Consider the following 140,175-nt stretch of genomic DNA (forward strand, 5'->3'; position numbering starts at 1 on the left):
CATAGATACAGAGAACAGATTGGTGGTTACCAGAGGGGAAGAGGGGGAGGGGGAGGGCAAAAGGGGTAAAGGGGAGCATTTGTACAGTTATGGATGGCAACCAGATTTTTGGTGGTGAACACGATATAGTCTATACAGAAGTCGAAATAGAATGATGTACATCTGAAATTTATATAATGTTATAAATGAATGTTACCTCAATAAAAAAACTCCAACAATTATACTTGAGTCAATATGAATTTTTATTAACACACATTTGTCAAAGTCTGTACAAACCAAAACATTCTTGTGTTTTAAAATGTCCATTATTACAAACATACAAATAAACAAAAGGTGTTACCAAAAGTTAGCTACTCAATTTCATGGTAAAACAGTGTCATGATTTTTAAAAAGCAAAATTTTAAGACTGAGGTTTCTTCTTTCCCTTTTTGGAACTTGTGGAAAGTTATAAAATGTGTGGATTTGCTTTATATTAAATGCCAAGGCCTTAAAAAAAGATTTAGTATAAAACTAAATATGTGTTTTTATATTGTCACCTCATGTAACAGAATTTCTCAAGTCTTTAAAATTAAAAAAAAAACCATGACTGTAACTTTTTTCACAATCTATTCCCCATAGTCAATGTAAATGCATCTGAAAAATATGACAGTTTATCTTTACCTAAAAGGTTCTCATTCAAAGAGTTACAAAACTGTTGAGCACTGCCATTTCCCTTGCTTAAAAGGGAAAATTACATCCCCTACTAAAGCAACATGGTCCATTGTTTCTCTTATCAGAAGGAAGCCACTCATTTCCACTTCTGTGTCCAATTATATGCATGGATCCACCGTGAGAATGTTATCACAAATTATAAGCACTTGCTTCTAGGAAATGCCTACCAAGTTAAACTTACTGCTACAGTTTTGGTAGACTGAGGTACAAATGTCACTGCCCTCATGATTACCTCGAACTCTAGTACCCCACTGCATTAACAATTCCAAGGTTGTTGGTTTTATGCTGTTTCATGGCACACTACACATCTCTAATTCCCTTCACAAACATCACACAGAGGACCTGAGAGTATGGCTAGAAATGCAAATCTATCTCCTCTCCTGGAAAAGCAAATTGACGTGCCTATTGGGTCAAAGGAAAACAGGACACAAATAATTCTGGCTGAGGCCAAGCTGCTTCTGAGAAGCACCTATTTTCCCTACATTTCCATTAAAGGCAGGGAGTGTACAGGCTGGAGAAGGTACGCTGATATCATTTCTCCCAATCAGACTCAGAGTCCATACTTGAGCAGCTCATACTGACCCCAAAAATGCTCTGTAGTTCAAATATTCTCCCATTTTGAATCTGCTCATGTAAAAAAAGAATGTTCTCTGACAATGGCCCAGTATGACAACTGATACAAGTAAAGGATATTTTTTTAAAAAGAAGTGGCAGTGTGAGAATTTAAAATTAGTCACATAAAACAATCAAGAAAGGGGTGGGGGAGGGAAGCGTCCAGTATAACCTGGACAACCTTTCTTTCTGCCCTTACTTAAAAAGACAGACTGTTCAAATCTTTGCTACCTCCTTTCAGTAGCTTCTTAAACGCTCTTCCAAGAAATCCTTCAAAAGGCACTTAACTCCATACTTATGCATTGAATTGTTTCACTTTAGCAATCAGTTTTTAAGACTCGAAGGTAACAAGAAAAAAAAAACATCTGATTCTTTTACTAAAAGCTAGAGACTTTTTTTAAGAAGCATCACTTTTACAAGAAGAACAAGCTAGGTTACCATTATTCCTTTATCAAGAAAAAGGTTCTTTTTTAAAAAATAAATAAAACTCTGGCTATACATAGTACAAAGTTCATACATAATATACCTGGAAAAAAACCCAAGAGTATACCCTGAAGCAAAAGGTTTATTGGAGAGAGAAAGCCTCTTCCATTGTACCAAGTCTTAAGGTGGCAGTTTTCAAAGTTCAGAGGGTGGCAGTGATATGTAATTAATGCCAAACTATTTGCTCATGGGTATGGCAGGATGCAATGATGGACAAAAAAAAATCATTCTGCACATAACACTGAGCAGCGACCACCACACACAAATAGTAGTACCAAAAGAGAGAGAGAGAGAAAGAGTAGTAACTAGAGAATGGGAAGGGGGGAGCAGGAGAAGAGAGGAGTAAGAGGGTGAGAGAGAGGGAGAGAGCACGAAATCCCAAACATTCAGGCATGCAGTCATAACACAGCACAAACCAGGTGTTTCCATTCAGCCCACTGCAATCGCACAGAGAAGGATAACTATAATAAAATAGATTTCTTAAGAAAGCTTGCAATTCCCAGAAAACAGCCACGTCGCCAACCCTAACCCAGGAACCCATTTGCTGTTGCTGGGAGCCTCCTTGTCGTCTCTCAGGGAGAGGTTATAGTTCCTGACTTCTCGGACTTCTTGCTCTTGGACAAGGCAGCTGCCTGCTTCAGGAGCTCTCGGTTTTTGGCCTAAAAAACCAGTGCAAGAAGGATATTTTAACAGGATAGGGTATTTTTTTCATGCAGATGCTAAGGCAGACAACGTAGAGGGTCAGGAAGAGATGAACAAATTCTAGAGGTAGAAAATGACAGACAGCTCTAGGGCTTGGTTCGGGGGAAGAAAGTATTTGCTGGAGGTTAATCAGTGAACTTTAGTCTCCCGAGATCCACTGTTACAAAAGGATGCTCTATGCAACAAAAACAAACCATGGAGGGCCTTAATGTGCTGGATAAACGGAATTTATAATTCAGACATCTGGAATCACATCTGGTTTATCCAAAAATCAAATAACACACTTATCAATTCCACTTTTTTTTGAGGGAAGAAGATCAGAACGCACCCAAAAGTGAAATAACAAAAGGTATCTGTAGGGTGGATTAATGTCATCTGTCAATACTTTGAGAAAAATGGTATCTAAGAGACGATCACTTAAAACACAATCAGCTAAATATACCAGAGTTACCACATAAAATAAGCAGTCACCTGCAATTGTTCTGTGACTTCTTTGTGGGTTTTCTCCATCTGGTTCATTTTGGCTCTCATCTGAGATTCTTGGTATTGAAAATCAGCCTTCAACTCTGTGATCTGAGGGGAAAAAAGGCAGAGTAACCAGAAGAAATTTCTGAGCAATGAAGAATGTTTTGGTACCAGAGAGCTAACTGGTCCCTCAAATTAATGAAATCCAGGGTTCTCCTGAAGATCCATACCTAAATCAAAGCCAAAGAATTCCATATCCTATTTTTTCAAAAGATTTCCTGAAAATTACACAAAATCCTGAAGTCACGTTTCTGATACTTAACACTAGCAGGTTTTAGTGATTTTATGTATTTAATATATGCCAATAATCCTCTGATTACTCACCTCCAAATATATCAGTGATTACACCACAATACGATTGATGGTTTGAGAAGCCATGAGAATAACAGATGCTATAATTTACTGAATTTTTACCCTGTTCCAGGTGAACTCTTTGATTATATTACCTCATTCAATACTACAACCCTGTGTGGGGGGGTATATTATTCTTCCCATTTTACCCATGGGAAAACCTTTAGAAAGGATTAAGTAACGTGGCCAAGATCATACATGGTAGCAAGTGGCAGAGCTAGAATTCAAATCCCAGGCCTTCTTCTATTGACTATGCTATTCAAGGAGCACAGAGAAGAAATATGTAAATCAGAGAAGCGATATGTGAGCTGAGTTTTTTTTTTTTTTTTAAAGATTTTATTTTTTCCTTTTTCTCCCCAAAGTCCCCCAGTACACAGTTGTATATTCTTCGTTGTGGGTCCCTCTAGTTGTGGCATGTGGGACGCCGCCTCAGCGTGGTCTGATGAGCAGTGCCATGTCCGCGCCCAGGATTTGAACCAACGAAACACTGGGCCGCCTGCAGCAGAGCGCGCGAACTTAACCACTCAGCCACGGGGCCAGCCCCATGTGAGCTGAGTTTTGAGATAAAAGCAGCAACTGGCACATGAGGTAAGGAGAAGAGCATCCAAGCAAAGAGAGCAGTATGGGCACAGGCAGAGTGTGAGAGAACTGAGAGCTTGTTTGAATGACTAGTGAGCACGCAGAGTGGCAGGAGATGAGGCTAGAGATAGGCAGGCACGATGTGGAAAAGACTGTGTTCCATGCCAAGGAGTGTGACCTTGATCCTGAAAGTCATGGAAAACAATCTACTATTTGGTTTTGCTCCTTTTAAAATCCTAACTTTGCAAAGCACTAGAAATAAGTGTTCATTTTACGTCTACTTTGCAAAAATCCTTTTATGTGCTGCCATTCTGACCTAGTCCATGAAGAGAATATACCTGAGTCCATTTTCATCTGACAGTTATGCAGTAAAGTGGAAAGAATATGGGTCTCTTCCCATGAATCTCCACCCTACTGGCAGAAGAAAGCATAGCACAGTAGAAAGAACAGTAGAGTCAGAAAGACTTGGGTTCGTTTCTTTGTTTGTTCTGCCATTTACTAGCTGTGTGATTTGGACACGTCACTTCATCTCTTTGGGTCCATTTCTTCACCTGCAAAATGAGGTAGAAATTAGAGGGAAAGAATGCATGGGAAGATTCTAATGTTATAAATGTCTTTATTAGCCATTCAGAATGAATCATAGCATTCTGAATCTTGGCACAAGACAACATATAGCCTCAGGTTAAAAACAGAGGGAGGAGAACTGATTGGAACCCTCAGAAGGAAAACATTGAAGGCACTCTTCATCTATGAAATGATGATGATAATAATTCCTACCTCAAAGGGTTGTTATGAGGATAAATGAGTTAACACGTATAAAGCACTCAGAGTCAGACACACAGTAAGCATCCAATAAAAGTTAGCTATTGTTATTATTGTTAACATATTAAGGCAAAAATGAGATACTCTCTAAGAACCTAATAATAAGAAATTATAGACATAAATCAGAACAAAGATGTAAAAAGATCTCTTAAAGAGGGAGGATGATTCTTAGACCAGAGTAAGACTTCACTGAAGATATTAAGGTGTTTAAAGAGTGGGTCACTCAGGAAGGGAGCTGTCAGCAATAGAAGCAAAGTGACGCAAGAGTCATGGAGGAAGGCCTACCTGAACATTGTCCAGGGAGGAGGGAGACCTGGCCCACATACTTTGAGTATTACTGTCCCACGGACACGGCCATCCCAATAATAGAGATGGAGGCATCAGGTTCTCTTAGCCTGAGAGCATTAAAAATTCCAATTACATAACTATCTCCTCTTGTCCCAACTCCATGCTCATTTAGCACTTTTTGATTATGACCTTCCAAGGTAGCTCGTGCTGAGGGTAGTACAGTCATGCATCGCACAACAACGGGGATACATTCTGAGAAACGTGTCACTGAGTAATTTTATCATTGTGGGAACGTCATAGAGTGTACTTACGCCAACCTAGATGGTATAGCCTACTACACACCTAGGCTACATGGTACTAATTTTAGGGGACCACTGTCATATATGCAGTCCGCTGTCGAGCGAAACACTGTTACGCAGCACAGCACTGTACTCAGTTATATGCTCCGCTGTGAATTAAGAGGGGGCATCGTAGTTTTACACACCATCTCTGTAAGCTTGGTTACCACAAGTCCTCCCTGAGATGCGGAAGCTCCCTCCAAATGCTGAGAAGAATCAACTTTCTCAACCCACTTGACCGAGGCAAATTCACCATGGTAATACCACGCCATGAGTTATTTTGGCACACAGCAAGCCTCTCCCCAGGATATCCCAACCTTACAAATGGATCTCTCTCAAAGCATCAATGGTGAGTACCCAACAAATATCAGTTAGAGTTAGCATCGTGCCCTATCCCACATATCTTACCCTCACATCATTCTGGTCTCAGAGGCATTAACTAAACCGTACCTTCTTCTCTTTCTCTAAAATCATTTGATCCTTTTGATGCAGCATCTTCTTCAGAGTGGCCACTTCTTCCTTCAGTTGAGCAATGATGACAAAGTGGTCAGTGCCTGGTGAGTCCAGAGCCAGGTCTGGGGAAAAGCTGAGTGGAAAAATGGATGGGAAAAAAACCTTAACTTGGAGGAACAGACTTTTTTCTACCTGAGGACACATCACAGGCCACTTGACTGCAGACTCAAGGGCAGGAGCAACTACGTGAATTCCCAACATTAAGCACAATGCACTATACATGCCAGACTCAACAGCATTTGCTAAACTGCACAAGCAAGGTGGTCATCAGATAACTGCAGCAACCCAAACCACAACCTGCAGCATTCCTGCAGCAGCATCTCTCACACTCAGGACTGAAATAAAAGCCATTTCACAAGAGCCAAGGATATTCCATTTCAGGTTTATTGAAGGTCTCCAATTATTTATGGGTGAAACAGTCATAATTTCTTTGTGATTAGATAATTTCCCTAGAATCTGGATAAATTATGAATTGTAAGCCCATGCATTTTTCTTTAAGGCTCCCCACAAAGTTTGTCTTTTGGTTCTCCGTTTTCCACCCCAAAGCTCTGTGATGTGGTGCAGCTGCTGAGAAGCTGCTGCATTCTACCCCGGGAGAGTCAGTCCTTTTTTAAAATGATAATAAGATGACAAAATTAATAGGAAGGAAGCCAACTTCCCCTATACTGCAACTGGCCTGTTGATTATCACTTCCAATACCAAGAATTCTGTGACATTCAGTTAGGAAAGGAACAGAGAGGTGACAAACTCCAGAGTCACATCACAACCTGGGTTTTCACTGAAATTACCCCTGAAATTGTATGTACAATTCTGTGTATACATACAGTGGTTTCTAGGGTGAGGATTCGTAGCTTTCATTGTTGGTCAGAGGTGTCTTAGACCCAAAACAAGTTAAGGAATCACCACAGAGGGTCAAATCCTGCCCTTCCCTAGAGACTTCCCACAGGAAGCTCTTTACTTTTCCCAGGGCAATCTTTAGAGTAAAACACAAACCTGCTTTTCCTAAGCAGACACTGGACTACTGATTCCAAACTCTCTGTACCAATATAGCAACAATTCTAGTTCCGCCTTGCTGTTGGTTCTTTCCTATATCTTTAACCCCATCTAATACCCAGCATTTCTCCACACAGGTAGAAACTCCAAATAGCAAGCCAAATCACTGGATGTACCTCCTCATAGTTACCAAGTTAAACATTTCTATAGCTAGAATGGGCAGACATAGTCCATTGATAAGAATATTGTCCCTCAAGTCTACATCAAGCATATGAGAAAAATGTTCAAAGCATGGATCAATGCTTTCATAACTGGTGAATATGCAGAATTACTGGGTAATAAAAAGTAAGTGCAAAATAATAAAACAAGGCATACAGGAGAAAATGTTGGAAGGACCCATCAGAGTCTCCACCAGTTTCAATACCCACCAAGGGACTGTCTTCCCTCAACCCAACAGACTCTATTTAAACCCATAACTAGAGTGATGAAGGAAACGCAGTAATGGGCTAATATAATTAACTTCTTGTTGTCCCAAAAGCTCTTAATGCTCTGCTCTACCTGCTTCTTGAGAGAGGATTCTTCCCATACCAATAAATTGCTGACAAAACCAGTTGTGTCTATCCTGTGTTAGGGCCTGACCTTTCCAACTCTCTAACTTCTAATTAAGAACTGCTGGGAATCAAAATGAAAAAAGATGGCTAGATGAGAGCAAGGCAGAAAATTAGATCCAGTCTCTTTCCAAATACCTCACTACTTCTCCAGGAAGCTTCTTATCTTTCCCAAAAGCTTTTAATATAAGCACAATCTTCCTCAGCTTGAGCCAAAACCTGCCTTCCTGTCATTCCTGTCTATTGGTCCTGGGTCTGTCCTCAAAGGCCACACAGAATAACTCTAATCCTTCAAGTGTATTTCAGAAGGAGAATAAAATAAAACTACAAGGAAAGGAGGAGAATATCCTTTAGAAATAACAAACCACAAGGTGTGGTAGGGCATCACTTATTGTTGAGAGTGCCTTTTTATTGTCAATAAAATAATAAACAAACATGATCAAAAAGTAGCTGGTGCATTTTCTCAGGGAAGGAAAGCTAGAAATGAACTCAAGATTTTCCTCAAATTGAAGTTTTTGTTAGAATTTCAACATTAAAAAACATGAAATGAGTGGCTGTGAATTCTGCAGGATACTAAAAAAAAAAAAGACTAAGGTATTTTATAAGTATAAAACCATTAGAGAAATGGTTTTATTTAAAAAAACCCCTAAAGTAATATGTTCTCTTTGTACAATATGAAAGGCTAATGGGTAAAGAAAAAGAGGAGGAAAAATAATCAAACATGCCTCAATATTTAAAAAATAAATGAGAGAGGAGAATATGGTGGTATCAAAAGGTCAATGGGAATAAAAATGAAATAAGAGCATACATTTTAAAAGTATATGGATACTTTATAAGTGGGGCCAGGAAAGTGGATTGTGATTAATTAAAAACTGGGAGGCAGCTGCAACAATAGACAGTTCAGAAATGAGACTGGTAACATCTGGTACAGAAGTGAATTCGAGATAGATATTCAGTAAAAAAATTTTGGTCTGCATGACATTTTAAAAAAGGACTGTCAAAAAAACAAAAGCTTGTCAGAAGGAAAGGCAAGGAAAAAAACACAACAAGTAAAAAGAAAAGGAAAAATGTAATTTACCTTGTGCTATGAACTTTTAAATAAAAGAAATGCAAACAAGTGGAATAGACTAAGACTGCTAATGCAGAAACATTCAGTTGGAACTCGTATATGCATGAAAATAACTTTTGTGGCAGCAGAAAAATTTTATAAATTTTCAAGTTGTTAGTGTAAATTATTTTTAAAAACTAGCACATACATTTCAAGAAAAAATTATCTTTTACTCATTCTCTCCTGATCCAGCATCTGCATTGGGCTGTCTTTCTACATGCTAAGGAAGCATGGATTACCCCTCAGAGACTGAGCAACACTGCCTTACCTCCAACCTGTCTCTGCTGTGCCTCTTGAGACCGACTCCTGCTCTGCCTGGAGGAGGCTACAGGCACAGATCACAGTGAAAAGCATCCAGCCATTGACTTCTAGAATTAGTATGGGGAGTTATTTGTGGACTGCAGAATTCACCTGCTATTAAATCCAGTTATATGTTCTTGTCTGAATGACAAGATTAGACTTATAAATAAATATCAGTACTGCCTGTTAATAAGATAGCAAGTGGCTAGCGTAGTGACCTTACAAGGTTCTCTGACAACCATAGACTAGCGCCAAGGGACACCGTAAAATGTATTCCTGTTTCAGGAACTGTGTATGCATTTCAAATGGAAGTGTGTGCACACACTTCCATTGGCTCACCTGTCTCCATTGGTCGTGATTGACTCAAACTTGGATTTTTTCTTTGGGATTTCATTTTGAATTGAAGACGTAGAAAGTGTTTTCTGGCTTTTAATGGCAAAAAATAGAGACAATTAGAAATCAAAGATTAATTAAACATCAGAGTGAAAGTCCGTCAAATGGGACCACCATAACATCATAGCTCTTCTTTTTTTTTTTTTTTTAAAGATTTTAATTTTTTCCTTTTTCTCCCCAAAGCCCCCCAGTACATAGTTGTATATTCTTCGTTGTGGGTCCTTCTAGTTGTGGCACGTGGGACGCTGCCTCAGCGTGGTCTGATGAGCAGTGCCATGTCCGTGCCCAGGATTCGAACCAACGAAACACTGGGCCACCTGCAGCGGAGCGCGCAAACTTAACCACTCAGCCACGGGGCCAGCCCCATCATAGCTCTTCTATGCAAGAGATAATTATTCTTGATTATTAAAATCCGCCAACGTGTTTGATTTCATAGGTCCCGGATGCATGGGTAGTCCGTTTCCACGGGCCCCCCAAATTCTTGGCATTAATTAAATATTATCTGCTTTATTAACAACTATGAGAACAGAATTAATAAAACTTCAATAAGAAGTATAATCTATCCTATAGCTTAAAAAGTACTTTTATATTCATATGCATATGAAGATGCATATGCAATGTTTCACATGCATCTTATAATTCTGTGAGGTATATACAAGGTATTATTTCCACTTTGCAGAAACTGAGGCTCATCAAGGTTAACTGATCTATCCATGGATAGACAGCTGGTTAATAGTGAAGCTGGGACTAGGCAGCAGGTTGACATATTTCAACTCCTAGTCCAATTCTTCTTCACTATATCTCTGTGAATCTACAACACTAAAAATCAGTTGTAGCCCCAGTAAGTTCACCCTCTAAAACTGGTCTGCAACTCTTTCACTTTGATGGATGTCCAACTGCCAAGTCTAAAGGATGCTGCAGACCCTGTCTGACTCGACCTCTTTTCAGTATGTGATACCCTTGACCATGACATCCTTTCTGCCCCCAGCTTTACTGATAAAGAATTGGCAAATATAATTGTACATATAAAGTGTACAATGTGATGAGTTGATATATATGTACATTATGGAATGATTACCAGGATCAAGATAATTATAATTATCCATCCACCACCTCACACAGTTAACTCCTTTTTTTAATGGTGAGAATGCTTAAGATCTACTTTTGCAACTTACAAGTATAAGATACCATATTAACTACAGACACTCTGCTGCACATTAGATCCTCAGAAATCCTTCTAACTGAAAGTTTGTACCCTTTGACCTACATCTCCCCATTTCCTCCTCCCCCAGCCCCTGACAATCATCATTCTATTCTTTGTTTCCACGAAACTGGCTTTTAAAAAAAATTCCACAAAAAAGTACTACCACACAGTATTTGTCTTTATCTGACTCATTTCACTTAGCCCGACGTCCTCCAGGTTCATTCATGTCGTCGCAAACAGCAGGATTTCCTCCTTTTTTATGGCTGAATAATATTCCATTATATATATACACCACATTTTCTTTATCCATTCATCCATCGAAGGACATTTATGTTGTTTCCATATCCTGGCTCTGATGAATAAAGCTGCAGTGATCACAGGGGTGCAGATACCTCTTCGAGATAGTGACTTTACTTCCTTTGGATATATATCCAGGAGTTATTGCTGGATCATATGTTAGTTCTATTTTTAATTTTTTGAGGAACCACTATACTGTTTTCCACAATGGCTGTTATCAATTTACATTCCCACTAACACGGTACAAGAGTACCCTTTTCCCCACAATCTCGCCAACATTTACCATCTCTTGTCTTTCTGACAACAGCCATCCTAATAGGTGTGAGGAGACACCTCATTGTGGTTTTGACTTGCATTCCCCTGATGATTAGTAATGTTTAGCACCTTTTCATGTATCTATTGGCCATCTGTATGTCTTCTTTGGAAAAACATCTATTCAGGTCCTTTGCCCATTTTTTTAATGGATTATTTGCTTTTTTTGCTGTTGAGTTGTATGAGTTCTTCATATATTTTGGATATTAACCCCTTATCAGATATATGGTCTGTAAATATTCACTCCATCCTTCTTGAGTGCTTCTAGAGTTCTGTTCTCAGCCTCTACCTGAGTTATACCACTCAAAAGCTTGGTTTCAACAACTACCTACCCATTACAGGAACTGGAAATGGGTGTTTCCCAGATCAGTGGCATCAGAATTTTCTGGGATGTTTATAAAACAGTGCAGATTCCTGGACTCTATCCTAGATCCTACTGAATTAAACTCTGGCATGGGGCTGCAGGAATCTGCATTTTTAAACAATTTCTATTCCCACCGACTTTTTTTTTCTTAAAGATTGGCACCTGAGCTAACAACTGTTGCCAATCTTCTTTTTTTTTTCCTGCTTTCTCTCCCCAAATCCCCCCAGTAATAGTTGTATATTTAGTTGTGGGTCCTTCTACTTGTGGCATGTGGGATGCCGCCTCAACGTGGCCTGATGAGCAGTGCCATGTCCATGCCCAGGATCTGAACTAGCGAAACCCTGGGCCACTGAAGCAGATTGCGTGAACTTACCCACTAGGCCATGGGGCCGGCCCTCCCACTGACTTTCACGTGCTACCAATGGCCCGCCTTCAAACCTCTCTTCTGAGTTCTAGGCTAAGATCTCACTAAATAATTCTTCTTGATGCTTCAAACTCAACTTTTCAAAAGTGAACTTCTTTTCTCCCCTTTCTATATCCTCTCAGTTAAAGATCAACCTACTCATGCAAGTAAGAAGCCTGAGAATTATTGTTTACTCACCCAGCTCCTGCCCATCTGTCTGATCATGAAATTATCTAAGTTTCTTTGTAATTCTCCCTCTAAAGTATCTTCCTGAATCTGCCGCTTTGATCTTCAGTGCCACTGCCTCAGTTGAGGTTCTCGTAGTAACATCTCTTACCCAGACTCTTACAAAAAAGCATCTTAACCAGCCTCTCTTTTTTCTCCAATGCATTCTCCACAATAATCAAGGTTAATTTTTTACTGACCTCAGGATCAAGTTCATGCTCCTTAACAGGTCTGCAGGGTCTTGTTTCCTTCATTCCTGGGCTCCCAACCATAAAAGGACTTGCAATTCCCCAGGGTTCCATGTGGCTCGTGCTCTCCATGCTTTTGCAATGCTATTACCTCAGCCTAGGATGTCTCTGCCCCTTCCTTATCTGATGATTCCGACTCATCCTAAGATCCAGCTCCAACATCAGCTCTTTTCTGAGCCTTCTTTGCCTGACTTCCCAAAGCAGTTAATAACTATTGCCTCTCACATCAGTATCCTGACATTTCCACTATGGTGTCCATTGAATTATACTGCAATGATCTGATTACAGGTCTGTTTTCCCCACCAGACTGCACACTCCTGGTGAGCAGCGTGATTCTTTTATTCATCTCGATTCCTAGCAGAGTTCCTGGCCCATGAAAGTACTTAATAATGTTTGCTAAATGAACAAACAAAATCATAATGGTAATAACAACAAAGAGTAACTAAAATGTACTGAATGCTTCCTACATGCCAGTTATAAAACTAATCATTACGCATGTGCCATATAATTTACCTTCACAACAACTCCATGAGGTAATACTATTATTTCCCTCATTTTACAGATGAAAAAACTTGCCCAAGATCCCACACAGACAACCAGTAGAGACAGCATTCAATCCAGAGCCAGAATTCTTAACAACACTACAGATACTCTGAAAGGAAACTTAAGACAACAATGAAAGGACATCTTTTTGACTGGATCCCACAAGGACAAACCTAGAACATCTATCAACCACCTGGGCAAATATGCATTAAAAAGCTGAATTCCTCAGAAAGTGAAATGTCCAGTCTTCTAGGGAGATAACTCACTCTAAGTGTGGGAGAACATTACACGGGAAAGTGGAACAAGTTCCACAAACTTTTCAGACATAATACAAACCAAGTCAGGAAATCCTGACACCTTAAGGAAGTCTCTCTGCCCCTTGGGAGATACGTGAATTGCAAAATATGACAAAAGAGATTCCTCCTATAGACCAGTAACTAGAGAGAAAAGAATAGGAAAAAAATAGAAAAAAACCCCTACAAAATGGTATCTTTCATGGCTAACTGTGTGAGTATTACTTCTGCGTTACCAGCATCTCTAGTCCTATCTTCTGCATCTTGGGGCTACCTGTTATAATGGCTGCCACCACTCAGTCGACTGTACTGCTCCTTCTCCTGGTGGCTGGCACGCGAAGAGCTGCTCAGGTGCTTCCTCTGCTCTTTAGTCTTCTGAAGGACCCGTTTGTATGAAAGTGTGCACAGCCAGCACAGCAACTTCCCATCTACCTGAAAGATACGGAGACGAAGATAAAGAAGAGGGAAAGTAGTCTACAGGCACTCCAGAACTGGGGTACTGGCAGCTGGAACTTCTGGGTTAAGGCCCACCTCTGCCACTTCTGAGCTGTGTGACCTTAGGGAAGTCATTTAAGCTCTCTCTAGCTCAATTTCTTCGTGTGTAAAATGAGGGCTAATAGTACCTACTTTAGAGGGTTGTTGCAAGGATTTGGTGACATATATGTGCCAGGCACATAAAAATTGCTTAATAAATATGAGCTGCTAATTTGTTTATCTTTTTGTTTCGTTTTTCTTCAACTTAACAAATATAGACCAGAGCCAAGTTCCCACAGGATTTCTAAAGACACACATACCTCCACGGTGCTCATTAAGGAAAACTCAGCAGGGAGAAGACACAAGATGAAACATAAAATGTACACTTCAGTTTTAATACCTTATAAATGGTTCACAAAATAGTATGTTAGATATCTTTTCTCAGATGGAATATCCCCAGAAAAAGACTGTTGGGCAAGTGGCTTCCAGGGCCCCAGTCCCTGGTGGTAGCCTACCATGGCACTTTATTTAAATTAGAAAAAGTCGATCCCTTTGGGCAGAAGCAGCTCTGTACCAGGGCACAGGGTGCAGGGCTAGGAAAGTAGAAGGGGCTTCCACAATCCTCTGAAGCTGGAGTGCTTCTGTGCAGTACTCAGACTGCAAACCTGTCAGTGGGGAAGCCTGGAGTAGGTGGCAGGACAGGTGGGCTGGTTGGAATTACTTAGCTTGGGGAGGGAGTGTGCTGATATTTTACAGAATTTCAGTTTTCATGTCTTATTGCTGAAATTAGATTTTGTGCCCCATCTTGAACATGGGTAGGCTATACTGTCATTTATCTAAAGTATTTTTAATCTTGTTAGCAAAAGCCTCTTTGTACCCCACCTCCCGAACCCACTGGCAAGCTCATCAGTCTGAATCTATCCACTTCTTTCCAATTTCACTGCTTCCACCCAAGTACAGCCATTCTTCTCTCTCAACGATCTCCCTACTTCTTCTCTTGGGTTTTTACAAACCACTTCCACACAGCTCCAAAAGTGGGCTTCTTAAATGTAAATTTGATTATATCTCACCTCTCCTTAAAATCCAATGGTTTCTCATCATTTCTAGTATAAAATCCACTTTTTACCATGGCCTATGCTGACTTAAATGTAGCCCCTATCCGCCTCTATAACCTCCTTCCCTGGTCCATTCTGCCTTCTTTCTGTTCTTCCCATGTGCCAAGCTCATTCTTGCCTTAGGGTCTTTTCACAGCTGGTCCCTCTTCCTGGAATCTTTGCCTCCAGAGCTTCCCAGGGCTGCTACCTTCTCATTATAGTTTCAGCTCAGATGTTATCTCCTTGGAGGCCCTCCTGATTGCTCAGTCTAAACTGGCCTCCCCAGTCACTCTCTACCATATACTCTACTTCTTCAGAACACTTATACCTAAAATGCGGGTGCATTTATTTCCTTGTTTGTTCTCCCCCATCTCTCTCATACGCACAAATATAAGCTCTGTGAAAGTAAGGTCTTGTCTGTTTAGTTCATTCATCTATTTCCAATACCTATAACAGTGTCTGATATGTGATAAGCATTTAATTATTTGTTAATGAATGTAGGAATAGACTTTGAAATGAAACTTTGATCTGGTTCATTTCATGGTTATGGCATTTTAAAACACTTTGGAAGACTTTGCCCAGAAAAGAGCTTTCACTGAAGAAGAATTAGAAAACAAGGCAACTCCACTGAAAGAGAGCCAGCACTGAAGATAAAAATTACATACTGAACTACAGGACGCTTTATTTCAGATCTCACCTTTAAAAATATAAAATCACCCTCTGAGAATTAAACTATCATAAAGAAATAATCCTAGGTAACACTGATTACTTATCATGTACCAGATTTCTTTTGAATGGCTTTACACATAATAGCTCAACCTTCATAACAATGCACAAGGTTTGATCAGCCTCCTTTACAGATGAGGAAACTGAGGCACTGGCAGATTAATTTGCCCAAAGTCACACGGCAAATAAGTCAGACTTCAATGTGGGCATTCTAAGTCCAGATCACCCATCCTCAATCCCTAAACTTAACCCCACTAAAGTTTATGAACGTGTGATTGAAGATGCCTAAAAACATCCAAACTCCTAAGATAGGACTGTAACTAAGAACGCAGAAACTTAATGAATCTAATGTAATCAGATTAATAAAAATTAGCTATTCCTATTAATAACAAGATAGTTACCATTTATAAAAAGATTTAGCTATTCCTATTAATAAGATAGTTAACATTTATTGAGTTTTATTATGTGCCAGGCTCAAAATTAAGTGTTTTATATACCTATCTCAATTAAATCTATGTCCTTGTGAAGTAGTTACTGTTATTCCCATTGGAAAGATGATGAAATTGATGCATAACAAGAGTAAGTAACTTGCCCAGCTGGGATCATTCAGCTGGCTTAGGAGTGGGATAGGACCCAGGTCTGAGGGACTACAAAGCTGTGCTCCAACTATTATTATATGCTACCTCCTGATTACTCATTTATCTTCTCCAGTATCTTGATTCAGGGAGGAGGAGCCTGGTTGGCAGGCAAGAGTATTCTAACCACTGGAAAGTTATACCCTTCCATTGTAAATTAACGAATTTGGTTAGCAAGAGTCAGCTCTTGAGAGCCTAAGCACCTCTGGACACTGAAAAAGAGTTTCTGAACTGCATTCTTTGATTCAAAAAATATTTATTGAATACCTAGTATGTGCCAGGCTGCTGGAAATATAGCAGAGAACAAGATGAACACAGAGCTCACATTCTAGCAGGGGTGGACAAACATGTAAGCAAATAAATAAGATAATTTCTCATAACGTACATGTTATAAAGACTTAATAAAACAGGGTAATATGATAAAGAGTGACGGAGGGAGTTAGTAAAAGAAGCTCTCTGTGAGGACATGGCATCTGAGCTGAGACCTGACACAAGGAACCAGTTAAAACACTCCGGAGAGGGGGCCGGCCCCAGGGCCAAGTGGTTAAGTTTGAGCGCTCCGCTTAGGGGGCCCAGGGTTTCGCCAGTTCGGATCCAGGGTGCAGACATGGCACCGCTCGTTAGGCCATGTTGAGGTGGCATCCCACATGCCACAACTAGGACCCACAATTAAAAAATATACAACTAGGTTCTGGGGGGATTTGGGGAGAAAAAGCAGGAAAAACAAAACTACCCTCCGGAGAAGAGTATATCAGGCAAAAGGCCAGCCAGCACAAAGGTGGGAATGAGACTGGCATGGCTGAAGGACTGAAAGATGGCCAGTGTGGCTGGAGCAAGGAGAGAGGCGAGGAGTGTGATGGCAGATGAGACTGAGAGTCAGATATGTGCCTTGCAGGCCATGGAAGGAGTTTGGGTTTTATTCTAAGTGTAAGCGGAAGCCAGTGGAGGGTTTTAAACAGGAGAGTACCTTGACCAAATCGAAACCATTTTGATTCCACCAAGGTACCTTTATTCCACATAGAGCTTCCCTCTACATCATTTTCTTGTGATCTTTAACTTCAACAGACAGAAATATTTAAAGAGCCAGAGAGTAAAACTGTTAATGACTATATCTTGTTTAAGTCACAATCTCTCCTTTACAGAGTGCTATAGAATTTTGCCAATCACCACTTTACCTATATAGGATATTGTAATTCAGATTCTCATGAAATACTAACTCATGAAATGTTAGAATATGATGGCCCACATTTGATAAATGAAGAAAATACAGGCTGAGTATCTTCTTCAAGGTCAATAACAGAATTGGGAGAGAAACGGAGAAGTTTTTCTCGATTCTATGTCTTTTTAACACAATTAGCCCACCTTAATTTCTCTGAAACAGAAAAAAAAGTCAAGAAAAACACAGAGATTTACCTTCTTTCTATCATCTTTCCTGTCAAATGCACACTGCTGCTTGCACTGTTCACAAGAATATGGTGGTCCATATTTCTTCTCTGAATTTGTGCAGCGCTGGCATTTGTTGCCAATAAATGCTGCAATTATGTTGCAATACTGACAAGGTTTGGGCTTAAAGAGAAAAAAAGGGGTCAAATAAGAACATTATAAAATACCAGTGCACTTTTTAAAACAATGATTCCTATTACACAGTCCATTAATCATGGTAAAAATGTACGCTCAACTTCATAAATTTCCTTTTACACTGATCAAATACAGCCCAATTCCTAACACTACATAAAGTGTTTTTCTGCACAGGACTATTGATTTCAAAATAAATTAACGAACAAATAACAAAAACCCAATAGTGTATATGCTGGGACTTCTATGAGAAATTTAACAGAACCAGCTCTTTGGAGAAATCAGCAAGTGCTTCCAAATTTCTGAAAAGGCCTCTTTGCCATTATCAGTGTATAAACATGTTGGGAGAATGATTGCAAGGACACAGTATCCCAAATCCTAACACTGAGAGAAAAAAAAAAGCATTCATCAAAATGAATAGTCAACTGCTACCAAACAAAGAAGTCAAGTCATAGGATCCATCTTTCCCCTACTCTTTCCATACCAGTTACTGAAGCCTCTCAAGGAAAATTATAATCACAATCCTGCCATAGCGACTATAAACCCAGAACTCCTCAATACTAAGTATTAGCTAAGTTTCAGAGCTCAAACACTAGATAAATACGGTTACTACATTAACAGTCCACAGAACATGAGGTTCCCAGAGACCTGAGTACTCACTGTTAGGTACAGAGAAACTCTACTTACTGTTCCATACAGCTGCACATTCTGAGCACATTTCTTGCATATTGTATTGGTTTTACTGTAAAAGAAGAAAGAGACACAAGGCTTTTATAAGAAAAAAGTTGTTTTAGTTAGAATAACTGAAAACTGATTATTCCTTAAGCTCAGGAATTTGCTCATTGCTAAGTGCCAAGGTGAAATACGTTCTGGACACTTGGTTAACTGAAGGTTGAGTTATCTGGCCAATAACTCTTTTAATTATTTTGCGCGTTGCTTTCTTTTTTTAAACATTTTATTTCTCCTTATTCTGCTGAAAGCCCCCTGGTACATTACATAGTTGTATATTTTTAGTTGTGGGTCCTTCTAGTTGTGGCATGTGGGACGCCGCCTCAGCATGGCCTGATGAGCGGTGCCACGTCGGCGCCCTAGATCCGAACAAGCAAAACCCTGGGCCGCCGAAGCAGAGTGCGCAAACTTAACCACTCAGCCATGGAGCTGGCCCCTATTTTGTGGTTTTTAATTTTATTAGCTCAGACAAAATGAGACTTTGGCTAAAATGGAAAGTTATTTCTGATTATGACAACTCCAAGTATCACTAAGTAAAACTATCAGATATGGAAAGGACCCCCAAAAGAATATTATGTTAGACTGAAATGGACTTGCAGAAAAGAAAATAATTCTCCTCAATTCAGATGAGTAACAGAAATTTGAGGTGGGGCATAAAGTATATGTGTTTGGAATATAAATTTACAGATTTTATCCATGATGACCTTATTCCGTCTATGCTCCCCTCTGTAAGTAAAAGCATATGAAAACCCCAAATGTGGAGAAATAGATGCTATGACTAAATATTTTGTCAATATTTCCAATTTATCGAAGAGTAAAGCACTGACAAAAATAAAAAGGTCCTTTGCCTTCTGAAGATCCAGAGGTTATCTTACTGAAATGCCTGACCTGATAAACTGCCTTGAGAAAAAGCCATCTTCAAATAAAGTCTCACCCTTCACAAAGGGAGGTACAAGCAAATGCCTGATATGCAAGAACAGTTTAAGCAGTGCTCTGGGGCTAAAAATAAAAGCACACAGAAATCTAGTCTATCCACTATTTTTGACTATTTTCCCATACGATTCCTATGAGAATGACCATAAAGTTAAAACAGACAAAAGAAAAACCTCAAAGTAGAAAACATTTAAATTAAAATGAGACATTCAAACAAAATATTTCCCAGGGAAATTTTCTGCCATTTTAAAAAGGCAGTACAAGAAGTGAAGTACACTGAAAGTGACCTCTAGAAAGAGGATTGGCATCAGTGGTTCTGTGATGTTGCACATTTTGGTTTATACTTGTATTTATTACCGAAGGAGTGGGGTGTATTATATATATATATATATATATCAATATACACAAATGCTCTGACATCTTAGAAAACATGCAAAGAAAAACTATTTCTATGATCCATCTTGAATTAAGTTTTACGTATGGTGTAAATTAAGGGTCAAACTTCATCTCTCACCCCACACACACAAAAATTCAGGACAAATTATAGATCTAAACACAAAAGCTAAAACATAAAGCTTCTACAGTATATTCTGTGTTTCCATTTACATGAAGTTCTAGAACAGGTAAAATCAATCTACAGTGAAAAGGAAAATCAGAACAGTGGTTGCCAGGGGGAAGCGAGGAGGGTGTGGAATGACTGGGACGGGGCATGAGAGGACTCTCTGGGGTGATGTTAATGTTCTATATTTTGATAGGGTTTGAGGTTACACACACGTATACTGTTTGTTAAAGTCATCAAATGATGTACTTAAGATGTGAGCATTTCACTGTGTGCAAATTTTACCTCCAAAAAAATAAAGCACCGTAAACAAATATTGAACCCTAGTTAATGATATGCACACTGAAGTGTTTAGGGTCAAGCATAGTGAAGTCCACAACTTTAAAACGCATCACAAATAAAATGGATTAATGTACTGATGGATAGAGAGATGGATAGAGGTAAATACAGTAAATGTAAATTACAGAATCTAAGTAGTGGATATACTACTTAGTGGGTATTTATTGTCTAATTCTTTCAACTTTTTTGTTTGAAAGTATTCATAATAAAATGTTGGGGAAAATATCCCTAGAATTGAAATGAGGCTAATTAAAATTAGGCTTCTAGGGGCCGGCCCCATGGCCGAGTGGTTAAGTTCGCGCACACTGCTTTGGTGGCCCAGGGTTTCCCCTGTTCAAATCCTGGGCGCGGACATGGCACCACTCATTAAGCCATGCTGAGGTGGCATCCCACATGCCACAACTGGAAGGACCCACAACTAAAAATACACAACTATGTACCGGGGGGTTTTGGGAGAAAAAGGAAAAATAAAATCTTTAAAAAAATAATAATAATAAATAAATAAATAAATAAATAAATAAAATTAGGCTTCTAGGTCTATGTGTCAGCTAGCAAATGGACCTCACCCTGCTCAAGGCACTATCACCTACAGTTGCAGTTCCACAAAAGTTGAACTCACTATACCAATCAACCAGTTTGCTTATATTGAAAAGTCCCCCAAAGACGTGTGCTCACTCGCATCTAAGTGTTTTTCACACTTTTAAAAATGATTCACACAAGGCAAGTGAGTTTCAAATGTGACTAGGGCTAACAAACCCTTTATCAGGATTGTCACACTTCCAAAAGTATCTTCTTTTGTCTTATAAATTCTTCAAGCTCTGTACGTAAACATACTGGAACATGAAGCTCATGTTTTATTGTTGTGGGACTGGTCTCCTACTGTTAAGATCAAACCAAAACATAAAATTGTCAAGGATCTGAAAAGTAAATAACTAAAAACTTAAGCAATCGGGCCGGCCCCCTGGCTGAGTGGTTAAGTTGGCGCGCTTTGCTTGGTGGCCCAGAGTTTCACCTGTTCGGATCCTGGGCACAGACACGGCACCACTCATCAGGCCATGCTGAGGCGGCGTCCCACATGCTACAACTAGAAGGACCCACAACTAAAAAATATACAACTATTTACTGGGGGAATTTGGGGAGAAAAAGCAGGAAAAAGAAAAAAAGAAGATTGGTAACAGTTGTTAGCTCAGGTGCCAATCTTTAAAAAAAAAAAAAAAATTTAAGCAATCAATGAATAACCGGGAACAATATGTGTATTTTACACCCATCAATGTGTTAGAACAGGAAATTGCGGAATCTGTGTGCAATTGATTACAGATCTGTATATTACAATGCAACTGATTACAGATCTGTATATTGAAATGCAATTACAGATTTTAAGAGGTAAAAAGCCTGTTAACATCTTTCATGGTCAACAAAAACTGTACCTCTCCTGCTGGTACTCAGTCCTACAGTAGGTGCACTTCACAACAGGGTGTGCAATCCGACATTCCTGAAATGAAATGAGGATATAATTTTAAAAGGCAGTCAGAAATGGAAACAGCCTTCAGTGGGAGGCAGAAGACCTGGGTACTATTCCCAGCATAGCCACTGTGCTTGAGTGAGTCACTTAAACTTTCTGGGCGTAGTTTTCTTCCTCTGTAATATTAGCATCACTGTCCTGCACTGATGTGGGAGTTAAGAATTTATATGGTACTAGTCATAAATTGTAAAACAAAGGTATGTATGAATAAGTCTCAGACTGAGAATCAGAAGCCCTAATTCTAGTCCTGGTTCTGCCTCTGCCACTGTGTGATTTTTGAACAGGTTCACCTGTGAAATTAAAGCGCTGGATGAAAATCATTATTGCTTACATATATAAAACTTCCTTAAAATTAAAAAAATTATATATATATATAATCTATATAATGTTACATACATAACATTTTAGGCCAAAAAAGGCACTACAAACATTTGAGTTTTCTCATACCTGGTAAACAGAGCGACATACTCATGACCATTTGAGGCAATGGTGACATACAATTATGAGTTATCCATACGAGAGACACAAACTCTGAACTATCCGGGGATATCTCAACATCACTCTCCAGCTGGCTTGGTGACTTTCAACTGTCGCCTCACCGCACTTCTATTCACTTAAATAGGCAAAGCAGGATGAAGCAACTTAAAACGAAAAAGAGAACTTGGGAGCTTTAGGGGTAAAAACTGATCAGCAGCTGGTTAGGGTGAGGACCAAAGGGCACCAACTGGATGCTGAAAAATCCTCCTTTTGCTCCGTGATCTTGATAGTGGGGCTTTTCTATAAAGCCTCGCCACCTGCGACTCTGAGACTGACTGAAAAGTGCCAGTGAGGCGCCCGAGTGTGAGATCCTCCTCCAGGCAGCACCCAACTCTGGAGTTCAGTCCCAGGCGGGGCAGGGGGTCCCTCAGTCTGCAACCAGGCAGGAAAGCCAGCCCAAGAGGGATCTCCGGCGCGCTGCTCGGGGGCAAGCAGGGAGCCCGCCGTCCCCTCCCCCGACCTCACGGGGTCCAAGAACAATTCCTCACGGTTGCTAAGCACCCGGACACGCCGGCCACTGAGGCCTGGACCGGGCCTGGGACTCCCCTACTGGCCCCGCCGGCCCCCAGCCGGGCGGGGGCGGCTCCTCTGCTAGGCGGGCCCGCCACGCCCTGCCCGGGGGACCCCGCCAGGCGTCCCCGCAGAACCGGGAGCTCCGGGCCGCGCCTCCGGCGTCCCAGTTCCCGGCCGCCGCCCCAGCCCGCGCACCTTGCACAGCTGCTGCCCCTGAGACAGCGCCTCGAAGGGGAAGCGCTGGTGGCACTTGGTGCACGCGTAGAGCGCCGCCATGTCCGGCCGAGCCGTGCTCCCCGCCCCGCCGGCCCGGCCCGCCGCTTTATCTGACAGTCTGAGGCACAAGCTGGCAGCGGCGGCGGCGGCTGGCTGCGGGCTGCGGCAGGCGGGCGGGCCGGCGGGTGCCGGCGGACCAGGGCGGGCGCGGCGGCGCTGGACGCCCGTTCACTGGTTCATTTCGATGTCCATCAAGCACGAAGGGGCGAAACACGGAGCTTCCGATGACTCTGATTCGGTCGGGATTGGAATACGCCGCTTATGACGCGCGCGGCCTCGATTATGTAAAGCGCAGTCACGCGGGGGCGCCACTGGGAGGGACCGCCTCCCGCCCGGGACCTCGGAAGCGCCCAGACTCCTCCCACCTCGCTCTTGGTTCCCGCCCTCGCTCCTCCTCTCCCCGGCCGCGGACGCAGCCGCGCCTCTCGCGATATCGCCGCTGAGTTGTGATGTTTTGGTTTCCATGGAGCTGCCCTCACGGAACCGGAGGGGCGCGGATGGGCTGAGTCCTCCGTGTTGTTGAACTAGAACTCGGCCACCACCCCGAGCCTGAAGAAGGTCGGGGGCTTGTGAGACAACCCCTCCATCATCGGGGCAGGAGGACCCCGCACAACCCTCTCACTCGAGGGAGAAGAGGAAACTAGGAGAGGCAAATTAGAGGGGTGCCCTCTGACCGAGACTCCTAAAAAAAGGGGAACTCTAGGGTCGTTGACCTCCAGAGAGAAAGAGGGACGTCCCAGAGAGAGCACCCCTATGTTGTGGAAGAGGGGTGCTAGAGTGATGACAGCACCTCCAGGAGGGAGAAGACAGATACCGTGGGAGGCGAGGCCCCCCGCCCCTGAGAGTGCTCGTGCCCTGGAGGCCCCTCAGAGTGGGATGCAGTTGCCCTGAGGCCTGTTTCCTGCTGTGTATTAACCAGTTGCACCCCCACCTTCTCTCTGGACCGATCGACCAAGTGTCATTTCCTGGCTAGGCCTGGCCTGGGAAGGCAAGCCACACCCTCCTGGCTACTCTCTCGCTCTTCGGCTCCCAGCCTGGCGCATGTGGGGGCGGTCCGAGGAATTACCACCTCGTTTTGGGGGCTTTGGCAAAGTTTCCTGCAGTGCTGGCCTTTCCTCTGCCCTGTGGCGGCCCTTGGCCTTAGATTACTTTTGGCTCTGCCGGTCGCCTGTATGGTACTAATTGCAGTTCTACCTCAACACGCATTTTTAAGATTGAGGGCGCACTTATGGCTTCTAAATCCTTGCCCCAACAACATTTACTCTTTTTTTTTTTTTTTCTGAGGAAGATGAGCCCTGAGCTAACATCTATGCCAATCTTCCTCCACTTTATGTAGGGGATGCCGCCTCAGCATGGCTGAGGAGGGGTGGTATACGTCCGCACTTGGGATCCAAACCTGCCAACCAGCCGCCAAAGCGGAGCGCGTTGGGCCAGCCCGGCTTGCTTTGAAATCCAAATCCAGCCCCCTCCTTGTAGTTTTGCCCAAAGATGTGTATTGATCAAAGGTTTAGGCTCTGGAATCAGAAAACTAGGTTGCAAAATCACATGTCCACATCTACTAGCTATGTAACCTTGAACTTCTGAACTTCTCAGAGCCTCGCTTTCCTCAGTTGTACAATTTGGGTCATTGTGAGGATCAAAAACAGTACATGGAGGGTAATGGGGGGAACCTGCTTAAGGGATAAGGGGTTTCACTTATCCCCTTAGAGTGATAGAAATGTTTTGGAACTAGATAGAGGTGGTGGTTACACAACATTGTTTTGAATCTACTAACTGCCACTGAATTGTTCATTTAAAATGGTTTGTATTATGTGAATTTCACTTCAAATTATTATTATTGTATATATATATATATATATATATATATATATATATATATGTATTTTTAAGATTGGCCCTGAGCTAACATCTGTTGCCGATCGTTTTTTTTTTCTTCTTCTTCTTCTCCCCAAAGACCTCCCCCCCCCACCCCCGCCATACAGAGTTGTATATTCTAGTTATAGATCCTTCTAGTTCTATGTGGGACACAGCCACAGAATGGCTTGATGAGCCATGCTAGGTCCATGCCCAGGATCTGAGCCAGCGAAACCCTGGGCCGCCAAAGCAGAGCGTGCAAACTTAACCACTCAAATTAGTTGATTTGGGCCACCCAAATTATTTATTTTTTTTAAAGTATGCAGACTTGGCATCCAGACTGCCTCCCTTGAATCCCAGCTCTAGCACTTAGAAGCTGTATAACTTTGGTCGCATTAAAACCAAACAAAATAAACAAGAAATAGTACCTGGAACTTGGTACACTAGATAAATGTTAGAAGAAGAAACTGCATTTCTTTAGGGAGATACTGGTGCCGTGGATCATGTAAACACAGCCTCCCTTCTGGTCACACACATACTCCACACTGGGGTATGGGTCTCTCTATGTTCCCAGTGCCTCCAGTTCTGATCTTCACTCTATTAGCAGTTTTGCAATTGCCTATTTACTTGTTTTTCATCCAAAATATGGCATTATGGAAGGGAAGGACCATATCTGGGTCCTCTGTATCCTCTTCACCCAGTGCAGGGCTAGCTGATCCATTCACTCAACACATCTTTCTTATTTACTATGTGCCAGGCTCTGGCTTAGGCAATGGGGATACATTGGTGTAGAAAACAGATATGATCCCTACCCTTATGAAGCCAACAGTCCAGTGGCAAAGACAGCCAAAGAGCGAGGACTACGAATGAAAAGACACCCTGCAGGGGTAGAGAACAAAGCTGGGATAGGGGAGAGGTAGGGGGAGTCACTTGGGTAGAGAAGGTCAGAGAAAAATTTTCTGAGAAGGTTCCAAGACCTGAAGGTCAAGAAGGATTTAGCCACATGACTTAGCCAAGAATGTTCTGGGCAGAGGGAAAGGTGAAGACCTTGAGGTGGAATATTGCTTGGCATATTCAAGAAATGGAGGAGAGGCCAGTAGAGCTGGGGCTTAGTTGGACAGAGGGCAAGTAGAGAGGTTGGCAGGGGTCTCAGGGGCCAGATGGGTAAAGCCTGAAGACTCTGAGATGGCTATAGATTTTTTTTCAAAGTACAATGTATGAAGTATAGTGAGAAAGAAGCCATTGGCAATTTTTAAACAGACAAACTGACAGATTTATATTTTTCAGAGATTTTCTGACTACTACAAGGAGGATAGACTGTAAGGGGCCAGCATAAATGCATAGAGACCACTGAGGAGGCTACTGCAGTCACCCAGGTGTGAGGTGATGACTGAAATGTTGCAGTGGAGAGAAGTGGACAGATTCAAGATATATTTTGGAACAGAGCCCCCAGGACTTAGGGACGGACTGGATTTAGGAGGTGGAAAGGAAAAAATTCAGCAGATCTTTCAGCGCTGTCACCACCATGGCCCTAGTTCGTTTCCCAGTCAGGGAACCACACCACCCATCTGTTGGTTGTCATACTATGGCAGCTGCGTGTTGCTGTGATGCTGAAAGCTATGCCATCAGTATTTCAAATGCCAGCAGGGTCACGCATGGTGGACAGGTTTCAGCGGAGCTTCCAGACTGAGAGTGGGAAGAAGGATCTGGCCACCCACTTCCAAAAAAATTGGCCATGAAAACCCTATGAATAGCAGCGGAGCATTGTCTGATATAGCAGCAGAAGGTGAGAGGATGGCACAAAAAGACCAGGCAGGGTTCAGGTTTCAGACAAAACCAAGAGTTTTATTTTTGATATCTTAAGTTCTAAATGCCTATGGGACATCCAGGGGGAGACAGTACTTAGGCAGCAGTTCTAGTCTGTATATTTCCTGGAGGACAGGTCTGGGATGAAGATAGAGTTTTGGGGAAATTGTCAGTATATATGTGGTATTTAATGCCCTGAGGCTGGATGATATTACCTTGGAAGCCTAGAGGTAGAAGAGAGCAGTCCCCTTCCTGAGTCAAGAGAAAGTTCATCCAACAGTTAGAGGCGTGCTCAGGAGGAGATGCCTGCCATGAGCAAAGGAGCCATGAGCAAGAGAGGTCAGAGAGGAGAGAGTGGTTTCACAGAAGCCAAGGGAAGAGCAGGAGACATTAGTCAAGAGTGTCATCAGCTACAGGGAGACTAAAGTGAGGACGGTGGCCGATGTCTCCTGAACCGACCTGAACACACAGCTGTGTTTGCCGATGGTCTACCCTGTCAAAACCTGTCCCTTCTTTTCTGACTAAGTCTTCCTCCAGGTGTCTTTGGCAGCAGCAGTTGGGTGTGTCCCTGAGGGAACAGTGGGAAGAGAATATTCCTAGCAATATTGTTCATAGTAGCAAAAGAATATGGGGAAAAAGGGAAATAATTATTGACAGAACAATAAATGGATAAATCGTGCTGTGCTAGAGAGGGGACACTTAGCTTCAACAGGGTCAGCTCTCCCAGGGTCATTGCTTGCCTGCTAGTCACAATCTCCAGAAAATCTTCATGTTAAGGAGGATGGTGTGGGTCCAGGGTGGAGGAGGGGGAGTCGATAAAAATTAAAACTGGCTTCTATTATGGGTATGAATGCTTGGTCCGCAAACTCAGAAATAAAACTTTTTAAAAAACTGAATTTAGTTTCTTTTTTAAAAAGTTATTTCTCCAGCTTTACTGAGATAGAATTGACATATAATTAAATTTAATTGCTATGTTATCTCTTCAATTAACATACACTGAACATCCAGTAAGTATCAGACACAGTGCTAGGATCTTGGAAGGACAGCAACCAAGTCCCTGCTCTCGCAGGGCTTCATTCTAAGGGTGGGGGAGACAGGTGATATATGTGTAAACAAAATGTGTAGTATAATTTCAGGGGATGCTAAGTGCTCAGATAAAAAAGTAAAGCAGGAGAAAGGGACAGAGAATGATGGGAGAGGCTCTATTTCAGACAGAATGGTCGGGAAGACTTCCCTGAGAAGGTGGCACAAGAGCAGGCACCTAAATGAAGTGAAGGTATCAACTATGTAAAGATCTAGGGAGAAGTATTCCAGATGGAGGGAACAGTAAGTGTAAAGGGCCTGAGGCTAGGAGGGCTGGGCATGTATGAGTAACAATAAGAACACTGTGACCAGCCTGGAGGAGTGAAGGGAGAGTGCTAGGAGCTGGGTTTGGGAGGCAGCTGGCTACCAAATCCTCTCGGGCTCAATGGGCCATGGCAGGGAGTTTAGATTTTGTTCTGAGGGTTATGGGAAGTCATTGGAGAGGTTTTGCTGCTGTTGTTGTTTCTAAAGATTTTATTTTTCCTTTTTCTCCCCAAAGCCCGCCAGTACATAGTTGTATATATTTTTAGTTGTGGGTCCTTCTAGTTGTGGTATGTGGGATGCCGCCTCAGCGTGGCTTGATGAGCAGTGCCATGGCGGTGCCCAGGATCTGAACCGGCAAAACTCTGGGCCGCCAAAGTGGAGCGATCGAACTTAACCACTCGGCCACCGGCCGGGCCCCATTGGAGAGGTTTGAGCTGGAGAGTATTGGGATCTGATTCACATTAAAGGATCACTCTGGCTATGTTTGTACATAAAGCAATGAGATGAGAATGGAAGCTGGGAGACCAGTTAGATGGCTAGAGCACTAGGGCAAAAAGCTAGAGATGCTGAAAGGTGGTCAGGTTTGGGATGTTTCTTTTTTTCATTTCTTTCATTGTAAAATGTATATAATTCTCCACTATAACCAGTTTTAAGTATACAATTCAGTGGCATTAAATACACTCACAATGTTATGCAACCATCACCACCGTCTATGTCTGTCCATCTATATCTGTATCCAGCACATTTTCACCATCCCAAACAGAAACTGCACCCATTCAGCAATACCTCCCCAATTTCCCCTCCCTCCAGCCTCTGGTAACCTTGATTCTACTCTCTGTCTCTGTAAATTGGCCTATTTTAGACACCTCATGTAAATGAAATCATACAATATTTGTCCCTTTGTGTCTGGCTTATTTCACTTAGCATAATATTTTCAAGCTTCATCCAGTTTTAGCATGTCTCAGAACTTCATTCCTTCCTATGGCTGAATAACATTCCATTGTATGTACCACATTTTGTTTATCCATTCATCTGTTAACGGACATTTGGGTTTTTTCCATGTTTTGGCTATTGTGAATAATGCTGCTATGAACATCAGTGTTCAAGTATCTGTTTGAGTCCTTGCTTTCGGTTCTTTTGGGTATATACCTAGGAGTGGAATTGCTGGATCATATGATAATTCTGTGTTTAACTTTGAGGAACCTCCAAATTGTTTTCCACAGTGGCTGCACCATTTTACATTCCCACTAGCAATGATGAAGTGTTCCAATTTCTCCACATCCTTGCCAACACTTATTTCCTGTTATTTTTCTTTCTAATAGTCATCCTAGTGGATGTGAAGTGGTATCTCATTGTGGTTTTGATTTGCATTTCCCTAGTGATTAATAAAGGACATCTTTTCACATGCTTGTTGGTCATCTGTACATCTTCTTTGGAGAAATGTCTATGCAAATCCTTTACCCATTTTTAAATAAGATTGTTTGGTTTTTGTTGTTGAGTTGTAGAAGTGTTTTCTAATATTCTGGATATTAATCCTTTTTCAGATGTATGATTTGCAAACATTTTCTCCCATTCTGTGGGTTGTCTTTTCACTCTCTTGATAATGTCTTTTGGTGCACAAAAGTTTTTAATTTTGGTAAGGTCCAACTTACCTATTTTTTCCTTTTGTTGCCTGTGCTTTTGGTATCATACTTAAGAAACTATTGCCAAATCCGAGATCACGAAGACAGGATAAGTTTGAGACTAGAAATTAAATGGCCAGTGGAGAGATTGGACACTGGTGTGAGCAATAGAGGAGAAGGAAGGATGTGTGTCCCATGTTTTTGGCTTGAGCAACTGGATGAACAGTGATGACATTTACTGAACTGGGAAGAGTAACAGAGGTGCAGGTTTGGAAGGGAAAAGCAAGGCTTCCATTTTGGCCATGATAATTTTGAGATGATTGTGGGATAACTAGGCAGTTAGAGATACAAACCTGGGGGGTAGAGTAGCAGGGAGGGCTGGCAGTATAATTTGGAAGTCATGAACATGTAGATGGTTTTAAAAGCCATGAGAGCACCTGGGGAGAGAGCGAAGAGTTCCAAAGACAGGCCTGGAGCTCCAAACATTAGGAGGTTGGGAACCAAGGATGGGGTGGAAGAAGAAAGGAGTAGTAATCCAGCAAATGAGACTGAGACGGTATAGTCAGTGAGGTAGGAAGAAAGCCAGGAGAGTTTTGACTCTCAGAAGCCAAGCAAAGAAAATGCTTCAAGAAGTGATCAGCGGGGCCAGCCTGTGGCCAAGTGGTTGTGTTCGTACACTCTGCTTCGGCGGCCCAGGGTTTCACTGGTTCAGATCCTGGGTGTGGACATGGCACCGCTCATCAAGCCATGCTGAGGCGGTGTCCCACATAGCACAACCAGAGGCACTCACAACTACAATATACAACTACGTACTGGAGGGGCTTTGGGGAGAAGAAGGAGAAAAAAAGATTGGCAACAGGTGCCAATCTTTAAAAAAAAAGTGATCAGCTGTGTTAAAGGCTGCTAAGAGGTTTGGCAGGATGAATTTGTTTGGTGACCCTGACATGAGTGATTTCAGTGGGTTGGCAGGAGGAAAAGCTGGATTGGGGTGGGTTAAAGACAGAATACGGGGTGGGGAAAAGGATAAAGAGAGGGAATGGAGGTGAGGCAGTGAGTCAGTGAGTGTAGAGAAGCATTTAGAGGAGTTGGAAAACAAAAATAGTATAATAGTTGAAGGGAGATGGGAGGGGGTCATGGGAGGGGGTCAAAAGAAGTTTGCCTTTTTTTTTTCTCAAATGGGGACTGTTACAGTAAAGGGGGAAATTGATGATGCAGGAGGAAGAAGAGAAATTTGCAGGAACAAAGTCTTCGAGTACATGAGTGGTAACAGGATCCAGTGTACAAGTTGAAAGTTGGCCATGGACAGTAGCGGCAAGAATAATTTAGGGTTTCCCCCACACACTCCCCACGGGCTGCATCTAAGTTCTGGGAGGTTTTTGGACCACAAACACAGGTGGAATGGAGCAGACAACCACAAACACAGGTGCAATGGAGGATCTAGCCTTTGGGGGGGAGTGTTGAGTGTCCAGCCTTTGTCATCTCCATACTGACATCCTCCTTCCTTAAGTCATCTGTCCCTGTGGCTTGCTCCTCTGTCCTCCTCATCTAGACCACAAAGCCTCTTCTGTCTCTATTGTCTGCCAGCAGTATGTGCCACACATGCTCTGCTCAAGGCCATTGGAGGAAATGTTCCATGACTCCCTGTGCCACCCTCAAGCACGAGAAGTCACACTTTTCAACCATTCCTTCTCTACTGCTCCTGGACCAGGTTGGGTGTGGCGACCTCTATGAGGTTTGCTCCCTGGGGTAAGGCTAGGCTGCTGTAACAAAGAGAATGAACAGTCATTCAGTGGCCTGAACAAGATAGCAATTTATTTTTCTCTTATGTAATTGCAGAGGGCTGAATATTTGTGTCCTCCCAAAATTCATATGTTGAAACCTAATCCCAAATGTGATAATATTTGAAAGTGGAACCTTTGAGGGGTGATTACGTCACGAGGGCTGAGCCCTCATGGATAGGATTAGTGCCCTTATGAAAGAAACCCTAGAGAGCTCCCTTGCCCTCTCCACCAAGTTGAGGACACAGGGAGAAGACAAGAACCAGCAAGTGGGTCCTCATCAGACATCAAATCTGCCGGCACGTTGATCTTGGACTTCCCAGCCTGCAGACCTGTGAGACAAATGTCTGCTGTTTATAAGCCACCCAGTCTATGGTCTTCTGTTATAGCAGCCTGAACTGACTAAGACAATAGTGGCCTGAGGACCAACGTTCTAGGTCAGCTGGTGGCTGTACTTCATGTCATCCAGGCACTCAAGTTCCTTCCAATGAGTTGCTCCACTGTCCGCATGGTTGAGGCTAGGTTGTGTGGGATTCACCTGGAAGAAAAAGTGAAGTCCTTGTGCTTCTTCTCTTTGTCTGCTCATCCTACATGATCTCATCTAGTTCTTGTTTTTCTCCCATGATGACTTTGAAATTTGTCTCCAGTCTCGCCTCGCCCCTGAACTTGACGTCTCAATTTGGATGTCTAATAAGCATCTCAAACTTGGTATGTCCAAACCTGCCCAGCTTCTTCTGCAGTCCTCCCCCTTTCAGTTAATGGCCAGTTGTTCAGCCCAAAAATCTTGGGGTCATCCTTGACTCCTCTCTTTCTCTCATATCTCACATCTGGTCTGTCAGTAAATGCTGTTGGTTCGATTACCAAAATACCAAGTGAGGGCACTAGTTGAACTCCTTTTATCCAAACTCAGAAACCAAAAAGATACAAATGAAGTTTTTGAAATATCCTTTAGTATCTGAGCCCTGACTACCACTACCATCGTTAGACCTAGGCTTTGCATTGTAAAGGACCCTGCGTATCACAAACATGCATCAAATAAAGAACACAGCGCCTCTGTCACTCAGGATCTGGAGCTCAGCGCTGGCTCAGCACAACCCATAATCATGAACATTCGCTCTACGGCTAGCACCTTTCAGGTCCCAGAGAATACTTCGACGCTCTCTTGCCCTATATCCTCAAAACAAAAGTTGACTACGTTGATTGCTGTAAAGGTTTTCAGGTTGTGTCATTGCCAACATCAGAGGCAGACACTGCTTCAGAGTCTGAGGAAGACTGAGCCACGGAAGAACTTAGGTAAGGAAAGGACAAACCAATTGACTTGCCAAATCCTTCCACTCTGATAGCGTGAATGTAATAAATTCTTACATAACAAAGCATCATTTGTCAGTAGTGCCCAGTGTCCATTTTCTGGCCTCTCTCCCAGTTTCAATTCCAAACTAGAGGTACTCATAAATCACCTTGGCATTCACTACAGTGGCACATGGCAACAAAGGGATGGTTTCCAACAAGTCTTATTACTCATCAGAGTGTGTGTAGATCTAGATGTAATGTGTGTGAAGCATAGTACCAATTCTTTCTCTTGGCATTTAGATGGATATTGACACTAAAATGGCATAAAATTTAATTTTTAAAAATTAATGAGTTGAGGGGGCCGGCCCTGTGGGCGAGTGGTTAAGTTCGCAGGCTCTGCTTCGGCAGCCCAGGGTTTCACTGGTTCGGATCCTGGGCACAGACATGGCATTGCTCATCAAGCCATGCTGAGGCAGCATCCCACATGCCACAACTAGAAGGACCCACAACTAAAAATATATACAACTATGTGCCGGGGGGCTTTGGGGAGAAAAAGAAAAAGCAAAATCTTTTAAAAAAAATTCATGAGTTGATAAAATTTTCAAAAACAAAATATATCAGCTTTAGGGGCCAGCCCGTGGCCGAGTGGTTAAGTTTGCACACTCCACTGCAGCAGCCCAGGGTTTCCCAATTCGGATCCTGGTAGTGGACACGGCGCTGCTCATCAGGCCATGCTGAGGCAGTGTCCCACATGCCACAACTAGAAGGACCTGCAACTAAGAATATACAACTATGTACCAGGGGGCTTTGGGGAGAAAAAGGAAAAAATAAAATCTTTAAAAATATATATATCAGCTTTAAATTTTAATTTAAAAAGTTATATTAATATGTAGAGCTTGCTTTTTTATTTTTAGATAATTTATATATTTTGGAGTAATTTCTTTGAATTTTAAAATATATGATAAAATTGTAATTTTTATTTTCACATTTATTTTTATTTAATTTTTTGATGAAAATAAATTCAAGTTTTGTATGTTTTGAAAACAATTACTTTTTTTTTAAAGATTGGCACCTGAGCTAACAACTGTTGCCAATCTTCTTTTTTCTTTTTTTTTCTTTCTGCTTTTTCTCCCCAAATCCCCCGAGTACATAGTTGTATATTTTAGTTGTGGGTCCTTCCAGTTGTGGCATGTGGGACACCGCCTCAACGTGGCCTGATGAGCAGTGCCATGTCTGCACCCAGGATCCGAACCAGTGAAACCCTGGGCCGCAGCAGCGGAGCGTGGGAACTGAACTGCTCGGCCATCGGGCTGGCCCCTGAAAACAATTACATTTTAATTTTAATTCTTTAGATCAGAGGTTGGCAAACTTTTCTGTAAAGGGACAGATACTAAATATTTTAGGTTTTGCGGGCAATGTGATCTGTCAGAGCTACTCCGCCATTGTAGCATAAAAGCAGCCAGAGACAATATGTAAATGAATGAATGTGGCTGTATTCCAATAAAACTTTATTTACAAAAACAGACAGCAGACCTGATTTGGCCCAGAGGCCATAGTTGGCCAATGCTGTCAAGAGAGCATAAGTCATGTAAAAATTTTAATTATGAAAAACATTAGTGATTCTGCTGAAACAAAGTTAAGAAAAATACATTCAAGGTGTGTCCCTGCCCTCCAGCCAAAGACTGCCAGAACCCCACTTGTAATTAACAAGCTGGATTTATCACTCATTGTAGAATACACCCCATCAGGAAACAAGGGATGTCTCAGAGGGTGTTAGAAAGAACCTATTATAGGATCCGGGCTAGGGTGGAGTGACTCAGGGTAGGGTCTAAGAAAGTGAGGGGTTGCTCTAGATTGGATGTCAGAAAGCAAGAACAATTCTATGATTGGAATCTCAATATGTAAATCTTATCTATAGGGAGAGGAGACTAACACAAGAGTAAAACTAATTGGTAAAAGGTAGCAGTCACTGTTTTAGCTGAGGCGGGTTTGTTTGATATTTTGTGGGTGGCAAAGTGACCTTGTTGTTGTCTGTGCTTAGACAAAATATAAAGTGGCCTTGTTTTGTCTCATTTTCTCATGATCATAGAGTAAACTTGTCTGAGATTGAGATTGGTATTCTTTTTCTTTCTTTCTTTTTTGTTTTTTGCTGAGGAGGATTTGCCCTGAGCTAACATCTGTTGCCAATCTTCCTGTTTGTTTGGGGGTTTTTTTGCTTGAAGAAGATTAGCCCTGAGTTAACAACTGTGCCAGCCTTCCTCTATTTTGTATGTGGATCATCACCACAGCATGACTGATAAATGGTGTAGGTCCACGCCTGAGATCCAAACCCACAAACCCGGGCTGATGAAGCAGAGTGTCCAAACTTAGCCACTATGCCATGGGGCCAGGCCCCAAGAGATTGGTATTCTGTGAAGTCATTTTATGTTCAATAATGTAGCCCAGCTGTGAGTGCCAGGCCAGCCTTTTTTTCCTTTCTTTCTTATATTGAATACATATATAATAATTTATTAGTTATGTACATATTTTCTTTATTCTTCATTCAAATATTTCCAGTCCATCAACAGAACACCCAGATATGTACTACGATAATCAAATTCAGTCATTTTGATAGACTTTCAGTCATATGAATACACGTCTACATGTTTTTCATTTTGTCATTATGAAGGTATATTTGTTAAGGTATGAAGATAGAATATATTTTAAATAACAGGTTTTTGGCTTGACTGAGAATGTTTAAATACATAGAGAGTTTTTAAATACTTATTTATACCTTTGTCCCAGGCCCTGCAGATGTGAGTAGTGGGCCTGTTTGCCTCCCCATCGCCAAACCCAGTGTGACATGACTACCCGTGCGTCAGAACCCACCATCCAAGCTCAGAAACTGACAGGTTCAGATGGTGAGGAACAGTCAAGACACTTCCAGAATTCTCACACCCCTCTTGCCAATACTCTAGCCCAAGACTTTTTGTTTTTTTTTTTCAAAGATTGGCACCTGAGCTAACATCTGTTGCCAATCTTTTCCTTCTTCTTCTTCCCAAAGCCCTCCAGTACATAGTTGTATCTTCTAGTTGTGAGCGCCTCTGGTTCTGCTATGTGGGACGCTGCCTCTACATGGCTTGATGAGCGGTGCCATGTCTGGGCCCAGAATCCGAACTGGCGAAACCTTGGGCCACCAATGCAGAGCGAGCGAACTTAACCACTCGGCCACAGGCTGGCTCTGGTCCAAGCCATCTTAATTTCTCACCTGGTGTGGTGGGCTTTCATATTGTGTCAATTGAGCTAAGCAGAAACTATGTTTCCCAGGATTCCCTTTCTTGTGTAGTTTTGGGGAGATTTGGCCACAGAGAGAAATTTGGGCAGGATTTGGAAGGCAGGAAAGAAGCCATAGCTGTGCTTATGCTTAGAAGGCTAGTATGGGGTCAGATGCTGCTGTCGCTCCTGAATGTTTTCACTGGTATGCTGGCTCCCTTGTCAGTGTAAGGCAGCAGCTGGGCCCATAGCTCCTCCAGCCCCTGCTGGGTCTCTACCCTCTGCTTCTCCAACTCCAGGGCTAGGTATGTGTTGACGAAGGGCATCAGCTTCTCCTGCCAGTCATCATCAAAATTGGACACTTAGAAGCAGGGGAGACAAATGGGAGATCTAATTTTCCTCATGGATTCCAGTTCATCTTCACGGGTGCCAGTTTGACCTTGCCCTCCACCATTTCGTGTCCATCTTTCAGAACATCCATCCTTTAGAACTGCCCTGCTGACTTCTAGATTAGTATCAGATGCACAAGCAACAGCTGTACATAAACCATTTGGCCAGGACCCATAACTTCATAAGGTCAAATACCTATAATAAATCCCTTATTCTATATCACATTCATGGTTCTGCTTCTGATGGAACCCTGACTGATACACCTGGATTATTGCAATTGACTCCTACCTGGTCACCTTGCTTCTGTCCCTGTCCTCCTGGGCAGCCAAAGTGATCCTGTTAAAACTTGTCAGACATGTCACTCCTGTGTTCAAATCCCTCCGATAGCTTCCCATCTCATTCTAAGTAGATGCCAAGTCTTTACTCTAACCATACCAGACTCAGTTTAGATGTCCCCCAGCAGTCAATATCCTTGCCTCATCTCCAAACATTACTGGCTGCCTCAGCATCACCAGGAGGCAAGTGCTGGTCTTGGGCATGATCTCAGTTAAGCCTGCTATCACGGGAACCACAGAAGCTTTGGCACTCACATCTGATCCAACTGGACCTATGAAGGCTCCGGCTTCCCCAGCAACAGCCCAGTGGAACGAGGTAACACAAGTCCAAAGTGGAGACCGTTAAGACCCTGCTGGCGACCCTAAGATTAGACAAGGAAAAATCACTGACAGATAAATTCCTCACTCTTCTTCCTTCCTGTGGACTATTCCAAGACATAGTGGTTCCACGTGACCTCTTTTAAGAGACCCCATGTGACTGAGCCACTGCCTTTGATGTATGTGGGGCTCTGGCCAGCTAAGAAACATAGTAACTTGCATTTCTTTCCTTCCTTCTCTGTTTCACTCCTCTTTTCCACTCACTTTTACTACTTTGGGACTGCAACCCCCAAGAAAGCATTAGCATACGACCTTTGATTCAGGCTCCATTTTCTAGGGAACACAGGCTGACATTTACTACCGGAAGAGGTCCTAGAAAACAGACCTTCAGGGTAGGATTTTGTGGCTGGATTTCTCACCTATGGGAAGGCAATAGGGATCTCACTGCCAGTAGTAAGTAGAGTGATGATAACCTTGGCCTTAGATTGGCATCACAATGATTAAAGCTTTCACTTGTGGTGAAGGGAAGACTGGGAAAATCACATCCACAGTCAGGCAGGTTATAAGCTGCAGAGTTGCAAAGGACTCTGAACGCACAGCTTCAGCAGATCTCCTATGTCAGAGCCAAGGCTCTGATAAGAAAAGAGTAGGACCCTGACAGTAGGGTAGACAAACCTAAGAATCTTTATCTCATAAATTCTGCTGAGTTCTCCTGGGCAGCAGAAGCTGCCCCTGCTCTCTTGCCAAGGAAGAACAGTTTCCCCTGTCCTTGAGACTATGCAACAATTTTACATGAAGCAGATGCCTCCTAAGATGACATGTGTTCTCCTCAAGACCTGCTCCCATCACACTGTCAAATGACTGGGGACAGTTCCTAGCAAAGCCTGAGTGGGGAAATTTAAGTCCTGACTTGGAAAAAATAAGCTACACAACAAAGGAAAGATCTGGCTAATGAATGTGGGAGCAACCTTGGGGGTTTGAGACACGGCAGTGAGGGGGTAGGCAGAATATAAGACTGGCTGATGGGAATACATCGTCATGGACCACTGTCTAGTAACTCAGGCGTCAATATTCTTGCAAGGATGCCTGGAGCTGGGCCCTGGTAGATAGTTTCCAAAGATGGTCACCATCTGTTCCCTCCCTCCCTCTATGTACATGCCACTCCTCACATCAAGAGATGGAGTTTATTTCCCCCCTCTCCCTGAATCTGGACTGGCCTTTTGACTTGCCTCAACCAACAGAATATAGTAGAAGTGACACTGTTCCAGTTCCAGACCTAGCTTTTAAGAAGACTGGCAACTTCCATTTACTCCATCTTGGACGTCAGCCATCATGTAAGAAATCCAACCACTCTGAGGCCCTCACACAGCGAGGGAGGATATTCAGAATATTCAAAGATTGTTAAAGATATGGAGTCTGAGCTGACACAGAAACTAGGAGACAGAAAACACCATCACAGTTCTCTGGTTAGAGTAGGGACTGAAGGAGGGCAGGTGACAGACAGAGTTGAGCCTAAGTCCAATGAGTCCTCTAGAAGCTGGCAGAATCCTCTCCTTGATTCTATGACCTGTGGAGTAAAGGCTATCAGGATAGGGAGAACCAAGCAGAAGCTCCTGAAACTGCCTGTATTAGTCAGAGTTCTCCAGAGACACAGAACCAATAGGATGTAGAAAGTGGGTGACTGATTTTAAATAATGAGCTCATGCAGTTGTGGAGTCTGGCAAGACCAGAGTCTGCAGGGTAGGCTGGCAGTCTAGAGCCCTGAGGAAGAACTGATGTTACAGCTCCAGTCAAAAGGCAGACTATAGGCACAATTCCCTCTTCCAAGGGGGAGTCATTCTTTTTTCTCTTCAGGCTTTTAACTGATTGGATGAGGCCCACCCACATGATGGAGGGTAATCTGCTTGACTGAATGTCTACTGATTTAAATGTAAATCTCACATCAAAACAACCTTCACAGGGACATCCAGACTAGTGTTTGACCAAATATCTGTGTACCATGGCCCAGCCAAGTCAACACATAAAATTAACCATCACACTGCCCTACAGTTGATTTCTGTAGTATTATTTCTGATCTGATAATTTGGCTGAGGCTGTGTTCCCCATTATATCCCCATTCAATTCACCTGTCTGGCCTCCAGGAAACAGATGAATCATGGTACACTGATGGATAGACTACTATAATCTTAGCCTCGTGAAAATCCCAGAGCTGCTCTACTGGATATGGCATCTTTACTGGGCGTAACAGCACAACCTGGAGCACTTGTGTATGGTTGTTGATTTAGCAAATGCTTTCTTTTCAATACTCATGAGAAGGGATGAGTATTGAAAAGGCAGTTTGCTTTTACATCCCAATGTCACAGTGATAGCACATTCACTCTCGCCCCTCAGGGCTTTCTGACCTTTCCAGCTCTCTGTTATAGTGTAGTTTCAGGGACCTTGATCACCTTGACATTCCATAGACTCGTCCTGGTCTTCTCTACTGATGACATCATGGACATGAACAGGAAGTGGTAAGCACCACGTTTGCCAGAGAGTGGAAGCTAACTTACATGAAGATGTGTGGTCCTGCCACATTGGGAAGATTTTTGGTTCAGTGGTTTGGGACGTGCCAGGACAAGTTATCTTACCTCACACATCTCTCAGAAAGAGACAGTGTTTGGGGGGCCTCTGGATTTCAGAGGCGGAATATACACACTTAGAACTACTTCTCCAACCTTTTATTGGGTGACCTGAAAGGCTGCCAATTGTGAGCGGTGCCCGGAGCAAGAGAGGGTTGTACAGCAAGGTTCAGACCATAGAACAGGCTGGTGCTACCGCTTCGGCTTCTATGACCCCAGATACAATGTTGCTGGAGGAATCCATTCTGGATAAAGATTCTGTAGGGAGTCTCTGAAAGCTCAAATAGGACAGTTGCAGTGAGGACCTCTAGGATTCTGGAGTAAGGCCAAACTCACCATGGTCCATTTGAACGACAAGATCCTGATATACCACAGGGCCCCAGTAGTGACTGAGCATCTGACTGCTGGATGCCGGGTGGCTTTATGTCTTAAGTTAGATGTTATCAGACAGGGACAGCAGCAGTTCAATATGATGGAAGTGGTACAATCAGAGCTGGCTGGGCTCAGAGTCCAGAAGGCATGAGTGAATCAAATGAACAGGCAGCTCGGATGCCCTTGGCGCCTAACTCTGTTGATCTGACACCTCTCCCTTAACCCACACCTATGGCCTCATGGAGGGTTCCCCGCAACCAACTAAAAAAGGAGGAAAAGAGTTGAACCCATTTCACAGATAGGTCAGTGTGATACTTTGGCACCAGCTGGAAATGGTCTCCTCTATTACAGCCCCATTTGAGGGTAGCCCTGAAGGACAGCAATAAATCCTCCCAGGGGGCAGAACTCTGAGCAGTATACTTTGTCATGCCCTTTGTATGGAGGAAGAGATGGGCTGAGGTGCAGGCATACGGTAAGTCCTGAGAAGTGGCAAAAGGCTTGGCTAGTTGGTCAAGGGCACAGAAAGAGCAAAATTGGAATTTTGGAGATAAGCAGGTCTGGGTAGACAGCATATGCCTAGAGCTCTCGGAGTGGGCACAAAGCGTGCAGATGTTTGTGTCTCCCATTCATGCTCACCAGAGACCATCCACTGCACAGGAAGCTCTCCAGCCAGATGGTCAGATGTCCCATCCTGCAGATGTCAGCCAAATTCTAAACTGCGCCATCCTATTGCTCTGCAAAAGATCCATTAAAAAGTGGCCATGGGGCCGGCCCAGTGGCACAGTGGTTAAGTGCACACGTTCTGCTTCTCGGCGGGTGGCCCGGGGTTTGCCGGTTCGGATCCCGGGTGCGGACATGGCACCACTTGGCACGCCATGCTGTGGTAGGCGTCCCACATATAAAGTAGAGGAAGATGGGCATGGATGTTAGCTCAGGGCCAGTCTTCTTCAGCAATAAAAGAGGAGGATTGGCAGCAATTAGCTCAGGGCTAATCTTCCTAAAAAAAAAATAGTGGCCATGGTGGCAAAGATGCAGGCTATGAACGGACCCAAGAACTTGGGCTCTCATTAACCAAGGCTGATTTAGCAATTGCCAACAAACAGCCGACCAGCCAGCATCACGCAGCAGTAGAGCAATATTGGTCAGAGAGCAGCCAGGCACCTGGGGGCAGGTCACTTATATCAGCTCCCCTTCCCCATTGGAGAAAGCAATGCGTCATCCTTGCTGGAATTGTTATGGACTTCAAATATGGTTTGTATTTCTTACCCACAGTGTTTCTGCAAGCATCACCATCCAAAGGCTTAAAGAATGCTCACTGTATGACCTAGAGCCAGAGGATCCTTTTTACGGCACAGGATCTGTGACGATGACCTCATGAACACTGGCTTCACCCGTCTTACCATACGTCTATCACCCAGAAGCAGCCAGCCAGAGGGAACAATGGAAAGGAATGCCTTCATTTCCACAGGTTTTAATCTCCTCCTCTGCAAAAGGGAGATTATAAACAGTATATGGTACTTCATAAGACCGTTGCGAGATTGGAAAAAGAGCATGTACACAGAGCACTTTGCACAGGCGCTGGCATGCAGCAGCTGCTCAGTAAATGGTAGGCATTGTTATTAACGGAACTGAATTGTGAAACGCCTCTGTGCCCCCAGAGGAGCCGCCGGTCGGGCTTCACTAAGCCGAGCGGGGCAGTGGATCCCACTCTGATGTGACCTGCTTTGAACACTCTTAGCTGTTCAGAAAGTCCTGGACTTGAATGGCATTTTTCTGCCAGTAGCCTATGCAGAGCTGCTTCTGCTGAGCAGAGCTGGAGGAGGGGAGAAGTGAAACTGCAGTCAGTGCAGGAAATGGAAACTCTGTCAGGGATTGGCCGCCCCGGGAACGGAAGGGAGCAATCCTACTGTGATTATAAAAGCCAGCCTGAGAGCTGTGATTTCACTCCTGCTGCCATCTATCATCAGGCTGGGGGCAGGAAGATTCCTCCTCTTCTCTCCTCTAAGGTAAACCCAGAAGCTATGAGGTATGCATGTCGAGATGCCAACCTCTGCCAGGCCGCCTGCCTGTGAGCCTCATGCCCTGAGAGCAGGGATGCCCATTCCTCAGGGAGGCTCTACCCTGAGTCCCTTTCAGTGTCCTGGGATAGGACTGGTCTGAGGGGATGGGTTGGGGCTTTTTGGGGGGTGGGGTATTATCTCTAACACACGGCTGAAAAAAATGGTACCTACTTCATGGGTTTGTTATGGGTATAAGTGACCTTGTGCCATAAAGTGCTGAGTAAGTGCTCAACATGTGGGAGGTTGCTTGTTTGTTTGTTTGTAATTCAAGGAAAATGCTGACAAAGATCACATTAGAGTGGGTTTGGGGGCACATGTATTTTGCTATTTTGTGATGTAATGGAAAGAGCATAGGTTTTGGATTCCAACAGTCTTGAGTGTGCACAGTCTATGCTGCACAATTTGCTGTGTGACCTTAGACAAGCTTCTTTACCCTCTATCCTCTCTGAAAAATGAAGTTGATATGAGGTCAATGTTTGGTGCCTGTAAAGATCAATGCCTTGTAACAATAAGTTTATCAACAACAATTTTTTAGAAAATTCGTGTGACAGGGACTGTTCTAAATGCTAGGGATATAGTGGTGAACAGTTTCAAAACTCACAGCCACACTCTGAAATAGGCCTTATTAACAACCTCATCTTGGGGATAAGTACACTGAGACCCAGAGAAGGCCCTAGTATCCTGCCCAAGGTCACACAGCCAAAGCCAAGAACGGAAACCACAGTAATGATTCTAGCTGACATCGATAGAGAGCGCACCACGTGCCAGGCACCACACCGGAGCGGGATTGCCTCAGGAATTCTCACAATCACCCGGGAGGCAGGAACATCACCGCTGTTGTTGCCGCGAGGAAACGGGAAGCTCCTTAGAAGGGTCCTGGTCTTAGTTCAGAGCACCTCGCTGCTTTTTATGGACCCATCCTCGAATCGGAGGGGAAAACAACCCAGCTGGTATGGCTCGAAAGGGGCTCTGGGGACCATCTCCTCCCTCTCTCCCCTCGCCAGGACCAGTGACAAAGCTTGCGCGCGGCGCCACCATGCGGCAGAAGGCGGTATCGCTCTTTTTGTGCTACCTGATACTCTTCGCCTGCGGCGCGGTGGAGGCAGGTAAGGGTCCTGGGGCAGGGGAGGACTGTGGGATAAAGAAGCGGAGTTTTAGAATCCCTGCGGAGTTTCAGGATTCCTGGCTTAGAGACGCAGGCGTGCGTCTGAACGAGAGGAGCTGTTACAATGGACAGCGCAGGGTCGCTGTAGCCAGAGTCCCAGATTCGAATCCTTACTCTGTCGATCCCTCCCTTCTACCAAAATGTATTCAATGCCAGTTACGTGCCAGGCACGGCGCCTTAGGAAAAGTCTCTTCTTTTCAGTAAGGCTCTCCGAATGGGAGGATGGTGGCCCCACCTTTGGGGGTGGTCCTGAGCATCAGGCACAGAGTAAGGGACCTTGGTCCTCACTCTGCTTTGTCCGCCCTCCCGACAGGCAAAAGAAGACGCTCGGAGAGCTCAGAGAACAGCGGCTCCGGATGGTGGAGCACGCTGACCTATATGGCTGTCGGAGGAGGTGGGTCTGGAGGGCGGGCAGCTCGGGAAGGTGGGGCGGGCCCCTGCTGCGGGCGCTCCCTCACAGCCTCCTCCTCCTGCAGGGCTCATGGCCGTGGGGCTTCCCGCGCTGGGCTTCACGAGCGCCGGCATCGCCGCCAACTCGATGGCCGCCTCGCTGATGAGCTGGTCGGCCGTAGCGAACGGGGGCGGCGTGCCTGCTGGCGGGCTGGTGGCCACGCTGCAGAGCCTCGGTGAGTGAGGGGCCGGGCCCTCCGGTGGGGACACCAGGGCTAGTTGGCTCTCTTTACTGTTCTGGGCCCTTTTCACAGGCTAGCTCACCTCTATGAGGTGGGTATTCTTATCATCTCCATCATACAGAGGGGAAACTGAGGCACCGAGGCATTAAGCAATTTATTCAAGTTCTCCTGGCTAGTTAGCACCAGAGGCAGGATTCCAGCTCAGTCTGATTCCTCGCTTTTAGCCTCGAAGGCTCGAAGGTGCCTCGCTGATGCTTTGGCCAAGTCACAACAAGCCTCAGTTTTCTCATCTGTTAACAGGGCCAATCATCCTCAATTTAACATTTTAGGAATCTGCTCAGCCTCAGAGAAACAGGGTGGCAAAGAACCTTGGTGGAGCCACCCAATTCAATCTCATACTCTGCTCTTGCATTTCTTGAACACCACGAAGGGGATGAAAAAGGGCTCAGAATGACCATTCTAAAAAGTGTGCATTCACTTCTCTCTCTCTTTCTTCCACCTCTTTCTTTTTCTTTCTCTCCCTCCCTCTCTCTCTCTCTCTCTTTTTTTTTTTTTTTTTTTGAGGAAGATTAGCCCTGAGCTAACTGCTGCCAATCCTCCTCTTTTATTGCTGAGGAAGACTGGCCCTCAGCTAACATCCGTGCCTATCTTCCTCTACTTTATATGTGGGATGCCTACCACAGCATGGTGTGCCAAGCAGTGCCATGTCCAGACCTGGAATCCGAACCGATGAACCCTAGGCCGTCAAAGCTGAACATGGGCACTTAACTGCTGCGCCACCAGGCCGGCCCTCCCTCTCTCTCTTTCTGAGGCCTCCAAAATCCTACAGAAAAACTGCTCCTGACAAACTGCCCCCTCTGCCTTTCTGAGCCCTCCATCTTTTCTCAATTCTAGATGACAAAAGGCCAAAGAGCCAGACCAAAAGAACAGACCTCTTCTCCAAGGGGGCAGATGGAAAGACACAGACCAGGCCACACCCCAGCAGCGGGAGGTGAAGGTGTGGGCAAGGCTAGGAAGAGTCCTGTGCTAGAAGATGATTGTTCTCTCGCATGTCACAGGGCTGCAACAAGGATGAAATATCATCCTTCTTACTTTCAAACCCTGAGCACCCACAGGGAAGTCTCCACAAAGATAGCTGTCATTACCGTTATTAAGAACACAGTGTGTTCATCGCAAACATGAAGAGAATGAGCTGTTATTTTTGTCTTTTTCTTCTCTGATTTGAGAGGGCCAGTCGGGGGGAATAGGATTCAGTTTGTGGACGTCCCATTCCCCTCTCAGGGCCTCTGTTTCTCCATCTGGAAATGAAGAGGTTGGACTTGGTTTCCAATGGTTTTCAGACATTTGGGTTCCCAGGCCTGGTGCCTGGGCCCCAGGTGACCCAGCTGTATTTGCTTTACAGGGGCTAGCGGTGGCACTGGCCTCATGGCCAAGATTGGTGCCTTTCTGGGCTACACTGTCCACAAGCAGCTCAGCAACCAGGACGAGGATGAGGAGTAGCCAGCAGCTCCCAGGAATCCTCTCCTTCCTCCTTGCCCTCCTTCTTCCGGTTGAAGTCTAGAGCTTTCTGTTATACTTGTCAATAGCCCATGTCAAAAAACAGAATAAACTTCTCTCAGAAGACACCTTGTCCTCGGTGAGTTGCCCCGGCTGTGAGAAGCCCCATAAGATCTGGCTCTGGTCTGACTCATGCACACACACACACACCCATTTCCCCCTAAAGCCAACCACAGCTCCTGGAACTCAACCAGTTGATTTAGTCTCTGGTCTAAGCTCAGGCTATTCTCTCTGCCTAGAATGTCCTTCTGAAGCTCATAACTGGGCTCAGACGTGCCCTCCTCTGGGATGCCTTCCCAGCAGAGCCTCCTGCTACCCCTGTCACAGCATGAACGTCCAGGCTCGATTCCACAGGGGACTGGGGAGTCAGAGCTCACTTCGTCCTCGGTGAGAGAAGTTTCAGCTGCTTCTCTGGGTCGGCAGAGATGGGGGAGCCAGATCTCCATTCTCCGAGAAGCACTAGAGTGGGCTCCCTCAGACGGAGAACATAAGGCCAGCCCTTTGCCTTGGGAAAGAGTGTAGCACAGTTTTAGAGGGCTCAGCAGGGCCACCCGTCCCCCAGAGAACTCTAGTGATAGAGCAGACGGTTTGCATATGGAGCCCGTACGCCCTCTGAGTAGGAAGGGAAGGCCAACCCCAGCCCTCGGGGAGATTGGAAGTTTGGGAGGCTTGTCCAGGTGACCTAAGGTGCCCAGACCGAGGCAGGGGAAGGTCAAAGAGGTCCTGGAAATCAAACGTCAGTGAAGGTAGGACTGGGTCCAGCACTAGTGGAAACAGAAAGAGAATGCTCAGGTTCTGGTCGTGAGTGGACACACGAGCCTCAATGCTAGACCAGCCTCCCAGGGCGAGCTGCACCCCTGGGAAGTGGCCATGTGTGAACCTCAAAAGCTGATCACAAAAGGGCAAAGCCAGCTGTCCTCAGGCCTCCCCCACCCAGCCCCACTTATAATCCAGAAATTCTTCTTCGATTACAAATGTGGGTGGGTGGGTAAGAGGTCCCATCCCGCCTGCTCCTGCCCGCAGGTCCAATGCCACGTCTCCAGGTGTTGGCCTCTGCTGGCTTGCCCTGGGCCCCTAGAGAAGCACTGTCTGTGGAAGAGGTGCACAGGTGTGGAGGCACCATCTGCACCTCAAAAACTGTCTCTGTGGCTTGTGTACAAGAGCAGAAGTTGGACTGAGTCCCCTGACCTGATATTCACCACAGGGCCTCAGCAGAGTCCCATGATGGCTAGGGCCATCCATGGAGGGGCAGACCACATGGACTTCTGCTCACAGAGGGAGGTGGGGTCTCAAGTATCACCCTCTGCTGAGACCTGTAAATGGCACCCAGTTTGTCTAAAGGGTTGACATCCCAGAGACCTAAGTGTGTATTCCTCAGCCCTTACAGGGAGGGCATTATACCTAATTTATCTCTTCTCCCCACTGCCCGGTACAGGCCTGGCACAGAGTAGGTGCTCAATATATGTGGGTGAAGTTGAGCCTGAGGTCAGTGTCCGCCCATCTCCCTGTCCTTCACCTTCCCCGATCTTCAATGGGAAGGAGTGACTGTGACACAGGCTTGGTGAGCTGAGGAGTCAAAAGAAAGATTTCTTGGACTCTTAAGGTCTGGTAGTAGTGTTGCTTTATTCAGAGAATAGCATGGAGTAGGGTGAGGACAAGACCCATGGACAGTAAAAAGCTGCAGCACGGGGACAAGGCCCATGGGCAGTGAAGAGCTGCAATGAGTTGAGGGCAGGGCTAAGTTTATAAGGCTTAGGTATGTGAGTTATTTCTTTACAAGACAAAGGAAAGACTATGTAAAAAAGTCATTAAAATGGTATCAGTGCAGGTGGAGTCTGGTTATTGGGTGGTCCTAAAACTTTGGATACGAATCAGGTCGAATCAGGTCAGGACATCCTATGCTTCCAAGAGGATGATCGGTGTGTAGGGCAGGATGCCTTGGGCTTCTCTCCCTGGGGCAGCCTTGAGCCTCATCATAAAACACCCCCTGAACCCATTTGGCCCGGAAATCCTTTGGGGATATGGAAGATGGTCAATCTTCTGTAACTACTTCTGGCTGTACAAGGTCATAGAGCTGTCCCTAAATGGGGCCATAGGGGTTCAAGCAGGAAGTCCAATGGACTGGAAGGTTGCACCTGCAGAGTCCAAGGCAGACAAGGTATACAGATCATCTGAAGGTGAGAGAATCATTTGACGAGAAGTGGTCCAGAAGGCGAAACTTTGTTGACATGTGGAAGACAAACAATGAGATAGACAACAAATAATAATAAGAAATGCAAGCAATATGATTACCCCAATGAATAAGGCTTTGATAGTAGTCCAGAGTCCAAAATGACCAGGAGTCCAACCAATCACTTAGGGATGGGGTAAGACACAGATTTAATTTGGTGGCTCATATCAGATAGGAATACAGAGATATTTTGATGGTAGTCAGGAACATAGACACAGCATTGGGTTTTTATAATGGCACAAGTGCCCTCCTGTGCTGCTGTCAAGACATCAATGCCATTTGATTTTGGAGGACCGCCTTATGCATTTGGGATATTTCTAAATCGAGCAGCGAAAGGCTATGTTGTGTATCGTTTAATGTCTTCATGGTAAACTTGTTTAGGGCTTCCATGTGCCAGATGATACTTTCAATTCCTAATTGGGGAAGGAAAATAGAGGCAAGGTGATCATACCAGTGGAATACAGAACGGGTCCAGCATTGTCGTAGGTTGGGTAGGTTAACAGGAGAAGATATAGTAAATGTAGCTCTACCTTGCATCCAGATGAAGCCTAGGGTGCATCGTCCAATCCATCCAGGCAGCAGCCAAGGCCATAAGTTGGAGCCACATAACCATTGAGTGCCATTAGGGGCTAACCAACATATGCTGGGCCGTCTACCCTGGTCAGTCCCAAACCAATCAGTATTTTTTAAGGCTATGATATGAGAACACATATAACGGGGAATTTGTCCCATAGGTCAGGTGCTATTAGGCCACTAGTAGGAGTGAGCCAAATATATTTCTCCCAAATTTGGTATAGTCCCTTCTGTGTGTATCGATAGGTTGGGGACTTTACCTTTGGAACTTGCTGTTTATGATCCACCTGTGACAAGGCAAATCTAGTTAGTATTTGGGCAGTAGAATTGAAGGAAAAGGTTTGATTGTAGCCAGGGAGCTCCCAGGCATCAGAGATGGATGGCCACAAGGAGACATTATGATTAGTAATAGATGAATCTTGTAGAAGAGAAGAGCTAGAATTGAATATCCATGCATGTGTACTATAGCTTCTACTGAAACATAATTTTTCTCTCTAAAATCACCCTCATTTCTACAAAAAATAGTCAAACTAAGATTAACTGGTTTTCAAAATAAGTGTAGTTTCAATAAAACTTGGTCCAATTATTTACATAAGTGCAGCAAGAATAACAATTGATCATATAGACTCTTTTAAATCTGCTTTGCTGGAGTTTTCTATGAGGAATCTCAGATTGAACTGTAAAGGCCTCTTGAGGCCAGAAAAACCCAGCCAAGGACTTTCCATCAGATTTTGCCTGCAGTACCTACAGATTTGGGTGGATTCCTCTCTTTTCGAGGCCCCCCCAAATACTTCGAGGTTCCTTGCACCTGCCAGATAAGTGAGCTTCCTTACTTACCAGGTAAGATTGCTAGAATCTCTGTAAACAAGGTACCAGGCCAATGTTTCCCAGTGGCTTTATTCTAGAAAGTCCAATCTTTGTTCCTGAAAGGCTGTATTGTCATATCTGAATCTGTATGTTTCTCTCAAATATGACATTCCAGTCAAAGACTTGGTAAGATAACCAATGTTTCCAAATGTGTCCTATTATAAGGAGAACAGATTCTTATTGAACTTATGCAAATAACTATATTGCCATGAAATAACCATACTCACTCACTCACTGAGTTTCCAAATTCTGGAGAGATCAGGTAGGGAGAAAAAGATAAGTGTTTCAGTTCTGCTCACAAAGGTATAATTTCACCAAATTGCCATAAGTCATCATTAGCATAAGAGAAACGAGAAAAAGATTTCCTTAAATCTGAGAAAACAAAACATAAAAAAACAACATTTCAAACAAAAAACATAAAGAATTATAAACATCCTCATCAATTCATACAGTCCTGTATAATTGATTCTTGATCTTAATCTTCTGTTAGCAGATTTATGAGGTCATCAGTTTCTCTGTTAGAATTCTATAAGTTCTTACCCAGTTCAGTTTTACCACCTCAAAGTTTATCAGAAACCTGTATTGTAGAATCCTGTGTCAGAATCTTTTCCTTGAATTTCTCTGAAGATGAAACATATTTGCAAAAGCATAAAGTAAAACAGCAACTATCTGCAAATGACAAAAGACTCAAAAGGGCAATTGACAAAGAAACTTGGCTACTTCTATGACATACAACACTTTAAGATAATAACTAGAATTATGGCTGATAACCAGGACAGATTAGAATTTTAGGAATGTTATATAATTTCATAACACCTATATCAATAGCATTCACCCACATAATACCACCTAAGAAAGTTTATCATCACTTCTTTGACAATGCTCCCCATATAATTTAATAGACCAAATAAGCCTAATTAGTTTAGTATTTTCCTCCTTAAAGGAAGAGAGCAAATTTCATTGAGAAGTCTCAGGGGCCCTCTGAAAATCCTCAGAGAAATTTTCTTCCTTCTACCAGGTCAAAAGAAAGCCTTCATTCAGGACTTGAATTTTTTTTTGAGGGAGAAGCTTGTCAAAAACATCAAAAGTTTTTAAGACACTTGTTCAAATAGGAAACAACAGTCACTGCAAAACAATGCTCAGGTATCTATTCAAAGTGACAACAGAAACAGTCAAGAGCAGTTAAAATAGTCAAAAAATCTTAAGAGAGACCTCTTCCTTTCTGAACATAGGAGATTATTTTAGCAAAACACAGGTTTTCTGTCTTTTAGGTAGACTTACAGCAGGCCAAAAGTTCAAGAAAATTATTCTTTGAGAGAAAACCAAATTTTAATTTTTGCATGAGCTTATTTTTAACATTGAAACTCATTTACTTAATTGGATTTACTTTAATCTTAGCCAACTTGACCAGGCATAAAACTCCTTTCTGAATTTCTCTTTCACAAACCTTCTACAACTGTTTTTTTTTACATTCAGAATTTGTCCCATGCTTGCTTTCTTCCCTTTAGTACTTTAGGACAAATTTATCATTCTTAACCCAATGAACAGAAATACTTCTATTCTTTATACCCTCTTCACTGAAAACATACACTTTACTTTCCTTGAATACAGAGCTGTTTTCCTTATTAATTTCCAGTAGCTTTAATTATATATATTAATTAGAATTTTTAACCCTTACAGACCCTAGTAAAAACGGAAAAGCTAAGCAACTATGAACTGCCTTTTATATCAGTATTCTAAACATTTTTCATAATTTCTAGAAACATGTTACTTTACAGTAATAAAACACAGGCATGTTTACTAATTGACCCAAACATCCTTTAGCCTCTCTGCAATAAGAAGCTAAAAGTAGATAACTTAGACAATGTTCAGCAATAAGGTTTCAGTGTTCCATCCTATCCAAAAATGACCCACATACTCAAAAGATTTTTATTATTTAACTTAACTTGGCAAAACTCTAAAGTTTTAAGTTACCAGAAAGAATTTGGAAGCTGTTCTTTTTTCCCAAGTATACAGACCATAAAACAATTATTGTACCCAGAAACTCTTACCCATTTTTGTCTATTTAAATCATTTGTTTCCAACAATTATGTTCAGATTACCCACAAAAACTTCATGAGACGTTAGACAAAATTAGCTATCATTTAAAGCTATTATTTTGCTGATGAATTTGTAACAGACAATATGAACTTATTTGACTAGTAAACCCAGGGTATATGTCTGCATCATATCCAAATACTGACAATTCTAAGGATATGCCTATTTCAATCAAACCAACAAATTTAAACTTTCATTTATCAAAGATTAATTTATATCATGTTAACTTAAAAGACATTGGGTTAATTTCTACTACACTTAGAATTTACATAAGCGCTTACTTTAAGCCAATTAAACAGAGCTCTTGATTTTGGCCCTACCATCCAGAGGGAAAATACCACACACATATAACATACATATAGACACACATACACAGAATCTCCACAGCTATTGTTTTAAAAATTACTGCCCAAACTCACCAGCTATGAATCCAAATTTTGTTTTGAGCCTTTTTGCTAATATTTGTGGAGAAGACATTTAAGATGATAGATTTTTTTGGCAAAGGCATGCTTATGGCCGTTTTTTCCTTTTTCCCTTTTTTTTTTCCCTCAGTCTTGGGAATTAGTGATGAGCTCCATTGTCCCTAGAGGATTTGCAAGCTCTTTGAGATAAGGGAAATGGGTGGAACCTGAACCAACTCTAGAGCTGCTTTTTCCAGCCTTAGAAGGATTTCCAAGGACAGTTGCTCTTGGTTTCTCAGAAACTGGGTTGTGACTCAAATGACATTATAGGTTGAGCTACCTGTCCAACTACATCACAAAGGCACAGAGAAACCCCTCAAGTTTTCTCCAAGATGGAGTTTCTGGGGCATAACCCATCCAATTGAAAGTGTTTCCAATTAGTTAAAATGCACCCAAGGGTGAGTCTCCGGGGATGCTTGTGGAGTTCACCATGGTGGTAAAGCCAGTGTCTGACTGACAGCGGCTGGAGAAAGGGTACAGGGCCTGACTGTGGGCATCAATATGGTTATAAGATTTAGTCAAGTGCCACTCAGCTGGGGCACTTAGTCCCTGAGCCAGCACAATACAAGCCAGGGAAGCAGGAGGCAAAGGCCTGGAGTGGGTGGGGGGCTGGGGCTCCCAGCACTGGGATTGTGAGTTAAGTCCCTGGCAAAAAGGTTTTGAAGTTTTCAATCTTACAGAAGGTCCATGTTCTGCTTAGGTCCAGCCTGAACTTAACCTTGACTTGGTGACAACAGAGGAGGTGATGAATGAGACAGACAAAGAAAGGAAAAGAAGAGATCAGGCCTTGCCCTCATGGCCTCTTCCCTAGGGTTATCAAATTAAGGGTCACACGACAGTACCTGCCGGGACACACAACACTGGCAGGACAGTTCACAGAATAAATCACAGGTCTCCTATCCTCTTAATCAACTCAGTAGGTGCCTAAAATACTCAATGAGTCAACCGTCAAGAGAGGGCACCCCACTTGGGGTCGCCAGGGTGATCAGGCCTGAAAACCAGAGTCAGGGGGCTCCCAGGGGTGGAGCCTTTGACTCTTGAAAGATTTCTTTGTTTCTCGGTTGCAAAGCTCAAAAGGAGCCCAAAATGGCCATTGTAACTTTAACAGCGATGAAAGAAAAGGGTCCATTACCTTGAAAATGCCCCCTGAGGGGCCAACCCTGTGGCCCAGTGATTAAGTTCACGTGCTCTGCTTCAGTGGCCCAGGGTTTTGCCGGTTCGAATCCTGGGCATGGACATGGGACCACTCACCAAGCCATGCTGAGGCAGCATCCCACATGCCACAACTAGAAGGACCCACAACTTAAAATACACAACAATGTACTGGGGGGCTTTGGGAGAAAAAGGAAAAAAAAAATCTTTAAAAATAAAATGCCCCCTGAACCTGGGGCAGTGTCCTACCCATCCTACCCACTGTTCCTCCTGTGGGGTTCCTATAGCAAGGGGTGATGGGGGTGTCCCCCTGCATTGCATCCCTTGTATACCTTCCCTATTATGCCTGGCAGTAATAGGTGCCTGGTGAATAGTCCCAGAGATAAAAGAATAGAGAAGAACAGTGAAGAATTTTCCACCGGTTTGGGGGACATTCTACCCAATTGCGTCCTGGAGCTGTTCTCCCAAGAAGGGGTTTCCACACTCAACCAAAGGTTAGAGTTTGGTACTTTCCTTGAACCAGAGTCCTGACTGGGACTTTCCCACAGTTTGGAGTGTGGCCAGGAGCCATAGGGAGAGACCCCAATCCAGCCTTAGGAAAAGAAACCTGCCACAGGAGTCTTGGAGAACGGCGACTATCCTAATGGCTTAAGTGGTCGACCCACGCCCATGTAAAATGTATATATTAGAGATAGGATTAGGAAGGAATGGGTTAATTCATTCTTCATCACCCTCAGGCTTAAGGTACTGATTCTCTTTGAGCTTTGCCCCATAGAGTCACCATGGGCAGCAAATGTGGATTCATACAGCTGTCTGAGAAAGTTCCCGATGGAGAAGTGAATTTAGATCCATCCTTGAGAAAGAGGGAGGCACAAGGAAGAAAAGTACACTTACTGGAACTTAAGCTCACAAGCCTATAAAGCAAGATCCCCGTATGGGCCACCAGAAGAAATGATGTGGGCTCAGCGAGCCGAGGAGTTGAAAGAAAGATTTCTTGGACTCTCAAGGTCTGGCAGCAGTGCTCATTTATTCAGAGAATAGCATGGAGTAGCATGGGGACAGGACCCACGGGCAGTGAAGAGCTGCAGCATGGGGACAGGACCCATGGACAGTAAGAGCTGCAATAGGTTGAGGGCAGGGCTAAATTTATAAGGCATAGGTATGTGAGTTATTTCTTTGCTAGACAAAGGAAAGATTATGTAAAAACGTCATTAAAATGGTGTCAGTGCAGGTGGGGTCTGGTTATCAGGTGGTCCTATAACTTTGGATACGAATCGGGTCGGATCAGGTCAGGACACCTATGCTTCCAAGAGGATGATATAGGTCGGTATGTAGGGCAGGACACCTTGGGCTTCTCTCCCTGGGGCAGCCTTGATCCTCATCAACTGGACCTCTTGCTCTTTCCCTGGCGGACCCTTAGAATACCCGCTGTCACCACTGTGCAGGCCTGGGCGGGGGGAGCCTGAAGCTCCTTGGTCGTGTAATCCAAGTAAACACAGGCCCCTAGCCGTTTAGTCAATATTCCCTAGCACAGATGGGGCTGGGGTTTTCAAATAAAGCTGTGGAGCATAGTAGTTAAGAATGTTCCTCTGGAGTCCTACAGACCTGCCATCTCCTACCTGTGTGTGCCCTAGCACAAGTTCCTTCACTTTTCTGTGACTCAGTTTCCTCCCTCACAAACTGAAATGATAATAGCGTCTACCTCATGGGGTTTTTGTTGGGAGATGAGATGAGAGCCAGCTCTGAAGGCTTAGTGGTTAAAGTTCGGTGCTCTCACTGCTTCGGTGCCCTGGGTTTGTTTCCCGGTCGTGGAACCACACCACTGGTCTCTCAGTTGCCATGCTGTGGTGGTGGCTCACATAGGAGAACTAGAAGGACTTATAACTAGGATATAAAACCATGCACTGGGGCTTTGGGGAGAAAAAAAAAATAGAGGAAGATTGACAACAGATGTTAGCTCAGGGCAAATGCTTCCCTGCAAAAAAAGGGGAAAAAAGATACTGATCGCTCCAAAAAAAAGAGAGAGATGAGATGAAATAATGAATGGAAAGTGTGAACGTGCTCCCTGGCACATGGCGGGCCCTCAGTAGATAATTATGATTAAGGACTTGCATAAAGCAGAGAGGAAATTGCCAAATAACAACCAGGAATTAGATAATCGACCTTTGGAGTCAGGGTTTACTTTCTGGGGCTCACATACCCGGTTCTTCCTTTCTCCCAAGGGTGGGTACCCTGCCCCCAGGAGCATACACCCTCTACTTGTGCCATTCGCATCTTCTTGCCTTGAACAGCATCAAGGCCTGAGAGAGATGGACAACTCCTCCCCCAGCAGCTCTCAGGCTGAATGACACTGAAAATGACGCGTCTTTAAGGGGATACAGTGCCTCCCACAGGATCCCGTGGGGCCTGCGCAGGATAACACCTTGCCTTCATTCTGCAGGCACTGAGCAGGCACTCAGTCTGTGTCAGGCACTGAGCCAGGTGCTGAGGATACCCCAGTGGAATGGACCCAGTTCCCACCTACCGGGAGCTCACAGTGCACAAATTAGGAGCCCCCAAATCACTCATGACCCCTGCTTCTCCCTCTGTGTCACCACCTCCTCACTCCCATCTCCTGTCACCTGTCCTGGCCCTTGTCAGCCTTCACAGACCACGATCATCTTGTCTACAAAGTACGATGCAGAATGATGAACACAGACCAGAATTCACTAATACAACAAGCCAGGGGATGCTACTGCACTTTTAAACTCCTTCTTGGCAACGGCCTTCAGACACAAAGCTGATCCCTGGCCCAGCTCCAGGGTGGGGCTCCTCAGCCAGGTTACTTGCCCTCTGAGTCCCAGCTTCCTCGTTTTTAAAACTGGGGGGTTTAGATACCATTGTCTCCGGGGCGCCTCCTGCTCTACAACCACTGAGCCTGAAGCACATGCTTCTGAATCCCCTTGTTCCTGTCAGATCCCGGCCCTCCAAGAGTGGATTTTATTTTTGGAAGCTGCCAAAAGCCACCTTGCGGTGCCAACTTTGGTGACTAGGGTGGGTGACGGTGCTGAGAGATGCCATGTTTGGTCACAAATGAGGGTAACTAGAAACTAGCAGGGCAGTTCCTCACTCTGGGACCACACCCTAAGACAAGTCCAAAAATAGATCCCATCTGTGTGGCTGACTTGATGGAAAACAACGTTGAGGTCCTCTGTCCTCACCATCTTTCTGGACCTCAGTGTCCTAGTCTATAAAATGGAGGGGGAGAAAAGTTGGACTCTCATCTAGACCTAGAATGTCTTTCCCAAGTGCTCAAGTTAGAGGTGTCTTGCTCTTTAACAAAATCCCTTTATCTAGATATTTCTTTTATTCTTTAAGGGCCTCTTTGGCCCCCAGAACTTGAAAGTCCGCTCACTCCCTCTCCAGGCAGCCCTCATACAATTCCATGGTGCTATGTGCTAGTATGGCCACCAGGTGGCAGTACAGTCCCATCCAGGAATCTTCATCAGCCTGCATCATCCTTGAACAGCTCCACAATTTCCAAGAGGCCTCCCTGAGGCAGACCCCACTACAGATGGATGCTCAGACCTTGCCCACGCTCTGAAGCAGGAGCTCCTGAAGCTCACGGGAGTGGTCAATCCTGAGGATGCCTGCAGGGCCCGCACCCTCCTCTCCCTTCCAGGAGAGGTGAGAGCTGCAACGCTGAGCTCTCCACACTCCTGAGCACAGCATTCAGGACTCTCTGCAAATAGGTCTCACCTCCAGGCCCACAACCTTGTTCTCCCCGACCTGAGCCACAGGGATTTACAGGAAATGAGAGGAGCTCTTCACACAAGCACACACTTCTTGACTGGGAAGCAGAGGGGATGCCAGGATCAGGGCATCCCTGGACCCAGCCTTGAAGGGGACCTGGACCAGCAGAGGGCCTGGGTCAGCAGTAGCTGGAGTGAGCTGAGGCAGAGGAGGCCTGTGGCTTCCTGTGAAGAACTGAAGAGCCACTTCCTTTAAGCAGATGGCTGTGGGGGAGGGGCAGAAGATTAAGGAGCATGGACTTCCTGGTTTAGCGGGAAAGAAAGGGGACCCCAAGAAGTACCCATGAAGAGGCTCAGAGCAGCCTTCTATTTCTCTTCCCTCTGGGGTCTCCAGGGAGCAGACAATGCAGACAGGCAGGGTCACACCCTTCCCATGTGCTGTGAAGCCACAGAAAGGGGTTAGGGTAGGGGCAGGCTGATTTGTATAAGGCCAGTAAAGAAATGGAGCCATGGGGCCGGCCTCATGGCCAGGGGTTAAAGTTCTGCATGCTCTGCTTCAGCGGCCTGGGGTTTGCAGGCCCAGATCCCGGGTGCGGACCTACTCCACTCATCAGCCATGCTGTGGAGCCATCCCATGTACAAAAAATAGAGGAGGACTGGCACAGGTGTTAGCTCAGGGCTAATCTTCCTCACAAAAAAAGCCAACAACAAAAAAGAAATGGAGCCTTGGTTACTCCAAGAAGTGAGCCCAAGCACTTAGCTCCAAGTACCAAAGTCCAAGTATCCAGCCCCAGTAACCCGGCCCCAGGTACTTGGCCTCAAATATCTGCCCCAAATTCTCTGCTCCAAGCACCAGCTCCCAGTGGGGTGTCCAGTGCCAGACAGAAACTGGCAGGGGCCCAGTGGCTCTTCAGCTGTGTGGGGACATGGCCCCATAGGAGAGCTTGTCCTTGATCATTCTCCCAGGATGTATTTACTGGACTGACTCTTCCCCTGTAGCCAGCACTAAGGAAATGCCAGCCTAGCCATGGTGAATAATCACAAAACCCAAACTGGTGCAATTTTACTGCCTTTTTTCTATTCACACATATTTGCTTGTCCAGCACACCCACATTCAGTGGAGAACCAGATCTCCCCAACAGGGTCAGAGGCAGGAGGTCAGGACCAGGCAGGCCTCCTGAAACTGGCCCGAGGCAGAGAGGCAGGGGCTTGGTTTGGGGCCCACCACCCTTTAGCATCACTGCACGGCTGTCTGGGCCTCTGCCTCACCTCTGTCTGCCAGCACACAGCCCTTGTCTGCCTCTCTCAGGGGTGGGTGTGAGGAGGAGGGAAGGAAGTCTCCGCAGAGGGCAGGGGTATCTGCCAGGGGCTGCTCAGCTATAGGTCACAGCAAGATGGGTAGGTGGCAGTGGTGGTGACATCACTGGTTTTGTTCTTAGTGGATATGAGGATGTAGCCCCTGGTGTCCCACAGTGGCAACCATGAGTTCTTGATGAGCCAGAAGGGCTCACCTCCTCATACCCACAGCCCCCCAGGAGCACAGATCCGTCCAGCTGCTCCAGTGCTGACCTGGGGAAGGGGCCGAGCATCTTCACTCAGCCATGATTTCTCACCCAGTCTCTTGGAACCCACTGACTCAAGCCCGTTCCTCCCTCAGTCTTCCCCACCTCGGGCAAAGGCACCTCCAGGCAGGCATCTACCTAAGCCAGACATTCGCCCAAAGGCTTTCCCCCCTGAACTTTCTTCTTCACTCTTTGGTCTCCGCTCAAATGTCACCTACCCAGAGAAGCCCTCCACAACCACCTACTTTGCTCCTCTCTACTACAGTGGTTCCCAAACTTATCTGCTCCTGGAATTACCTGGGGGCTTCAAAACATACTGACACCTGTGTCTCACCCACAGAGATTGTGATTTAAGTGGTCTGGGGTGCAGCCTGGACTTCAGAATTTTCAAAAAAATTTCCAGGTGATTCTAACGTGCAGATAAGTGTGAGAAGCACTGTGCCAGCACATGACCCTGTTTTATTTTCTGTATAAGGCCAGTAAAGAAATAGAGTCTTGGTTACTCCAAGAAGCAGGCCCAAGCACCCAGCCCTAAGTACCCAAGTCCAAGTACTCAGCCTCAGAACTAAGTCCCAAACACCCAGGTCCTAGGGGTTATGTAAATTAACTCATTTAATCCTTACAACAATGTTCTTGAGCGTTGCTAGGATCCTCATTTTACAGATGAAGAAATCAAGGCATAGAGAGGTTAAATAACTCCCCTATGGTAAACAGCTAGCAAGCGACAGTGCAGGGTTTTGAACTCAGACAGTCTCTCTAGAACAGTGCCTGGAACCCAGAGGGGACTCTATAAATAATTGTCGAATAAAGGAACTTAATCTCCCTCTGCCTCACCCATCCCCCACATTCAATCCAGCAACCAGCCAGCCTGTAGATTCTATCTTCTAATAATTTCTTGAGTCTGTTCATGACTCTCCACCCACACGACCCCTCTTTCATCGTCTAGCTCGCTCCCCTCAGGCCTGGAGGACACCTGCAAGGTCCTTCTAATGGGTCTCCCTGTGTCCGCTCTTGCCCCTTGTGTCCACTTTTGTCTATTCTCCACACAGAGCCAGGAAGATCTTAAAACACATTAGATCAAGTGACACCCCCCGGCTTAAAGCCCCCAGTGGCTGCCCACCATACTCAACAAATAAGTTGAATAAAGTTCTACTTCTTTACTCTGGCCTTCAAGGTCTTCAATCATCTGCTCCCCCAAACCTCCATAGTTTTAGCTCAGTGCTTCCCCTCCCCCAACTCTCTTCTAGCCAGAACCTTCTTTCTCCTTCCCAGAACTCCCCAGGTGCCAGCCAACCTCAACGCCTTTCCACAAGCTCTTCTCTCTGCTTGGAACACTTCTGTTGTTTCAGGAGTCCGCTCGAATGTAACTTCTCCAGAGACCTGAGCCCCCAATGTAAATTAAACACTCTTTATTCCAGCAGCCTGTACCTTATGTTCCTAGAATTGATCACAATTGTAATAAAGGCATGATTGGTGTAAGCATTTGCTACTGTCAGACTTCCTCACTAGACTCCGAGCTCCCCGTGCACAAGCACAGGCCTCGTCGTTATTTATCGCGAGCACCCAGCTCAGCGCCTGGCACACAGGAGGCACCCAATAGCTTTGGTCCAGTGGATGGACAGATAGATGGACAGATGGATGGACAGACGGATGAGTGGATGAGGAATGATTGAGTGAATAAACACATTTTAAAATTGGGAACCTATTCACCTGCCTGTATTTCTCAGGGCAGTTATAATGTGTCCGATTCATGGGAGTTATTTCACCCTTCGAGAGCCCCTACCCACCTGCTCCCCGTGGCCTTTCCCAGACAAGGCCACGAGGCGGGGCTTCCGGGCCGGTTGCGTGACGTCACAGAGGGAGGCGTGCCCGGAGCCAGCCTCTGCTTCCCGATTGGCGGGCGCGGCCACACTCACCGCCACTGCTGTCGGAGCGGACGCCGTGGGAGTAGAAGGCGGAGTGGGGCGGGCGTCTCCGTAGACAGCGCGAGGCAGTGCGCAGTAGAGCGGCTTCAACGAGTCGCGGTCCCCCGAGGGCACGTTCCGGTAGCGCCGAGCGTTTGGGGAGGCTCACGCCTTTCCGCGGGACGATGGGACAGCGGAGGGGTGCGCGCTGCGGTTGGACCGCTCCCTGCAGCGGCAGGACAGAGTGTGACCAAGCTTCCGGGAGGTCACCCGAGCGTGGCTATTTCGGGCCTCTGACCTCAGCGAGGAAAGTCCCAAAAACACAGCCCCACCCTCCCCCTCACTCTCCAGAACACGCTCCGCCTCTTCCCTCCACCCCAAACTCAGACCTAAAAGAGCTGCCGGACGAGGAGTCTGCAGACCTGGTTTCTAGCCTTAGCTCTGTGTGACCCGGCGCAAGAGTCATGCTTTCTGGACTTCAGTCTGCTCATCTGCAGACTGAAGCGGTACCTGCATTCAATGATGTAATGTATAAAGTGCCCAGCGCTGGACTGGCACGTACTAGGCGCTCAGTAGATGCTGATTTCTTTCTCCCTGATCCTGACCCTGCCACTGATTGGCTCTGTGGTCTGGAGCAATTTCGCTTAACTTCTGGGGACTCACTTCCCCATCCTAGAATGAGAGAATTGTCCTTCTAGCCCTGAGGTTCTGGGAGCTAAGACTTCTTGAGTCACTCAGTGAGTGATGAGCTGAGACCAGACCCCACGTGCTGGTGTCACTTGACTTCTCGGAGGTCCCTCTAACAAAGGAGCTTCCTCATCCTCCCAGAGATGGCTCTAATGAGGTTGTGCTTAAGAGGGCTGGACCTCCCAGAGGTTCTGCCGGGTCTTAGGGTCTGCAGGGACCTTAAAGGGCATCCCAGACAACCTTCCTCAATGTTCCTTCCAAAGTTGGGTCACTCCCCTGCATAAAACCTTTCCATGGCTCCCTATGGCCCTCAGGCTACTCAGCAAGACCCTGGGCTTCTAGTCTCAGCCGAGCCCCCTCCCCTCTCTCCCAGCCAGGTTCTAGCCAGACTGAGCTGCTTTCAGCTCTCTTTCCTCTCTTCCAGGTGTTTGCACAGATGGTTCCCTCCCTGCCGCATCCTCTTTCACCTGGCTAACTCCTCATCCTTGACCATCATGGGACGCGGTGGATCCTGACCCCTAATATAGGTCCCCGTTCACTTGAGAACTGGTGAGTGACTCCTGACCTCACCCAGCTCAGCCACTGCCCTTCTTACTTCCTACCCTCTAGCCATGCTGAACGTTCAGCTCCTTGAAAATGCAGGGCTCTCTCTTGCCTCTTGGCTCTCGCACCTGCTGTTCCCTCAGACCTAAACACTCTTTTCTTCCCTACCTAACTCATACTTGTCCTTCAAATCTCAGTTTCTGGGGCCAGTCCCATGGCCGAGTGGTTGAGTTAGCTGCCCTGCTTCAGTGGCCCAGGGTTTCACCGGTTCGGATCCTGGGCGCGAGCGTGGCACTGCTCATCAGGCCATGCTGAGGCGGCATCCCACATGCCACAACTAGAAGGACCCACAACTAAAAATATGCAACTATGAACCGGGGGACTTTGTGGAGAAGGAAAAATAAAATGTTAAAAAAATCTCAGTTTCCTTCCTCCCAGGGGTGGGGATGAGGGGTTCATTGACCAGGCCCCACGATATCAAGTACACACTTTCTTGCCACTATTTAATATCTATCGAATGAGTGAGTGAGTGAATCCTTGCCCAGTGCTTGTCCAGTCTCTGCTTACATACGTCAGAGGCAGGGAGCTTGCGCCTTTTGAAGCAGCCTACTCCATCTGCCCATTAGAAGGCCTTCGATTCCTGCCCGCTCCCAACCAATGCTCAAGAGATTCCCTGAAACTGAGGCCCAGAGTAAGCAAGTACATTGAGGTACTGGGTGCAGAGGCAGGGTCCACGTGCCTGTCCTGAGGGCTCATGCAGGCTTACCCATAGGGCCCATAGGCGTCAGCAAAGACCAGATCCCCCACAGCCGGGATCCACTTGTAGGCCTGGGACTCGAGACACTGTCACAGCTCATGTTCTCTTTCACCTAGAAGCAGCCAATCAGCCTCTTCTGGGGACAGGGACATGAGCAACCCAGTCTGAGTTGGGGGAGGCCACGAAGGAAGCATTTTCAGATAGCACTGGACTCCAATTGCCTCATTCAACCCCATGCCAGCCCTGTGAGGCAGGAGATGCTGTTCCCATTTTACAGGTGCACAAACTGAAGTTTCTGGATGGATGCTATTTACCTAAGGTCACACAGTGAGATGGTGGCAAAGCCGGGCTGAACTTCAAAGCCCAACCTCTTTCCTCTGCCCCTCAGCTTGGTGCCTCTTGTCTGCCTACCCTGATCCCGGGCCCATTCTTCCCGAAGCATCATGAGGTCCTAAAGGGTCCCATGGCTCCTGTTCCCCACAGTGGGGTCTGACCCCACTGGGGCCTCCGCAGCTGTGCCTGGGCAACAGCTAAAAGCTGGCTGAATGCCAGGAGTCATCATCCCTTCCTTCCGCACTTTGTCACTCCCCAAAACTGTAGAGGGACTCAGACCAGAATTGGTCTTATAGACACCAAGCCCCTGAATCTGGGCTGGGCCACTTATTCACTGTGTGACCTTGGGTGAGTTCCTTTCCTTCTTGGAGCCTCACTTTATCATCTGTAAAGGGGGCAAATTATCCCTTCCCAGGGCGTCAGTGTCCCAGAGTTTAGGAAAGTTGCTCTCTCTCCTGGGCCACCTCACCCTTGAACCCTCTCATTTTGAGGAACAGAGCTTCCCTCCAGGGTCCCTGTGGGGGCAAAAATCCAGCATAAACCATGTAGCCTGGTCCTTGATGGGGGTCACAGATCCTGATTTGGGTGGGCAGCAGGTTGGGGACCCAGCTTCCCCAGCTTCAGCCCCTCTTGGCCTCTGTCCCTGCTAGGGAGCTGGCTCCCTCATCACACTGCTCCCTCTACTGTCTGTGGCCTTGCAGAGCCATTCGCCAGGGGATTCTGCCTCTCCTGCCTCCTCCAGTCTGTCCTCCCTCCCCTCTTCCTCACACAAATGTTTATCCGTGCCTACTTTGTACATATATCACTGAATAACCTCACTGCCTGTCCTTGCAAAGCTCACAGTTCGGTAAAGGAGATGGACAAGAAAACCAAGTTACAATTCATTCACCCATCCCAGATCCTGTGGCCCTCCCTGCCGCTGCCCTCACCCAGACAGTCTCCTGTCCCCACTGTGGCCTGAGCCATCCTGTTAAAAGGGAGGTCAGAACATGTCACTCTTCTGCTCAGCCCCCTCCCGTGGCTCCCCACCTCAAAGGTAAAGCCAGCGTCCTTGCTGTGACCTGCAAGGCCTGCCTGATCGACCTTCTTGCCTCCCACTGTCCCCTCTGAACACTCCACTTCAGCTGCACTGGCTGCCTTGCTGTTTGTCTACATGCCAGGCATGCTCCTGTCTCAGCCTTTGCATTTGTCCTTGGTCCTGCTGGGCATGTCTTCCCAGGTACCCATGCGGCCTCCCTCCCTTCACAAAGGTGTCTCCACCTCGTCCAGGGGCCTTCCTTGCCTGCCCATCTAAATGCTACCCCCTACTTGCCTTCTGCTTTATTTATTTTTCCTTGGCACTACCAAGTGACAGGTAATTATTTTTTTATTGTCTGTTTCCCTACAGGGGTATAAGTCCCATGAGATCTCCTTAGGTTCCCCAACTCTCAGAAAAAAAAAAAAAGAAGAAGAAGAAGAGAGAGAGAAAAGAATACCAGGAAACTATGAAAAAAAGAAAAAGGAACACTAATCTTGCTACTATAGATAGTAGTATTTCAAGCCTCAATAGTTAAAACAACTTGATTTGGGTGCAGGAAGAGACCAACAGACCAATGGACTGGAATAGAATGTCCAGAAATAGACCCAATTGTACAGAGATTTAGTATTTGATAAAGGTGGCATCTCAAAGTGGAGAACAGGCTAATAAACAGTGTTAGGACAACTGGGTAGCCAAGAGGGAAAAAAAAATTGGATCTGTGCTTCACCTCGAGTACCAGGCTAAGATCCAAAAGGATTTACATCTTTGATCTGGGCTGGGCCACTTATTCACTGTGTGACCTTGGGTGAGTTCCTTTCCTTCTTGGAGCCTCACTTTATCATCTGTAAAGGGGGCAAATTATCCCTTCCCAGGGCGTCAGTGTCCCAGAGTTTAGGAAAGTTGCTCTCTCTCCTGGGCCACCTCACCCTTGAACCCTCTCATTTTGAGGAACAGAGCTTCCCTCCAGGGTCCAGGGGGTAGCATTTAGATGGGCAGGCAAGGAAGGCCCCTGGACGAGGTGGAGACACCTTTGTGAAGGGAGGGAGGCCGCATGGGTACCTGGGAAGACATGCCCAGCAGGACCAAGGACAAATGCAAAGGCTGAGACAGGAGCATGCCTGGCATGTAGACAAACAGCAAGGCAGCCAGTGCAGCTGGAGTGGAGTGTTCAGAGGGGACAGTGGGAGGCAAGAAGGTCGGGCCCAGATCAAAGATGTAAATGTTTGAAAAATCAAAATTAAACCAGAAAAGCACTAGAGGAAAACATGAGGAGACTCTATCATCTCATCATGGGAAAAGTCTAACCATGACTCAAAAACCAAAAAGCCACAAAAAATGATTGATAAGGTCAACTATATAAAAATCAAAAACTTTGCATGGTAAAACACTATAAATAAAGTCATAAGACAAATGACAAATAGAGGGAAATATTTGCAACTCACATCACAGACAGAGGGTCATCTCTTTATAAAGAATTCCTGGAAATTCATTAAAAGGATCAACAGTCAACAGAAACAGGCATAGGATATGAACTGACAGTTTCCAGAAAAGAAAGTACAAATGGCTTCTAAACGTATGAAGCTCTCTCGAAAGAAATGAAAATCAGGAAAACCACACTGAGATACCATTTCTTATCAGTCTGGCAAAAAATCCAGAAGTTTACCATACTTTCTGTAAGGAAACAGTACTCTCACACATGTGAACATAAATTGGTACAGGTCCCCAAAAAGGCATTTTGGCAAAATCTATCATAATTATAAATGCATCCAGATATCCTACTTCTGAGAATTTATCCTTCAGACATGCTTTTACAAGTGAGAAATGATGTATGTATAAAGTTATTCTCTGCAGCACTGTTTGAAATAGCAAAAGACTGGAAACAACTGTCCATTAGTAGGGATTATGTTAGGTGGAGTATAGTCCATCCATTTAATGGAATATTATGCAACTACGAAAAAGAATGAGGGAGATCTGTGTGTCCTGTTGGGAAAGCTCTGTAAAGTGTATTAACTTTACAAAGCAAGGTGCAGAGCAGCATATATGATATTCTACCTTTTGTAGATTATATATTTATAATCTTACTGAGTAGCAACAGAATTAGTGATTAAGTGCACAGACTCAGCCAGATACCCTGAGTTCAAATACACTTTCTGGTACTATACTGGGCTGAATAGTGTCCCACCAAAATTCATGTCCACCTGGAACCTGTGCATGTGACCTTATTTGGAAATAGGGTCTTTGCAGATGGAAGTTAGAGGTCGTATCTGATTAGGGTGGACTCTAAATCCAATATGACTGTTTCCTTACAAGAAGAGGAAAATTTGGACACAGAGACAGACACACAGTAGAGAAGGCCATATGAAGGCAGAGGCAGAGGTCGGAGTGGTGCCTCTGCAAGCCAAGGAACGCCGAGGATTGCTGGCAACCGCCTGAAGCTAGCAGAGAGGCATGGAACAAACTCTCCCCAGAGCTTCTAAAAGGAACGAACGCGGCCAACACCTCAACTTTGGACTTCTGGCCTCCAGAACTGTGCGAGAATAAGTTTCTGTTGTTTGAAGCCACCCAGTTTGTGGTAATTTATGATGGCAGCCCTAGGATACTAAGATAGCTACTTAGAAACTGTGCAATCTTGGGCAAGAAACTTAGCCTCTCTGTGCCCTGATTTCCTCCCCTGCAAAATAAGGCTAATAGTACTTCCCTCACAGGGTTGGGTTATAAGGATTAAATGAGTTAATCCTTTAAGGAATTTAGGATAAGGTCTGACATGTAATAAGTGCTATACAAATGTTAACTGAATATAAGCTTGTGTTTGCATAAGGAAACCTTGGAAGGGCAACCAAGAAGCTAATACATGTGGTTGCTGGAAGGGAGGGAATAAGGAGATGGGGGACAGACGGGAGCAAGGCTTTGCACAGCCTTTGCATTTTTCAGCCTTTTTATGTATTTCTTTTTGAACATTTGAATGTATTATCTGTTTAAAATTATTTAAATAATCATATTATAAATCATATTACTCTCCTGCTCAGAAGCCCTTCACTGGTTTCCCATCACATGTGTAACAAAATCAAATGTCCTTACTGTGGCTGACAAATGCCCACCAGAATGTGAGCACCCCTTTCCACCCAGCTCTCCGTTCACTTCCACGCATTTACTCTCTGCTAGCTGCACAGGCGGCCTTGCTGTTCCCAGAGCCTGCCAGGTACGCTCCCACCTCAGGGCCTTTGCACTGGCTGTTCCTTCACTTCATTCAGGTTTCTGCTGAATGTCACCTCTGCAGAGAGGCCGTCTCTCACCTAAAAAAGAAAAAAGAAGGAAGCCCTGACTCCCGATTGCCACCATGCTCTATCCCTTCCTCACTTTAATTTTTATACAAATCATGGATCACCTCTGACATTACATATCTGTTGATTGTCTCCTCCCGCTTCTAAGTTCCAGGAGGGGAGAGATTGTCTGTCTTGTTCACAGCTGCATCCTTAGTCCCCAACACAGAGCCTGGCACATTCAATAAATATTTGTTGAATGAGTGGATGAAACGAGACATCATAGGTTAAGTGCTTAGCATGGTACCTGGCACACAGTAGAAAGTTCCCTATTATTCCCTTCCCTTGGACATCTTCACACTCTTCTTACCCTCCACCCCACCCCCGGGAATCCCTCCCACGTGACCCTATGGGCTCCTTCTCTCAGGCCCCTTTTCTCTTCCACCTCTATTCTCTCCTTTGCAAGTGGCCTTTACGTTCTGCTGTTGACCTGGGGCTGTGACGTGTCTCCTCCATTAGACAATGGTTCCCCTGTGCAGGAACTGTGGGAATTGTGGTTTGGCCTCGCTCTGACTCCCTCCTTTCCCGGGGCTCAGCCTTTGGAGCTACCCACAGAACCACTGTGTCATTTCCTGACTCTAGTAAGGAATTCCAGGCTTGTTCCACGTCTCTCTCAGTAAGTCCCTCTGCAGTCTGACTGAAGTCATTCTTGCTACAATAAAGAATGAGTTTCTTCTGAGTTGTCTAGGACCTCTGAGAAAGCAGCTGGACCGATTTTTTCCTGTAATCTTTGTTGGTTGTCTAGGGGGACTTGGAGGTTGCCCCTCACCATGGTGTCTCCAGTCCAGGCTCTCAGGCAGAGCCACACTGGCCAGATGCCTGGCAGGAGAGATTTTTCCTTTATTCAGCTCAGAGGATCTCAGCAGGCCCCGCAGAGCTGCCAACTCTCCAGGACTGTGATCCATCAGGCGGTTGGGAGCCAGGCACAAAGTGTGGTGGGCACCGTTGTGGCAGTTAATGAGCTTGGATGAGGGAGGAGATTGACACCTGTGACCTTGACCGCCTCTCCCCCACCTTCCCCTTCGTAACTCATCCATCCGTTCGGAGTAGAAGTCAGGAGCGCCTACCATGTGCCAGACACCCAGCTCTTATCTTCTCCAATCTCGCTTTCCCCAACGGTAAATTGAGAATAGAAATACTCAACTTACATGGTCATTGTAGAGATTAAATAAGCTGATGCATATAAAGCCCTGGGCAAAATAACATAGCTCATTGTAAATACTCAATAAACGTGTTGTTTTTGAATTCAATCAACCTTGAGAGATGACAGCTCTGGGTCAGGCTCTCAAGGGTCTAGTGGGAAAGGCAGATGTAGAAACAGATATTTATAAAATAAAGTTCAAGCAACAGGGTATTTGGGGCAAGGTAGGGTCGGGAACCCACCTGTCTGGTGCTCTGCTGGGTGACCTTGGGGAAGGCACACTCTCTCTGGTCTTGCCAGGGAGAAGACAGGAGTTAGGATGGGAGCTGATGCCTAAGATCAAGGCGGGGCAGGAGTAAGGACTTGGGGTTGAGCCAGCAGGCCCTGCCTTCCAGTCTCACCTGCCAAGTCTGCCTATGGTGACCTTGGGGGAGCCCTCTGAACCTCAGTTTCCCCCTCTGAACAGTGGGGATCATCACATTAGGTGGCAGAGTGGTCGTGAGGATGCAGGAAGAGGACAGATGGCACACTCGAGGTGCTGAGCCCTTGTGTGGGAGCAGTGCTGCCTCAGCCCATGAGTTTGTGGAATAATTTCCTCCACAGCAAGGAGGACCCAGAGCTGGAAGCTGGCAGGTCCTCCCTGCTGCTGTAGCTCCGCCCATGCTGGCAGCTATAGCACTCAAAGAAGCTGAAGACCCAGTCCTTGCCATGCCCCATGAACTCATGTGGTCCACCGGGAGGTGGACCTCAGGCTGAGGACTTGCGTGCAGGGTACATCTGGCAGCGGGGGCATGGGGGCACCCTGGCAAATCACATCTGCTCCCACCCTGGGCCAGTGGGGTCCGGACGGCCCTGCTCAGTAATTGAGTCACTATATTCTTGGATAAGTATCTGAGCCTCCCTGGGCCTGAGTTTCCCCATCTGTAAAACAGGGACAATGAGATTGACCTTACTGGAGAGTCTTCCAGAATTAACCTGTCCCATGCTGTAGCTTGTGGTCCATTCCTTAATGCCCCTCTCCCTCCTCCTGGCCCTGGCAAACATGAGTGGGGTGATTTCTGCCACTTTGCTTAGTCTCTCCCTTCAAACCGGGGACAGGGCTGTGTCTCTTCCATATGTTCCAAATGTTGGTATTATTTAATAGTTACTTTGCACAATAATACAATTCAACAGGCACTTCACACGCATCTTCTCAGTTCATCATATAACATAGATTTTATTAACATACCCATTTTACATATGAGAAGACTGAGGCTTAAGGAGTTTACACAACTTGTTCAAGGTCACCCAGACCGTAGAGGGAGGGGTCAGGATTTGTCCAGAGGCCCATATCAGCGTTATGGAGAGAAGGTAGTGTTCTTTCAGGTAGACTCGAGGCCACACCCCAGATTTTTCACTCATGCACAGCTGTGTGACCTTGAGTAAGTCTCTGGAGCTCTCTGGCCTCAGTTTCCCTATCCATAACAGGAAGAGTGACTCTACTTCACAGGGAAATAATGCATGGGGAATGTCTAGAGCAGGGCCTGACACACAGTAGGTGTTCAATAAAGGATGTTCCCTTTTCCCTTCCTTTCCTTCCTCTGGTAGGGACTCCAGGCCTGGGCATACGCCAGGCCAGGCTGACCTAGCTGTCTCAGAGACAATATTTGTGTTTCCTCCTCCCATACTTATAAGGGGGACTGCTGCCCCCCATCTCTCCATTCCCAGGGCCCTCAGTCTTCTGAGGGGTGAAAGGATTGTCTCCAGTCTGATTGAGACACAGCCCAACCAGAGAGCAGATGTACTGGCCCCATGCCTGACACTGGGTGAGAAACCACAGCATTGTGCCACCTCATTGCACAGGGTGTGTGGCTGGGGTGTGGACACAGGAGGTAGAAGGATTGGTGCTCTGGCAGGGAGGGTGTCTGGGGCTCTGTCTTGTGTTGAGTGAGCTGCTGGGGTCACTCACTCTGAGGAAGGTGGAACATGTTGTGTGGACAGTAGCTGGAGAAGTTGGCAGAGTCCAGCTGGTACTTGTCGAAGCAATAGCCCAGTCGGTAGCTAAAGCTGCACATGGTGGAGCAAACAGGAATTGTTCCCTGGGGGCCTGAGGCCACCCAGAGTTGGCACACATTCTTCCGCCCACCGCCTACTGACATCCTCTCTAACGCTGAGCACTCTAGCCCCCAAGGGCCTCCGATCTCACAGCTGCAGGAGATACCAGGGACCCCTGAGGCAAAGAAGGCTCCTCCACCCCAACAGGGCTCCCAGACACGGAAATAAGCAAACCCCCCACCAAAGCAAGAGGGACTGCAGGTAGACTGCAAAGAGACTCCTGGAAGCAGAGGGCCGTGTGCCCAGCAATGCTCCCTACTTCTAGCAGAAGTCCCACTCTTGGGAGAGGGCTGCCGAGGAAGGAGAGGGAGCCCCACTCAGAGGCAGAGGGATGGCCAAGTTGACCTGACTCTTCTCTGGAAGCCCCAGAGCTCAGGCAGGATGCTGCACCAGGATAGCTTCTCCTTGGTGCCATTGACTTGGAGGCAACAATAGACATTAGCCCCTAAGGCCGTGGTCACCAACATCCCTGGGAACCCACACTGAAGGACAGCCTATGGCTGAACTGGAGGGCTATGACTAGGGGCAGGACAGAGTGCAAAATGGGACTCCCAGGACCCCCCCAGAATCCCTGGGCTGCAGACTCGGGGCTGAAGGGGGCGCCCTGGGAGGCCTCCAAGGCCATTCACCAACCCCACCACCATTCTCACTCACCTCTGAAATAGTCCAGCCCACCCTGTAAAAGGGTCCAGCCCCCTCCAAAGTACTCCTGTTCCCTCTGAAACAATCCAGCCTTCCCCTGAAGACTTCAGCTTTCTCTATGATATTCCAGCCTCCCTCTGAAATGCGTTAGGTCCTCCTCATTCCATGTAATACTCTAGCACCTTTTTTTGGTTTTTTTGGAGGAAAATTAGCCCTGAGCTAACTGCTGCCAATCCTCCTCTTTTTGCTGAGGAAGACTGGCCCTGAGCTAACATCCATGCCCCTCTTCCTCTACTTTCTATGTGGGATGCCTACCACAGCATGGCTTGCAAAGCAGTGCCATGTCAGCGCCCGGGATCTAAACCGCTGAACCCCGGGCCGCCGAAGCGGAACGTGTGCACTTAACCACTGTGCCACTGGGCCAGCCCCTCTAGCACCTTCTGAAATAACCCAGACCTCTGGTGAAATTCTTTAGCCCTCACTGTACATATTCCAGTCATCTCTGAAGTACTCCAGCCCGTGTGGGAAACTCCGCTGCACTGTGAAGCTATGGCTCCACGTTAAAATGTGTGTCCCAGCTTCACTACTCCAGGCCCCCTGAAATATGCCAACACCCATAATACTCTGCACCCCACATTAATACTCTGGCCCTCGCTCCCAGCCCCGACGAAAATCCTCCATCCCCATCAGTGACACTCCAGCTCCACTTGGAGACTGGCACCTCTGTAAAGCTCTGTCTGGCCCCAAGGGAAAGGTGGACTGCAAGGCCTGCCCGGAGCAGTCCAACCAAGTGCTAGTACTCGATCCAGCTCCTGCTGGTTCTCAGGTCCTCCTGGGCCTCAAACGGCTCCTGGACTTCATCCTAAGGGAGCATCAACACCCTGGTGAGAGGAGGCCTTGAGATGACCCCTCTGGCTTCCTCCCAGTGCTCCTAGTCAAGCAGAGTCCCCTTCTAGAATCCTCCCCCCAACCCTAGGATGAGTCCCACTAGCCAGAAACATGGCATTGCTCCCCAAAGATTGGGGGCACCCAGGTCCTGGCGGATGGCACACCCCTGACCCACCAAACTGACTTGTTGGGAGCCTCCTGGCTGGGTCAGCCGCTCAGGGCAGTCCCGTAGGCTCCGTCAGCCCCAGCACCCCACCAGTTTCCCTGCTGTGCTGTTCTGAGACTCCTCTCTGTGGCTCCGGGCATCTGTGGATAAAAGGGCAGCCAGGCCAAAGCCCAGCTCCTTCCAAGCCAAGGAACACAGTGACCTAGCAGGGCCTCTGGGTCATCAGGGAGCAGAGCTGGGCCTCCAGGGAGGGTTTCGGGGCCCTACCTGCCCTGCTTTGTGCTTATTCAAGTGCCACCTGCTGGGTCACCCTTATGTGAGAGGTAGAGTGTAGCAAATCCCTGATCCCAAGGTGGCTGCATGAAAGGGGATCTTAATTATGGATTCTGCAAGCCCAAGGAACTAAGTTCCAAGCCCAGCTCTGCTGTTACTTTAGGCAAATCACTTTCTCTCTCTGAGCTGCAGGGGCTTCCCCTTTGAAACAGAGATAATGACCCTTATCTTGCTCCTTACCAGTTTGCTTCAAGGCTCAAGTGAGATAGTGGTTATAGAACGAATATTTCACTTAACAAATAGTTACTGAGTGACTACTATGTGTCAGGGCTGCTTTAGACATAGACACAAAGTATTTATTATTTCTCCCTGCATCAATCAGCTTGTGAGGATGAAGGGTATGGAAGGGTGATGGGAAAGATTCTAAAACTCTCCATCAGACCTCCCTCCCTGGCTCCTGACAGCCTTCTGTACACCTTCTATGTACGAGGTGCTTTCAGAGTGATCATTTCCTTTACCCCTCATCCTGGGTGATAAATATTACTGTTCTGGTTTTATTGATATGGAAACTAAAGCCCAGAGTTGTTAAGTCACTTGCCTAAGATTACACAGCTAGTGCCTTGTGGGGCCTAAATTTGAACCATACTGCTTTTGACAAGAAAAGGTCATAGCATCACCACAGCCCCCACCCACCAGCTCCTGTGCTGTGGGGAGATGAGCCAGGTCTATGCCAGGGGTCCTGGCATGGGGGGCCTCAGCAAGTACCAGCGCTGTCCTCCAGGAGTCCTTGGTCCTATAGAAGACAAGAGGACCAGACACCAAGCAAGACATCTGCACGTTGAACAGGCCTCATAGGGCATCTTGTCCCATCCTGTCCTTGTACAGATCAGGAAACAGAGGCCCAGAGATGGACAGACACTTGCTTAAGGTGACATGTTGCCTCTTGGTCTCACCAAGCCAGAGACATTGCCTCTTACCCGGATGAAGACTTGTCTGCTCATAAAAGGCAAAGCGTGCCAAAGGCCCCCTAGTGGTGCAGACAACAAGTGCTCAGGGTTCAGAGAAGGGAGAAAATATCGCCTGTCGAGAAGGCTGAGCCTGGGCAAAAAAAGAGGGAGAAGCCGCTAAATGCGGAGACCTCTGGGCACAGGCTTGGTGGTGGCACTTGTTGTGGTGAGCATCACCGTGGAGGCCCATGCCCTGTCATCCTTGATGCCGGTTCGTGTGGATCCCCTCTGCTTGCTCACCCTGCTGCCTCCTGAGGCCGACCATCCTGCTGCTGAGCTGTTCTGATGACCAGAGTTCTTCCTGCTCCTGAGCTAAAATTCTGCCTGCCAGGGCCTCCACCTGCGGGTCAGAGTTCTGCTGTCTGGGGCCCCCAGAATGAGTGTCATCCCTGGCCCCAGAGCCACTGAGGAGGAAGGGGGAGTGCTATCAGAACCCTGCTCACCTGTGGGCCACTCCTATTTATCCTTCAGAACCCACTCAGATACTCCCTCCTCTGGGAAGTCCTCCCTGTCTCCTGGGCAAAGTTCATTCCTTCTTTCATTCCTGTTTTCAACCAGTGTCCATCAAGCACCTACTAGGTGCCAGGCAATTGCAAGGTGCTCAATAGATTAAGTGACAAAACCCCTACCCTAGTGGAGCTGGAAGTCTAGGAGGGAGAGAGGAAAACACATCAACTAGAGCCAGCCCCGATGGCCTAGCAGTTAAAGATCGGTGAGCTCTGCTCCGGCGGCCTAGGTTTCATCAACGAATACATACAATAACGGCTGGGTTTTTTCCTGAAAAATATCTAACCAAGGTTTACACATTACGTTTGGTAGTGATGTCTCTTCGGTCTCTTTTAACATAGAACAGTCATCCCCATCCTAGCTTTTTTTTTCTTTAATGATGACAACTTTTTAAAGTGACCAAGCCAGTTGTCTTTGAGAATGTTCCACCTTGCAGATGAGTCCAATGATTCCCTTATAGTGTCATTTACCTTATTCCTCTAAACCCTGTATTTCTTACAACTGGAAGTTAGGTCAAGAGCAGGGGTTGGCAAACTTTTTCTGTAAAGGGCCAGAAAGTAAATGTTTTTGGCTTTGCAGATCCTATGGTCTCTGTGGCCACTACTCAGCTCTGTCACTGTAGCATGAAAGCAGCCATACGTAATACGTAAATGGAGCGTGGCTGTGTTTCAATGCAACTTCATTTATGGACATTGAAATTCGGATTTAACATAATTTTCATATGTCTCACAATATTGTTCTTCCTTTGATTTTGTGGCACCATTTAAAAATGTAAAAACCATTCTTAGCTCAAGGGCTGCACAAAAACAGGTAGAGGGCCATATGTGCCCCAGAGTTTGCTGCGCCCTTGACTGGATTTAGGTTAAGCATCTGTAGCAGGAATTCTTCACAGTGATGGCTCATACTTCATAGTCATGACATGAGGACACACATACTGCCAGTTTAGCCCCAGTTATGGGGTATCCACTAGCTCTCTCCACTGGAAAGGAGAGATCCTCTTTGCTCCTTCAGCACTGTGTGAACATTCTGTTCTTTAAAACCTTTCATCTAGTGGTTTTGGCATCTGCTTTGGACTGAATTGTGTCCTCCCAAAATTCATATGTTGAAGCTCTAACCCCAGTGTGGCTGTATTCGGAGACAGGGCCTTTAAGGAAGTAATTGAGGTTAAATGGGGTCATAAGGGTGGAGCTCTAATTCCATGGGACTGGTGTCCTTCTAAGAGGAGGCACCAGAGAGTTCATTCTCTCTCTGCCATGTGAGGATGCAAGGACAAGGCGGCCGTTCACAAGCCAGGAAGAGAGTCCTCACCAGAAACCAGCCCTGCCAGACTTTGATCTGGGACTTCTAACCTCCAGAACTGCAAGAAATAAATGTTTGTTATTTAAGCCACCCAGTCTATGATATTTTGTTATGGCTGCCTGAGCTGATTAATACAACATCATTGATAATTCTTGCCTAAATCGATTATCTAATTGGGGCTGCAAAGTGGAGTTTTTCTAGTTCTCACATTTCTTCTAGGGGATTAGCTGGCGTTTTTCTACAAAGAAAAGCTTTCCCTTGTCAGCTAGGAATGAACTGCTGTTCCTCCTAAAAAGGCAGAATAAATGCTTAATTCTCTAAGGGAAGGTTTTAGTTTTTTCTTTTTAAATGGGAAATTCTAGAACCTGTTTGTATGCTAAGAGGATAACTCTGTGGAGAGGGAGAGATGGACGATGCAGGAGAGAGGGTTACAGAAGATGTGAAGTCCTCAGAAGGTGAGAGGATTCAGAATGCAAGTGGGAAGGAGGAGACGGTGTGGGAAGTTGGAGGATGGAAGAAAGGATGTGAACTGGTTATCTGGGCAGACATACAGCGCCAGCTGACTAAGAAACACACTGGAGGATTGCTGGGCCTGGTTAGTGTCCTTTTGAGGCTGGGAGTTGTGACCCTGTCTGCACGGCAGGTGGTTTTCTCCTCCACACCCAGGGAAGGTGGGTGGTTGGATTGCTGTGGGCCTGGGGCTTTCCAGGCAAGTACACTGGAGGGAGAGGGACGCAAGGCAGTGCAGGGTCTTTGCAAAGGAGAACTACAAGGACAGTAGAATCTAAGCTGGTGGAAAACAGAAGTGAGAGCAGGAGGTGGGTGATGGCTAGATGGGAAGTGGATGAGAGGCCTCAGCGCGCTTGCAGGGCTTTGATTTTTGGTTTGGGTTTCAGTTTTCAGAACTGATTGAAAGGAGCATGGGAGCACAGAGGGTGGAAGGATAGTGGGGGATTTCAATGGGCCCCTCCGTGGCCTCTTTGCCCTGTGCCCAGCAGTCTCCTGTAGGAGCAAGTGCCACGTAGAGGGCAAGGACTAGACCTGATTCTTGTCTGAGCCCCCAGCACCCAGCCTGACGTGGAACAGTGACAGGGAAGGCTCAAGGTTTGATTGAATAAATGATAGCAAATTTACATGGCCCTTACTGTGTGCCAAGCACTAGTCTATTAGCTCATTGATTTCTCCCAAGACTCCTGTGGGGTGGGGTCTACTATTATCTCCATTTTACAGATGAGGAAACTGAGGCACAGAAAGGTAAAATAATTTGTCTAAGGTCATGGAGCTAGGAAGAAGCAGAGTTGGTCTACAAACCAGGCAGTCTGGACCCAGAGTCTGTTCCTAACCACCAGGTTGTTCTGAACGGATGAGTGAAAAGTCATAGAATCTCTGCCCTGAATGAAGCCAGGTATCTCTTGAGGTCAGAGGCCTGATCTCGTCAAGAGAGATCCAGAGACAATAGACAATAAACTGAGAAATACTCAGTTCTAGATTGTGACAACTGCCACGAAGGAGACAAACTGGGTGCAAAGACCAAGAATGAGGGGACCTCTTTCAATGGGGTGGTCAGGGAAGGCTTCTCTGAGGAGGCAGCACTTTAGGTAAAGGACAGAAAGGAGCCAGTACTGTGAACAGTAAGGAGAAGAGAGTCCTAGGAAGAGAGAAGAGCATGTGAGAAGGCCCTGAGACAAAAACACGTCTTCTAGGAACTGAAAAGGATTCTAGTGTGGGCGAAGAGGAAGATAGCCCAAGATAGGACTGGAGAGGGGCCAGCCTGGTGGTACAGCGGTTAAGTGTGCATGTTCCACTTTGGCAGCCAAGGGTTCGCTGGTTGGGATCCCAGGTACAGACATGGCACTGCTTGGCAAGCCATGCTGTGGCAGGTGTCCCACATAGAAAGTAGAGGAAGATGGGCACAGATGTTAGCTCAGGGCCAGTCTTCCTCAGCAAAAAGAGGAGGATTGGCAGCAGATGTTAGCTCAGGGCTGATCTTCCTCAAAAAAAAAAAAAAAAAAAACAGATAGGACTGGAGAGGTGGGCAGGGGCCAGGCGCACAAGGCCTGAGAGGCCACAACAAGGCATTTGGATTTTATTCTTCCTTATTATTACTACTTTTTTTTTTTTCCATCTTCCTCTAATTCATATGTGGGACGCCTACCACAGCATGGCCTGACAAGCCGTGACCCATCCACACCTGGGATCAGAACTGGCAGACCCAGGGCCACCGAAGCAGAACGTGCACACTTAACCGCTGTGCCACCGGGCTGGCCCCTGTTCTTCCTTATTATCATTGCATGTTATTTTTATTATTCCAAGTGAAATGGGAGGTTAGCTATTAGAGAGTTTTAAGTGAGGAATTTATGTGGTCCAATTTGTATCTTAAAAGCAGAAGCAGTTTTGTTCTTCCATTCATTTGCTTATTCAGCCATTGATTCTTGAACTCCTTTGTTCATTCACTGATTCTCACCTTCAATTATTTATTTTTTCCTTGGGCTTTCATGTGTCCACCTGTTAATTCTTTTGTTCCTTGGTGGATTCATGCATTCCTATGCCCAGAGAACCTGCTCCTCTGTGCCAGACCCTGCGTGGGCACTGGGGGCATTGACAAGAACCAGACTCGGTCCTTGCCCTTGAGGAAAACATATCATACACCCACATCCTGGGAACCAGTGGTCACCAGGCAGAAGGTGCTGAGTGCTGTGCTGGGGGTGGGGGTGGCAATTAGGGAAGGCCTCCTGAAGACCCAGACCTTGAAGGATGACAGAAAGAGCCTGATAGATTGAGAGATCCCCCAGAGGCAGAGACCAGTCTCTTTCATCTCCGTGTTCCCTAAACCTGGCATGTGACTGGCAATGATTGCTTGTTTGTTAATTGAACATATAGACCAATGGCCAGCAAGGGACTGCCTGATGGTGGAAGTGATGGTGCCCAGCCAGGGAGAGACCACCCTTCCCACATTCCTGCACCTCGACCTCCTCCCCTGTGTCTTCCTCCCCATCCCTCCTCCCATTTTTCTGGGAGAAAAGCATTCTTAGCTGCATCCCACCATTCTCTGCCATCCCACAATCACACTGGGCCACACCTGAGCACACACACAGGCATTTACACATATCCCTGATCATACACAGAAACACTCACGCCTGGGTAATGTGTCCCAGTTGTTGATTCCAAAATTGCTGTCACTGTGTTCCTTGCCTACAATCTCACACACACACACACACATCTGTGCTTACACACTCTCCCTGTTTCCCCACCGTATTCCAACACACATACTTCTCCACCAAACAGCCCTCCCACACACATCTCTTCCTCCCCAGACAGGAGGAATCTTCCTGGTCCTTGGTTTAAGGCTGAAGAAGTAACAGTGGTGGGAGGAGGGACTGAAAGCCAGGGTGAGGGGGGTCAGGGATCCCTGCTAGTTGGAAAGGCTGGAACCGTGACAGAGGAAGCTACTCAGTTTTTCTAAAACCTGGGTGTGGGTGGGAGGCTGACACCCCGCCCCCTCTAGTGTGGCCTGAGGGCTGATTCCTCTGAAAAGCAGTTTCCTAAGGGAAGGGTCTCCTGCTGCTCCCCATTGTCCAGCATCCCCATCCCCAGTGCCCAGCCCCTGAGGACGGCAAAGACATGGTGACCGGGTCTGCAGTGGCTCTCGTGACAACATTCTGAGGTAAACTGACTGAGAACTTGGGTAAGGCCTGTCCCCATCTGGTCCTCAGTTTTCCCAGCTGCAAAAGCGTGGGGGGGGGGGAGGGGGCCCTTCAGCGATAGAGAAAAGCTCGTCTTAACCTCAAATGCAATGATTCTAAAAGAGCAGGTGCTTCTGGGGGTGAAGAACCTGCCCCTTTGTTGGGGGCCTTCGGGCAGGCAGTGCTGGCGGTTTAGATCTGGGGGGTGGAGCTGGGGTGCAGGGAGAGGGCTGGGAGAGCCGACCCCCGGTAACCCGGGGCAGGCGGGAAGTGGGGGCGGGCGGGCCTGGGATCTGAGGGCCCCTCCCCGCTGCGGGCAGCTGGCTTGGGGCTGGGGCGTGACTGCGAGTTCTCCCCGCCGCCGCCGCCACTGCCGCCGCGGCTGCAATAAGAGAAGTCCGAGGCGGCTTCCTCCTCCCTGCCCAGAGGGGGCGGCGGTCAGAGGCGGGCAGCACCCCAGTTCCCCGAACCCCCACGTCGGCACTCGTGGCTGCTGGGAGCCCGGGCTGGCTGGCGCCGGGGTCCTTCAGAGGCGGCCTCCCCTGGGACCAGGTAGGCGGCCGTCAGGTGGGGCTGGAGGAGCCGCGCGGTGCCCCGCCCCCGGCCCGCCCGCGGCCCCGGGGGAGCGCTGGGGCGAGGGCGGGGGGGAGTCAGCCTGAGCTTGGTGGGGGGAGAGGGTAGCTGAGGGAGTCGAGGGCCAAAGGGGCCTCACTCCAAAAAGGACCTTAGGAGGAAAACTGAGGAGACCTGGATAGTGAGACTGATAAAATTTAGGGAGGGGGCTGAGGGAACATAGGAAAGCAGACTAAAGGGACCCCCAATAAAGGTCTGGTGGGGAAAACGAAGGGAAACCTGTAGACCAAGATTGATAGAATTTGGGAAGGGGGCTGAGTTGGGGGAGAAGGACTAAGGGGACTCCCAAAAGGGGTTGGAGAGGAAATTGAGGGGAACTTGAAAGTGAGGATTTGGGGAGAAACTGAGGGTCTGGAAGAGGGGGACTAAGTTGGGAGACTGGGAGGACCAGGTGAAGGAGCTTGCCCGAAAGGGGTCAAGGAGAACCACTTCTGGAGGATGCAGGATGTGGGGCGCAATTCCGGCGGTCCAGGAAGTCCCCTATCCCGAATCGCCAGAAGTCGGAGGTGAAGCCTGTACCCGGGATGCGGCCCCCAAGACCATCCCGCCCCCGCGCTGGTGGGCGGGTCCCGGGTGGCGAGGGGACTCCTCCAAGGCGCTAGAGGCGTGGGTCCCGGCTTCCTGGGGAAGTCCCCGCCCTCAGCAGGGCTGGCCTCTCTGGGTGCCCCCTCCCCGCCCGCGGTGGCGGTCTCGGTCCACGTTCCCCTCGGGATCCGGGAATTGCTGGCCGCCCCGACGGAAATCCTGCCTTTGACCGCGATTGCCGGGAGGGGCTGTCTCCATGGCAACAAGAGGGCGGAGAGGCAGAAACCCGCGCTTGGCTGCAGTTGGGCTTATTGCCCGCGCAGCCCCTTTTGGTCCCAACTCCGCCCCCATTTTGGGTCTTTAGTCGAGGGCAGGTTGCCCCGCAGAAGAGTAAGGCGATGATGCTCAGTGTTCAGGGATCCTGGGGTGGAGAATGTGCAGTCTCAGGGACTTAGCCAGACTGCACCCTTGATTGCTCTGTGGCTTTAGGCAAGTATGGGGCTTCTCTGGGCCTCATTTTCCTCATTTGAATTATGGGGAGATATTATCTCTGCCCCTACCCAGCCCCTCTCCCCACCCCATCCCCAGTCAGGAGAATCAGGGAGAAAGCAGCTTTTACCTAGTGCCCTGGAGGGGTAAAGAGTCTTCACCGACTGGGGAGCCTCTCCTTCACCTTCTCAAAAGCATGGAGGGGCACCTCAAAGCCTGACAGGGCCTCCTGGGACCAGCACATAGTTGACGTCTAATAAATAAGTAAATGTTTGTGGATATATTTAGGGCTCATCCTGGGAAAGTCAGCAGGTTTTAGATCTGTCCCCTACCCCCATGGTGCCACACCCAGTGATCCCTGAGTCTTTTGGCCTCCTTCCATCTGTGGTGGTGGCGGGAGAGCAGGGCTCTGTTTCTACCTCACAGGTGGGAAGATGGGGGTTTGGGAGTCACTGACTGACAGGGCCGGCAGTAGAGATTTGGAGTCCAGGGCATCTTGTCCCTGATGTGGTGAAGGAAGTAGCCAGAGGTGATGCCTGAGCTCCCTCCTCATCGCCACCAAATCCCACGCAGCTCTCTGGAGAGGGGAGTGGGTGAGAGAGAAGGCATGGGGTTCGCGTCATGGGCTTCAGCGCTGCCTTGTGCCCCACAGTGGGCATGGGGCTGTGAGTGAGGGGGTGAGAGCGTTCGTGAATATGGTTTGGGCTTTGAGTGAATGAGCACGAGCGTGTGAGCATATGTGTGGGTGTTCAGGTGTTCTCCACAGCCACCTGGGGCTCATGTGGCAAAGGAAGTGGCCAGACCTTGAGAGGCTGGGTAGGGGGACCCCAGAGCTGGGGAAGGAGTAGCCAGAGCCCTTTCTACACAGAGCAGACCAGGCTGGCCTAAGGCGGGACCCGGCGAGTGTCTGGTCACACTGCGGAATCTAGACTCCTATTCTCTCAGCTCTCCCTGGACCACTCATGGCTCCCGTCGCCCAAGAATCTTGAATTCCTAAAGACCTCTGTTTTAGAGGCTGGTGGGTGAGTTTTCAGCAACAGATGAGAAACCACTTTTACATGCAAGAAGTAGAGAAAATTCAGCTGACACCCTCAGGACTGTGTGGAAGGTAAAGCTAATGTGGTAAAGATAGGCCCCCTTTCCCCCTTCCCTTCCCCACCTCTGGCCACCACACACCTGGCCCCACCAGAGAGTGGATTGGACTGGGGTATGTCTTCTTAGCCCCTGGGTGTTCAGGGGTGGGGGGTTGAAAGGCCTCAAGAAAGGATGATGCGCAATGGTTGGAGGTTCAATGAGAAGTAGGGGCTTCAGGGAAGGAGATGCGGGCTCAGCAAGGGCAGTGGAGGTCAGTGAGGAGGGCAGGGTCTCTGAGGGTGAGGGATGGAAGCTTCGGTCAGGAGAGTCAGGTCTTGGACGAGTGGAATCGGCCTGAGACTTGTGCCCTGCCCCTGGCCAGCCCAGAGCCCTGAAGAGAAGCCGGAACTCTTGCAGGATGGTGGTTTCCTGCCACTGCCCAAAGTCCCAGTTCCCTTTTGGTAAAATCCCCCAGGCGGCTGCGCCAGCTCAGCCCTCCCACCTCACCCTGGGAACTTCTCTTTCTTCTCAGCCCCCCCACTCCTCCTCCCTTGGCCTTGGAGGGGCCTTCCTCAAGGGAAAGGAGCAGAAGTGAAAGTTCACTGAGCACTTACTGTGTGCCTGGTGCTTTCAGGGGCTTGACCGCATTTGATGCTCAGAAGCAACCCCGTATGGTGGAGATTTATATTCCTATATTCTAGGCAAAGAAGCTAGCTCAGAGTGGTGAACTGACTTGCGTGACATCTTGAGCTAGTTGTAAGGCCAGGTAGAATTTGGGCCTGAATATCCAGATCCCACAGATACTTGGCAGGGGTTGCAGGGAGCAGGACGTCCAGTGTCTACATCAAAGCCCTGACCTGGCTTTGGGAAGTATGGACCTCAAGAAAGGATAGGTGGGCCTGGGCTCCTGTGTGTAGGAGTAGGGTGTGCAGGAGGCAGGTTCCCTGCCGAGTGGCCAGCTGCCATATGGCAGGAGAGGTATGTTCACTTGGCCGGGGACTAGGTAGGGAATATGACGTTCACCAGTCAGGGACAGCATGACCTCCTGCTCAGGCTGTGCGGAACACAGCCGCAGTGCCGGGAACAGAGCTCTGGACCTGAATTAATAGTTCTGGCTTTGAATCCCCTGTCTGGCTGTTTAACCTCGAGCAAGCCACTTCCCCCCTATAGGCAAGAAGAGGACGGACTGATAAATGGTCCCTGGGGGCCAGTCTAGCTTTGCTGCTTGTGGTTTTCAGCCTCACTTGGCCACTGCACACTGGGCAAGAGCCACATCTCTTCCAGTCTTCCCAAGAACTGCACAGAAGGTACAGGTGCAAAAACTGAGGCTCAGAGGGTTTATGTCATTCATCCAAAGTTCCAGAGCTAATAATATAATATAAAGAACAGAGCTGGGAGGGCCATGCAGAGGGAGAGGTTGAAAGCAGGAGCGCCACGGTCCAGTGTTGCACCTCAGCTCTGACACCCACAAGCTGATTTTGACCCAGACGAGGCTCTGGAATCGGATTCCTGTCAAGCAGGTGTTTAAGAGGCATATTCATAAACAGGCCCGAGTCCCTACGGTGACGAGGATCCTTGTGGCTACTCTTTGAGCTGCTGCCTTTCTGGTGTTAGCAGGCAGCCAAGTTCAGCACGGAGCAAAAAGAAACGTGGATTCAGGTTTGAGGGCTATGAAAATCAGTGTTTGCCTAAGAGACCCCGAGCAGGTCACTTCCCCTCTCTGGGCTGCAATGAGGACATAGAGCATGTAGCACAGGGCTTGGCACACTGTCATGCTTGTTTTGCTTCTACTAAGAAGACAAAATAGAACAGTGCTTATGGTGGTCTTTGGAGCCATATTTGTTGGGGCTGCATTTTAGCTTCCTCTTACTCATTATGTAATCTTGGGGAAGTTACTTAACGTCTCTGTGACTCAGTTTCCCTATCTGGAAAATTGGCAATCATAAAACCTACCTCTTAGGGTCACTAAATGAGATCATGTATGGGAATTGCTTGGCTCAGTGCCAGGCACTGAGTAGCTGTTTAATAAATTAGCACTTTTAAACTAATAGTTATTGCCACCCAGTTTCCTAGGAAGTCAAATCACTCTCCGAAGAATTGGTGGCACTAGCTGGGATCAGAGCTAGGTGAGGAGGAAGAGTCCTGGCGGCTATATTCAGGCAGATGCCTGAGCAGAGAGGACGCAACCTGCTCCCTCTCTCTCCTTTGCTCTCTGTCTCTTTAGTTCTCAGATCTGTCCCTGGCTCTTTCTCTTCATCTCTGCTTTTCTCTTCTTCTGTCTCTGTCTCTCTTCTTCCCATTTCCATCTCTGTTTGTCTCTCTTTCTTTTGTTTCTTGCTGGCAGTGATGTGCTGGAGCCAGCTAGGACTGGCCCTGGGGAGCTGAGTCTGCAAATCTCTTCCCAGCCCTGCGTTCAGAAAGTCACTTCGGTAACTTGAAGTCAGCCATGGTGGGACTATTTACACCATGGAAATCAGCAAATGCTCCAAATCAGGGCCTTTTTTTTTTTCTTTTTTAAGAGTCAGTACACCAGCACACCACAGTGTTTCTCTTTGTCCCTGTCTCTTCCTTTTCTCTCTCTGTTTTTATGTCTCTCTATATCTCTCCATCTTTGTTGGTCTCTGCCTTTTCTTTTTCTGTCTCTCCCCATCTGGTTCACTCTTCTAACAAAACCACATGAACATGGTCACATTCAATGTGGCCCCCTCACTGCCTTGGGCTATGCAGATGCCAGACCCTCTGCCCCACATCCCCCACCCTATCAGCACACTGCTGCGCAGAGTGCCAGGCCCAGCCCAGGGGTCTGGTCCCCATCAAGGCCGGGAGTGCAAAGCCCTGAGAACTGTCTTCCGCTGCCTTCTGCCCACACTGTCAGCCCTGCCAGGGCCCTTCCTCAGGCCACAGAGCCCTCCAACTCCTTCTCAGAGGTTGACAGTTTCTGAACACCCACCCCGTTCCAGGCATGCAGAATTTGGGGCTCCCTTTAGGCTGATTTAAAAACAGTGTGGCAATATGTTCCTGGAAGCGGCAACATTGTATCTATGTGGAGACCCAAGAGGCTGTATAAGTTTGTGTCGCAGGGGAACTCTGTGTGGGTCTGTGACTTGGGGGAGGACTCTGTGTGTCTCTGTGTGTCCCTGTGGGCTTTCAGGAATGGCTGTAATTATCATGTCTGTGACAGATAATGGAGAGAAGTGTCTCTGATTCTGGAGCCCAATACCAGGATCTGTGTGACCTTGGACAAGTTTCTAAACCTCTCTGCCTCAGTTGCCTTGTCGACAATAATAATAATACTTACCTCATAGCATTGTTATGAGGATAAAATGAGGTAATATATGTAAAATGTTTAATCCAGTGGCTGGCACGTAGGAAGTGCTATAAATTCTGTGTATGCTATTCTTGTGGAGAGGCTGTGTGTGCGTGGGTGTGTGTGTGTGTGTGTCTGTGTGTAGATGGGGGAGGGCCGGAGGTGTGTGTATATGGGAGTGTGGGAATCCTTGAAGATGTATGTGTCTGTGAATCCGTACAGAGGAGCTCAGAGTCACTGTGAGGTGCTGTGTGGAGCTGAGGTAATGTGTGTGTCCAAGAATATGTCAGGAGGGCTGTGTGGATCTGAGTGTAGGCCTTGTGACCGTCTGAGATGTGCACATATGTCTTCCTGTGAGAAGACCTCCATTCTCACCCTGTAACCCTTGTTTTCATCTTACCCCATCTGTCCCCTCGGTGCCGGAAATCCCTTCCCTGTGCCCTGGATACCACTCCCCACGTACCTCTATTCTCTCCTTGGCCCTAACCAGCCCTGCAACATCCTGGAGCCTTTCAGACTCAGTGGTTTCACCCCAGGGGAGGCTCCTGAGGTGAAGATCTCTGCAATGGCTTGGTGAACAGGGGCTATTTTAGGGCTGTCACCACAGCCCGCCTCACAGTTCACCACACGGGTGTTGTCCCCCTCCCCCATACACATGGGAGAAGAGCTGCAGTGAAGGGTGAGAAGGGCTGGTGGGGCTAGAGGGCACTGATGTGACAGAGCCATCGGCTAGGCAACTAGAGTTGGTGGGTCCAGGAAGGCTTCCTGGAAGAGGTGAGTGGTGCTGGCTAGAAGGCACAGGACCCAAAGAGAAGAGGAGGAGGATATCCATAAGGGGAACTGGACTCAGGGGTCAAAAAAGGCAACGTGGGGGCCCTTGTCCCAAAGGCCCTCAAGCCCCTCTGGGGGAGATCAGGGTCCACTGGATCAGCCCCACCTCTCCGTTCCCCTCACATCTTAGGAAACCGAGCCCTGTCCCCAGCAGTTCCTCTCTGGGTGTTGCAATGGCAGAGTTTCTGGCGGGGTGTGGGGAGCCCTTGCTCAATGACCTGCCTGCCCTGTTGCTCAGAGGACACAGCTACCCGGAAAAGCTTGGCTCATTTAGAGGGCTCCCCAAGGGACCCTGGTGGCCTCGGCTTCTGACCTGGGCCTTTCCCTGATATGGGGATAGGAGCAAGCTCTGGAGGTAAGTGTTCACTTTGCTCTGCCACCAGATGTGGCCCTGGGGCTTCTGGGGTTTGCCCAGCGCAGGCTGGGAGCAGAGGCGGTGTCGGGAAGGAAGGGCTTGTTTTTAGGAGACAGTGACTAGGGGCCCATGAGTGAGCTGTGCATGGCTCGATAGAAATCCACTTGGAGAGATGGGTCTAACACAAATATATGAGTGCCTGAGTGTACAAGTCTCTTGACCTGTACCTGAGAGGCAGCCTACGCACATATGTATGTGTGTGTACTACTATACATCAGAACTCGGACTCATATGAGAGTTCGTTTGTGTTGGTGTGTGGTGGTGTTGGCAAACACACTCATGCAAGTGTATGCTGTGAGTGTTGTTGCGTGACTGTGTGCTGGTGTGTGTTAATGTGTTGGTGTGTCAGGTGGATATGTGAATGAGAGAGTTAGTGTGGGTGGTGTGTCCTCTGTGAGGGTGGATGTGTAAGTGGGCCAGGGGTGGTGGGAAGGAAAATCAAGGCAGAAGTCATGCTGGGGCAGAGCCCAGGCCTTCTGGCTTCCTGAAGAGGGCAGGCGCTGGCAGCTGGCTTGCAGGAACATTGGCAGAGGCTTCATCTTCCATGTCCTTCTGTCTCGCCCCCAGGTCTCTGGCCCCTCCCAAGGACCATGCGGCAGCCCCGCTGACCCAGGAGTAGGGGCCTGAAGGGTGAGTTGGGGGAGTGGGGACTGAGGGCTTTCAGGGTCAGAAAACGGGGCGGGGGGGCCCTCCTGGGCCCCACAACTCCTCACAGCCCCCTCCTCCTGCAAGGGCTCTGTTGCTAGGTAACAGATGGGGGAGCCAGAATGAAGCAGCTTGAGAGGCCAGAGGCTGGACCCGCGACAGGAAATGGCCTTGATCCCCCTCTGCAGGGATTCTCCAGGTGCAGGCACACAGCTCTCACACATTCACACATCAATACATAGAAATTCACATACACAGAGGGAGACACACATGTACACACAGAGACATCATGTATACTTACACAGACCTGCACGCACAGATACACACACACACACACACACATACACTCCCACACAGGGCTATGCACACAGTCATGACACACAGACACAGAGGCACCTGCTCACACAGACCTGCATGCAAGGAGATATAAACACAGAGGCACACACCTACACGCTCACACAGAAACATGTATATGCGTACACATTCACACAGACACGAATACACACAGAGCCATCACGTGCACAGAGACATGTACACACAATCATATACACACATCCACGCAGACACACACCCACAAGCAAACTCACAAATACTTAGAGACTCACAAAGGACACACACACACACACAAGCACTCTGAATGAGTCACAGAAACACAACATAGTGAATAGGAGGCAGAAATATATAAATAAACACAAGCAACATCCCAAAGCAGAAAAGCTTTCTTCTAACCCGTTGAAGATACACGTAGTTTCTCCAAACACACTAAGGCAGCCTGGAGGTAGAGTCGGTGGTGGCCCTGCCCCACCTTTATCCCTCACTAGGGAGGACCCCCAACTCCAGGCCTGAAAGGGGAAGCTGCATGCCTGTGTGAATGTGTGTGTGCGTGCACATGTGCCTGCATGTGTGCACAGGGTGGCATATCTGGCAGAGGCCCCTGAGTGAGGCATACCTCCATTCTGTAGCAGGGCACCTGGAATGGGCTGTGTGTTCTGCAAGAAGTTGGAGCCAGGGCCCAAGGAGGATGCTGGCCTGGAAGGGGACTTGAGGGGCTACGGGGCTGCGGATCACTATGGCCCTGACCCTACTCAGGGCCGGCCTTCGTCCTCCTTTGCCCATATCCCCAACTACAACAACTTCTCCCCTCAGCCCGCCAGCTCTGCCTTCCTTGATGCGGGCACCATCAGGGGCATCTCAGGTGAGTCCAGTGGGCTGGAGGCAGGCACTGCCTGGACCCTGGGAGAACCTGAGGGAATGGGAGACATGGACTTGTCCCTAGGAGCCTCCAGTATGACGGGGGAGTCACAGCCCTGCTTTCAGCACTCAGTCTGAGGGAGTATGTACAGCCCCACCCTCGGAAGCCCCAGTCTGAGGGGAAGATGTGGCTCTGTCCCCAGTCTGAGAGAGGGACCCTGATGACAGATGCAAGTGGGAAGTCTTCTTAGTGTGGAAGGGGAAGAGTGGGTGACCTGGGGACATCCCAGGGTAAGAGGGATGGGCTTGAAGTTGTGTGTCCTGAATCCATGGGGAGCCAAGCTGTGAAGCCCGAATCAGAAATCCATTGGACTCCAAAGGCCTTTGGGAACCAGGGCACTGCAGTAGTGGGGAGACACAGCACCTGGCGGGGGAATGGGACTCTAGGGGTCTTGGAGGTCTCAGCTCCCTTGGTACCTCCTGTCCCATGCCCTGCTCTGCTGAGTAGCCCTGACTCTGCAGGCACTGGGGTGACCCTGTTCATCGCCCTGTATGACTATGAGGCCCGGACAGAGGATGACCTTACCTTCACCAAGGGCGAGAAGTTCCACATCCTGAATAACACGTAAGTGACTAGGCCACCCAGCTCAGGGCATAGCCCAGAGAGGAATCCTACCTGGTCCCTATCCTCCAGCCTAGTTGGGGACACAGATACATGACAATAACAACCCTGGGTGATTGCCAGTATGTGTGTGTGTTGGGGGGGGGGGACATGAGGAATTGTGGGCCCAGAAAGAACACCAAACATTGTCCCCAGGATAGTGGTGATCAGGGCAGGCTTCCTGGAGAAGGTGATTTCTAAGCTGCGACCAGAAAAAATGAATAGACATTGAAGGAAGAGGTGAGAAAAGAGGAAGAGAGAGTGAGAGAGAATGAGAATAAATGACAACTTCTGGAAACCACCAAGCCGTACAGTCTAGGTGGATCATAAAGTATGAGGTGCAGAACGGAGAGAGCAGAAGCTGGAGACACGGGTGGGAACTGATTCTGCAGGGCTTTTTAAGCCATGCTGAGGAGTCGGGATTTTATCCAGAAGGAAATATGCAGCCACTGGGGGGTTTCAGTGAGGAAATGACGTAGTGAGCTGTCCACCCAACCCCCAGCCCAGCTGAGGAGCCAGAGGAGGAAGCCAGGAGGCCCAGATATCCCCAGACATTTTCCTTCAGTGGAGAGAAGTCCTTCTGGGGCAGCTGCAGTGTCTGGAAGCAGAGCAAAAGCCCTTGGGTGTGTGTGTCCAAGATGAGGGGTTGGCGAGGCCAGTCTCCATCTGATCCCCTGTGAGGCTGGGTTGCACTGACATCCCCTGTTCTGTGCCTGCAGTGAGGGTGACTGGTGGGAGGCTCGGTCCCTCAGCTCTGGACAAACTGGCTACATTCCCAGCAACTATGTGGCCCCTGTGGACTCCATCCAGGCTGAAGAGTAAGTAGGGGTGAGAGGGAGGCCGGCCCTACGGACAGGACCCTGGAGTCCAGACTCAAGGCCATCTCTTGGGCAAGTCACAGCTCCGCTCTGAGCCTGTCTCCTTATCTATAATTTTCCAAGGTCATTGTGAAGATAAAAATGATGATAATAAATCGTAGATAATACTTATCTAGCACGTTGTATGTTCTGGGCACTATTCAAAGTGCTCTCTGTGTATTAAAGGAGTTAGAAACTATTATTATCCTGTTTTATGAATGAGGAAACTGAGGCACAGAGAGATTAAATATCCTGCCCAAGTTGACATGGCTAGTAAGTTGGCGGAGCTGGTATTTGAACCCAGATGGTCTGGCTGCATTTGCTAAGCATTATAGATATTGCCTCTGAGTGGTAATAACAGTGTCTGAGCTTTAAAAAATTGTGAAGTGCTAAATAAATCCACTGGGGCATTACTTAGATTTAATTCTATTAAGGAGGCAGGGAATTATCATTCATGGAGTACCAGTATATAGTTGAGATACCGTGACAGGTACTTTATCCGTCTTGGTTCATTTAATTCTCACAAAAACACCACCAATATTACTATTCTCCTCATTTTATAGATGGGGAAACTGAGGCTCATAAAAGCTTTTTTCTCTATCGCCGCACATACATACATGTATGGGAAAAGGCAAGATTGGAGAGATTGCAGAGTGGGAGTCCCCAGGATCTGGTGACTGATCTGCCATTGGGCTGTGGGGAGTGGGAGAAATCAAGGGTGACCCAAAGTCTTCTTGAGGAACTGAGTGGGTGATGGTGCCATTTGCTAAAGTGGGGCACGCAGGAGCAGGTTGGGTCCTGCAGGGGACTTGTTGGGTTGTGGTTCATGGAGAGGAACCCCCAGGTGGAGATGTCAGCAGTTAGATTCGTTCATGTTTTGTATAAGTGCCTAGCCCACGCCAAGCCATGCCGCTGAATTAGCCCAGAGGAAGGGGCACCTTTTCCTAATTGGCACTAAGTCTCCTTAGCTTGTTTGCTGTGGCTCTTGCAGAGGGCACACCTGGGCAGGGATGGAAATTTGGGACTCTTCAGAGTAGAGATGATAATTAAAGCTGCATAGGAGGGTGAAGAAAGAGGGAGGAGAGAGAGAAAGAGATTGGCCCTAGGACACAACTTTGGGAAAAGCTGCCCTTGAAGGAGAAGAAGCCGTTGAAAAACCAGCCCAGGCCCAGTCTGAACAGGCAGGAGGGCAGAGGAGAAGTTTCAGGAAACAGGAGAGGGAGTGTCAGAGGCTGCCACTGGATTTGGCAATGAGGGTGACCTTGGTGAAAGCTCTCTCCGTGTAAAGTGGGGGTGGAGGCCAGACAGCAGAGCCTGGGAGGGCGTAGGAGGTGAGGAAGTGGAGACCCAAGTGTGAAATGCTTTTTCAAGTGAAAGAAAAGTGAGAGATATAGCAGACTGTTGATGGCAGGATAGGGCTTAGAACAGTTTCCTTTGGGTAAGGAAGAAATGTGGGCATATATAGAGGCTGGTAGGACAGAGAGGCTGCAGATGGGGGCTGGTCAGTGGGGGAGGGGTATCCTGAGCAGAGGAGAGTGGGTGGGGTCCAGAGCTCAAGTGGGATGTGGCTTTCATCTGGGGAGGGTGGTAGGAGGCATAGAGGAGAGGAGGGGATGGTGATGCAGAAGGTGGCAGAAGGTTCGTGCTTGTGTCCACATCTTGGGGGCAGTGTCATGAAGTTCTGAGAGGCGCTCAGTGCAGTGTGGTGGTTAAGAGCAGTGTGGTGGTTAAGAAAGCAGGCCCTAAAGCAGACAACTTGGGTTCCTATTCTGTCAACACTGTTTAAGAGCCCTGTGGCCTTAGGCAAGTTGCTAAACCACTAGGTATCTCAATTTCCTCTAATGGCGTTATCTGTCTAATGGCATTAATAATAGTATGTACCTCACAGCATTGTTATAAGAATTAAATGACTACACATATGTATTAAAGCAGAGCCTGACACAAAATTAGTGCTGTTATTATTATGTTAATTATTAAGGAAGTAGCTAATGTCATGGGTGTAGGTGGGGGCAGGTCTTTGAAAAAACCTGGGGATGTGTCCTGTCTCCACACAGCTTCAACAGTTCCTCCTTCCCCAGCCTGCCTACCCTCCTGCACATTCCACTTGCCAACGCCTTCCCCAAACTGTGCCTAGTACTCAGGTGTGGATTGACAATCCCAGAGTTCACTGAGACCACCACCTCCCTTGCTTTGAAAACTATGCTCCTTTGAATTCAGCCCAAGATGGTCACAGGCCAATTTAGTGATCAAATGATATCAGAGTTTTCTATGGCACCTGTGTCCCTTCACTCCCCCATGTACTTTCACAGTTGATTTAAGGCTCCATCCAGCCCCTGGAAGAATATCCAAGAGAAAACAGGAAGGCTTGAGGCCTGAGATTGAAGTTGAGGTTTAGAACAACAACCAAATTTCAGAAAGTGGAGGAAAAGCAGCCGTCAGAGCCGGGCAGGAGCAGTTGGACAGAGGGGAAGAGAAGCAGGAATGGGTGTTGTTCTGGAGGAAAAGGTTTGAGGACGGTGTGGGGAAAGGGATCTGAGGGATTGCCACCGTGGTAGAAAAAGAAGTAGAGTGGGTGACAAAGGGTTCTAGGCGGAGCTCATCAGCCAGCCTGTAGACCGGTCACTTCCCCTCTCTGAGCCTCAAGTTCCTCCCCTGTAAAATGAGACCAAGGAGGGCCATAGTGAGATGGACTAATGCTGGTGGCACCCTGTTGAGGTCCCTGGTAACTGAACTCCTAGCCATTTTAATTCAAGAGAAACCCAGAGAATGGAGGAGAGACGCCGACCCTTTCTTGGGCACCTACCATGTGCCAGGCATTGTACACTCCCCTTCTCTGTGATCCTCACGACCAGGCTGTGAAGCAGGTGTATGAACCCCGTTTCCCGGGTGAGGAAATTGAATGTTGGCTAGTGGGGTGACTTTTCCCAGGACGCGGAGTGGGGGGTTGAACGGGGTGTTCCTGACTCTTGCTGGCCCTTCCTAACAGGTGGTACTTTGGAAAGATCGGGAGGAAGGATGCGGAGAGGCAGCTGCTCTCCCCCGGCAATCCTCAGGGTGCCTTTCTCATTCGAGAGAGCGAGACCACCAAAGGTGGGGGCTGCACCAAGGCCTGGGAAGGGGCAACTGGGAAGCCTAGCCATTAGGATGGGACTAGGAGGTGTGGGGTGGGGCTTGGGTCAGGGCCAAGACTGGGACAGGGTTTAAGGAATGTGGCTGTCCAACTTCAGAGTTCCCAGCCTTTTGGGCCTCTCTGGGCTCCCAGACTGGGGGCAAGGAAGAAAGCAGGCCTGAAGGTGACCTTGCCCACAGGTGCCTACTCCCTGTCCATCCGAGATTGGGATGAGGCCAGAGGTGATCACGTGAAGCATTACAAGATCCGAAAGCTGGACACAGGTGGCTACTACATCACCACTCGGACCCAGTTCGACTCGGTGCAGGAGCTGGTACAGCACTACACTGGTGAGGGCGAGCCCTCAGGGCTGACACGTGCTTCAGATCCCTGAACCAACCTGCTGAGACTGAGGCCCAGAGAAGGGAAGGGCCTCCCAAAGCTGGAGCAGCCAAGACAGAACTAGAACTCAAGAGTCTGGGTTTCCAGCCCAGGATCCTGCTCTGTAGGGTTCCAGAGGAAACAGGCGTGAGGTTGTCCATGGCCAAATGGAGCCCCCTAACGTCTGAGCTGGGTAGGAGGCCGAATAGGCCTGTCTTGGAAGATGGGCTGTGGGATTAAGGGGAAGGTGGGAAGTGATGCCCGGGTTTCTGCTTTGGTTGGTTAGGCCACGGATGAGGTCCATGGAAGGGTGAGGGCCTCATGTCCACACCTCTGTCTGGAATCCTCAACTCCATTTCCACCTGTCAGAATCCCACCTTATCCTTGGAGGCCCAGCTGGATCCCTTTGGGGAGGCCCCCAATTCTTGCAGGGATCATCTCTCCCTCTTGGTGCCACTTTTTCCCTGGCCTGTGACCTCACCTGTGGCCCAGTTCCTTATAACTGATCTTGGGGGCTGGGGTGAGATGTGTGGGGCATCCTGGCCTGACAGTGACCTCCGACTGCCCCCCCACAGAGGTAAACGATGGACTGTGCCACCTGCTGACGGCGGCCTGCACCACCATGAGGCCGCAGACCCTGGGCCTGGCCAAGGACGCCTGGGAGATCAGCCGTAGCTCCATCGCGCTCGAGCGCCGGCTGGGCACTGGCTGCTTCGGCGACGTGTGGCTGGGTACGGAGATCCTGGGGGCAGGGGCCGGGGCTGGGGCTGGGGCGAAGGCTTGGGCGGGCGGGGAGTGGGTCCTGACGAGCCGTGACCACCCTGCAGGCACGTGGAATGGCAGCACGAAGGTGGCAGTGAAGACGCTGAAGCCAGGTACCATGTCCCCAAAGGCCTTCCTGGCGGAGGCGCAGGTCATGAAGCTGCTGCGGCATGACAAGCTGGTGCAGCTGTACGCGGTGGTGTCGGAGGAGCCCATCTACATCGTGACGGAGTTCATGTGCCACGGTGAGGGGCGGGGTCAGGAGGCGGAGTCTGGGGAGGCGGGATTTGGGGCGACGTTAAGGTGGGTGTCTCTAGGGGAGGGACCTCGGTGGTGATCTCTGGTGGGGCGTGGGACCATGGGTAGAGACTGAGTAAGGGGAGGAATGAATGAAGCCATGTGGGTGCTGGGAGTGTGGCCAGGCCCGAGTTAGACAAGGAGGGATCTGGGCCTGGGGGCGGAGCCTGGGGGGTCGGGGGGTGTGGTCAGCTGGTGGGTGGGGCTTGGGTGAGCGAAGGCGGGATCTGTGATGAGGAAGGGTCTGGGGCGGAGTCTGAGTGGTGCGTGTCTAGAGGGATCGAGGAAGAGAAGAAGCGAAACATGGGCAGTCAGGGTGTCTGTGGGAGCCTGGCCTGGGCGAGATCTGTGAGGGGCTGAGGTATCTGGCAGGGTCCTGAGTAGGGGCCGATCTAGGTAGGAGGGCTGGGAGCAGGGGGCGGGGCCAAGCGAGAGAAGGCTGGTCTGGAGCTGCGGGTAGGGTCTTAGGGCTGATTTTCTGAGTTCCTCTCCCCAGGTAGCTTGCTGGAATTCCTTAAGGACCGGAAGGGTCAGGATTTGAAGCTGCCCCAGCTGGTGGACATGGCAGCCCAGGTAAACTAGGACAGCAGCCTTTATCTCTCAGATCCCCCCTCTTACTAACCTTCCACAAATCCCTGTGCCCTTAAACACCTAGCCTATCCCCGGAAGTGCAGCCCGACTCACTGGATCATCTGTGCGACCTGAGGCAGGGTACTGCCTGTCTCTGAACCTCAGTCTTCTCATCTGGAAAGTGGGTTTTTCAAATGATTTCTCACACAAGCCATGGTGTTCCCATCTCTCCATACCTTGTCCCCCCAGGTAGCTGCGGGCATGGCCTACATGGAGCGCATGAACTATATCCATCGTGACCTGAGGGCAGCCAACATCCTCGTAGGGGAGCGGCTGGTGTGCAAGATTGCTGACTTTGGGCTGGCCCGCCTCATCAAGGATGATGAGTACAACCCCCGGCAAGGTGCCCTGCCTCACCTCAACTTCCAGGAGCCCCCAGTGCACCAAGGGACTGCCATGAGGCCCCACATGGAACCCTTCCCCCTATCCCCAGACCATGTGGGATCTGTGGGATCTATGATCCCATATCATCCTGATGTAGTGGAAGAGGCAACTCTGGGTTCAAATCCCACCTCCTCCACTTACCAGCCATGTGGCCTTGGGCAAGTCAGCTAACCTCTCTAAGCTGTCTTTTCCCATCTGTAAAATGAAAATATTCAGACAACAATATGTCAACAGATATTTATCAAGCATGCACTATGTGCCAGGCACTGCTATAATTCTCAAGTGAAAGACAGTAGACTGTAGTAGCCTGAACTCTGTAGCCAGCATGCCTGGGTAGGAATCCTAGCCACTTAGAAGCTGTGTGATCTGGGCAAGTTACTTAACTACTCAGGGCCTCCTTTTCCTCATCTGTACAATGGGGATAGTAATAATATCCACTTCACACAGCTTTTGTGAGAGTTAAATGAGTTAATTATGTAAATCACTTAAAACGGTGCCTGGCACGTGGTAAAGGCTATACACGTGTTAGCCGTTATTATTATGAGAATTATTACAACGTTTGTAAAGTGCCTAGCACTATACTAGATGCACAGTAAGTCCTGGCTAGATTCCAGGTCCTTTCTGTTATGCCCAGAGACCTCTGTCCTCAGGGTCCCCAATCCTAAAGACACCATTCTTTTAATACAGCTGTTTCTAGGGACTCCCTCATTAACTTTCCCTTCTCCCCCAATCTCTCCAGGGGCCAAGTTCCCCATCAAGTGGACAGCCCCGGAGGCTGCCCTCTTTGGCAGATTCACCATCAAGTCAGATGTGTGGTCCTTTGGGATCCTGCTCACTGAACTCATCAGCAAGGGCCGGGTCCCCTACCCAGGTTGGCTGGGGGATGAGGAGGTGGAGGGGTGGCTATGGGAAAGGGCTTCCTCCTGGTTGTCTCTTTGGGAGGGGCTCTGCCCCCTGACTGATGGAGCCCCACCCTCCAGGCATGAATAACCGAGAAGTGTTGGAACAGGTGGAGCACGGATACCACATGCCGTGCCCCCCCGGTTGCCCAGCGTCCCTATACGAGGCCATGGAGCAAACCTGGCGTCTGGACCCGGAAGAGAGGCCTACGTTCGAGTACCTGCAGTCCTTCCTGGAGGACTACTTCACCTCCACAGAACCCCAGTACCAGCCTGGGGATCAGACATAGCCTCTCTGGAGGTGCCCGCCAGCCCCTTCCAATCTACAGGGCCCTGGTCCCAAGGCCCCTGGCTTAGAAGCCTGGAGAGTCCTAGCATGTCAGCGCAAGCAAATTGCTCTGACACCATCTAGGGCAACTCACTCGTTTTAAAGATGGGGCAAATCGAGGCTCAGAGATCATCCTTCACCTACTCTGGCCTCAAGCACTATTTCCCCCCTTCCCACTTAGGCTCCTGCGTGCCTTTAGCCTTCCTGTCCCCCTCTCCAAAAAAAGATATGTTCAGACCATGTCTAGTTATTTATAAAACTGTATATCCTTTTCTTCACTTGTCTCCTATCCCTGCTTTCCTACCCTGTCATCCCACCCTGAGCCAGGCCCCCAGAATTCACCTCCTACTCAGTTCTCTTGTGTCTGTAAGTTACAGAGACAGGGAAAGTCTCTGCTGGATACCTTTCCTGTTGGGTGGACGCTGTAGTCTAGGGCTGGGGTCCAAGTCCAGAGCTAGGGAGAGGGTTCCTGATGGCTCCCAACCTCTCAAATCATGTGTGTGTTTATTGATTTCATGAATAAGAAAATGAAAATATGAATCCTTGAGCCATGAGAATCCCTTCCTTGGAGGGGTGGTGGTCAGTGGGAGGGGGGGTGCTGCTTTGGCTGCTGGGATGCAGGGGAGGTGAGAAAGCACCCTAAGGCTACTAAGCACAGGGCACCCAAGGTGTGTTTTAGGACACCCAAGAGTCCTGATGCTTGTGTCCATGTGAGTTTAAGGACAAGGTGAGAGATGGATACAGAAGACAGGCAACTGGAGATCAGAATGTCCCCTACATGCCTGATGTGGCTTTCAGTCTGTGTGCAGTGGGTTTGCTGGTTCTTTAGTTGACTTTAGCAGATTTACTGTTCACCACAGGCTCCACAGCAGAACCTTAGGCCTCCCTGGACAGGGGCAGGGGTGAGAGCACAGTGGGCTGGCTGCAGCTCCCCAGAACAGAAGAGAGGGGAGGGGAGAGGCCAGAGAGTGAGTCCAGCTCGTTGGGTTTCACTTGGGGCAACTCTGCCCCCTAGGGGGCTTTTGAAGAGGTTTGGAGACAAGTTTTGTTTGTCGCGAGGACTTGGGGCTCCTACTGGCGTGTAGCGGGCAGGGACTAGGGGTTCTAAACAGCCTGCCATGCGTCTGTGCAATGAAGAGTTGGCCCACCCCCTGGATCCCCCTTGAGAGACTCTGGCAGCTGATGTGGCTCCTTGTGGAAACAAGAGGAACAGGGAATAAGGATTCCCACCTCTCCTGTCAGGAAAGCGTTGACACTGACCTACTCTGGGAATGGACGGGGAAAGATTCTGGGAGCTGGGAGTCACTGCTGAAACTGGCAAACAATTACTAGGCATTAAGTCTGCGGAGGGCCATTTGCTGTGCAGAACCAAGGAACACAAACAATAAGAAGACCGTCCGTACCCGTCCTGAAGGAGTTCACGGTCAGGCTGGGAGAAATAATAGCAATAATAATAACGCATTAAGTTTCTGCTGAATACCGGATGTGTTTACATCCATCTTTTCACTTGATGCAGTCCTGAATCTGGTTCTATGATCAGCCCCCAGGTACAGAGGAGGACACTGAGGCTCAGCGGTTACATGACATACGTCATGTAACCCCTCATGTATGTGATGTAACACAGAAGTATGGGACCGAGCTGGGATTTGAACCCAGGTCTCACACCAAGGCCCGTGATTTTTCTACCAGACCTCACTGCCTCTGTGCTTAGGGAAGAGATCATATCTGCCCCAGCTGGATGTTTCGAGGATCCTCCTCCCTCTAGACATTGGGAGAAAGATTCTTTGGAACCCCCCCCCCACACACACACACACCAAGTTGAGTGACCTAAAGAAAAGGGGACAAGGTGGCCAATGCAGATTGAGAGCTCCCTGTCCTCAGCCCTGAACTGGGAATTGCTGAATGGGAGCAATAAGATGGAGAGAGGCCAAGTGGCTGCTTGGAGAGGTGGTCACAGGGGTAGGAGACTTAGCTCTACACGCTCAAACTCCCAGGGTCCTGGGCTTCCCAAGGGCCACAGTCTCTAGCCAACCAAACTCACAAGAGCCTGATGTATAAGCCAGAGGCCCAGTGTTTCCACCAGGCGTGGAGTAAGCAGATAAGAGCTCAGCTCTGGAGCTGTTAGTGCCTGGTGTAACTCTTGCCTCCACCAATCACTAGCCCTGTGATTCTGTGCAAGTTATTGATTGATCTCTCTAAGCCTCAATTTCCTCATCTGTGAAATGGCAATAAAATGTTCAATACATGTTAGCTCTCTTTGTCATTACCATTTACAAGTTACTTACTCTATGCCAGGCATCCTACTCAATGCATGCTGCCATTTAACCCTCATAGGACCGTGTGAGGAGAAATCTATTGTACCTCCATTATACTAATAAGGAAACTGAGGCCCAAGGAGTAAATAGGTTATAGGACGTACGTGGCAGAGCAGGGGCTTGCCAGGTCCTCTGACTCCAGAATCAGTGCTCTTAGTCTCTGTAGTCTTTTCCTGGGACCAGAATATTCTCCTCTGCCTGATGGGGCTCTGCCTGGTACCTGGAGCCCCTTTCAGTTTAAATGAAGGCCCAGCAGGGCAGTGAGTCACCTGGAGTTGGCCAGACCCTCACTGCTCCTCAGCAGAGACCAGAGCCACCTGAGCCTGGAATCCATGTATCTACTGGTTCCCCATCCTTCCCTCTTGTGCAGCCGAATGAATCTCCCTTGCACCCCCTTTTCCGTGCATCCTTCTGTTCCCTTGAGATAGAGCACAATGCAATTGATTAGGCCTCGGTTTTCTTAATTTCAATCACATCCTCGCCCTGCCTCCCTGAGATTACAGGCGGGTCACCTTGATTGCGGTTTCCACTGTTCACAAAACTCTTCAGTCGTTTACAAAACCATCTCTCGCCTCATTCACTCCCCCACCTGGCTCTTCTCCTCCGTGATGCGTGGATTTTATCGGCTTAAGATTCAAAGGGCAATTTTCTTTCCAAGTTCATGGCGGGGGAGGAGGACACCTAATTGACTAATGCTGGGTGTTTCACATGTATTATCTAATTCGATCCTCACTGGGAAACAGTGCAGAAGTGTGATTATTCTCATTTTACAAAAGAGGAAACGAAGACTCTGAGAGGCCACAACACTTGCCCAAGGTCATCCAGCTGCATGGTAGAGTCAGGATTTGAACCCAGGTTTGTGTGACTTCAAAGTCTCATGTATCCCACTGTGTCATATTTCCTTATTTGATGGAGCAGCATGGGAAAGTATAAAACTAACCCTGAGTCAGGCCAGGGAGGGCATGGTGCAGATAGGGGCCTGGGATAGCCCTGGGATAGCTGAAGATTGTATTCGTAAGTCATTTATTAATTTCACACGCATTTACTGATGTCTCCTGTAGGCTGGTCCTGTCCAGGAGGCAGAATAGTAAACAATTACAACACTTAGGGGAATGGTCAGTCTAGAGGCCAAGGGAGACTTCTTGGAGGATGTGAAACAACGTCTGCCTGATGAAGCAGCCAGAGGCTGAGATCATCTCCCACTGAGGGAACAGCATGTGTAAAGGCCCAGAGGTGGCCAAGTCAGACAAGTGCAAATAATTATGTATGTAAGAGTTGAGGGTGCAGATGAGGCATAGAAGAAGAAGGTTGGAAGGTCAGAGGCAAGAGGTAGGAGGGTTGGAAAACCAAGGGGAATGACCCCTGAGTTGTGAAGAAAAGTCAGAGAAGAAATCTGGGGGGCGCAGGACTCATTGGGTGTGAGTCTATCCTGGATCCCACTGCTCCAGTTCTGAGCTGGGTGGACCCACTATCTACTCCAGTCATTCTCCCGCAGGTACATAATCTCAGCATCCCTCGCACCCTATCCTCTCATCCATTACCCTCCCCCCCCAACTCCTGGAACCACCTTCTCCTCCACCCCCTCACCCACCCACGCCCCCACCCCCAGCCTGGATGGTCCTGCAATGATATCCATGCTCTCTCTAGTGGTCACTCTAGGTACAACATCCAAAACTACAGGAAACTTTCCTCTGGGATGGGAGGACTTAGGTCCCTTCAGAACCTTCCCATCATACACGATGGAAGATAAAGCATAGTTCCTGCTCACAGTTTAATTGTGATGAGAGTGAAGGGGACAGACACAAGCAGAAGATATGGAAGAACGGGGTGGGGGGGTCCTAACTCAGTCGGGCAGAGGGACGTCTGGAAGACTTCTCAGTGGAGGTGTTGCTTCACTGAAGACTTGCAAAAGGAGTAAAAGTTCACTTGATAAAGAAACAAGAGGGGGCCCAGGCCGTTGGCATAGTGGTTAAGTTCATGTGCTCCACTTTGGCAGCCTGGAGTTTGTGAGTTCAGATCCTGGGTGCAGACCTACACAGCGCTCATCAGACCATGTTGTGGTAGCATCCCACATACAAAATAGAGGAAGATTGGCACAGATGTTAGCTCAGGGACAATCTTCCACACCAAAGGAAGAAAAATGAAGCAAGAGAAGGGCATCCCAGACTGGACAGAATTAAGTGAGCTTAGAGGCAGGAAATGGGACTGTGCAGGGAGTTACAATGAGGTAGGTGTGACTGGAGTGAAAAATTTGAGGGGAGTTGGTAGCTAAAGATGAAGATGGCAAGGTAGGCCTGGGTCTTGTCTGCCGTGTACTCAGGCTGGGATTCTAAGCTTTGGGCCATGAGAAGCCATTGAAGGGTTGTGAGCAGGGGAGTAACAGTCAGATTCACTTTCTAGAAGGAAACCTCCGGTGATCGAGGTGGAGAAAGGATGAGAGGGGAAGAGGCAGGAGAGGGACGCCCCTCTTGGACACAAAGAACCACACCAGGTCATACCCGTAGGAGGACACATTGCTTTGAGCAGACCTGTGAACCAGGATATATAATACACATGATGATTCCTACAGACACGGCGGTGAGATCCCAGGCTGAGCACCCAAAGACAAAGGTGTACTTATAGGCACTGGGACACATAGCTCAGGTCCATGAGCCAAAAGGAAACCGAGGACACAAATTTACCCTCAGACACAGGCTGACACGCACCCTGATGGACACAGGAATTCACACACACGCAGTGTGGCTGTCAAGGGCCCTACCCTTGTCTCCCCCCCCCCCCCCCCAGTCCCTCACCACCTCCGGCAGGAACAAAGCTGACCTTTGCCCTCTGGCCTCTGGCCTCTCCTCCCACACCCCCTGCCCAGAGGGAGGAGCTGTTTGAAGTCTGGGCTGCAGCTGGGGTTTCCTGTTGCCTGGAGGAATGTGGGAGGACTTGCAGGGAGCAGGGAGTGGAGAGGGGCCAGCACAGGAGGAGGGATAATGGGGGCCTGGGGGCCTTAGTTCTCATTGTACCACAATGAGGGGGGCTTCCTGCTTCCGTGGTCTCTTGGGCCCCATCTCTGAGCTGTTCCCATCCAGAAGAGGGGAAAACAAGGCCATAATGGTCTCAGTCCAGTGGGCCTCTTGTTCCTGGATCTATAGCTCAGTGGCTTTGGACAGGCCCTCAACCTCTCTTGGTCTCAGTCTCTCCTTCCGTGGACTGGGCCGAACCCCTCTCTAGCAATCCACATCTTTCCTGGGGGAGTTCCAAGAGTGGGGCCAGCCCCAGAACTTCTGTAGTCAGGGAGGACAGTGCCCATCCCTACCCAAGGCTGGCTTCACTCTGCCTCTCCATGAGACCCAGGTGCCTCGCTCCAGGCTGCTGTGACCTCTCAGTTATTGTCACTATGATTACCATGACTCAATAATCACTCAGCAGGCCCTTGCCAGTTTTCAAAGTGCTTTCACATCCATGTGCTCAGTAAACCTTCTCAACAGGCCTGCCTGTAACACAGGGACGGGATGGCTCTATCTTACACTTGTGGAAACTGAGATTTGGAGAGGTTAAGAACACACACTGTAAAAGCAGAATCAGAACCAAGGCGGTCTGATGCCTATTCCACATGGCCTCCAAGCCCTCAGGCCCCACAATTTTATCTCTAGACTCTCAGTTCTATTTCCTAAGGTCTAGCTAGACCACTTTCTACTTACATTGACACAAAAGTGATTGGCCTGAGCTGAGCCCAGAAAGGAATGATGCAAGGTCTTCCACAACTTGGGTCCCCCTTTTCAAGTCTGCTTTCTCAGGGAGTTTACTGCTACCCTGCCCTGCCTGTGGTGACCCAGACACTGTTTTTAAGGACTGGATAGCCCCCTTTTACACTACTGTTGCCGAAGCAGAGATGGAGATTGGACACTAGGTGGCAGCAGCAGCCCACGGGAAGACTGGGATTGAGTTGGTGTAGGGAGACCCCCCACCCAACACAATTTGGAGAGGCTCCAAGAGAAAGACCAGCCCCAAATGACTGGGAAATCCTGTAACCCTTGGTTTCTGGCAATGTCCAACACCTTGGAGGCTAATAGCACCCACCCTTTCTGGGGAGGGGGCAGCTGAAGTAGCCTGGTGTGGGAGGGGCATGCTTGGAAAACTAGCTAACTTCTATTCCCCTCTCACTGGTGGAGCCATGGGCCCTACTAACGTTTCCCTCTGTACCTCATCACTTAACCTCTTCCCTCCCATGCCTTTGTCAAACTCCTCTTCCTCCCCATGTACCTGGGGCTCCCTGTCTCCTTGAAGCCATCCTGTATTACTCCACCCAGTTGCCTCCCAAAACTTGATTCAGTCTAGGTGGGGTCTTCATGCCCAGGGGCAGAGCCTATTGCGTAAGGATGAAGGATGTGTGTGTTGGGGCCTGGGGGTGAGAGAAAAGGGAAACTGGGCCTCTCTCACTCGTGAGCACCAGCTAGGGCAAGATGCCAAAGCCTCATCTATTTGTGATAACTTTAGATTCCAGATTTTGGAGCTGCAAAGGGCCCCTAATGACCTTAACCATGGCTTTCATTTGGCTCCCAAATGGAGGTCTTTCCAGCTGGCCATGCCAGCCCCATGACGCCAGATCAATAGGTGTACTACCTACCGCCCTAGACCTCCCCCATTGCTGCTGCTCCCTCCGCAAAGGTCCAATAGAGAGTGCCCCCCAGATACCCTCTTTTGCCCTCTGTGGGTTCCAGACTGTCCTAGAGGAGGGGCTTGGGAGGGGTGGAGGTGTAGGGCAGGTGGTGACAGGGAGCTGAAGTTGGTAAAATGTCACCACCTGCCTTTGTCACATGCTGGCCATCACCCCACTCGGCCAAAGGAGGAGTCAGAAACAGGTGGGCCAAGGACAAAGGCACTGTTGAAGGAACTTCAGACACTGGGCCAGACAGACAAAGCCAGCAGACACGGAGCAAAGGAATGTCAGATGCACGGATGAAGTGGGACTAGCGCAGGACCAGTCAGGGCTGGTGTTGGTAGACACTGAGAGGACAGGAGGGCAACCGTGCATTATTCATCTCTGTGTCCCCTGTGAGCCCTGCATACCTCAGTTAACATTTGTCGAAGGAACTGAAGTGCCAAGGGAGGACGCACAGACACTGGGAGAGAAGGTCAGACAGAGACCTGGGGAGTCACAACTCCCTCCCATGGCCCATAGGTTAAGCAGTGAGTTTTGGAATCAACCAGACCCTAGGCGCCCGCCCGCTGGGCTCTACCTCATCTTAACTGGGGGACCAGGGCCTCAGTGCCCTCATCTCTAAAATGGAAATGATACCAGTACCATTTTACCGGGTCTCTGCAGGACTCAGGGGGCCTGTGGTGTCTAGTAAATGGCAGCAGCAGCAGTTCCCCATCCTGGGCTACCTCCCCTTGGTAACCAGGCCCTGGCAGTGCACATTTCCATCTGTGGGGATAGGCCAGGCAGGGGGCCCAGAGCTAGGGGCTGGATAACAGATGTGACCTGAAGAGGAGGTAGGTGAAAGTGCTGAGCCCAGCCCCCTGGCCGCAGCAGGAGCTCTGAACTGTTGAATCTGAATCTTGCTTCCTGACACAATGAAAAAGCTCAGTCGAATTCAGGAAGGGGGTGGGGTGTGTGTGTGTGCTATCTGCGGATTACTCAGGACTCTTGTGCCCTGCACCCTCTGACTTCTAGGAAAACTAGGAGTTGGGGGGGCGGGGCTAAACCCCAAGCTCAGAGCTTGAGTCGGGGTCACCGAGTGAGGAGGAGGCGCTACTGGGGCTTTGAGGTTTCTGGAGCAGCCCTCCCGCCGATAACTGCTTGCGCTTTACTCAATAGGACACGTTTTCAGAGAGGGAGAAGGTCCCCAAATTCAGAAAGCCGGTCCTGCTCTCTCTCCTCTTCCTCTCCCATTTAATTGGTACGCCCGAGAAAGTCGCACGCAGACCGTTTGGCTAATCCCTAGATTCCCTATTCCACTCTCATTCCATTCTCAGACCCCGCCCCTTCGCTCTCACCCGCAACCGCCGCTCGAGCCAGAGCCCCCCCGCAGGGGACAAGGAATGTGGGAAACACTCTCAATCTTGGGGGAGAAGCAGCACCCCTCGGTAAACGAGGACACGCCGCCGCCAGAGGGGCCCGGGAGCAGGGTCCCCGCGGGCTCCGGGCCGCGCCGTCGGAGCAACTAGCACCGCCCCGCCCGCCCCGAGCGCCGAGCGGCCGGGGCGGGGACTACAAGTCCCGGCGTGCCGCGCGCGCACTCCCCCCCTGGGGTTCCGGATGGTGAGCAGCGAAGGTAAGGCGAGCTCGCAGAGGCAGCGGCGGCGGCGGCGGAGACGGAGAGAGGCAGGCAGGCAGGGCGAGGGCGAGAGACGGAGGGAGGGAGCGAGCGAGGCAGACCAGACAGACAGACAGGCGGGCGGGCGGGCAGAGCGAGCCACCCGCCAGGCTGCGCTCAGCCCCGCTCTCAGCGGAGAGAGCAGAAGGCAGGAGGAGGGAGGGGAGGAGGAGGAGGGAGGGAGAGAGGGAATCCAGCTACCACCACCCAAAGCCAGCGTCTGCTTTCTGTCCTCATTTCCTTTTCCCACCCAGCTCTGAGAGCAGAGAAAGGCAGAGAGAGCGAGAGATAGAGACAGTCAGAGAGACAGACAGACTGCCAGAGAGAGCGGGAGGGAGGAGGGCGGAGGAGGAGGAGCAGGAGGAGGACTACGCGGGGCGCGTTCCCTCCCAGGTTTGCAATTGGGGGGTGGGGGCGGGGGTGTCCAGGGCTGTGAGAGTGTGTGCGCGGCGGGGGGAGCGAGGGGGGCGCAGAGAGAGCGAAGGAGTGATCGAGGTGGGGGGGCGCCGCGGGAGCGGGGGGCCGTGTCCAGCGGAGTTAGCGGCGGAGAATGTGAGCCGCGGCGCGAGCCATGCTGTCAGCAACAGCGGGCGGCTCAGGGCTCCTCCACGACTCCTCTTCCCAGTAGCCGGGCGCCCGCATCGCTGCCGCCGCCGGAAGACAGACGCCCCCCAAAAACCCTCGCCTGGCTCGGACCCACGGAGCCGGCAGCCCAGCACTCCGGTGAGTGGCGCCTCCTCCCCAGCCCTAGACCCCCGCTGGGGACCGGCCGGCCGGGCTCTTTTGTGCAGCGCACCGGGGGGGCCCCGCGCCCCCTCCGCGCGCCCCGGTCCGGTCCGCCGGACCCGGTGGCTGCGGTGCCCGCGGTGCGATCGGTCTTTGTTTCCACCGGGGCCCGCGGCTCGGCTGGGCTCGGCTCGAAGCCTGGCAAGCAGCGCCGGGAAGGGGGAGGGGGAGGTGGACGAGAAGGGGGGGCGGGGAGGGGGGGTTCTCGGGTTTCCTGGCCGCCCCGCGGCTCCCCCGGCTCGGGGGCGAGGTGCGCGCCCAGCGCTGCCGCGCGCCCCCTCCTTCTTCCCCCTCCCTCAGTCTTTGGATTTAAAACTGCAATTTGCTCTCCAGCTTGCTGAGAATGTGAGGGGGGGGGGTGAAGGGGGGGACCGTGGGAGCGGAGAACAAGGCTGGATTTTAGGAACGGCACTGGGAAAGGGGGAGACTGCGGAGGGAGGAGCCCCTCCCCTCCAACCCCCAAATCCCAAGGTTCCGCTGGTGCTCCGGGATTTGAGGGGCGGGGACCTAATGACCCGGAGGGGATGTGGGGCGGAGGAGGGATTTGGGGGCGGCCGGGGCCGGAGGGGTTGGGCCGCATGCCCGGTTACCTGGCGAACAAAGTCAGCTCACTTTTGCATAAATAAATAAATAATCGCCTATCAATGCGTTTCCTTTGGGGCTCTGATTGAATCGGCCCTCTCTTCCCCAGGGGTTGGGGTGCTGAGTGACAGCTGTCAGCCCCCTGGGCCGGTAGCTGGGGGTGAATTGCTGAATCCCTCTGCTTTCTGGCTGAGGGTGCCTTCCCCTTCTGGGTCCTGGTCCCCGGGCAGAGCCAGAGGGGCAGGGGACTGGCTCTGAGTCTAGGAAATAACCTTGTTTCCTGTTCTACAGGAAAAGGGACAGCAACCCAGAGTTTGGGGGCTGGGGATGAGGACTGATGGGAGCTGGAGGGGTTCCCCAGCAGCCTGACCCCCCAGCCTCCTGCCAGGCAAAGGGGCCAGCTGAGGGAGGAAGGATGTGGGCCTTGCTGGCCGGAGGCGGGAGCTGGGGCTGTCCCTGAGGCGGGCAGCGGGCACAGAGAGGGAGGAGGAGGGAGAGAGAGAGAGAAGCGGGGGCGGGAATTCTCTACCGCAGACCCTGGGGGCCAGGGCCAGATGTGGAGGGGTGGGGAGTCCCCCCTCCCTCCTAGCTTGGGGGCCCTGGGGCTGGGCTGGGAGGGGCTGAGCCTGGTGCCCTCGGTTCTGCACCAGTGCCTGACTGGCAGGGCCAGCTGAATTTGGGCCCAGGCGTCACCCTGGGAGGCAGGGCTGGGCTGCACCAGTCTGGTCCCTGAGCACAAGGAGGGACCCTTGGGGGGCCTGTGCTTGTCTGGCTAGGCAGGCGTTTCCCGCCGGACCAGTTGGTGTCAGGCGGGACTTGGCCCCAGCTCCCTGGGCAGAGCTCAGGGTGTGAGGACAAGCTTTGCCTCCGGGTCAGGGTGGCCACATTTTGTCCGCTGCTCCCGCCGGCGGGGCGGGGGCATGTGCCTGGGCCTGGACAGAGTCCTGCCAGGAGCATTTGGGGTGTTTCTATTGTTGACTTGTTCCTGTTCCGTGTGGCCCAGTGTGTGTAGCTGTGTGAGCTGGGGCTGTAAGTGAAAGATTACCAGTGTGTCCATCCTCCCCTCACCACTACCACCACCCCCCCACCGCTTGGGGAGGCTGGCTGGGTTGTGGTGGTGAGCTGTGGGGGGACCCCCCAGGTGGCATGTGGATGCCGCTTGCCATCTCCCTCCTTTGAGCAGATGTATATTTATTTTTATAGTAATGGAAAATCAAACTGGATAGTAAGTTGAATTCATTTTTTTCTCCTGCTGTGTCAATAGTTGGAATAACCCCCAGAGAGACTGGTGAACTTCTTGCCCCAGAGCTCCCACCCTTCAGAGGTTAGAAAGATTAGTGAGGGCATGTGCCTTTGGGGGACCAGTGGGCACCAGTCCAAACCAGTGACTCTTGTCCCTCTTGGTCTGGCATTGGGGCACGTACCCAGGTGGGCAGGCATTGCCCCCTCCCCAGGCATCCCCCCACACCCCAGAGTGTATTCTGGCCTCTCAGCCACCTCCTTGGGCAGTGCCTAAGCTGTGCCCAAGCCCTCAGGGACAGTCTCCTGGTGTGCTCTCTTTCCCTGCCTGGGCTCCCAGCCCACGTGCTGATATTTATTTTCTGTAGTAAAATCCATTTTTAATGCCGTTACTTTTGAAATAATATAGAGAGAAACAAATGTGATGTGTTTAAGTTGCCCTCTGTGAGTTTTTAATGTGATCTATGGTTGAGGAAGTGATGGAAGGAGCTGTTGGGCTTGGAGAAATTTGGTGTCATAAAGCAAAAGAGCTTGCTGTTTATTATGGTTGCTGGGCTGGGGGGTCTGGAAGAGGGTCGTGGGGGCGGGGAGCCCCTGCACCCACAGGTGCTGTGGATGGACAGCATAGCTTCTCAGTTTAGTGCTATGAAGATTCTAGGATTATTTTACATTGCTCCCCAGCCCTTGACAGGGTCTTTCGTGAGGGGGCTTGGGAGGTGGGGGGCTTTGGTCCCTTCGTTCTACCTGCTTAGATCTTGGTGGCAGGGAGGTTTCTGGAACCCCCTCCTGAGCTAAGGTGGAGGTGGACTTTGGGGAGGTTGGACTTGGATCTTAAAGGAGATTAAGGGTTGGGTTCTCCGCCTGATTGTTGTGGCTGTGTTGGAGGCTTGAGGGGCGAACTGTCCCTGGCAGAAGACTGTTCTTTTTTGGGGGGGGGGGGACTTGCTCTGGCCTGGTGGAGCCCCAGAGGGACATGGCGTGTTCTCAGATCACCCTGGAGCATTGACTTTGAGCCACTCCCTCCTCTTGCCTCTGTTCCCCTTTGGTCAAGGGCTTCCTCCAGGCAAACCTGACCTCCCTCATTTCCCTTCTTCCCCCTCTGTCCCACCCCAGGTCAACTTCTTTTTTCCTTTTTTTTTTTTTTTTTGGTTTGTGGAATACAGAGCTCTGTGTCTCATGCCAGTCACCCAAGACCAGGGGGTGCCATGCCTTCATACCAGATGCCCAGGCCCTTCTGGTCTGGTTGAGTGAGGTCAAGCAGACTCACTATTATGGGATGGAGCCCAGCTCTGTGTCTGGGTCTCTTGGGACAGAGCAGGGAGGGGAAGCCAGGATGGGGTGGAGCTAGGGACTGCAAGGGGGAGCAAGGGTAACATTGTTGCTAATGCCAGCAGATGGGCCCCCCCAGGGAGAGAGCTGGGGGGAGAATGGGGGAGGTGGAGAGGAGAGAGACCCAAACAGCCACTTGGAAGTGGAGAGAGGGAAAGATGGTGACAGAAGCCAGTAATGAGAGGGTGAGAGAGAAAACCGGCAAAGAGAAGAGCCAGGATCACAGCCCCTGGAGGTGGGGTCCAGGGGACCAAGAAAGCCTAGGCATGTGCTCCTCCCCAGCCCACAGCCCGAACTGCATGGGCACTGAGGGCCTCTCCCCAAGATCAAATGCTGGGATTGTTTTTGGAGGAGAGACAAGCAAATGTCTCTGGGAAGAGGGTGGAGGACAGGTGGGGGAGAGAGAGAGGGAAAGACTCCCACAAGAGGAGGGAGAATGGGGAGACAGGGGGATTCCAGGGGTCACTTGACTAATGCCCCTGGCCCCGGGGCAGCGTCTCCCCTTTGCCTTCTCCAAATGTCTGGGAACAGAGCCCAAACATTTCTTCTTTGGACCTGGGGGCGGGGCCTGAGGCAGGTACAGCGCCCCACAGGTTGTGGGTGCTCTGTGCCAAGAGGCCCCAGGGTTTTAAAACTGGGAACATTAGGGTCCCACAGATGCCAGGGGCATCATCCAGTTAAATCCCCCCCTCCTTTTTTGACAGCAGGAAACCAAGTCTAGAGAGGGGAGCCACTTGCCCGGGGTCACAGACACTTGGCAGAGCCAGGCCTGGGACCTAGGCTCTTTTCACTCCACCTCTCTGTAGTTAGAGAATTGGAACAGCTGCAGGGGGCCTCTTGGGTGCGGAGGGGGACTGGAGCCTGGGGAGAGGAGCAGGCGGGCACCCTTGTGGCCAGAGCCCCCCCAGGGGAGGGGGAGGCGCCGCTGCCGGGAGAGAGAGGGAGGGAGGGGAGAGAGGAGGGGAAACAGTGAGTCAGGCTTCCAAGAGCTGAGGATGAGAGAGCCAGAGCTGGGAGGGAGAGGGCAGGGAGGGCTGCTCTGAAGCGAGGAGAGGGAGGGGGCCCAGCCAGGGGCAAGGAGAGCTCTAGAGGGAGGGAGCCAGCCTCTGGCCCTGGCCCAGCGGTACGGCTGTGGGGAGGGTGCAGCCAATATGGACTTTGCCCATGGTAGGTCAGGAAGGAGCCAGATTCTGCCCCTGCAGCGTCCCTTTCTTTCCCTATTCCTCATTTATGATCCCACTCCAGGGTCTCAGGAGGGATGACTGTGTCCTTCCATCTCTTCCTCAGTTTCCCCATCCATTGTGGGATTTGGACTCTGAGCTGTTCTTGGAGAAGGGAGTGAGGGGAACAGAGCAGCCTGGAAGGGTGTTGAGGGATGCCATCTCTAGCTGCTGGCTTTGTGCTGGGGGTACCGTCAGAACCTGCCACTGGTGCACGGTAGGGTGCAGGTCTCTGGGGGTAGGGCTCCCTGTTGAACCTTTTGAGCTGCTGGGCAGGGGAATGGGGATGGTGGGCTGTGAGTGCTGGGGTGCACTATGTGTGTGTGTGTGTGTGTGTGTGTGTATGTATGTATGTGTGTGAGGTGCTGATCTGACGATGGTAGGTGGGCTACCTGGGGCCTCTCAGGATGGTCAGTGCCTAGACAGGGCCGAAGTCCCCACATGTCCTGAACCAACCTCCACCTGGGGAGTGGGGAGACATCCGTGTGATCTCCCCAATATCCTTATGGGTCAGAGGCTCTGGGGAAGCTGGGATGTGGGAATGGCCCCTGTGGGAGCTGCCGAGAACTGCCTATGCGGCCCCTCATGCCTGGAGCTGGGACCAGAACTGGAGGGATCCCCAGGGACTGCCTGGAAGCGAGGAGGGAAGAAGCTCCCCCTCCCACCCAGCTGACAGGAAGCTGTGGCCCCCACCCCCTCCTTCCCCCAAGGCCTGGTATCCCCCGGCCCCTCCCTCTTGAATCCCCAGCTTCTCCTCCATTGGGTAGGGGAGGGGGTAAGGAAGGTGGGCACTGAGGATCCCTCTCCACAGGGCCTGGCTTGCAGGGGAATGGTGAAGTGGGGGTAAAGTGAGGCTCCCCCTGCCTCCCCCTTACATGCACATACACAAACTCAGCTGCAGTGAGGCCCTGCTTTCTCTCCTCTTTCTGCTCTGGGGTCCTTGGCCTGGGAGCCCAAGGGAGGGGCCGCTTCTGCAGCTGGCTGGCCCCGAACTCCCAGCTCAGCCCAGCTGCTACTGAAGCTTCCAGAAGCTGCAACTCTGCACCCCCTCCCCACCCCCTGAGCCAGCAGAGGCCTCTGCTGACCTGGGGGAGGGTGCCTTGAGGAGCGAGTGGGCACCCTTAGAAGGACCAGCACAGACAACCAGACAGATGGGTGGTGGAACAGATGGACAGAGACACCCACGCACAGGCAGACGGAGAGAGACGGACAGATGGACCAGGACAGGGAGAGACGGACAGACAGAGGCGGTGGCAGAGAGAGGAGGAGTCAGGAAAATGGAAGGGCCTGGGGAGAGAGAAACAGAGCCTTGGAGACAGGGAGATCCAAGAGGAGAGACAAGGTGACTGAGATGGGGGAGAGAGTGAGAGACAGGAAGAGATAAAGAAAGGGGGAAACCCAGACAGAGAGAAAGAGAGAGAGGAGAGACTTGAGGCTACAAACCACAAACAGGGATTTGATGAGAATCTGGAAGGTGTTTTCTCCTGCTTCCCTCCCCAAACCCCCAGGCCAGCCAAGTCTCCATTCCTTCCACCCCCGGCTCAGTTTCCAGCTGCTAAAGAGGTCAGGGAGAAAGAGAGAGAGAGAAGCGGCCCAGAGACCCCTCCTCCCTGCTCTTTTTGTAGGGGAGGGAGTTGCTGAGAGCAGCTCTCCTGGTCCTGACCCCTACTCTCAGAAAATATCCCATCACGCTCACCGGGTATATGTCTCCTTGTATAAATGCACCCCCAGACTCACACCTGTCCACACTGGCCTTGCGTCACACACACTGACAAACACACACATTTTGTGACATACAAATCTCCACCCTCAACTCCTCCTGCATCTCACAAACAACGGGTGAATGCATCCCAATGCTTCCTTAACCACGCAGGCGGTGACACACAGACCTTGTCATGGGGTCTCAGGACACGTTGACACACATGCGCACACAGTCACACTCTCACACATGCATGCAGTGGTAGTCACACCGAGCAGAGAGACGGCTCTTCTCTCTGGAGGTGAAGATCAAGGGTCCCAGGGAGCAGTAATGTCTAGGGTGAGGGTGGGGGTGGAGGTGGTATGCCCCCCCAACTCCGACTGAGCTGGCAGGAGGCTGTCTCAGCTGGTGGGAGTCCTTTTGGGAAGTTGCAAGGCCTGACCTGGACACACGTAAATTGGCTGATGGGTTGGGTGGTGTGAAAGAGCTGAGAGTTGATGAGTGTGTGTGTGTGTGTTGTGCACATATACACATGCATGTAGGTACAGATATAAAGGATGGTGAGTGTCTGTTGTGTGTGTGAGAGAGAGACTGAGTGCGTGTCAGATGGGATATGGGTGTGACAGGGAAATCCAAGGTGTGTGGGTGTATGTGTGATAATTACTTGTCGAGGGGGGGTGTGTGTGTATGCATGTATATGTGACAGGTGTGTGTGTGACTATACCTGGTTTTGCAGAGTGTGGGGATGTATGTAATGGGTGTACATATGTGAGGGTATAGGGCTTTGGGGTGAGCTGCATGTGTGTGAGAGTACAGTTAGGCAGATGTGAAGGTGTGCGGGGTGTTTGTGTAGGCAGTGTGCATATATGAGGGGGTAGCTGCCTGTGCGAGGCTCTGAGCTTGCAGCCTGAGTTGGAGGGCTGTTTTCCAAGGCCAAGATGCTGCTTGAACAGAGGCCATCAGCACAAACACATGCGAAGGGCTCCAAGGCTCACAGTTGGGCACTGACCCACACAGATGCGCAAGGACAGACATACCCGCCCCTGGCCTCCCTCTTCCTCTCTCCTGGCGTCAGTGGTTTTCAAAGGAACCTCCATGAGGACTGTTTGCTGTGCATTCCCCCACCTCCCCCCAGCCCGTGCCTCTTCAAACACAGGGATGCCCTCCAGGCAGCTTTGTGGAGGCCCCTGCCTCTACCATCTGAAGACAGATGGGTGGGCTGGGATCCGCTGCCACCCCCCAGGGAGCAAGGATGTGGCTCTGCTTTTCCGTCCTGGGCACAGACTAAGACAGATGGACCGCCTGTCTTGACACCCCCTGCACAGGATCTAGGGGTGGGCAGGCACCCCCCGCAGCGGCGGGGTTCTAGTGGGCAGCCCTCAGTTGGGCCCCTGAGCAAAGGCTAGGACTCTGCCCTTCATCTCCCCAGTGGGGCACTCACCCTCACCTGCAGCCTCATCACCTGTCTGGGCATGGGGACTCAGGTACAGCCCCTGATACCTCCTAAATATACAACTGCCCCCCCACACTCACAGCTCCAACACCCCTAAACACACAACTGCTCCATCTACAAACACACAGTCCCAGCATCTCCACAAACACAACCTCTCCACATACACTTCCTGACATCCAGCTGCTCCAAATACACATCTAGCCCCGACACGCCCCCAAACACACAACCACCACGTTTACCCACATAAACACACATTTACAGACCTAGTATTTAATGAAAACCTAGATTTTTATGACCCCCCCAATATACCCCCAAACACCCCAGCACACACACACAGAGCTTCTACCACATCCTCAGACACACGAACTGCCTCTCCATCCCCAACACCTCCTCGAGTCCACTCAGGACCCTGCTGCAGCCCTGATGCCTTCCACATCCTCAGACTCTCAGAGCCCCAGCACCTCACCACACACAGACACACGTCCAACTCTCCCTCTCCAAACGCCCCAGCGTTTCCTTCAGCTGCAGCCCAGCACCTCCCCCAGCACACTGATAAAGCCCCCAACACATTTCCAAACACCCAACTCCCCCCCCCCACATACACGTACACACACTGCCTCACACCCACTCAAACGAGAACACCCTGTAGCCACACCACTTACCTCAAACACACAAACATAGCTTCAGTTCTGGTATATCTCTAAACAGATAACGTCCCCCCAGCTTCTCATACCTTCCCAGGCATGCACATGCACGCACGCACACACGCTCCCCCATAGACCCAACACCTCCTCACACAGGCAATCCTCTGTATGTCCCCAGCAAGCTCCAGCCTCAGTACTTTCCTCAGCCATCTAAGGGCCCAGAACAAGCCCCCACACCTCTCCAAACACCGACCCGCACTTGGACACAAATATAGCCGCAGCTCAGTCACAGCCCTGCAGCCATTCACCCCTTAGAGCTCCACAGCTCTTCCCTGCGCCCCCCACCTCACCCTGTCACATAGCCCGCCTCAATTCCTCTGCAGCCCTCACTCCCACCAGCACACATTCCAGCACACCCTCCCTCCACAGCACTCTCCATCACAGCTCCCCCACCCCACCTTGTTTTCCCCAGTCCCCCTCCCCCAGTCACCTGTCCAGACAGCCTCAGCCTTGCACGAGCACTTGCTCACTCTTGTGTGCTCCCTCTCTTTCTCAGCTGGCCAGTCCTCCCCCGCTTCACAGCACCTCCTCTGCCTGGGGAGGCATCTCGCCCCCCTCACTGCCCCGGGCCTTTCATTCCTGGACAGTGAGGCTGTACATCTGGTTCAAAGCTGCCCCACCCAAGACCCTGTGCTCTGGGCACCCTGGCCTGGGCTGTGGGGGCTTGGGGCCTCCTTGGGGGCTCTTGGCACCTGGTCACCCTGGTCTCTCAGCCAAGAACTCTAAGTACCCAGCCCTGCCCTGGCTCTGGCATGTATGGGGGGGCAGGGGCTCTTACCCCCAGCCTGTGCTTTCTCCGTTACTTGCCAAATCCCCTCCTCCTTGGCTCACCTGAGAGGGGGACATTGGGCCTGGGGCTTCAGGGAACATGATGGGAAAGGTGCTGGCTTGTCATGCTCCCCGCCCCACCCCCCCAGATCCAGGCGTTGGGGCTTGGTCTCCCTGGGAGTCAGTTCCGACAGTGAAGGTTACTTTACTAGATGCATGATTTTAAACGGAATCTCCACCATCTGTTCCACCCCCTAATTACAGATGCACAGAATCCGCCTCAGAGGGCAGCATGAGGGGAGTGATTTAGAGGCTGAGCTGCTTCTGCCTGCATTAGGGCTGGGGAGATTGGGGGGGCCTCTGGGTATTGCTCACAGCCCCCCAATCCCATCTCTTTCTCAAGGGCCCCTCGTTCCCCTTCTCTTGCTAAGAGAAGGCTTGTAGAAAGGTTCCCCTGACCACCAAGATCTGAAAGAGGGAGCAACTGCAGTGCTGAGGGAGGGGTCCCTGAGACGTTGCCCATGTCCCAGGCCCTATGTTCTGGGATGCAGGCTCCATTAGAGCCTTAAAAAATTCAGTGGCTCAACCTCCTGCCTGCCTCTTGTGCCATGGGGGCCTGGCCCAGCTGTCTGCCCACCCCAGGGGTAGCAGGGTTTGGTGAGGTGACGGGCAGGGGGGGTCAGAGCAGAGGTGAGGGCAGTCAAGTTCTGGCAGCAGAGGACATAGGCAGGCATGCCACGATCTCCCAGATGTGTTTGCACGTACGTGTCCATCCGCCTTGGCACAACTGGCATGTCTGACCCCAGCTTGAGCCATGCTTTGTGGGGTCGGACCTGCACCAGGGGCCAGAGGGGACAGGCCAGGGCCCTGGCCTTGGAGGGTTCTGAGGGACACTGGGCTACACCCTGAGGACGAGTTCACCTTTGCCCATGGGCGCCAGGGACCTGGCCCCAGCCAGCTTGGTGGTGGAGGTGGCGGGCACACTGCGGTAGACGCTGGAGCATTCACTGCGGGGAGAAAGGGAGCGAGGTTGGGCTGGAGGAATTTTAAAGATTGCTGCAGGCAGGAGGGTCTCTGGAACCCCGTGGAGCGGGCAGTCATGCAGAAGTAATCCTATCGCTGCCTGCCTGGAGGAGTGGAGTGGAGAGGGGGCGGGGAGGGAAGGATGGAGCTGCTGCCCCATTCCACCTCAGCCCCTGCCCCAGCCAGCTGCGGAGGGAGCCAGGGACCCCAGAGGCCTTCCCTGAGGAGGCACCTTGTCTTCTCCATTCCACTGTGGCATGTGCCCCCTGGAGGGGCAGCACCGCAGCTGTTGCTCAGCTCCGAGCTCTGGGTTTTATAAATAATGCAGCTCAGAGGTGGGGGCCAACTCAGCCCCCGGTCACCTTGGGTCACCCAGTGTGGAGTCTCCAGCTGGCAGTCCTTTGGCAGAGCCCCTTCTCTTCCAGCCTGCTCTTCCTCCTTTGCTGTGTGAACTTAGGCCAGAGGCCCAGCCTCTCTGGGCTGGGCCAGGGGCAAAGAAGTAAGGGAGAACCCAGAAAGCCCTGTCCTTTTGTCCCACCCCCAGCCCTCACAGGTTCACTGGCAGCTGGCTCAGCCAATCCAGGCTGGAGAGGAATGGCCTGCTCTACAGGGGCCTCACACACTCAGGCCCCTCCATTTTGCAGATGGAGTAACCGAGTCCAGAGAGAGAAGGATGGCCAAGGCCAGCCAGCTGAGAACCCCCTCCTTCATGCCCCATTCTGCTGTCACTCAGGCTCTTCTCAGCCTCAGCTCAGCTAAGAGCAGGGCCTGGGTGGGGGGGGGCGGGGGATGTTTGGGAAAGTGGTTACGGCTGAGAGGTTGCCATGGCGATGCTGCAGGATGCCGAGCTGAAGTGGGGGTCCTACAGGGTCTCTGGGGCCCCCAGCTCCACACCCCTGTGGTCTTCTCCTCCCCATCCCTGTCCCCCACTCAGATGCCTGTCAGGCAGCTCTGGTGACAGGCTGGGTGGGTGACAGGTGGTGCAGGTGATGGGCTGGGTGGGTGACGAGCTGGGTGGGTGACAGGTGGTGCGGGTGCGAGGCAGGCAGGTGACAAGCTGGGTGGTGACGGGCCCTGCTGATGACAGGCAGGGGGTGTGGTTGGCGAGGATGCTGTCTCCTGGCTGGTGGCCTGTTGCAGCCCCCCACCCTCATGTGTGTGCACACGCATAGACTCTGGGCTCAGAGCTTGGGGCTAAGATACTAATGAGCCTTATTACATGTGGAGGGGCAGGTGCCCAGGCTCACTAATGAGAGGCCTTTAACAAATAGAGGAGACAGCTGAGGGGCTTCCAGGAATTTGGCTGGGTCTCCTGGGCTGAGGCCCTGAGGTCCCAACCTGGCTGGAGGATAAGCCAGGTTGGGACCCCTCCTCCCCTTCTGCCTACCACTTGGGTTTCTGTTAATACCACCCACAATCATGGTAGCTACCCTTGTTCAGGCTCTTGCTGTGCTGTGTCAAGCCCCTCACCTGCGTTTTCTCCTTTCAACTCAGGAGTTGTAGGAGGGAGGTGCTGCTACCCATTTTACAGATGAGGAGTCCAACGCTGGGAGAAGGCAAGGGACCTCGTAGAACCAGTTTCTGGTGCAGCTGGGATTTTAACCCAGGTCTTTCTGTCCCCAGAGCCCATGCTCTTAACAACCCCACCAGTAAAACTCAGGTCTTGGTAAACCCAGACCCTCTCTTAGGGCCTCAGTTTCATTCTTCTGGAAAATGGATGCTGGTGGAGGGGTAATCCCCATAAGCTCTTCAGCTCTGACTTGAGTGGCTTCAGGGAGTCCTCTAGGTAACTGCTGTGGCCCCACCCTGTCTGCCTCAGATTCTGGTGACACCCCTAGACTGGAGAAAGGGCAGGGCTTAGTGCCGAGGGAGCTGAGCTGAAGCGGGGACACCTGGGATAGCTCAGCCACTTCCTGCATTGTGCGGTGGGGAGGCTGAGGCCTGGAGAGGAGCAGCAACCACCCAAGGTCACACACCCTGTGAGCTGTAGGGCCCCATGGGATCCCAGGTCTCCAGGCCTGTTCAAAGGGCGGGGCTGGGTGTGGTGACAGGGCTGGGCTGGGAGGCCACCTCCTCCTGGGCCCCACTCACCAGCCTAGCTCTTCCCTTGAGGTTGTGAGCCCCCAGCTCCTGGAACTGTGCATTGGGGGCTGTTGGCTGCTTCCCTGGGGCCATGCACCCTCACTATCAATGTGGGTCCCTAGTGTCAATTGAGCCCCTCCCTTTGAAACCCCTTGGGGTGGAAACTTCCTAGCAACAGCTGATGGATGGGTTAGGGCATTGACATTGACCTGGGGCCACAGCATGACCCTGGACGGACCAGGCTGGAGCTGGGGGCTTGGAGGGAAATTTAAGGGAAAAGAATTCGGCTCATAAATCTTGGGAGCATCTTGGTTCTCCTCCTCCTCGACCTTAATCCCTTCCCAAACCTGCTGTCCAGCTGCTCGTCCAAGGCTGGGGGGAGAAGGAGTCCACCTGCCTATTCCCCTCTCCTTCCGACTGATTCTCCCCACTCCTGAAATCGCATCCCCTATGGGGAAGAAAGAGTTGCAGCTACCGCTGTTGGGCAGGATTAAGACCGTGTCTGTCCAGACTACTGGATTTGGCCTCTGATTCATAGTGGTGGGTAGGGCAGAGGGTTTCAGTGCCTCAGTTTCCCCAGCCTTGGGTTTGAAATACTCTCCTGGTGCCTGTCTACTCAGTCAGGAAGGAGCACTAAGACCAAGAGGGATTTTGGAGCTGCAGGACACATGGCCCTGTCCTCAGAAGCCCCAGTCTGAGATGAGAAGCACAGCCCTGGCCTTGGGAGCCCTCACACCCAGAGGTGAGGTCTAGAACCCAGGCTGGGCGTGTGCTGAGGTTCAGGCGGGGAGTGGTGGTGCTGGGTGGCTGGCCTGCCATGGCTTTCTGAAGCAAAGGCTGAGGCTGGGGGCAGGCCAGAGGAAGGGTGTTGGTTTGCCTGGGGGGCTAGGGAACCATCTTTGGTTGAGGAACGGGAGCCTGGAAAGGTCTGGCTTTCCCACAAGCCCAGGCAGTAGTAGGCTGGAGTTCTGGGGCCCTCCTAGCTCCCCAGGGAACCCGCTGCTGCCTGGCCCTGGGGACCCAGGCGTCCTGGCGGGTGAGGGCGGGTCTCCAGCAGGCGCCCTGCCAAACCCTGCAGCCTGCTCACCAGGAATCTTGTTGCTGAGAGATGGAAAATCCCAGCCGGGCCTGCAGCTCATCCCTCCCCTCCGGGAGGAGGAGGAGGGGCCCAAAGATTCCTTCCTGCACCCCCCTCCCATCTGGGACAGGGCCCTCCTCGGCAGTGGGTAGGGCTGGGGGGCGCCCAGGACAGGCGTCTAAGGCTCGGTCACATGTCCTGGAGCCCAGCCCAGCCCACAGTGGGCACCAGGGCACTCTGGAGGTAGAATGGGCCTGGTGTGGCAGAGCAGGGGTAGGGGTGGGGTGCTAAGGCCAGAAGGGGGCCTGGATGGTGGCTTGTGCCTGGCCCTGGCCCCACTGGCTCCCCCAGGGCGGAGGGTGAAGAGTTGGTTCTCTCCTTGGACAGGAAGACGAATGATCCCATTATGGGAGCGTGATTTTATTCCACGTGTCACGGAGTCTGAGATTAACTTGCTCACCAGTCTGTGACAAACCCCTCACACCCAACACACACATAGAGGCACAGAGACACACACATATCCTTGGTCCCACAAATGCACATCCCGCAGACACAGATAAGCATTTCCATACTACAGCACACAGCATGAGTCACATACAGAGATACAAGCAGACACTCACACTCAGACACACCGAGACCTAGACCCAAGGCCTCAAAAACACAACATTCCCTCACTCACAGAAGGCCCCACAGACCAGCTACAAACAGGCTGTCCAAGGGGGTGCTCGCAGCCCTACTTAGACACGCACGGATCAAGGACACGGCATGCCCTGTAGACACAGATACACTGAGACACACACAAACCCAGACATAGTCATGCAGACAGGCAGAGACCAACAGGCACACATACTGAGACAAAGGCCCAAATCCATCCAGAGACAAAGACAGGCACAGACACACAGCCGGCAGTGCATACACAAGCACAGGCGTGCACACCCGGACACAGACAAAGACAGATAAATGCCCAGAGGTTTTGCTGTGGACAGATGTAAAGCACACACATCTGGGCCTCCTCCTCGACCTCCCTGCCTGGGGACATGGTAATCTGGCGCCTGTGGCTCCAGGGAGAACTCTGAGGAATCTTCTGCTCAGTCAGAGCCCCCCACCCTGGGCCCAGGGCCAGCCCTCACCTCTGGCACTGGGCCCGTGGCCGAGGCCATGGCAGCCACACCCTCAGCAGAGCCCTGACGCCTCTTACCTTACCCTCCCCATTGGACACACTCACAGGCACACCGCTTCCCCGCATGTGCTCACACCCCCCCACACACACTTACAGTGTCTCACTCATGCGCCCCCTCAGGTGTCCCCTTGTTCTTGTCTTTCGCAATCACTCCCCACCGCCCCACGCAGACATGTACAACCTCCAGCACATACACACACGGCTGGCCTCACTTCCTTCATGGCGTACCTCTGCACCTTCTCTCTCACGGACACACACACAAATACAACACACAGGTTCTCCTTCACAGACACCCTCGCCTTCTCACGAGACCCCACACAAACACACATACATGCTCTCCTTTACACACTTCCTCACCTTCTCTCTCACAGGCTAATTCACAAACATAACACACACAACGACTCCCTCACATACATCCTCACCACTGTCTCAGACGCGTGCACACGCACACACTTTCAGAGCCTCCCTCACGCCATCACTTTCCTTCCTCTGTCTCTCACAAACACTCCCTCTGCCAAGAGTGTAGCTCTGCTGCAGAACAGCCCTGACAGTATTTGTCACTGCTCCCCCGTGCCCTTGGCCTTCCTGGCCTCAGTCTCTTCCTCTCCACCTCCAGCTCTGCATACTGTGGCCTTGTAGCCTTTTGTCATTTCTCTGTTTAGTCAACAGTTATATAGAGAGCATTCATTTATTCATTCAACAAATGTTGACTGAGCACTGATTATGAGTTAAGCATTGGGGATACTCTGGTGACACAGGTCCTTCCCTCATAGAACTCTCAATTTTGCGACCAGTTTCTTTGTTTGTTGCTTGTCTCCTCTGACAGATTATAAGGTAACCCTTGATCTTGGATGTTGAGGGATGTGTAGGGATTCATAACGGGAAAAATATGGGAAGGGTGTTCCAGGCAGAGGGAACAGCATATGCAAAACCTGGAAGTGAATCAAGGTATGGTATACTGGGAAAATGGGATGATGTTCAGAAACCAGAGGAGAAGGTGCAAAGAGAGCAGAAGCCAGATGTCACAAGAGTTTAGATGCCATGCTCAGAGGGTTGGATTTTGTCTAACGGGCCTCAAAGAGTCAGGAGAAGTCTTTAGTGACAGGACAGGGTGGTGAGAGACTGGAGGGAAGGTGGCTAATGAAGAGGCTACAGGTAGGGGATGATGGTGGTCTGACCTAGAAGAGGCGAGTGGGATGGAGAGGAGATTCATTGAGGAGCAAAGACCAGTGGGGTTCCTGTTCCAGAGCTGTGTGGCCTTAGGAAAGTCACAACCTCTATGAGCTGGGTCCATCATATGAAGATGGAAGAGTGCAGGAGCCAGGCTTGTAGTAAATGCTCAATAAATGATAGTCATTATTGTCAGTTATCAGTAGGACATGGGCAGACATCGATGAGGAGGAAATTTACTGAGTGCTGGGTACTGTGCCAGGGGCTCGGGCCCAGAGGTGAGGTGATCTGTGGCTTCAGGAAGCTCATGTATCTGATAACCTCAGCTCATGCAGCAACAGAGAGGGCAGGGCATGGGAGTGGAGGCAAAGCACTCTGGGAGGTTAAAGGAGGAAGAGGCAGCACCTGTCAGGGCCTTGGTGGCTCACCAAGGACCTGGCATTGAGCCGGACCCTAAAGAAGCTGGTCAATTTGGGGCAGGCAGAAGTAGGGAAAGGAGCTTCAGGTAGAGGGAACTATGTGAACACCAGCCCAAGGGCCGGTTGAGGAGTCTAATCGGGCTCTTGTGTGGGATACAAGAAGGGGGAGTTATGGGATGGGATTATGGAAGCAGGCAAGGCCTTGGTGGCCAGGCCGAGAGGGGGCTCAGCATGAAGCTGAGCTGCACTCTAGAAATCTGATGTGGTGGTGGTGACATGGAATGTGCCCACTGAGACTTTGCTCCGGGCCGTGAAGCCATTGGGTGACCGCAGAGAAATGCTTGGTCCTACTTGGCCTCAGTTTCCCCATCTGTTCAATGAGGTGATTAGTCTTGTGTAGGAGGGAATTCTGGTGTCGTGTCCTAGGGTGGTCTAGCCAGTTTTGTTGGGTTTCTTCTGGCCTGGGATTCTGGGCCTCAGCAGTTCTTTCTTCCTGAGCATTCTGAGCAAAAGAAAGCAGCAAAGTGAGAGGTTCCCCAGAGACAGATTTTCAGCACTCCCAGTGAAGGGCCAGGAGCTCAGCATGGAAGGGAGACGTCTTTGCCAGGATCTGACTTCAAGCCCCAGAGGGGACCCAGAAGAGAAGGCTGAGGCCTCTCTCCTCTCCTGCCCTGACCTTTGTGGTGGTAGATGTGGGCACTGTGCCCTCCTGGGCACATGGCCCAATCCCTGGCCCAGAGGGCGTCAGGACCCTTCCTGCCCACTGATGAGGGAGCAGGGCTTGGGTTCAGGAATGTGACCCAGGGCTTGGAGTCCCCTGGGAGTAAAGAGCTAGGAGGCCAACCTTGGGGTGGCAGAGCCGGGCAAATGCCCGTGGGTAGCTAGGTTCTGCTACCGGTATTTGGGACTGGCAGAAGTTGTGGTATAAGGCAGGCTCTGTGAACCCCCCAGCTGCCCTGGATCCTGGCTGCAAGGAGCCCTTTAAGCATCTCACCTGTGAGGTGAGGCTGGTAGAGAATTAATTTCCTGTGCTATTTTAATTTTGATGTATTTAATCTGCTGTTTATTTTAATTAATTAACGGCGGGTAATCATCTATCGTAACTTGCTGCCGCTGGCTCCCCTTCCTTTTTGGAGGGGTGGAAGGCCAGGCCAGGTGACTGCTCGGTTGGCTGCGGGGAGGGAAGGCCTTGGGGGCAGTCCCTCTTCCCCTTTGCCCCCCTCCACCCGGGAGTCTTCTCCGCTCTCCCTGATTCTCCTCCAAAGGGGCCCTCTCCTCCCCTGACATGTGGTCCTTCCTGCTCCTCCCTCCTCTCACCCCAGGTCTGCTTCAGGGCCTCAGAGCCAGTAACTTGGTGCAAAGAGGCCTGACAAGAGGCTCCTGCCAATCCCCCAATAAACAGTATTTGAATGTCATAGGGTCGTGGTTTAAAGGACAGGGAGCTTGGCTTGCAACCTAAGCGGTGCTTAGGGGCTGCTGGGGAAACTTTTAAAATAAGGATCAGTTTTTAGTCCCTTTCCCCACTGCAGTGCTCAAAGAGCACACCCATCTGTGCGGTCAGGCCTCTGGAACACTAGCGTGTCCAGACACCTGTGGAAAAACCTATGGGCCGGATTTCAATTAGTAGTTAATCTCCAAGAGAGACCTCTAGGGTGGATTATCCCCTGTAGAGATGAGGAAAGGAGACCCAGAGAGGCTATGTGACTTGCCCAAGGTCACACAGCAACTAAGAGAAGCAGGGGCTGGATTCTGGCCATAATCTGTCTGGCTGCCTGGAAAAAGTTGACAGATGGAAGGAGGGGAGGAAAAGAGGCTTGGGGATTAGGGTAGAGGGATTAGAGTCAAAGATTGATGGGGCCAGGCAATGGGGTCCTCTGGCTCTGGAGGATATGTGGAGAGAAGGAGTAAGTCCCTGCCACAAGGGGCTTCCCAAGGTGTGAGGTCTCTGCCACCTGTTTCTGTTTCCCTGTGTGTCTTCATTGTCTGTTTGGAACTGGGGCTTGCTTTGTTACCTGCACTGTACCCTACCGGGGGGACCCTTCCGGGGCCGGGTGAAACCCTACTTTTATTTATTTAATAAAGACTTACATAGCATTTACCATGTCCCAGACACTCTTCTAACTTTATAAATAGATACTCACTTCATCATCATAGCAGCCCTATTATTATCATCCTTATTTTACATATCAGAAAACTGAGGCCAAGAAAGTTTAAGCCTTGTGACTTGCCCAGGGTCACACAGCCAGTACCTGGTGGAGCCAGCCTTTGAATTTGGAACACAGAGATCTGGAGTCCTTGTTCTGAACCGCTATGCTATCCTCCTTCTTAATGCTTTAAGTGGGAAATGGGAGCCCTGACTTCCCAGGGGATATCCTGTGTTTGGGGAACCTCTAGGTTGAAGGGGAATACAGCCCCGCCCTTGCCAACCCCGAGTCAGATAGGGCAGACATAGCCCACAAATCAAGACCTGCTCTGTGGGGGGAGGCAGGCAGAGCATCAGGGTGTGCCTGGCTGGGAGGCTCAGATCAGCGGTTGGGAAGTCTCTGTGGAGCATGGCCCATGCGGCTGTAGTGCTGGCCACGGGATAGGGACATGGAAGGGCTGGCCTCAGACCGTGCTCTCAGAGCTTGCTGTCTAACTGACTGGGGAAAAAAGGCAGATGTGCGTGAACAGTTATCAACAGTTGTCTAAGACAGTGGGACAAAAACATTACAAAACATGATGCTTTTGAGTTTGTGCTTCGAATCCTGCGTGACCTTAGTTACTTGACTCCTCTCTGAGCCTCAGTTTCCTCATCTGTCAAGGGGAAATAATAATGATACTGACTCCATCGGGTTTTGTGAGGCTCAAATGAGATAAAATATGAAGGGTTTGAGCTCTGGAGCAGGGGCTCAGTGAACATCCATCTAAGGCTACGGTCTAACCTCTGGTGAAGGAAAGGGTCCCGCCCCTGGGGCTGGCATTGGAGCAGGTAGGATGGGAATAGTGAGGATGAGGAGGGCAGTGAGGATCTCAGCTGTGGAGTCAGACTACTTGGGTTTAAATCCCACCCATGACGGGTTGCTTACCCTCTCTGGGCCTTGATTTCCTTGTCTGTAAAATGAGTAAATATAGCCCCCCCATAGGATGTTGTGAGGATTAAACTAGTTAATTCATTTATTCAATAAGCAATATTGAGCACCAGCTGGGTGCCAGACATATTTCTAGTCAGTGCAGATAATCGGTCAGTACACGTTAGCAATCTTATTATCATCATCAATCATATTCTGGAGGGGGTACTGTTCAGGGAGGAGGAAAAGGGAGGCTGAGGCTTTAGAATGGGGATGAGCAACATGATAAAATGCTATGGAAGTAATAGGCTGATATTTATTGAGTGCTTACTGTGTGCCAGGCACATTAGCTTACATGAGCCAGATGCTTATATTATTCCCATTTTGCAGACAGGAAACAGGTTCAGAGAGGTGTAGTGACATGCTCAAAGAAACACAGCTAGTAGTGGGTGGAGCTGGAGTTTGAGAGACTCAAAAGCCAGGCTCTTGATCACACACATTTAAACCTGATGAAGAGCTGGCATGGGGTGGGAGCAGCGATCAGCAGAGGATGGAGGGAGAGACCTGGCCAGAAGGACAGAGGTGGGCAAGGCCTCCAAATTCAGGAAACAATGAGGGAATGGACCAAGTCAGCATATGTTCCCCCAGTGGGTTTTCCCAGCAGTCAACAACAAGGCCTGAGCTTGGGGAAGGGAGCCAGTGAAGACTGGAGGGAAGGCTTCCCGGAAGAGGTGAGTCTTTAGAAACCAACAGAGTTGAAAGAGATGGGGAGTCAGCGCATTCCAGGCAGGGCACACAGCATCACCAAAGGACCTGAGGTGAGAATGAGCAGCGTGGCTTGGGGCTGAGAAGTGGGAGGAAAGGGCTGAGAGAGGTCAGAATGAGGGTTGGGAGGGCTGGTGGCTTCAGGGGTATAGGGAGAGTGAGAGTCCAGGGAGATAGGGAGGGTGACAGATTCAAGAGGCTTGGCTAATGTAGAAATAGAAATAACCCCCCATCTGGATGGGAAATAGAACACAGTGATCAAGAGGGTAGCCTCTGGAGTCACATCCCAGCCAGGCTGCTTCCTACCGTGTGATCAGGACAGGTCACTTGAGGTCTCATTTTCAAAATGAGGGGCAATGAAAGTACCTATCTCCTAAGGTGGTATGACCTGTGAGAAGTGCTTAGCCCAGTGTCTGGCAGTTGACTCATTCACTCATCTCTCAACTATCTAGTGCACACATGGTGTCAGGCACTTTTCTGGGGCACACAGCAGTGAAGAAAGTAGATGAAAATCCCTGCCCTCAAGGAGCTCACATTTAGAGAGTAAAACAAACAGTTAACACAAAAATAAGTAAAGTATATGGTTTATTAGATGCTGATAAGCTCAAAGAGAAAAAGGAAACCAGGAAAGGGTTTGGGGAGTGCCACGGTTGCAGGGTTGTTGCAATTTTAAATAAACTTTTAAATGGAGGCTATTGTTAGTATTATTTGTATAGCAGGTTTTAGTAGAAAAAGTCTCTTCCAGTTTATAAGGCATTTATCTTTCAGGAGAATCACGTGAGGTGGAGGTCTTGCTGTCCCCATTTTATAGATGAGGACATTGAGGTTCAAAGAGAAGAATCTGACCCAGGAGTCATGACTCTGAGGACCGGCTGACTTCCTATGACTCCCTGTGATGAGAGGAGTGTTGTTCCTGCAAATCTAGAGGATAGAAGGAGAGAGAGGTTATTGGAGAGGATATGGGCAGTGGCTAAGGTGGGTCAGTGTCCAGGGATGGAGCTGAGCTGGAGAGCAGAGGCAGAGCCTGCTTGCTGGAGCTGGAGCCGTGGTCAACATTCCCTAGTGTGGCCTGGTCAGGGTGAGTTCAGAGAGTGGCTGGACCCAGGGGTAACCCTGAGGGCAGAGCGGGGGCAGCAGGCTGGACCTGAGGCACTGTGTGATTGCAGAAAGGGGCAGAATCTGTCCAGAACTGAGTGAGTGTGTAGGTGGTATGGAGACCATGGTGGGGGATGGGGAGAGAGGAGAGGAAGAAGTCAGCACCACTGACCAGATAAGAGGGAACAGCGAGCAGGATAGCAGGGGCCAGAGCTGGCTGTGAAGGCTCTTGAATGTTAGGCTAAAGACCTCGGCCTTGATGTCATCAGCAGTAGGGAGCTATTAAAGGTTTTGGAGCAGGGACGCTGTGTCATGAGAGTGAGATTTGAAGAAGATGAATCTGGCACTGGGTGGGGAAGAAGCAGTGGAGACATTTGGAGCGGGGGAGCCCACCGAGGGGCTGTCATAGCTGTGCAGGTGACAAATGATGAGGCCAGATTAGAGAGACAGCCTGGACTAGTGGAAAGAGTGGGGCCTGGGAGACGGAATTCATGGGTGCTAGCCTTGGGTCTGCCTCACGTTTTCTGAGGGACCCTGAGCTAGTCCTTCTCTTTCTGTGTGCCTCTTTCCCCTTTTGGATTTTTTTTTACCCACCCCCCTTTTTTTTTTTACCACTTGGGCTAAGGATCCATTTTTGAGAAGATGATAAGAGCCATGGACCTTCTCTTCAGAAAAATACAAAAACAAGTTTGGGTTAAAATTTTGTGAGGTTTACAAACCTGCCAACATCTATCCATGGAACTAGATGATCAATAGTAATAAAAATAGCAGCTAGCATCAAATGTTTACTATGGGCCAGGTGCTGGGCAAAGTGATATATGTCATGATCTTGTTAAGTCTGTACAAGAACCCTATGAGGTAGGTATCATCATTATTCTGTTTTACAGATGAGGAAACTGAGGAAGCATAGAGAGGTGAGGTGACTTGCCCAGAGTCAGAGCTGGAACTGAAGTCTGGGTTTGTGAGCTCTGGAGTCCAAGACCTTAACTGCTAAGGTTAAGGTTAGGATTCTAGGATGGGGGAAGGAGAAATGGCAGGGAGAGGGGCAGCTGTGGGAGGATTTTCAAAGAAAGCCATGAAGGGGCAGAGCTAAGGTGAACTGTGGGAAAGGGGGATAGAGGTGCCAGCTCAGCCCCAAGCTTATAGGCATCAGGTGGCTGGAGGTGAAGATTCCCTTTGGAGCCCCCTGGTCTAGCTTCCAGGGGTTGGTATCTGTCCCACACTGACCCCCAGCTGCTGGGAAGGAGTGGAGTGAGTGTGGTGCTACTCTGTCTTCTTGGCCGATTATGTTCTGCCCCCTTGGCAGGGAAGGGCTTACCCCTGACTCTCTGACTCAGCTCCAATGCTGGCTCTGGAATCTACCCTCCCTTCCCCTTCCCAAGGCCATTGAGGAGGGCCAATGGGCCTTGATCTCTCTAAGGGAGTCTGGAAGTGGAGACACACTTTCCATCCCAGAGAAGAGTACTGGGGCCCAGCTCCTGAGATCAGAGTGGATCTGGAACCCAAGCAGCATGGGGCGCTTGTTAGGCTCTGGTTTCAATCCTAGTCAGCAGTACCATCTAGCAGGAATTGATCTAGATTAGACTAGGCCATGGTCTCAGGCTGGAATCTAGATTTATGATGGGGTGGACCATTGGTCATCTAGAACAGAGGTTGACAAACTTTCTGTACAGAGTCAAGATAGTAAAAATTTTAGACTTTGTAGACCATGTGGTCTCTGTCATGAGTACTCAATTCTGCCATTGTACCTTGGAAGCAGTCAAAGACAATGCATAAATGAATGAACGTGGCTGTGTTCCAATCAAACTAGAATTATAAAAACAGACAGCAGGCTGCATTGGCCTTTGAGCCATAGTTTGCCAACCCCTGATCTAGCACCTCATGCCTCCTGAGAGTACCTAGATCTTAAATCTTACTGGACAGTGATCTCAGCAAACAAGGTTAGAGTGTCAGGCTGGATAACATAGAAGGTGATCTAGAGCCACACTCTTGCTGGGATCTAGATATTGGGAAATGGTGAATAAGAAATGTACTAGGCAGTGTTTTAAAGCAGACAAAGCCAAAATCTCTGGCTGAGCCTAGATTCACAGACAGCTGGGACAGGGTGGCGTTGGTTGGTGAGATTCAGACCCACACGTAAGGCTGTGGTCTGGATATGGAGAAGTGGGTGAGCTAAAGCCACACAGATATTGATCTAGACCAGGCAGTCTTAGTCCTAAGCCAGAGTACCAAGTGATCTAGAAAAGCACTGTCCAACAGAAATGTAATGGGAGCCACATATATAATCTAAATTTTCCAGTTAACGTTAAACAAAGTAAAAAGAAATAAGTGAATTAATATATCTCATCTAACCCAATATATCCAAAATGTCATTTCAACTTATAATCATTATAAAAATTATGAATGAGGTATTTTACATTCTTTTTTTTTTTCATATTTAGACTTCAAATCTGTTGTATATTTTATACTTACAGTGCATCTCAGTTCCAAATAGCCACATTCCCAGTGCTCAATAACAGTTTCTACCATGTTGGGCAGTACAGATTTAGAAGCAGGCTTTTCTTTGGGACCAGAGTCCAGAGGAGTCTTGAGCCAGAATGATCTGGAATAAATAGAGTTGGACACACTAGAGATTATCCTCTTAGCTGACTTGAACTGAGTATAGACTGGCTCACCCTGGGAGAGCATCTAGGCTCTGGGTTGGGAGGTGGAGAGGGTTCCCTCCCTTGGAGTCCTGACCAACTGGCCTCCAGCTACTCCCTCCCTCATCCCAATGTCACCTCTGACTCTGGTGTGTCCTGGCAGGTGGGGGTGGGGCAGGGTAGCAGCTGGACCCTTGAGGGAGCAGGAGCTCCACCCCTCCAAGCCAGCTGCTGCCAGCCTTCCTGGACTGACTCTGTGGAAACAGGGGGCCCAGAGACAGAAATAAACTGCCAGGTTTCCGGGGCGGAGTGGGGGGGCCTGCCAGCCTTTGTGCTTCCTTGCTGAGGGGTGGGAGGGCAGGAAGCAACTCCAGGCCCTGTCCCAGGCTGTTACCCCTGCAGGCCATCTCCCCTCACCCCCAGATGCCCCCACCCCCATGGCTCTGAGGCTGGGGTAAATCTAGAATTTGGTGGATTAATGAACCCTGGGGGCCCAGGAGTCTGGGTCTGATCCTTGGGAGTGGAGGGTAATCTCCAGGGCCCAGGACACAGCTTGGTTCCCATAGGGGTAGTGCCTCCGTGCCCATTTCCAGGACCCTGTCCTGGAGACCCCACTACCAGCCCCAGGGCAGGAGCTGAACAGATTCAGAGGGCTGCTGTGGGGCCTTAGACTAGGTGTCGGAAGATCTGTGTTGGATGCTCACCTCTGCCACTAAGTGGCCAAAGGCAACTTTGGGCAAATCCCGCTTGAAGCCTCAGTTTCCTCCTCTATAAAAAGGGGGCAGTGTTTGTCCTGCTTGTCTCAGGGCACTATGGTTCAGTGGTTAGTTAACTGAGACTCTGGAGCCAGAGTTTATCTGATTCTGGTCTCTGCCATTGTGTGACCTTTGGCAGTTCACTTAACCTTCTTGAGCCTCAGTTTCCTCAGCAACAAAAAGGAGATACTACCTACTTTACGGGAACTTTATAATCAAGTGAATTAATGCATGCTAATCATGCAAGGCAAGTGCTTGGTGTTAGCTGTTACCATTGGGGGGGTTACTCGGCTCAAATGGATTGTAAGTGAAAATGCATTATTCAAATGTAAGGGATTCTTCCCCTGGAAAGAGTCCTCTCAGATCCCCTCATTTTATAATAAAATGGAAGAACTGAGGCCCCAAAAAGGGAAGGCGTTTTGCCCAAGGAGAGGCACACAGCAAGCAAAACTTTTATTTGGTACGCACCACATAAAGCCAGGCAGCCCATCCCCAATTTACCCCAATTTACAGGTAAGGAAATCGAGGCCGGTGATTGGCCACTGGTGCACAGGGCGCTATCCAGTGAGGCCCGAGTCCGCCGCTGGGGAGGGAGTGCCCCGACCGCCTGTGCTCACCGGAGGAGGGGCGTGCAGGTAGCAGGCGCCCTGGAGCCGCAGCCCGAGCCAGGCGCGCTATTAATAATCCCGCCGCTCGGCCGAGGCCGAGAGCGCAGGTCCGGATCGCCGCTGGGCGCCTCCCGGGCCTGGGCCGGAGCCCGGGGCCCGAGCCGGATCGCGGCGGCCCTCCTCTTCCCCCGCGCCTCGTGACCCCCCCACTCCGCGGGCAGCCGAGGGCCCGGGCTGGCGGGCCAGGGGCCAGGAAAAAGCCGAAAACACCGAGGCTGGGCCGCTCCCCTCCCGCTCAAAATAGCCCCCGGCCGGGGCTGCCACGCATTCCGCCGGTCCCGGGGCGCGGGAAGGGGCGGCTGGCCGGGCCCCCGCCCGGCCCGACGTGGCTGCCCGGCCGGGTTGGAAGAGGGGGGCGAGGGCGGGCCGCGCGGCCGGCCGGCATGTGGCTCTCCTTCGGGGAGCCTTGGCAGCCCGGGCTGCGCGCTGCGCCGGGATGATGGAGAGCTTCTGGAATTTCCTGCAGCTGGAGAGTGCGGCCGGCCGGGGGAGCGGGCTGAGCGCGCGGCTCGGGAAGGGGCGCCTCGCAGCCCGACCCTAGGGGGCGCCTCGGCGGCGAGGGTTGTGGGGGGAGATCCCACCCTCCCCCAGCCTGCGGGAGAGGAGGGCGGCCCACCTCCTCTCCTCCGCCGCTCTTTTCGGGTCTGGCGGGGGTCCAGTCCCGCCCCTCCCGGCCTGGGCGGCGGAGAGGGGCCAGGTGCAGGCAACGCCCCTCCCCCAGCCGCCTGGTTTCCCTCTCGGCCCGTCACCTCCTCCAGGAGTCAGAAGCTCCGCGGCCTCATCTGGGAGGGGGGCGGGGGTGGCCTGCCAGGTAGCCCGACAGGCGGCGGCGGGAAAACTCGGAGGCGGACCGTTCGGGCCCGAGAACGGCTGGGCCTGTGGACCAGCGCCTCCTGCTCGAGCACGAGGCGCCTAAGGGCTTCTAGGAGGGAGGCGAGGCAGTCTTCTCCCAACAACCCCCTACCCCAACCCCCGCAACTGCCGTGCGGGTGGGGGGCGGACGCGCCGGAAAAATCCTGGACAGTGTTCCCGACGGCGGCGGCAGCTTGCTTTGAGGGCGGCTTTGCACCTTACAGGTCCCGAAGTCCCGAAAAGGGCTCCCGGGAGGGAGGGGCTTCCTTTACAGGAGTCCTGAGATCGGGGGAGTAGGTAAGTGACCTCTCAGGGCTCCCTCTTGGCACTGTGGGGTGGGGGAGGGGAAGGGATGCTTTCCCACGACTTTGCTAGTTCCAGTACCATTTGGTGCCCTGCAAACTGATGAACCGTTTGGCAACTCAGCAGGCACCTCCCCTGGGTCCTGGGGTGCACCCCCTCTCCCCTTGCCGATGGTCCCTGTTCAACTTCATTTCCTGCCCCAACCCAGCACACCCTCATCATGTTAAACAAAAGCAGTGGGGATAGATGCAGTTCAGATCCTTTCTGCCGCTCACTGACTGTGTGACCTTGAGCAAGTCCCTTCACACCTTAGTCCCTTTCCTCATCTGAAAAACTAGCTAATAGTAGGTAGGTTATGGCCTTGTTGTGGGGCTTAAAGTTGCACAAGTTAAAGCAATTAGCATAGTGTGTGCACTAGTGAGGCAGGGGAGTAAAGGGCACCCGTGTAACATGCAGCCAGTTCAGAGCCCTCAAAGTATTTGAATCCCCTTCCCCACCAACAACCCTGTGGAATTTGGCTTCCCAAGGTAAGTAGTGCCTCTCACTCAGGCTGGGCAGGATGGAAAGATGTTGGTTTTCATTTATTCATCAAACACGTATTTAATGTTCTCGGCTAGCTCCAGACTGGGGGAGTGACTTCTAAATTTGTGCTGGGGACTGAGAACTAGGACTGGTCGTCGCACTATGTTAAACTTGGAACGGCCTTAGAAATCCTCCCTGCTAGGCTAGCTCTTAGTACAGATGGAGAAACTGAGGCCCAGTGAGGGGGATGGGTCTCCTCACAATACTCCTGCTGTTTGGGTGAGGGTGGGGGCAGGGGCTGGCAGAGATCTCTGGGCTGAGGGAAGTTGGGGCGGCCCCTGGCCTGGCTCCCTGGGGTATGGCCCAGGCAGGCTGAGAGCTGATGGAATTCTACTTCCTCTCCCTCCCATCTCCATGCTGACCTTTCACTCTACCACTGCTAGTGGGTGGGAGTGGAACCCAGATACCCAGATTCAAATTCAGATGCCTATTGGCTCCCCCTCAGCCCAGGATGTTGGGCCTGGGCCTGTGTCAACTCCCACCCTTCCCTCCCCCCCACCCCCAGTTCTCCCTGTTTCCTGTTGGATCGGCCTTCCTTGTGTACTGGAAGGAACTCAAGGCTCCATTTGTTGTCTGTGTGAACTTGAGCAATTTACCCCACCTCTGCGAACCTCAATTTGCTTTTCTGCAAAATGGAGTTGAAATAAAAACTACCTAGCAGAAAACCTCTTTCACACACATCCCAGGGGCATCCTGGCAAAGATCTATTTGAATAATAAAAGGCGGGGATTCCCTAGAATTTACATTCGAGGCTAGGTATAGGGAACAGTAAACTTCCTTTACCTTTGGTTTGGGGAGGCAGCTCACTGGGGCCCTGGGATAGGGTGTGGGGCGGTATAAGTATCCATCAGAACATTTTGGCAAAGTCCGGATTTGAACAAATTTATGTGGCCCAGATTCCGGGGCTGCCAGGTGCCCATATGTCTGAATGCACTGCTGGGCATTTCTCATAAACTCATCTCTAGGACTACAAATTCCCCTCCCAGCTAATCCAGTCCCACCTCCCTCTGCCTCAGGAAAGCCTTCCTGGGCTGACAAGGCCCCGCCACCGCCCCCACGCCCCAGTCCGTTTCTCTTCAACCAGTAGAGAGATCTTAGTGAGGGGCTGTAGAAGAGAAAACGACTGGAAGCAGCAGTTGGGCTGTGTGACTTTCAGCAAACTGCTCTCCTCTCTGGGCCTTGATTTCCTCCTGCTGAGCAGAGGAGGCTGGATTAGTGACTCCCTAAGGCACCTTCGAGCTCTGACAGGCTCCGAGCCTGTGTTGACTGATGTATCCTAGGAGATAGGAGCACACAGAACCGAGTCAGCTGGGAGATTCCTGTCGAGGTATTCCCCCCCTCCAGAAGGCTGGAGTGCCTCCCTTCCCAAGACACACCCTTCAGGGATACTGGCTGAGGTTGTGGTGGGTGGAGGGGCATATCACCCGAGTGTGTGGCACTGCTGATTCCCAGGGTCCTTGTCAGGAGAGAGGCCTGTGCCCAGGAACAAGACCTCGTGTCAGGCGGGGCTGTTAGATGGTGCTTGTTGTAGGGGAAGGGAATGTGTGTGTCAGTGACCAGTCAGCCTCCAGGGAATGGGGGGTGCGGTGCGCGAGGCAGCTAGCCTGTGGGATGGTGTGTCCAGAAGAGCAGTTGCGGGGGCAGTATATTGGGGTGTGTGCAAGACAAGGAGGCTGGGAATGGGAGGGAGAAAAAAACATAGCTGAGCCAGAGAACCAGGCTTTGGGTTACAGCAGGCTGTTTGGGGAGGCTCCAGCCTCATGGGGAAGTGACAGAAGATTCAGCACAGTCTGCCATAGGGCAGTTTTGTCTGTGCCTAGGTTTGTCGGCTTGTTTATAGGTGTTGAGCTGAACTGCGCTGTTCTGAATTGCAGTTGTCATGTTCTCTTGGGGAGGGGGTATCTGTGTAGGGCTGTCGTCAGGGTTTTCTGAACATTGAGTGTCTGGCTGTTGGGGGGGTGTCTGTACAGGACTGTATTGTAAGGCACTATAGGCAGCTCCTGTCCATTTGGGGTGCTATCAGATTCTACTAGGAGCATCAGTTCTGGCTGTTAGGAAGCCTCAGGCTCTACTGGGGGGATTGCTAGGCTGTAAGGAGGTTGTTTTCAGGCTGTGAGTGAATCTTGGCCATGTTTTGGGTGCTTCTCCCCCCTCCATCTCTTATACACTGGGAGGGAGGTCTCCTGTCTTAAATAGTCCCTCCACAGGTAGGCAGGCAGGCACTCGCAAGCCTGCTCACACTCGCAGTAATTTTACCACGGTGCCTAAGTCAGGAACAGGCGTGAATTGACCTTTTAACCCCTTCCCCGCCACGGGATTAGACTCTGTTTCCTGTTCAATCTCCTCCAGAACCAGTTCCATCCCGCCTGGGGGGCCCCCCCAGGGAGCGGATCAGCAACCCTCCATCTCTTTTCTAGCCCCCTCCTCTCTCAAGCCTTGGGGGGGCCTGAGGGCCAGGCTGGTGCGGGGTCTGGCAGGAGCTGAGGGCCCAGGCGGGAGTGATAAATATTGAAGAGGAGGGATTTCGGTGTGGGCTGGAGCAGCTGCAGTGGTTCGAGTGTCACACTATCTCTCCCCAGGTTTACTGACCCATTTCCATTCACGCGGCTGCTGGTTTCCTAGCAACGGCAACAGTCCCCCCAGAACAGGCGGAGTGTGTGTCTGCCATTAGCGACTGCCGCAACTGTGTCAAGGTTACCCCGCTCCCTGCAAACCCACCCTGGCGGGTTTGTTTTCTGCCAGCGCCTGGCACACACTGTGCCAGGCAGAGAGGGGGAGGGGAGGGCGATGGGGGCCAGCCCAGGGACTTGGGTGGAGGTGAGGGGCCGAGGAGGGGCTGCAGTTGCCGGTCCAGTGGGAGCCAACTTGGACTAAGGCCGAAGCAGCCGTCCCCCTCCTCCCTTGGCTGGTGGAATTCCTGAGCCTGAGGGGGGCAGGGGGCGGAGTTGTCCCTCAACCCTGACCCCCGAGATTCCAGAGCCTAGGGGGAGGGGTGTGGGCCGAGGGGCCTCCGGGAAGCCTGCCCGATCTGACCCCACCTGGCTTGTTCTGCTCCTGCCCTGGCTTCCTCCCTCTTCTGCCCGGCTCCATGCTCTTCTCTGCTCTCAGCTCTTTGTCCTAGCCTCTGTGCCTGGTCTCCCCCATCAGACTCCCCAGGGCAGGGTTGTATTTCTCCCATCAGACTAGGGGCTCCTGAGGTTGGGGTTCATAATGCCTCCTTTCCTTCTCTTCCCCTCCGCACCAGCTCATGACTGTTTTTCCAAATGTCATGGGAGATGAGATGAAACACTTGGGGTGGCAAAGGATAATTTTTCTTAACAGGGACTAGGGGGGCAGATACCCCCATTCCACCCTCTCGGGGAAGTAGCTTCTGCCTGGCAGCACTCATGTGGGAGTGGCCATTAGTAGTAGAGTACCCCTCTTTTTCACCCTGAAAGCCTGGCTGCAAAGGGTTAAAGCAGCTCTCCCCTCCCCCCCTTCCTTGGTATGTGAGCTCCCCCAGGCTGGGAGGATGGGGGGGTCTGTCACCTTATAGCCACTCCTGTGGTCAGCTCAGACCTGACCAGTCACATTCCTGCCCAGGAGGGCTGGGGCTTGAGGTGGAGGGGCAAGGGCCTGGAGGGGGCTGGGTTTGTAGGAATGGAAGGGAGGGGTACAGAGAAGCTGGGGCTAGGGGCTGCTGGGAACATGGAAGTATTGTGCAATATAAACCTCGGAAGCCTGAATCCACTTCCCGTTCCTCTGAGCCCCGGTCTCCCTATTTTTCCTTCCAGTTTGCACACCCCCCCCAAATGTTCTCGTGGCCCACCTTGCTGTGATACAGGTACAGACCGGGTCCCAATTCTAAACAGAGAAGAGTGTGGCAGAAGCGGATTGTGATATGCAGGGTGGCAGAGAGACTTGTGGGTAGCCTCCAGTGTGACTTGCTGGTGCTTAGAGGAGGTCAGCTGGGTCAGAGGCTTTGAGATCTAGGGTACAGAGCAGGCCAGGCTGGACAGTAGAAACAGATGTGGGCGGGGACCCAGGAAGCCTGGTTCTCTGCCCAGCCCTGTGCCTATTCCTCAGGGCCTCAGTCTCCCCATCTGATGAGTTTAGGCCAGTGGCCTCTAAAAGCCCTCCTGTCCTGTTAGTCAGTGGTTCTGGGTGAGGGATGAGGAGTAGGGGGCAATGGTGTGGAGGGATGTGGGAAGCTGCCAGCTCAAGGGGGAGTTTGCAACGCGATCCCAGAGCGAAAATAGCCCAGGTCATTTTCAGCTGCTTGGGCGGAGGTATCTGATCCTGGCAGGGTAGGGCAGCTTGGGCAGGGGGTAGGGAGGAGCAGTCTGTAAAGCTCTCTGGGAAATCGGACCCCAGGATGGGAGGGTGGGGAAAGGTTGGCATGCTCGCTGGGCTTCCTGAGACCCGCAATGGGGAGTGGGGGGGGCTCCAGAATAAAAAGATGAGGAATGCAGAGGGTTAACAGGAGGTGAGGGCTGGACTCCAGCCCCCTTTGGGTCCTGGCCTGGATGAGGTGAAAGGTCAACCCAAAGGAGTCCAGGCACAGCTGGGGAAAGAGTAACCCGATCCTGCTCCCTAGCCGGGCTCAGGGGATCACAGAGCCGCCTCCCCCAGGAAAGGTGCTTTGACATCCCCAGGAAGGAGTTTGTTTCGACTTGTTCTCAGCAGGGGTTGGGGGCTAGGGGAGGTCCTTGCACAAGAGGTCAGGGAGAGCTGCAGGCCTGGCACCCCAGAAAGTAAAGCAGTGCTTTGTCATCCTGGGGTCAGGGGAGGTGGAGGTGAGCCTGCTGGAAAGGTTAGAGGTAGCCTGTTCTGGCCCTGCTCTCACTCTGTGCCCTGTTTATGACTCTATGGCCGGCGGGGGAGGGGGGGCGGCGGGCGGGTAGCCGGAGCTTAGAGGTAGGAGACTCTCCCCTCCACAACACACTGTCTGATTAGTGAGGGAAACTGCCTGATACTAGACTGTGACATTGAGATGTGTTTGGGGTGGAGAATTACACCTTGATTCTGAGATGGCTTTGCCGTCTATGGTTGTGTGTGTGGTGGGGTGTTAGAGGGTAAGATGATGTGATGGGAGGCAGAGATAATACACGGAAGAACACGGGCTCTGAAGTCAAGCTTAACCTGGGTTCAAATCCTTGCTTCTGCATTGGGCAAGCTGTTTCACCTAAACCTCTGTTTCCTCAGCCACAGAATGGGACTCACCGTAAGGGGTAATGGTGAGGATTAGCATAGAATACTCAGTAAAAAGTAACCCTAATGAGCCTCACTGTGTCCCAGGGTCACATAGAACACAGAGCCTGCCCGTCTGACTCCAGGGCAGGCCTGGTGACTACAGATGGTCTGAGGGAGAGGGTAGTTACGAGAATGTGCCTGGGTCAATGTCCCCAGAGCTACACAGGAGGCTGGGAGTATCCAGGTCACTGGAGTGGGATAGGGTGAGGTGAATGGTGTCGAGTCTGTAGCAAGGGTTGGTTGGGGCAGGGTTCTTCCTAACGCCAACCTCTGGGGCCAGCGGCAGCCCCCCACTCCCCACTCAGCGGGCTTTGTGAGCCATGTGTAGGTGTAGCTGTCCCCTGTCCCCGGAGTGTGGCTGTAGGTATGTTTGAGAAGGCGCAGGCATCCCAAGAAAGAACAAGTCGCCTTTTGTACGCGTCCAGCCCGGGGCTGGGCTGGGCCCTCTCTGGGGGATCCCCTGTTTCCGTGCCCAGCTTCCCGCCCACGGACACCGCCCGGGCCCCGCCCGCCACCTGACGGGGCCGCGAAGTGTCCTGAGCGCCCCCTCCCGGGGACCCGCCTTTCGGGCGTGGGGCAGGGGTCTGGGGCAGGAGGCGTGCCCGAAGCCCTGACCCCGCCCCTTGCGACATCACTCCAGGTGCTACCAATCTCCGGGAGCCCTGCCCGCGGGCGGCCCGCCCCCTCCCAGGCACCGCTCTCCTGGCATCCGGAGGCGCAGTGGGTGGAGGAGGAGGCAGGCCCAGCCTATGGGGCGGGGAGACCATTGAAGGCCTCGCCCTTCCTGCTCTGGGAGGGGCTGAACACGCGACCCTGAGACCGTACAGCTCAGCTACCCTTGAAGCACCTCGCAAGACTTCTCTCTCCTGGAGCGCTCTTTTTCTTGCCCACCTATCCAAATCTTGCCAAATACCACTTTCTGCAGGAAGCCTTCCACACCTGACTTCTTCCTCAGTCTTTTTTCTGATTACACCCTTTTAGTGATCCTCTGTAATAACGGCGGTACCAGTACTCACACCAGCTGCCGTCCACTGAACAATTTACTGGGTACCAGACTGCTCCGTGTATTCATGGACTATCTTACCTGATGGATCTCACCCGTTGGATTGGGAGTCCCTCTGGGCAGGGGTTCCAGACACAGCGTGCCTCAAAATAGGCACTACTAAATGTTTAGGATGGATGATGGATGAGGAGACCGGCCCGTGGAGGGAAAGTATCTTGTCAAAAGTCACACAGCAAGGAGAGCAATAAAAGCTAGAAACCTGGTTTCCCAGCTCCATCCAGGGCTTTGGCTCTGGTATGTGACTAAGAGTAGGGAGTTGCACAGAAAGGTGCTTTGGGCCTTCCCTTTACCCATAGGAGGGTCTCTGCCCTCCCCGCTCTCTCCTTTCCCCCAAAGTTGAGAAGAACCTCTCTTCTTGAGAAGCCTCTCTTCCTCTGCTATCCGCACATCTTGTACCAGAGCCCCTGACTTCTGGGAGGAGGAGGAGGACATGTTAGGGGAACTGAGAGAGGTTTTGCAGGCCAAGGGGGCAGTTTTGGGCCACAAGGAGTATTGGGGGCCTGGTGATTGGGGGTACTGGTTCTGGGGACATACGCATTTAGCTTGCAGGTAGGAGGTTCCAAGTTGGGCGAAGAGGAGTATTGGGAGCTAAAGTATGTGGGGTTCAGTGCAAGAGAGGCAGGGATTATGCTGGGCCAGCACTCACCCCACCAACAGCCTGGCCCAGTGGAATGCTGGGAGGCCCGGGGGATGGGGCCAGGCAGCCAAGGTGTCTCCGGTGGCACAGAAGCAGTTAAGAGCTGCCTCAGCCCGTTCCTTCAGACAATTAGTGACATCTCGCTTGACAACACCACACTGAGCCGATGCAGACCTCAGCCCCCCTCTCTGCCCCCCCACGGCCGCTTCAGCTGTTTATTCTTGGGCTTTAACAATTGGGATTCTGACTTGGAGGAGCGGGCGCCCCGTGTTGCCCTCTGACCCTCCGTCGCCTTGGCAACTGGAGCCCGGTAGGCCTGGGCTCTGCGTTAGGATTACAGATCCTGAATTCACAATCTTGCTGCTCCCCTGCAAGCAAAAGCAGCAGCAGCAGCAGCAGCAGCATGCAGGATCTGCAGCTAGACTGGAGAGGGCAGAGAAGGAGGATCCCCAGAGGCCAGCCGGAGGCACTAGTGGGAACCTGGATGCCAACAGGCAACCTGGAGAGCGGTGCCCCGCTGGCAGCCTCCATGGGGTGGAGCAGGACGCAGAGCTCTCCTCAGCCCGGAACATCTCCCATCCATTCTCTGGAAACTTTCTTGCTGGTAGAGCCCCAAGGGCAGGGGCGAGGCTTCTTCGTGGCCCCCCTCTTCTCCCCTCAGTCAGCCCCCTACCATGCCCAGAGCTCCAAGTGCCAGTAGACTGTGCCCCTGCCGTGCCTGCAGCCATGGCAACAGGCCCCCCTCCCTCGCCAGCTCTGCTTCCTCCCCCCCAGCAGCCAACTGCCCCAGCTGAAACCGGAGCCGATGCATCTGTGAGCCTCATGCCCAGACCCACATTCCATTTCTGTCCTCTGTCCCCCCCAGCTCTGGCGACGACATCTCCCCCTCCTCCTCACACCCCCTCCCATCCCCTCTCTCCTCGCCTCTGTCTACTCCTGCTGTCCCCCCCCAGCACACACTCTATCACTTAGGGTCTCCCCCTTCTTCCACCCCATTCTCTGTGTGTCTCACCCTCTCCAACTGTCTCTGTTGGTCTCTGGGTATGTCAGTCCCTCTGTCTGTCTCCAGCTCCCTGTGGTGTCCTCAGTGCTCTGCGCCTCTGCCCTGTCTGTGGCAGGCTCCTTCTCTGTCTCTTCCCCTCTGTGTGTATCTTGCACGCTCTCTCTCTCTGTCTTTGTCTCTGCCTCATCCTGCCTGTCTCTCTGTCTCTTTGTCTTTTTTTCCTCCTCTGTTCCTCTCTTCCTGAGTCTCTTGCTGTTTTCCTTCCTTCAGCATTCTCTCTCTCCCCCTCACTCA

The 140,175-nt window shown here is 50.0% G+C and overlaps 5 protein-coding genes and 2 long non-coding RNA genes across 35 annotated transcripts in view; 4 read left to right on the forward strand and 3 right to left on the reverse strand.

Annotated features, from left to right (window-relative positions):
- Positions 1–224: 224 nt before the first annotated feature.
- Positions 225–23,568, reverse strand: FAM76A (family with sequence similarity 76 member A). Of its 2 annotated transcripts, XR_011533665.1 has the most exons (10): positions 23,047–23,529; positions 21,707–21,771; positions 18,407–18,461; positions 17,558–17,710; positions 13,490–13,647; positions 9,273–9,359; positions 5,862–5,997; positions 5,071–5,180; positions 2,980–3,081; positions 225–2,465 (listed from the first exon to the last, which is right to left on the reverse strand). XR_011533665.1 is itself a non-coding variant. In XM_070596833.1 (9 exons), the coding sequence occupies exons 1-9, from the start codon at positions 23,125–23,127 to the stop codon at positions 2,379–2,381; spliced, it is 924 nt and encodes a 307-aa protein (XP_070452934.1). In that variant the 5' UTR covers positions 23,128–23,568; the 3' UTR covers positions 225–2,378. The 2 variants fall into 2 exon arrangements, 1 of the variants encoding a protein (XP_070452934.1); XM_070596833.1 differs by lacking the exon at positions 5,071–5,180 and having other exon boundaries at positions 23,047–23,568.
- Positions 23,569–41,256: 17,688 nt separating this feature from the next.
- On the forward strand, positions 41,257–45,592 carry IFI6 (interferon alpha inducible protein 6). Its single transcript, XM_070596850.1, has 5 exons — positions 41,257–42,118; positions 43,177–43,278; positions 43,651–43,731; positions 43,814–43,963; positions 45,372–45,592. The coding sequence occupies exons 2-5, from the start codon at positions 43,209–43,211 to the stop codon at positions 45,467–45,469; spliced, it is 399 nt and encodes a 132-aa protein (XP_070452951.1). The 5' UTR covers positions 41,257–42,118; positions 43,177–43,208; the 3' UTR covers positions 45,470–45,592.
- A 1,540-nt stretch (positions 45,593–47,132) lies between these two features.
- Positions 47,133–60,390, reverse strand: LOC139079748 (uncharacterized). Of its 2 annotated transcripts, none has more exons than XR_011533666.1 (3): positions 59,987–60,390; positions 49,424–49,568; positions 47,133–48,169 (listed from the first exon to the last, which is right to left on the reverse strand). It is a non-coding gene; the product is annotated as an uncharacterized lncRNA (long non-coding RNA). The 2 variants fall into 2 exon arrangements; XR_011533667.1 differs by having other exon boundaries at positions 60,116–60,375.
- LOC139079749 (uncharacterized) lies at positions 60,126–64,050 on the forward strand. Its single transcript, XR_011533668.1, has 3 exons — positions 60,126–60,244; positions 61,215–61,339; positions 63,811–64,050. It is a non-coding gene; the product is annotated as an uncharacterized lncRNA (long non-coding RNA).
- A 13,996-nt stretch (positions 64,051–78,046) lies between these two features.
- Positions 78,047–96,426, forward strand: FGR (FGR proto-oncogene, Src family tyrosine kinase). 10 transcript variants are annotated; one of them, XM_070596890.1, is made up of 13 exons: positions 78,047–78,442; positions 86,303–86,365; positions 87,343–87,575; positions 88,094–88,196; positions 88,952–89,050; positions 92,076–92,179; positions 92,399–92,548; positions 93,155–93,310; positions 93,407–93,586; positions 94,135–94,211; positions 94,458–94,611; positions 95,392–95,523; positions 95,633–96,426. In XM_070596890.1, the coding sequence occupies exons 3-13, from the start codon at positions 87,356–87,358 to the stop codon at positions 95,839–95,841; spliced, it is 1,584 nt and encodes a 527-aa protein (XP_070452991.1). In that variant the 5' UTR covers positions 78,047–78,442; positions 86,303–86,365; positions 87,343–87,355; the 3' UTR covers positions 95,842–96,426. The 10 variants fall into 10 exon arrangements, with proteins under 10 accessions (XP_070452991.1, XP_070453052.1, XP_008536136.2 ...); XM_070596951.1 differs by having other exon boundaries at positions 78,283–78,442; positions 87,346–87,575; XM_008537914.2 differs by lacking the exon at positions 78,047–78,442 and adding an exon at positions 78,574–79,013.
- A 7,979-nt stretch (positions 96,427–104,405) lies between these two features.
- Positions 104,406–140,175, forward strand: part of AHDC1 (AT-hook DNA binding motif containing 1) — a 64,054-nt gene continuing 28,284 nt past the window's right edge. For 3 of the 18 annotated variants that reach the window (XM_070596984.1, XM_070597023.1, XM_070597041.1), the window contains exons 1-2: positions 104,690–104,895; positions 105,131–105,225. The gene's annotated coding sequence lies outside the window, so the exon portion shown is untranslated. The other 15 variants (XM_070597056.1, XM_070597084.1, XM_070596967.1 and 12 more) reach the window with 12 other exon arrangements.
- LOC103562781 (basic salivary proline-rich protein 3-like) lies at positions 125,618–134,307 on the reverse strand. Its single transcript, XM_070591492.1, has 4 exons — positions 134,203–134,307; positions 130,159–130,958; positions 128,617–128,746; positions 125,618–125,970 (listed from the first exon to the last, which is right to left on the reverse strand). The coding sequence occupies exons 1-4, from the start codon at positions 134,305–134,307 to the stop codon at positions 125,731–125,733; spliced, it is 1,275 nt and encodes a 424-aa protein (XP_070447593.1). The 3' UTR covers positions 125,618–125,730.

This window comes from Equus przewalskii, chromosome 2 (genome assembly GCF_037783145.1).
Source record: "Equus przewalskii isolate Varuska chromosome 2, EquPr2, whole genome shotgun sequence".
In the NCBI taxonomy this organism is placed as follows: Eukaryota; Metazoa; Chordata; class Mammalia; order Perissodactyla; family Equidae; genus Equus; species Equus przewalskii.

Bases quoted from the DNA above. Each gene is read 5' to 3' on its own strand.
- FAM76A (XM_070596833.1), bottom strand. From the start codon at position 23,127: ATGGCGGCGCTCTACGCGTGCACCAAGTGCCACCAGCGCTTCCCCTTC. The intron at 21,772-23,046 runs GTGCGCGGGCTG...ATTTCATTTCAG, and splicing joins AGGGGCAGCAGCTGTGCAAG to GAATGTCGGATTGCACACCC. The intron at 2,466-2,979 runs GTGACTGCTTAT...CTGGTTTTTTAG, and splicing joins AAGTCACAGAACAATTGCAG to GCCAAAAACCGAGAGCTCCT.
- IFI6 (XM_070596850.1), top strand. From the start codon at position 43,209: ATGCGGCAGAAGGCGGTATCGCTCTTTTTGTGCTACCTGATACTCTTC. The intron at 43,279-43,650 runs GTAAGGGTCCTG...CCCTCCCGACAG, and splicing joins CTGCGGCGCGGTGGAGGCAG to GCAAAAGAAGACGCTCGGAG. The intron at 43,732-43,813 runs GTGGGTCTGGAG...CTCCTCCTGCAG, and splicing joins CTATATGGCTGTCGGAGGAG to GGCTCATGGCCGTGGGGCTT.
- FGR (XM_070596890.1), top strand. From the start codon at position 87,356: ATGGGCTGTGTGTTCTGCAAGAAGTTGGAGCCAGGGCCCAAGGAGGAT. The intron at 93,311-93,406 runs GTACGGAGATCC...ACCACCCTGCAG, and splicing joins CTTCGGCGACGTGTGGCTGG to GCACGTGGAATGGCAGCACG. The intron at 93,587-94,134 runs GTGAGGGGCGGG...TCCTCTCCCCAG, and splicing joins GACGGAGTTCATGTGCCACG to GTAGCTTGCTGGAATTCCTT.
- LOC103562781 (XM_070591492.1), bottom strand. From the start codon at position 134,307: ATGGAACTGGTTCTGGAGGAGATTGAACAGGAAACAGAGTCTAATCCC. The intron at 128,747-130,158 runs GTGAGCACAGGC...TATTTATTCCAG, and splicing joins ACCTGCACGCCCCTCCTCCG to ATCATTCTGGCTCAAGACTC. The intron at 125,971-128,616 runs GTAAGTATAAAA...TCTATCCTCTAG, and splicing joins ATTTGGAACTGAGATGCACT to ATTTGCAGGAACAACACTCC.